This window comes from Podarcis cretensis, assembly GCF_951804945.1.
Source record: "Podarcis cretensis genome assembly, chromosome: 17".
NCBI classification, from domain to species: domain Eukaryota; kingdom Metazoa; phylum Chordata; class Lepidosauria; order Squamata; family Lacertidae; genus Podarcis; species Podarcis cretensis.
Genome location: NC_137187.1, coordinates 4022413 through 4164275, shown reverse-complemented (window position 1 = coordinate 4164275; position 141863 = coordinate 4022413). Strand labels below are relative to the sequence as shown.

The following is a 141863-nucleotide window of genomic DNA, read 5'->3' as shown; positions in this document are numbered from 1 at the left end:
TTGTCCTGTGCCTGAGTCCAAGCAGTTTTCTACATGCCCTAGGCTTCCTAAGCACAGCTCCAAGAGGTTTAGCTTTTGCCCTGCTGATTTTGCCTGGAAAATGCACTCTTTAGCTCTAAACGGGAACAAACAGCCATCTGCGGAAAATTTGATGGCTCTTTGTTCTGATTCAGCGCTAAACCATGGGTTTTCCCAGAGGAAAACAGTGGGGCAAACAAAGGTGTGGGCAATCCCTTAGTTACACTGATCTGCAGTTACCATTTTATTGCCTATTCACCCAGGGCAGAACAATCCTTCAGGAGCGCTCCAAATCCCTCTTTGATTTTCGCCACTGAATAAATTTGGGGTGATCTGAAAACTTGGCCATTCACTTAGCAGACAGCAGAAAGCTGCATACCACCTGCAGCTGGGAGTTATTCTGGAGTGTAACTGTATTCTATACAATTGGACGATGGAAGAGTGGAAGGACCTCTCTCTCTGTGTGTGTCTTATTTAGTTTTGGATCATTCTTTATTAATATTAAAATTACTTATAAATATATGAAGATACATACAGAGAAAAGATGGCTAGAAAACTATGTGAGAGACAGCATAGTGGTTTTTCTCAGAGTGAGAGCCTGAGAAAGATGGGAGTTGCCCCAGGTGGGAACTGGGTAGATGTGGATCACTGTTTGTGAATTGAAGATTAGGACAGAAAGTTGATAGAATATAAAAATTTGTGTTTGTGTAGGCTTGTTTCTTTCTTTCTTTCTTTCCCCCCTCTCTTTTCTTTTCTTTAGCTTTCTCTAGATATTAACTTTGTTATGTTTTTATTGCATTATATGTTGGAAACCTTTAATAAAATTCTTTTGTGTTTTTTTTTTATAAAAAAGAACAGACCGTGGCTTCCCATAATACCTGCACCAAGAGTTCCTGCGTCCGCAGCACCTGCCGCGAGGCTCACAAAATCTCACACGCACAACAGCCCGTAGAAAAGGACGTCAAATCCATTTAATGTTCCTCGTTCCCAGACATAGCACATCGCAGACATTGTTTGCGCCGCGGGAGCGCGACTAAGCAGAACGCAAGGGCGGAGAGGCGGGGGCAAAGGAGACCGCGGCTCGTTCTTCATCCCCGCACGAGGAGAGGCTCTTGCTGTCGGGGGATGGGGCAACGTGGCCTTGGGAGGGGGGGTGTTGCCCAAATGCACTTCTGCCTGTTCGGAGAACAGAGTCCAGCCTTTAAGCCCACTTGGCACCAAGATGAGGTTCAAGTTTTGCAGAGAGGAACGGATCCAGTTTGGCTTGTGTGTGTGTAGCATGGGGAGGCAAGTCACATATACTAAGTGGCGAGGTGGGGGGGGGGGCCTTCCTGAGACAGAACCCAGGAGTAGAGGATGCAATAAGGCGGGTGCTGCCACACTAAATCCCACATAAGTACAGAGGGGCAGAAGAGGAGAGGAGGAGGAAGGAACAGACTCTCCCGATGGCCGACTTATCTAGCTGCACCTCCAGACTGCGGAGGCAGGATTGTGTGGCAGGACTCTAGCCTTGGGGGGGGGGGCTCCTGGTTCCCTTCCGTCCGGCACAGCCACAGCGAGGGCATGGCTTCCCCCCCCACCCCAGCGGCACGCTCACAACTCCTGGGCCAGGAGAGAGATGCAGAGGGGGCAGTTTCCCCCCTCATTATCTTATGGAGGCATCGCTTGGGAGGTCACGATCGGACTCCTCCTTTTCCTCGCTTGGAGCCGATTCACTTTTCGAGACCGGAGTGAAAGCAGGAGATTTTCTGAAAGAAAAAAAGGGCGGGGGTCACATGCGCACTAGGGCTGTGGGGGGGGCACACACACGGCGGGAGGGTCCAGTGGGCGCCTGTAACGAAGGCTCGCGGCGGGCAGAGAAGGAAGCACAGAAGAGCGCTCTGGAACGGAGAGGGAATCAGTTTCTGGCTACACTGGATGCAATTGCAGGGAACAGAGAGAGGGGGGAATGGGGGGCAGTGAGGGAGCTTCCTTGGGAACCTTGCCAAGCCCAGGGTTGGAGGGAATGGGGGGCACAGTACAGACATCCTCCCCAAGCCCAGCGCTGCACTGAATTTATTGTCCCATGAACCAGTGCCAAAACAGCCCAGCACGTCGGCGATGCTTCTTTTTCTCCGGCCGAAGCTCTCTTTCGACGGCGACTGCGCCTGTCGGAACTGCGTCACCTTCTAGAGACACATGGCACGAAACACAACTCCTGTAAGTCTGCAAGGGGGGGTTACAGCCAATCACTCAGAATCCAGCCCAAATTTGCCTCCGCCTCCCGCCTGCCCCCCACGGACACACACACTCCCCTCCCCTCCCACCTCAGGGAAGACAACCGAAAAGGCCCTGCAGACACCCTCCCCCCGCCCACACCGGTGTACCCTTCCCACAGCAAGAACTAGGGCCTGGCCTAGATCCCCGCTAGAGGAGCTCACCTGTCTCCCGACTGGGTGATGAGGCGGCGGCAAGTCTCCATTTGCACGTCCAGGCCTCGCTTCATGCTACACATCTCCATGTACTCGTGCAGGTGCCGGTTCATGTCGTTCTTTGCTGTGGCCAACTCCAGCTGAGGAAGAGAGGAGTTTCAGAGGCACTCATCCTGCCAAGAGCAATCCAGATCCACCCCATCTCAAAAAAAAAAAAAAAAAAAAGAACCCTTTCCCATCTCTGCTGGATGCAACTCTTAACTTTATGTGATAGGTAAAAGGTAAAGGAAAACATAAGGGATGCGGGTGGCACTGTGGGTTAAACCACTGAGCCTAGGATTTGCCGATCAGAAGGTTGGCGGTTCGAATCCCCGTGACGGGGTGAGCTCCCGTTGCTCGGTCCCTGCTCCTGCCAACCTAGCAGTTCGAAAGCACGTCAAAGTGCAAGTAGATAAATAGGTACCACTCCGGCGGGAAGGTAAACGGCGTTTCCGTGCGCTGCTCTGGTTCACCAGAAGCGGCTTAGTCATGCTGGCCACATGACCCGGAAGCTGTACGCCGGCTCCCTCGGCCAATAAAGCGAGATGAGCGCTGCAACCCCAGAGTCGGCCACGACTGGACCTAATGGTCAGGGGTCCCTTTACCTTTTTAAAGGTAAACAAAGCTGTCAACTTTTCCCTTTTCTTGCGAGGAATCCTATTCGGAATAAGGGAATTTCCATTTAAAAAAGGAACATGTTGACAGCTATGAAGGTAAAGGACCCCTGGACTGTTAAGTCCAGTAGAAGGTGACTGTGGGGTTGCAGCGCTCATCTCACTTTCAGGCCGAGGGAGCCGGCGTTTGTCCACAGACAGCTTTCTGGGTCATGAGGCCAGCAAGACTAAACCACTTCTGGCGCAACTGCAGCGGTACCTATTTATCTACTTGCACTGGCATGCTTTGAACTGCTAGGTTGGCAGGAGCAGGGACCGAGCAACGTGAGCTCACCCCATCGCAGACTTGAACTGCCGACCTTCCTATTGGCAAGAACAAAACAATTCCAAACTACAACTTAGAGCTGAATTGAGAAGCAGGAAGCCTTTTGGAAGGGAGACCTGTCTGCTCCTCACTGTATAATCCCTGAGATATAGAAGCCCTTTCTTCCATTCTGTACTATCAAATGCAGTGAGGAGAAGGGGTGTTAAATGGGAAAAACATTTAAAGACCTGAGTAGATACACAGAACAATGCTGCCCCTTTCCCTGGACTTGTGAGGGAGGCAATGGGATTCCCTCTGCCCAATGATCTTTGCAATTTGCCAGATGTTGGGACAGGCTTTGGTATAATATTTCACAATATAGCCCCCTGTGTGAGGCCAAAATTTGGCTCCCCCAAATGGATCTTTTCAATTGTGAATCTTCTCAATTTTGTACACCTTCGGCTTGCTGCCCTGTGAGGGTGAACCACCCTAAATTCGGTGCCGCAAGATGCCACTGATGCCCCACCTTAGGTGCCCCCCTGAGCTGAGCCAGCCCCCACCAAGCCATGTGACCATCTAACCCTGATCCCCATGGATTTCCTTCCTTTTCTGGTGGTGGCAGGGAGCTAGCAGTTCATCTCCAGCATTTATTTCCTTGCACACTCTTCTTTCCCCCACCTCAATTTGGTCGATGGTTTCCTGATATTCCTTCTCCCTGCTTTTGAAGAGTGATTCCGTGTCCTTGATCACTTTTTCCAAACTGTCGTCCGGCTGCTGGCAAGGAAGGTGGCAGCGACCCCAAAAAGAAAGAAAGAAAGAGCAGTTGCCGTCCATCAGTGACACAAGTTGCAAAACAACATGGCGTCCATCACCGCAGAAGGAGGACAGGCTACAGAGCGCATGATCTTCACAGCCTCATTTACAGTGTGTTGACAGAGTTCAACGCTCCACCTGAGAGTCATGGGGGCCATCTGGGAGGGGGGCCAAGAGGCCTCGTCCCCCCTCCAAAATGTTCAAGGAGGGGGCCGGGCCCCCTCAATATCCCGCAGTGACATGCGCACACCACACAACATGCTCACATCATGCGCGCAAGCTGTGCAGTGTGTGCACATGGCGTGAGCACCTCTCACGGCGCGGCCCCCTCCATTGCGGAGGCAAGCCGGCACATCTGCTGAGAGCACATAGTGGCACAGAGGGTAGGAGCCAAACAACCCATGGTATTAGCTGAAGGAAGCTTCACTGGGTGTCAGGGAATGGTCAGAACAGGAGGAGTGGGAAGGGTATCCTCAGCCAGATCAGCTTCTCTCAGAGGAGGAGGAGGAGGAGGCGAACGATTTGCCCCCCTTCTCCCCAGCAGTTTCAGTAGGAGAGAGGGGAGAATGCTGCACAGCCTCCCCAGGAGTTGCCGAGCTACGAGATAGTGGAAGAAGAGGGGGAAAGGAGGGAACAGCCAGCAGAGACTTCCCTAGAGGGCCTGGGCCATCCCCGCTCCACTCAGGCTCGCAGGTCCAGCCGTATTAGAGAACAGAGAATGCAGAGGGGTGAAACTTCGTGTTGGCGCCTGGGATGTTGCTGGGTCGCAAGGGGAAGGGCTCAGAGTAGCCAACACCTCTATTTGTGGAGAGACATGGATTCTAGCTTTGCAACAAGATGACTGAATTCAAAGGACTATAAAATACAAACTGCTTGTGATTCTTGCCTATGAAGCTACCAGGGGAGGAGAGAACTCTCCACGCCCGACATTGGGTTTCTTTTAATCTGGAGGGAATTGCTCCCAATCCAGATCAGGGACATTTCTGGGGAGAGAAATTGCGAGAAGAAATTGAGAGAAGTGAGGTTACAGGGAACCAGGCAGAGGGCCTTCTCGGTAGTGGCGCCCACCCTGTGGAACACCCTCCCATCAGATGTCAAGGAAATAAGCAACTATCCTGCTTTTAAAGGACATCTGAAGGCAGCCCTGTTTAGGGAAGTTTTTAATACTTAATGCTGTATTGTTTTTAACACTCTATTGGGAGCTGCCCAGAGTGGCTGGGGAAACTCAGCCAGATGGGCGGGGTATAAATAATAAATTATTCTTATTATTCTTCTTACACATGCGCACAGGCAAATCCCATGCCTGTGGTTTGCAGTGGAAGAAAAAGAGGTCCAATAGGCCTTTCTTTGCAAAGGGCCCAAATTGGATCAGGGTTTTTGACCCTCTCCTCTACCGTGGTCCTGATCCAGAAAGCGTTTCTTGTGCTTGCAACTTGCATTGCAAAATGGGCCACTTTGCTTTAATGGGAACTAATGCATGTTGCCCGTGAAATAGGCTTGGTCTGGATCAGGACCATAGTTTGAAGCAAAGAGATAACCGCCCCCCCCCCATCTTTCAATGTGAGGTCTCATTCTGGATTGGCTGGCAAGTTGTGAACGAAAACTACCCCCTACCCATGGCACACCCTCTGCTGCCCCCTTTCTGTGTACCAGCAGTGATGGAGACTGTTCCTTTCTCTTCCCCCCCCCTTCATTTTTAGGGAAGCTGGGGCTGTTGGCCTGCTGGGAAACAGCCCAGGCCTCTGGCAGCCCTGCCCTCTTCGCTTGCTGTCAATGCCTTTAGGCCCGTTTTGGGGGCACAGAGGAATTACACAGAAATGGAAACAGAGGTCGGACACACTGAAAAAGGGGGGAAAGTGTGAAGGGGGAACTAAATTGGGAGATGCACAAAAGGCAGAGGCTGCCAGAGCAGTGTGCATTGCATGAGGCAAATTGTACTCTACAACATAGAGTGCAGTGCTTTTTTTCCTGGAGGGACGAAGGATTACTCGTACCCCTAAACATTTTGTGAATCTAATGGAAGAAGAAACTTTTTTTTTTTTTAAAAAAAAAATTGTTTCTTTTCTAGCACGGTGAATCGTCAGTTCCATTGCTACCCCCGACTGCAGCTTAATTTCCTTTCCCGGTGTTTCCTGAGTCTCAGACGGAAGCGAGCGTTTAATGTGTGAAGCAGTGTGGAATGTGGATGTGTGGTGTTTTACTGATGAAAGTTTGGCCTCATTGAGGAGCAGTATTTCAGTATGAGTAGGAAAATTACTATTTTTCATCATCACAGCCAGCAAAGAAGTGTAAAGATGGGACAACGGTGTTGTGTGATACAGCGTCGTTTGTGGACAACGTGGAGATTTGAACTATAAAATGGTGATTTTTCTTGAGTACCCCAAACATTTTTTTAGGGGGGGGGGGAAAGCGTGAGAAGGGCAACCGTTATTCCAGCATGGAGTGTGCTTCTAATATTGTGTACTTTCAGCCTTAGTGGGCCAGAGTTCGACAGCAGCTGCTTCAAGATCTGTGGGCAAAACCTCTAAAAGCAAGGCTTCTGCCCCTATTGCCTCACACCCTGCCTTGCTCACTGTTTAGGGAAGCTTTTAATGTTTAATAGATTATTGTATTTTAATATTCTGTTGGAAGCTGCCCAGAGTGGCTGGGGAAACCCAGCCAGATGGGCGGGGTATAAATAATAAATAATAATTATTGTTATGTACTGAAGTTCTCACCCTGGGCCAGCAGGGGGATACTGTAGATAGTTATGCAAATAAGGGATCGAGACGTTCAGTGATTGGATAGTTTTGGAAAATTGCTACAGTTACGTTGTACTGGAGCTCTATATAAGCAGGCTGACCGAACCCTTCAGTTCCGTTCTGTTCTGGCCTCTGAATAAACGAGCTATTTGAAGAATCGCTGTGTCGTCTGATATGTTCACCCACAACTTAACAATTATAATTATTATCGGCTGTGGGGAGGACTGCAGGGCCTGCTCCCTTCCAGGGCCTTTTCCAACTGGCCCAGGGGGTGTGGCCCAGGCCCTCTTTCCCAGCTATAAAGGGACTCCTGCTGCAGTGAGGCCTCGGACCATCGGCTGGGTGAGGACTGCAGGGCCTGCTCCCTTCCAGGGCCTTTTCCAACTGGCCCAGGGGGCGTGGCCCAAGCCCTTATTTGGAACAAACTTTTTGGGAAGGGTGGGAAGTGTTCTGCCATTGCTTCCCTGTTCCAGGTGGTTAATGTGCTTTAAAACGTCCTCAAGCAGTCAGTGGCAATTTAAATTTTTATTTCTTTTTTTCCTTTTTTCCATTGTTGGGGTGGGTGGGTGGGATGGATATTTGGTTGGGGATTAATTTTAGTATAATTGTTCTGTCCCTTTGTTGTTGTTGTTGTTGTTGTTTTATTGGTTCTGTATAGTTTGTGTTTTGTTTTTAAGGGGCGGGATCAGGGCTGCCTAGGAGTGGGGCCCCAGCCAACATGATGGCTGGGACAAGTTCCACAGGGGGGGAAGCACTGGGACATCCAATCTCGGTGATCATGGGCAGAAGGCGGAGTTACGCTAAGACCAGACCATGTCATTAACGAGGAGGCAGGTTTAGTCGTTGTTTGAAGACTATCCCTGCCTCCGGGTCTGGCCTTGACCAGATGGATACTGGAATCAACAGGGGAAACCCACATGACCTGAAGGTGTTGCTGTGCAATGCCAGGTCAATGATGAATAAAACCACTGCCATCCACGACTTGATTGTGGATGGAGGATTTGACCTGGCATGTGTGACAGAGACCTGGTTGGAGGAAGCAGATGGGCCTGTCCTTGCCGCTGCTTGCCCACCAGGTTTCTCTTACCCAGGTCATGTGGGCGGGGAGGGGGGGTTGCAGTGATTTTAAGGAAGTCACTAGCTTGCACCAGGCGTCCTACTGGGAAGATCCAGTTTTCTGAGTGCATGTTCTGGAAGTTGGGCAATAGGGGCAGTACAGGATTCCTTTTGGTGTACTGACCTCCCCGCTGCACCAAGGATTCCCTGTCCGAGCTGCTTCAGGTCATGGCGGATTTTCTCCTGGAGACACCTAGTTTGGTTGTCCTAGGGGATTTTAACATCCATGCCAACACAACCTTACAAGGGGCTGCTCGGGACTTCATGGAAAGCATGGCCTCCATGGGGCTGTCCCTGAATAAGTTTGGCCCAACTCATAGTCATGGACATGCCTTAGACCTGGTGTTCACCTCTGGTGACGTGGGTGATCTGACACTAAGTAAAAGTGAAACAAAAGAAGTGCCATGGTCAGATCACTTCCTGGTGCAACTGGACTTCTCCGCAACCCTTCCCCTCTGCAGGGAGGTGGGACCAATTCGGATGGTCCGCCCCCGCCACTTAATGGATCCAAATGGTTTCCAGAGAGTGGTAGGGGATGCTTTATCCCATGTTGATGGCCTTTCAGCTGATTCCCTGGTGGCCCGCTGGAATGCGGAGTTAACCAGGGCTATCGACTGTCTGGCTCCGAAGCGCCCTCTCCGATTGCATGGAGCCCAGACAGCCCCGTGGTTTTCTTCGGAGCTGAGGGCGATGAAACAATCGCTAAGACGGCTAGAGCGTCGGTGGCAGAAAACTCACTCCGAATCTGACCGGACACAGGTCAGAGCTCAACGTCGAGCCTACCAAGTGGCGAAAAATCACTCATATTCGGAAGGAGCTAGACACCACCGTGGGAGCAGGGCTGGGGTGGGAGAGTGCTAGAGCTCTGTCTGGTCAAGTTGCATGGAATCAGTTTCAATCCGTTACCCCCGAGGATGTGGACAGGCTGCTTGGACGTGTGAAACCAACCACCTGTCTCCTTGATCCTTGCCCATCCTGGCTAATAAAAGCAAGCCGGGAAGGGCTGGGCGATGGGCTCTGCGGGGTGGTGAATGCTTCCCTCTGTGAGGGAACATTCCCAGACCCGCTGAAAGAGGCGGTTATTAAACCGCTTCTTAAAAAACCATCTTTAGATGCGGCCACGATGGCCAGTTATTGCCCAGTCTCAAATCTTCCATTCTTGGGCAAGGTGATTGAGCGCGTGGTTGCTGAACAGCTCCAGGCACGCCTGGAGGATGCGGACCATTTGGATCCCTTCCAATCGGGATTCAGGCCTCACCATGGGACTGAAACTGCCTTGGTCGCGCTGGTTGATGATCTCCGGCGAGCTAGGGACAAAGGTGAGAGTTGTTTCCTGGTTCTGCTGGATCTCTCAGCGGCCTTTGATACCATCGACCATAACATCCTTCTGGACCGTCTTGAGGGGCTGGGAGCTGGGGGCACTGTCATACAGTGGTTTCGCTCCTTCCTCCTGGGCCGTGTTCAGAAAGTGGTGGTGGGGGATGAGTGTTCAGACCCCTGGGCCCTCACTTGTGGGGTGCCTCAGGGTTCCGTCCTCTCCCCCATGCTTTTTAACATCTATATGAAGCCGCTGGGAGAGATCATCAGGGGGTTTGGACTGGGTGTCCATCAATATGCAGATGATACCCAGCTCTACCTCTCTTTCAAATCAGAACCAGTGAAGGCGGTGAAGGTCCTGTGTGAGTGCCTGGAGGCGGTTGGAGGATGGATGGCGGCTAATGGATTGAAGTTGAATCCTGACAAGACAGAAGTACTGTTTTTGGGGGATGGGGGCGGGCTGGTGTGGAGGACTCCCTGGTCCTGAATAGGGTAACTGTGGCCCTGAAGGACCAGATACGCAGCCTGGGAGTCATTTTGGACTCACAGCTGTCCATGGAGGCACAGGTCAATTCTGTATCCAGGGCAGCTGTCTACCAACTCCATCTGGTACGCAGGCTGAGACCCTACCTGCCCATGGACTGTCTCGCCAGAGTGGTGCATGCTCTAGTTATCTCCCGCTTGGACTACTGCAATGCGCTCTACGTGGGGCTACCTTTGAAGGTGACTCGGAAACTACAACTAATTCAGAATGCGGCAGCTAGACTGGTGACTGGGGGTGGCCGCCGAGACCACATAACACCGGTCTTGAAAGACCTACATTGGCTCCCAGTACGTTTCCGAGCACAATTCAAAGTGCTGGTGTTGACTAAACGGCCTCGGCCCAGTATACCTGAAGGAGTGTCTCCACCCCCATCGTTCTGCCCAGATGCTGAGGTCCAGCGCCGAGGGCCTTCTGGCGGTTCCCTCATTGCGAGAAGCAAAGCTACAGAGAACCAGGCAGACGGCCTTCTCGGTAGTGGCGCCCGCCCTGTGGAATGCCCTCCCATCAGATGTCAAAGCGATAAATAACTACCTGACATTCAGAAGACATCTTAAGGCAGCCCTGTTCAGGGAAGTTTTTAATCTGTGATATTTTAGTGTATTTTTGGTTTCTATGGAAGCCGCCCAGAGTGGCTGGGGAAACCCAGCCAGATGGGCGGGGTACAAATAATAAATTATTATTATTATTATTATTATTATTATTATTATTATTATTACTGCCCCTTCCTTAAGAAGCAAAACAAGAACACCTTCTTCTGCAAAACAAGGAAACCTATGAAACCCTTGGCCAAGAATTCTGACTGGTTTGGGTTTGGTTTTGTGCCCAACTTTCAAGCACGACTCAAAGCACCCACTCCACAACAATGGAGAAGGTCTTGCGCGGAAATGTACGCTGAGAAGAGGAGGCGCTCCAAAGAGGTGACTGGCTTACCTCCCCCTGTGCTTCAGCTGCAGCGATAGCATAGCCAGAGAAATCCTCCCACAGCAGCAGCGTTTCTTCAGTCTCCTCCCAGGTGAGGCTGTCGCAGTCATCTTCAAAGTCATACTCCCTCCTGGGGACAAAGGAACCGCATTATCAGCAAAGAGACGGTGGCCAGGGAGGCCCAGAAGCAAGAGGCGGAGAGACTTCGCTATGTTTCCGTACTGTGACTGGCTTGCCAGGCACCATCCCAGCAACCTCAGTTCTGGGAGCGGCCGTCTTAGATGTTCTTGATCGGATCCCCAAGAAAGATGTTAAATTATTTTTGTATGCCACAACTGCTGCTCGTATTTTGTTAGCTAAAAAGTGGAAAACCCAAGAATTACCAACGATAGAAGAATGGCAGATGATGATGGATTTTTCGGAGCTAGCTGACCTAACCGGAAGAGTCCGCGGCCAGAAGGAGGAGGAGTATCAGGAAGAGTGGAATAAATTTAAGTATTATCTAGTTAAGTTTGTTAAGTTAACTGAAAATAGCTTGCAGATACTTAATTGGCTTAGGATTTTATTTATGTTAAGTGATGAATTAATATGTTTAATTCCATAAGGTGGAGATTTAAGGATGTTAATGTGTAAGTTAAATTTCTTAAGAATTGGGATTTGGAAAACCGTTAAAAGGACATGCAATGAAATTCAACTAAGGGGAAGCTAGGAAGTCACTTAACAAAGTTAATAAGTGTAATTTTCAAGAAGGCTATGATTTATGTTTGTTTGTCTTGTGTGTTTGTTTGTTTGTTTATAATACTGTGAAAACTAATAAAAAAATTTTTTTGGGAAAAAAAAAGATCACATGCTAGGTCCAGCAGCCAGGAAAGCTGAACCACCACCCTTCCTCCTTCAGGCAATCAACCCATGCGAGGAAGCTGGCTTCATCTAGCAAATCAAGGCTTCATAAATGTGGCATTTAGTCACTAATTTAGGGCAGGTGTCCCAAGAATGATTGTGATGATAAGGCAGACTGCAAGGAAGTCCTTTGCCTTTCTTGAAAGCACATGAGACAGCTAAATAATAATAATAATTATTATTATTATTATTATTATTATTATTATTATTATTATTATTAATACCCTGCCCATCTGCCTGGGTTTCCTGAGCCACTCTGGGTGGCTCCCAACGGAATATTAAAAACACAATAAAACATCAAACACTAAAAACTTCCCTAAACAGGGTTGCTTTCAGATGTCTTCTAAAAGTCAGACAGTTGTTTATTTCCTTGACATCTGATGGGAGGGTGTTCCACAGGGCGGGTGCCAATACCAAGAAGGCCCTCTGCCTGGTTCCCTGTAACCTCACTTCCTGCAGTGAGGGAACTGCCAAAAGGCCCTCGGCGCTGGATCTCAGTGTCTGGGCTGAACGATGGGGGTGGAGACGCTCCTTCAGGTATACTGGGCTGAGGCCATTTAGGGCTTTAAAGGTCAGCACCAACACTTTGAATTGTGCTTGGAAACGTACTGGAAGCCAATGTAGGTCTTTCAGGACAGGTGTAATATGGTCTCGGCAGCCATTCCCAGTCACCAGTCTAGCTGCTGCATTCTGGAGTTTCTGGGTCACCTTCAATGGTAGCCCCACATAATGCTCTTATAAGACCTATCCCCAGGATTATTCCTCCTTTAAATTAAAAAGAGGGAGCAAAACGTAACCACAAGGGTAGCACTATGTGGTGATGTCTAGATGTTGTCAGACTCCAACTACCATCAGCCACGGACAGGCCTGATGGGAGTTGTGGTCTGGCAATCTCAGCAGACAAAAGGGATGCGGGTGGTGCTGTGGGTTAAACCACAGAGCCTAGGTCTTGCCGATCAGAAGGTCAGTGGTTCAAATCCCCGCGACGGAGTGAGCTCCCCTTGCTCGGTCCCTGCTCCTGCCAACCTAGCAGTTCGAAAGCACGTCAAAGTGCAAGTAGATAAATAGGTACCACTCCGGCGGGAAGGTAAATGGCGTTTCCGTGCACTGCTCTGGTTCGCCAGAAGCGGCTTAGTCCTGCTGGCCACATGACCCGGAAGCTGTCCGCCGGCTCCCTCAGCCAATAAAGCGAGATGAGCGCCGCAACCCCAGAGCTGGCCACGACTGGACCTAATGGTCAGGGGTCCCTTTACCTTTTACCTTTAATCTCAGCCACGGAGGATTCTGTTTTGTCCCGTCCCCCCAAGGCTGGATTGGCAATCCCTAACCAGTAACTTGGCCCTACTTGAAGGTAACTCCAGAAGCAAGGGATTAAACTCACAGCTGGTTCAGCATCCTCTGCATCTCTTCATTGATGCTCATGGCTGTGGTTTCATCCTCTTCCTCCTCCTCGAGTTTTTTGGAAGTCTCGCTCTCGGAGAGGGAGGTGTCCTCGTCGCCGACCAGCTTCCTCTCCCGCTTCCGCCCCATCGTGGCTGGGACCTTAATGGGAGACAAGTGCAGAGACTACAGAACGAGGTCGGGTTGGAGGTCAGAAGTGGGTGGGTGGAAAGAGATGGGAGGGGGAATGGGGTGGTGTAGGGTGATGTGGAGAAAGACAGAGAGAAAGAAGGAAGGAAAAGAGAGAAACAGAGAGATCGAGAGAGAGGAGAGAGAGAGAGACGGGCTTATTATGACCAGGTTAAAGATGGTGCGATGGCTAAAATGCAATTTTTAGAAACCTCTATTTTTTTTAAATTAAAAACTAAGCAATGGAAAGATGGAATCTGATGAGGGTTCACAGTCAAGGGAACTCCAATCACACCCCAAAGATGGCGTTGGGAAGACAAGATTAAGAGAGAGGTGTCCAGAAGGAAAAAGAGGAAAATGCCGGGAATTACAGTTAAATTTTTAATTTTTTTTTTTTACAGAAAAGCTTCTAACTCGCATAGTTTTCCAGCTCAATGAAGAAAAGAAAGAAACAACAACTAACCAACTGATTCTATAGGGGAAGCAAGAGAAAGAAGAGTGAGTGAGTGAATAAGACAAAGAAAGAGAGAGAGAAAGGGGCGGGGAGGAGAGGGGAGAGACGGTGTTAGAGAGACACACACACAAACACTTCCACCATGTCTCCCTCTCCGGCTTCTTCCCTGACGGGGTCTGCCAAGAGACTGAGGTGGGGGGCCCTGAAGAGATGATGACAGGGACCAGGGGTGGGGTGGGGGTGCAGGGTTCCTACCACACATCCTCACAGAGGGTCTCGTGAAGGCTAGCCTCAATCTGCCTGCCGGTTTTCCCCAGGGGACTGAGGTGAATACATGGAATGAGGTTTGGGGGTGGGATGGGGGTTCCGTTCCCCCTGGGAAAGGTGGGGGGGGGGCGCTGTGGCCCTTCCCCACAGGTGGGAAGTGGGGCCGGTGCCTCTCACCTGAAACATTTTGATCATGTCCTCGCAGTTGCGCTGCTGGGCGACGTCGCACAGTTTAGCCGTGATGTCTATGCGCCGACAGATGTCCATATCCACTTTCATGGCTTTCTCTTGGATTTTGGTATCGAGCTCGGTCAGATTCTGGCCCAGCGCACAAGAAAAAGAGGAGGAAAGAAAGGAAAGTTAGGGATCGTTATGTAAGGCCCTCTGTACCCTTATGAACGGACTGCGTACAGACGTAGGCTTTGTTTGGATCAGTGTGACAATACAGTGGACCCTCTGGATACGAATTAAATTCATTCTGGGGGTCCGTCTGCAACCTGAAAAGTCCGTAGGCAGTACGTAACTAGAGGGTCCACTGTATTTGGAATGAGTTTATACAAAATGTAGTAGGCTATTAATATTTGCATATTTATTGGGATAACAATATCACATTCATAAAAGAATGTGTAAACGGACCCCTGACCATTAGGTCCAGTCACCGACGACTCTGAGGTTGCACGCTCATCTCGTTCTATAGGCTGAGGGAGTCAGCGTTTGTCTGCAGACAGCTTCCGGGTCATGTGGCCAGCATGACTAAGCCGCTTCAGGCGAACCAGAGCAGCACACGGAAACGCCGTTTACCTTCCCGCCAGAGTGGTACCTATTTATCTACTTGCACTTTGACGTGCTTTCAAACTGCTAGGTTGACAGGAGCAGGGACCGAGCAACGGGAGCTCACCCCGTCGTGGGGATTTGAACCGCCAACCTTCTGATCGGTTTAACCCACAGCGCCACCCGCGTCACTATACAAAATGTAGTAGGCTATTAATATTAGCATATATATTAGGATAATAATATCACATTCATAAAAAAATGTGTGGGTTAGGGTATTTCCCCCCGTGTACATTCATATTTTTTTCCTACACATATTGGTGCCTTGTCATTTTTCTTTTCTTCTTCTCCTTTTCTCACTAGCGATAAAGGAAATAAAACTGAAACCTTTTCTTAATTAAAGGAGAAAAGGAAAAGTGTGTGGGGGGGGAGAGAGAATGGGGATTGCTCAATATGGTCCTCTGAAGCTTCTGGTGTGAATAATGTTACCTCACGAACTCTCACATTAAGCATGGAGTGGAGGAGAAACCGTGTGTTGGGCAGCATATTGTATAGACAAGTAGCACAGCAGGTGTGGGGATGCTGTGGCCCCCCAGCACCCCAAATCCCATCCATTCCAGTAGGCACGGCCAATGGTCAGGGAGAAGATGGAAGTTTCATTCATTCAGCCTTTATTGTCGTAATAGGTGGGAGTTTTGGTCCAACCAACAACAACTGGAAGGCCACAAGGACCTCACTCCATCCCAGCAACAGAGTATTCTCTGTGGACCAGGGTGGATTTTGTGTGTGTATATATATATATATATATATATATATATATATATATATATATACACACACACACACACACACACCGTATTTTTCGCTCTATAACACGCACCTGACCATAACACACACATCGTTTTTAGAGGAGGAAAACAAGGGAAAAAACATTCTGAATGAAACAGTGGATGTATCATTTTTGTGCTTCATGCTGTGGCCACAGACATGTGATCTGATGGTGAATTTGGGCTGACCCAATGCAAAGATCCTGAGGATCCATGTGGATCCACGTTTTGTAACCACGTTTTTGCACCATTGCAGCCCCAGGCAACAGTGGGTGCGTGATTTTGGGGGGGCAGGCTGTAGCCATGGACATGCTAGGTGCTCTGATGGTGAATTTGGGCTGACCCAATGCAAAGATCCTGAGGATCCAGGTGGATCCATGTTTTGTAACCACGTTTTTGCACCATTGCAGCCCCAGGCAACAGTGGGTGCGTGATTTCTGGGGGGCAGGCTGTAGCCATGGACATGCTATGTGATCTGATGGTGAATTTGGGGTGACCCAATGCAAAGATCCTGAGGATCCATGTGGATCCATGCTTTTTAAACAGATTTTTGCACCATTGCAGCCCCAGGCAACAGTGGGTGCGTGAGTTTTGGGGGGCAGGCTGTAGCCATGGACATGCTATGTGATCTGATGGTGAATTTGGGCTGACCCAATGCAAAGATCCTGAGGATCCATGTGGATCCATGCTTTTTAACCACATTTTAAGTGGGGAGGGAAGGAAAAACACAGAACGGACAAGGAGCACGAGAGGGGTGTGCAGAGAAGCAGCTGGCTAAGAATGCAGGAGAGGGGTATAACGGGAGGGAGGAAAGGAAGGCAAAAGTTTTCCCTCACCTACCCACCCAAGCCAGCCAGCTCTCTCTCTCTCTCTCTCTCCCTCCCTTCTGCATGTTTTCAGCAGCACAGAGCACAGAGACGACACTCTGCTTTCCCCTCTGCTTGCCTGGAGGGGAGGGGCTTTCCCTGTTCTTTGTTCCGTTTGAGCAAACACAGCAAGGAAACAGAGGTGGGTGGGCAGTAAGACCCTGAGGCAGAATGCAGGAAAGCAGCCGCTTCCTCTTTTCAGGTTTCCCTTCTCCGAGACGCGTGATTTGATTTTTGCCTGATTTTTTTTGCCTCCCCTCGCGCCATTTGGCTCCAGGGACCACACATTCGCTCAATAACACGCACAGACATTTCCCCTTCCTTTTTAGGAGAAAAAATCTGTGTGTTATAGAAGGAAAAATACGATATACACACACACACACACACACACACACCGTATTTTTCACTCTATAGGACGCACTTTTCCCCCTCCAAAAATTAAGGGGAAATGTGTGTGCGTCCTATGGAGCGAATGCAGGCTCCTTGGCTTCAGCGATAGCAACGTGAAGCCTCCAAAGCACAGAGGGAGAGCTCCCCCCGCACTCCGGAGGCTTCGCGTTGCCTTCACTGAAGCCTGGACAGTGAGAGGGGTCAGTGCGCACCGACCCCTCTTGCTCTCCAGGCTTCAGGGATAGCCGCCTGAAGCCTTTGGAATGCAGCGGGAACTCACGCTGCGCTCCGAAGGCTTCGGGTTCCTTTCACTGAAGCCAGGAGAGCAAGACACTCCTGGCTTCAGCAGAGAGGGAGAGCTGCGCAGCGCCCCTTCAGCCAAGCGGGAGGAGAAATGGAAGGGGCTCCGTTTCTCCTGCCACTTCGCTGAAGGGGCGCTGAGCAGAGAGGGGGAGAAATTTTTTTTCTTTTTCTCCCCCTCTAAAACAAGGTGCGTCCTATGGTCCGGTGCGTCCTATAGAGCGAAAAATACAGTATATGATTTTTAAAATTTAAATTGGAATTTTTTGTTAACCTGCGTTTGTTAACTGACGTGGTTAAACAATTTAAAAAAAAACTTAGGCTGAGTTTTAGCACACATTAAAAACTTAAAACAAATCCTTATTTATATATATAGCCTTTGGACTATAATGTAACTTAAAGAGAAAACTATCTTTAGAAAGATTTTTCCTCCGAAAGCATTTTATTTTAAAAATCCGATTTAAATTTAATTTTTTTTTATAAATCTGATATTATTATTTTTTTAAAGCATTGATTTTTATCCACTCTGCCTGGTTGTCAAGATGATAGCAGCAAGAATTAGTCTTTCTGTAAAAAAAAAAAATGATTTAAAACAATTTGATTCAAGCCAAATCCACCCTGCTGTGGACTATGCCAGTTGACATGTCTTCACTTGCCAGCCATCTGTGGTCCAAAATAAACCGGGGTGCACATTTGGGAATGCAGTACGTAGACTCACATTGCTCATCAGCCCCTTGAAAACGACCAGCTCTGCTTTAAGCTGCTCCACCTTCATCGCCAGCTCTTCCTGACACGCTTCTGCTTCTTGGGCCTCCTAGGGGAGAGGTAGACATATAGACAGGTCAGTGCTTGGAGAGACCCAGGCCCGGGACGCAGGGAGTCGGAGGGGAAGGGGTGATCCTCACCTCGTGCAGCTCAGTCACTCGGTCTTGCAGCTGAACGCGCAACGTATACTCCTCTTCCCACCTGGCGAGACAAACAGACCAAAGACATGGCAATTAGTTTTTACACTGGGCTCTGCTGGGAGGAGGGACGCTGTGGGTTAAACCACAGAACCTAGGACTTCCCAATCAGAAGGTCGGCGGTTCGAATCCCCGTGACGGGGTGAGCTCCCGTTGCTCAGTCCCTGCTCCTGCCAACCTGGCAGTTTGAAAGCACATCAAAGTGCAAGTAGATAAATAGGTACCGCTCTGGCAGGAAGGTAAACGGCGTTTCCGTGCGCTGCTCTGGTTTGCCAGAAGCGGCTTAGTCATGCTGGCCACATGACCCGGAAGCTGTACGCCGGCTCCCTCGGCCAATAAAGCGAGATGAGCGCCGCAACCCCAGAGTTGGCCACGACTGGACCTAATGGTCAGGGATCCCTTTACCTTTAGTATTCCTACACTGGGGACGTGGGCAGCACTGTGGGTTAAGGTTAAGGTAAACGGCGTTTCCGTGCACTGCTCTGGACCTAATGGTCAGGGGTCCCTTACTGCTGGAAGGACAGGTGCAACCCTCCCTCTGGCGAAACCGGTGCTGGCACAGGAAATTTTGCACGGGTTTTGTGCCACGCAGGAGGGACTGGCACGGAAGCAGAGGCACCCCCTGGAATGTGCCGCAGTGACAGCTGGTGGGCTTGGCCACACAGGCTTTTAACCCTGCTGCTCTGAATTCACATCCCACCGGCCGAAAACCGAAGAGAGCGACCACAAACTATGTTTAGCAACTGCAAGGGACTCGCTACCCCAGAATAAACCACATCGATAGATGAGCCCTGCCTCTCCTTCCTTTGCTCTGCAGGATCAGGCCGCTGGGTATGTCTAACCTCATCAGTTTTTGGGCAGCCCAAGCCTTGCATTCCCTCTTCCTTCCTTCACAACTATAGCTGGCACTCAGCTGTCCCCCGGCCTAGCGAGTGGCATTTTACTGCTGCCAGATAGCTATGCATGGACGTGCGCTACACAGGGGTTCATATAGCTATGGGGATATATTTGAACAGGTAATGACGGAAGATACATGGGAAAACAAATGTCAAAAGATTTTGAATAAATGGACAAGTTATAGGAACTGGGTAGCACGGGGGGAAGCCAACCCAAGCAGCCAAATTAGAATGAATAATCTGTGCACATGGTTAAAGATCTGAACAAGTTTTGGGGAGAGGCGTTAAAGGGGAGGAAGGGGAAGAAAAAAATTAGGATAAATGAGCAGGGACAAAAGTATATACAGTGGTGCCCCGCAAGACGAATGCCTCGCAAGACGAAAAACTCGCTAGACGAAAGAGTTTTCCATCTTTTGAGGTGCTTCGCAAGACGAATTTCCCTATGGGCTTGCTTCGCAAGACGAAACATCTTGCGAGTTCTTTCCCTTCCCCCCCTTTTTCTAAGCCACTAATCCGCTAAGCCGCTTAGCCGTGCTTCACAAGACGAAAAAACCACAAGACGAAGAGACTCGCGTAACGGATTAATTTCGTCTTGCGAGGCACCACTGTACTGTTATGTATAACTAATAGGAGGATCATTTTGATGCATGTTATTGTTACGATTTTGGACTGAATGGTGTGGGGTTTTTTTGTAAGTTATTCAACATCCCTGGATGAAAGTGTGTTAATAAAGAATGGGGAAATAAATAAATAAATAAATAAATAAATAAATAATATATATATAGCTATGGGGTGGAAGTTCTAGGCCGCCCAAGACTCAACCAACTTGGGCAGCAGCAGGGGTGGGAATCCAACTAACACACAGTCCTACTGGGAGAAAAGCCCAGAGCCCTGTTGGTGAAGCAAACTGTCTTCCCCAGTCACAATATCAAACATTTGAGGAGCAAAGAGGGTGTGTGTGTGTGTGTGTGTGTGTGTGTGTGTGTGTGTGCTGGTAACTCCCTGATCAGCAGATCCGCATGGATCAACTGTGGGAAATGTGTGTCTGCAAGCATATTTGAAAGAGAGGATGTATGTGGGTTGGGCGATCTATTGTCCAAAACCGGTTTGAAGTCTGTACCTGTCATTTAAATTTGACTCAGTATTGATCCAAAGTAGATTCCAATGTATAGTTAGTGGAGTAAAGACTTAAACACGTTGCAGGATCCCCCCCAAAACAGACCAGATAAATAAATGTATAAAGGTGGTATCTTTGCATTGCAAGTAACAGAACCTTGCTTTTCTTGTTGCAGAATGTGGCTTACCTAGTCCAAAATTTAAAGAAATCAGGAGCTTGGATGCTGTTGCCTTAATACAGCAATATTTTGAAAATAAAATTGGGGTGGCAATGGGGTGGAGAGAAATTAACATCAAACATATTTCCATAGTAAAAATTAATCATTTCAGCATAAAATGGCCCAGTTTGCACTAAATGCCAAACCAAACTATGGCTTAGCACAAATGAAACAGGTTCCAAAAATATTGCTGTTGCTTTGCTAGTCCAGCTGCTGCCGCATTACTGTTTCTTAAACCATTATTATTATTATTATTATTATTATTATTATTACTACTACTACTACTATTTATTAGTATTATGAGCTCATGACTTATCTCATTCCAGATAAATCAAGAGCTGTAGCCCAGGTTTGTTCTATGGTTTATTGTTCCTGGGGAACATAAACCAGGAATCTGGGTTGACACAAAGCAGTGCAATAGCAGGACAAGAGATGGAGCAACGTGGCCACAATCCTTCCTCCAGAGGCCCATATCTCATGCGCAACAAGAAAGAGCAGTAGAAGTATTACATTTCTGGATCATTTCGTTTTAGGGAAGTAGGTTGGTTTAAAAGCAGGAGGAACACAAAATGTTAAGATTTCCACAAAAACATTCTGGTTGTAAATCTTTGGCTGCTGCTATAGAAACCATCTGTCCACAGCTGCACTGGCCTGGACTGCTCTAGCAAGCCTACTGAGGTTTATCATTGCAAGAAGTTTTGCAATACTGCAGTTGAGTGGGACAGCTCACGTTGCTGTCCTGCTAAAGAGCTGCTCTGGGGTTTCACTGCAAACTGAACTGCAGGGCATACCTTAAATAAACACCCTTACGCTTTGCTAGTTTGAGCCGCTCCAGCAAAGATATGCTAGTTCATTTTATGCCCTTCAGATCTACTCAGCCACTGATGCTCAACAGGTTGCATGTGGTTGGTGAAAAGAAGGTTGCACTTAGTGCAGGGATAGCTCAGTTGGTTAGAGCGTGGTGCTGATAACGCCAAGGTTGCAGGTTCGATCCTTCTGTGGGACAGCTGCATGTTCCTGTCTTGCCGGGGGTTGGACTAGATGACCCTCAGGTCCCTGTCCAACTCTACATTTCCATGATCCCTTATGAACAATACCACAAAATATCTGTGAGGAAGCAACTGAATAATAAAGTGCAGAGTGGGAAGGAAACCAATAGGTCATCTAGACCAGTGTTTCCCAACCTTGTGCCTCCAGCTGTTTTTGAACTACAACTCCCATCATCCCTGACTAGCAAGACCAGTGGCAAGGGATGATGGGAATTGTAGTCCAAAAACAGCTGGAGGCACAAGGTTGGGAAACACTGATCTAGACTGAGATGCCCTCAAAGGCCTTAGAAGCACAGAATATAATAATAATAATAATAATAATAATAATAATAATAATATTTGTACCCCGCCCATCTGGGCAGCTTCTACAGAGACCAAAAATACACTAAAATGTCACAGATTAAAAACTTCCCTGAACAGGGCTGCCTTCAGATGTTTTCTGAATGTCAGGTAGCTGATTATCGCTTTGACATCTGATGGGAGGGTGTTCCACAGGGCGGGCGCCACTAACGAGAAGGCCCTCTGCCTGGTTCCCTGTAGCTTTGCTTCTTGCCATGAGGGAACTGCCAGAAGGCCCTCGGCACTGGACCTCAGCGCCCGGGCAGAACAATGGGGGTGGAGACGCTCCTTCAGGTATACTGGGCCGAGGCCGCTTAGGGCTTTAAAAGTCAACACCAACACTTTCATTTGTGCTCGGAAACGTACTGGGAGCCAACATGGGTCTTTCAAGACCGGTGTTATGTGGTCTCGGCGGCCGCCCCCAGTCACCAGTCTAGCTGCCGTATTCTGGATTAGTTGTAGTTTCCGGGTCACCTTCAAAGGTAGCCCCACGTAGAGCTCATTGCAGTAGTCCAAGCGGGAGATAACCAGAGCATGCACCACTCTGGCGAGACAGTCCGCGGGCAGGTAGGGTCTCAGCCTGCGTACCAGATGGAGCTGGTAGACAGCTGCCCTGGATACAGAATTGACCTGCACCTCCATGACAGCTGTGAGCCAGTGTGGTGCAGTGGTTAAGAGCGGCAGTCTCGTAATCTGGGGAACCAGGTTCGCGTCTCCGCTCCTCCACATGCAGCTGCTGGGTGACCTTGGGCCAGTCACACTTCTCTGAAGTCTCTCAGCCCCACTCACCTCACAGAGTGTTTGTTGTGGGGGAGGAAGGGAAAGGAGAATGTTAGCCGCTTTGAGACTCCTTAAAGGGAGTGAAAGGCGGGATATCAAATACAAACTCTGAATCCAAAAAGAGTCCCAGGCTGCACACCTGGTCCTTCAGGGGCACAGTGACCCCATTCAGGACCAGGGAGTCAACAGAACAGGATTGTCAACATTTTTTCTTCAAACAGCAGACACAGCTATCACAAACCGCTTTTGGAATTCCTTGGTTCTTTGTATTGAAAGCATACCTGGCCAGTGTCTTATGGTCTAGGCAAGCAGCTTAAAGGTCTAGCTCGGGGTCAGCAAACTTTTTCAGCAAGGGGCTGGTCCACTGCCCGTCAGACCTTGTGGGGGGCCAGACTATATTTTGGAAAAATAAAATAAAATGAACGAATTCCTATGCCCCACAAATAACCCAGAGATGCATTTTAAATAAAAGGACACATTCTACTCATGTAGAAACACGCTGGTTCCCGGAGCATCCGTGGGCCGGATTGAGAAGGCGATTGGGCCGGATCTGGCCCCCGGGCCTTAGTTTGCCTACCCATGGTCTAGCTGATATGAAGGGAATTTCCTGATATAGGTTTGCTGGTGTGGAATTGACTCCAGTACCTTTGCATTTCACTAAGGGGTGAGCTAAAAATATTTAAAATAATTATAGTTCCTTCCTCCAGCCCATTAATAAATGGTTTCAGAGGCAGAGGTTTTCCTGCCTTCCAAATCAGCTTTTCTCTTGAAAGATTCCCATATAAAAGCAGGTTATTACACACACACACACAGCCAGGGGAGGTACAAATGCAACTCATGTATCTCATAACTAGATCAGCATATGTGTTGCAATGCTTTGTGGTGCCCCACTAAACTGGCTGGAGAGATAGTCTTCTATCTGTGGAAATTGGGAGGAGAAAGAATCTGCTCAGATGTCAATTTGATCTTTATCTCCAGGGGCTTTTGTGAAAGCTTTTTCTTCCCCCCTCCCAGCAACCTTTTAATATTTCCCAGAACAAACTTGAAAAGTCTCCTTCCTTCCAGAAGCAACAGGCTGCGCTGGCATCTCTCATTGCCTAAAATAAGTGGAATTCTTTTCTGGCAAACCTCTAGCCAAATGCTTCATATGCCATAAGAGTTTGCCTGCTCACCCACCCATTTAGGACAAAAACAAACAGGCGATTACTCATGGTTTGGGAAAGAACACAGAAAATGAGGCAGAATATGAGAAAGGAAGGGTGACTCAGGGAGGCAAAATGTGGAAGAAGGGACAGGCAGAGAGCTTGCGTCTCCAGGGAAGAAAACATGTCGTTTCTGCAAAATTTGTTTAAGGATACTTCATTCTCCTGTCCTAGGAAAAATAAACCTGAATCCATGGCCTGCTACCAAAACAAAAAAGCATGAGAGAGCTGCTTTTTGAGATTATGTGTTAAAGGGACCCCTGACCATTAGGTCCAGTTGCGGACGACTCTGGGGTTGCGGCACTCATCTCGCTTTACTGGCCGAGGGAGCCAGTGTACAGCTTCCGGGTCATGTGGCCAGCATGACTAAGCCGCTTCTGGTGAACCAGAGCAGCGCACGAAAACGCCGTTTACCTTCCCGCCAGAGAGGTACCTATTTATCTACTTGCACTCTGACGTGCTTTCGAACTGCTAGGTTGGCAGGAGCAGGGACCGAGCAACGGGAGCTCACCCCGTTGCGGGGATTCAAACCGCCGACCTTCTGATCGGCAAGTCCTAGGCTCTGTGGTTAAACCCACAGTGCCATGCTTGTTATTAGAGGGTAGGGACTAGTAATCTTGCGATATTGCAATTCAGGTTCCAATCCTGCTTTCAGACATGTGGCTCCTATCACCTAATAATCATTGCTATTTGGCTGTAAGCTATAATTGACCTTCCACATTATCAGGAGTATTGCATTTTCTTTCTGCTTGCTATGTTCCATCTATGTGGTGAGTACAACATAGCTGCCATAGGTAGAGGAAGATCCAGGCCCATACCTTCCAATACTTCTCCAATGAAAATAGGGATGTCCTACTTAATAATAATAATAATAATAATAATAATAATAATAATAGTTATACCCCACACATCTGACTGGGTTGCCCCTGCCACTTTGGGCAGAATCCAACATATACAGAAACATAATATAACAGTAAACATTAAAAAAAACAAAAACCTTTCCTATACAGGACTGTCTTCAGATGTCTTCTAAAGGTTGCATCTCCTTGGCTTGGGGGGTTGCATAACTCCATACCCTCCAACATTTCTCTGATGAAAATAGGGATGTCCTAAGGGACATTCTGGGATCAAATCAGAAACCGGAGCGGCTTCTGTAAATCTGGGACTGTCCCTGGAAAATAGGGGCACCTGGGAGGGTCTATACTCTTGTCCTCCCTCTTCTCCCTCTTGATATTACGTTTTTATATATGTTGGAAGCCCCCCCCCCCAGGTGGCAGGGACAACCCAGTCCAATGGGTGGGGTATTATTATTACCATCGTTAGTATCATGGAATAGAATGCCCCTATTTCATCAGATAAACATTGGAGGATATGGGCATCCCAGAATGTGCTGCTTTACTTCCCCACGTCCTCTTTAAAAAAGGGTCTAGCAGTCATTTGTACAGTCAAAACACTCAATAAAGTAGACAAAGTCAGAGATACCAGCAGAGTCTGTACCCATTTCCTGCCCACAAAGAGCAACACTGGCCTTTGAGAGTGGAATCTCTCTCCACATCCTGAGTTGTGTTGGTTGGCCCCAGCACTGAGCGACAGAATGCTAGGAATTGGTTTCAGTATTGAAAACTATTATTTCAGTTCTTTTATCTGGGCTATTTCCACCCTGGCCTTTCCGAAATAATCTCCTGTTCGCTCTCTACTGGTTCTTCGGATCTGGGACAAGAGGACACACTTCGTGTCCCTCCTTAACCCAGCGTACCTTCAGCTTCCTTTGCTGAAAATGGGAGTAAACGCTTCCCAGGTAGCAACACTGATCTGAGGGTGGCCCACTGGAATCAGAAGACGACTCTTAAGCCTCCTTCACATCCAGCCTTGTCTCCTGATCCCCATCCCGTACCGCCCGCCTCCACCTCCTGATTTGCACTCTCATCTGCAATGCACCATTTCCTAATAATAGTCTCGACTGCAACGTTCCCTCCTCCCCACTCAGCCCAGCCCAGGCGAAGCAGAGCAGCCCAGGCAAGCAGACGTTTCCTTGAGTGACCCCACACATCTCCCTCCTTCCCAGGAAGATGCTTTTGAAGCTGCAAGATGAAAGGGAGGGGCGAAAGAGGTGCAAGGAACCCTTCCCCAAAGAGACCAAGCCGCTGAAACAACAGGAGGCCTTTCTGCCAATGAACCTTCACTCCCTCAAGACATGATCAACTCACAGCAACAAGGGAAACGATGGAACAGGAACCCTAATAGAAAACAGCTGACTCCAGTCCGGGGCGTTGAGTCTGAACAGCGTTCAGCTCTTAGCTAGCTCCAGATTTAGAGTTTATCTGCTCAGAATCATAGAATTGGAAGGGGCGATGAGGGCCGTCTAGTCCAACGCCCTGCAATGCAACTAATTCCCCAACTTGGGGCTCCAACCCGTGATCCTGAGATTAAGAGTCTCGTCTCTCATGAGCTATCCTATGGGTGAGGGATGCAAGGTACTTGTAATGAGAGCAGCAAATTTCAGAGGGCTAGTTTGGAGGCAACAATAGCTATCATGTAATATGTCTACAGGGACACAGGTGGTGCTGTGGGTTAAACCACAGAGCCTAGGACTTGCCGATCAGAAGGTCGGCAGTTCGAATCCCCGCGACGGGGTGAGCTCCCGTTGCTCAGTCCCAGCTCCTGCCAACCTAGCAGTTCAAAAGCATGTCAAAGTGCAAGTAGATAAATAGGTACCGCTCCAGTGGGGAGGTAAACGGCGTTTCCATGTGCTGCTCTGGTTCGCCAGAAGCTGCTTAGTCATGCTGGCCACATGACCCGGAAGCTGTACGCCAGCTCCCTCAGCCGATAAAGTGAGATGAGCGCCGCAACCCCAGAGTCGGCCACGACTGGACCTAATGGTCAGGGGTCCCTTTACCTTTAAGATGTCTACAGGGCAGCTTAAAATCTCCTATAAAGCTTTCATCTGGGGCATTTCCCAGATACCTCTGATGTTCCTCACTCACATGCCTGTGTTAGACTATAAGAATCCCTCTGGTGCATCATATTCGGGGCCACTTCTCTGTTTCCAGCCGTGGCTGGTGGCTCAGAGAAGCTCACCAGCAAAACATGGAAGAACCAGCTCTTTCCCCTTTGTCTCCAGTCCCTGGTATTTCAGATGCACACACAGATCTACAAGTGGGGGGGGGGGGCTACAGATCTCCCTAGGTACTCCTGAAAATACTATTACTATGAGAAGCAGGGGCTGTTAAAGATCTCACACAGATTTTCAGTGAATACTAAAGCTGCAATTATGGTGCAATTTTGAATTCTGGTGCTGGAGGAGATTCTTGAGAGTTCCATGGACTGCAAGAAGATCAAACCTCTCCATCCTGAAGGAAATCAGCCCTGAGTGCTCACTGGAAGGACAGATCCTGAAGCTGAGACTCCAATACTTTGGCCACCTCATGAGAAGAGAAGACTCCCTGGAAAAGACCCTGATGTTGGGAAAGATGGAGGGCCCAAGGAGAAGGGGACGACAGAGGACGAGATGGTTGGACAGTGTTCTGGAAGCGACCAGCATGAGTTTGACCAAACTGCGGGAGGCAGTGGAAGACAGGAGGGCCTGGCGTGCTCTGGTCCAGGGGGTCACGAAGAGGCGGACACAACTAAACGACTCAACAACAACAAAGCTGCAGTTCTCAGGATCCTCTGGAAGAATCTGTGGTAGTTAAAAATTGTATAAATCAATACAAGTTAGTGGTTCAGAGGTGTCCTTTCTGTCAAAAAAAGGCGGGGGGGGGGGGAACTGCTCCTCTTCACCATTGCTATTCTCAGGCTGAATGAAATACACAGGAATTAAGTTACAGAAGAGTGGTCAAGTTTAAGGGAGGGGGGAATCACACATCTAATAAGTCTTAATTTTGTAATGAACTTTAATGAAGTTAGGGAGACTGAGCAGATGGCCTTTTAAAATCCCTCCCTGTTCCAAAAATGGTTATTCTGCTGGCATCGATGGTGCTCAGCCATTCTGCACAGTCATCTCGGTTCTCTGCATTGGACCCTTTGCCAGCTTTGCAGCTTTGCAAATTCCAACGCACACACAGAGAGAAATCTCCAAACAGCAAGGCATTTAGTGAATTCACTTTTCCCTTAGGATATCACAAGTGAGGGGAAGGAAGGGAAGGAGGGAGTAGTTCAATTATTAGTCCGCTCTTTCAGTAACTGGTTGGCTCCTGGATGATGCCGCAGGTCAGCAGATTTTCCTAGTGTTTATTTAGTGCTTTCCCTAATTGCAAAAAAGCTCTCTGCAATTACCATCTCGCTATGAGAGACGCGAGCATCGTACAGCTCGGCACAAACATTCTCTCTCACGTGCACAGCCCATGTGTCCGAATTCCCCATGTGCCCAGTGCAGTTCAGTGTTTCCAGCTGCTCTTCTCACTGGTCCTTCCCCTCTGTTTTTAACAACAGCATGGCTGAGATCGTTTAAGCAGGTGAACGGTTTGCTATCACTTCCTCTCTGTTACCAGGACAGCTGCCCTCAGCCGATCACCTTGCATCAGGCTGCCGCTAAGGAAACAGGAAATGGGCAGAATCAGTGCGTGCAGAGATATTGCAACCCTCTCTGTAGTTCCTCCTCTCTGGAGCAGAAAAAGACACCCTGGTAAATTGTACTGTGCATTAGTTAATGGAAAGAAGATGCCGTTTTGGTTTTCTGCATCAGGCCCGTGTGTCATAGGCTGGGCCCGTCGTCTCCAGGAATTTACCCCTAAAGCATCACAGGCACCTAGGCTGAGTACACATCACAGACTCACAGAAGAGTTGGAAGGGACCCCCAGGGTCATCTAGTCCAACCCCATGAAATGCAGGAATCTTTTGCCTAACATGGGGCTCGAACCCACGACCCTCGTATTAAGAGTCTCGTGCTCTACGAACATGAACATATGAAACACGAATGAGTGAGGAATCTGTAATGGAAGCATAGCCACGATGCTTTCCTCTTCTCACCTGCCACATTCACACACACAAACAGAATAGGATCCCAAACAATACGTTTGCAAGGATGAACGCGCATTTGGAGCAGAGAAGGAGACAAGGAAATGGCTAAGGACCAGAATCTGCTGCTTCTGAAATGGCCCGTTCCAAAGCTGTTTTTTCTTAACACGTGTATGCATATTTAACTCCTGCCTTTCCACCAGAAACAGCTCTCAAAGGTTGGTCATGTAAATCCTAACAAGGATGACCTTCAGAAAAGCGATCCAGGCTTTATGTGGGGGGGAATATGGGGGTGAGGGAGGCTCAGTGAGCGGCAATTGGCTCCATCCCATCAGAGCACTCGCTTCTGATCCAGCTATGCCAGGATTATCACGCTTGCCTCTTATCTTGTCTGGATAAGCAAGGAGGCCGTGCAAGGGAGCTTCACAGCCTTTCCGGCAAGAGAGGCAAACTATATATTGCAAGGAGTAATGTCCAGTTCTGGGAAGGAAGGAAGATGAATCAAAGCCTGGCCAAAGGTGGGCATGAACAATGCTGATGAGCACAGAGATGGGGTCCTTTGCGGAGAGGATGCTTAGGCCTGGCAAAGAGTTGATTGAGCAGTGACATGACAGCCAACTATCTGAAGGGCTGTCGCAAAAGCATTGGAGCAAACTTGCTTTCTGTTGCTCCAGAGGTCAGGACCCAGACCAATGCATTCAATTTTCAAAACAATGGATTTGGACGAAATGTTAGGAAGAACTTGCTGGTGGTGCAAGCTGCTTGACAACAGAATGGACTGCCTTAAAAGGAGGTGGTACAGCCAGGATGGGCACCTATCAGGGATGTTGTACTCTGAAGTAGCTTTCCCATATTGGACAGGGGGGTTAGCCTATATGATCTCTGAGGTACCTTCCAACCTAATGATTCTGTGATTATGCAGCTGTAAGAATTAGGCACAGGGATTGTTAAAAAGCAACACTATCAATGAAGACCAGGCAGGGATATTTCACAAGAAAGGCTCTCATTTAGCACTATGTATGCTCAGCACTTTAAAAATAATAATAATTACAAAACAAGTCCTAAACTGACTTCTGCATTGTGGAGGAGAAGAATAATTCCTCTGTTAACTTTCTCTACACTACTCATAACTCTTCTTCGCTTTCCTTCCCCAACCACAGTAAACAAAAAAGATATGATATGGGAGCTTCAAGGCTGAACTATTTAAAAGAAAAAGTGGGACAGGGAGAGAAGGGCGTTACTTGACCCTTTCTGCCCATGTTATTTATCCAAATGAATGTGATGCGGGTGGTGCTGTGGTCTAAACCACTGAGCCTCTTGGGCTTGCTGATCAGAGGGTTGGCGGTTTGAATCCCCGTGACGGGGTGAGCTCCCGTTGCTGTCCCAGCTCCTGCCAACCTAGCAATTCGAAAGCACACCAGTGCAAGTAGATAAATAGGTACTGCTGCGGCGGGAAGGTAAACAGTGTTTCCGTGCACTCTGGTTTCCATCCAGTAGCAGTTTAGTCTTGCTGGCCACATGACCCAGAAAGCTGTCTGTGGACAAACGCCGGCTCCCTCAGCCTGAAAGCGAGATGAGCCCCGCAACCTCATAGCCGCCTTCGACTGGACTTAACCATCCAGGGGTCCTTGACCTTCACCTTATTTATCCAAGTTAAATCCACAGGGAAGTTCCACAACTGGTCACAATACGGAGCTAGGAGGCAGACGCACAAATACTTCTTGGCCAATTATAATGCAACCATCCTGGTATCTTTCATGCTTAAAGCCAACAAAAGTAGCAGTAGCCCCATTGAAGGAAGGAAAATACTGTTTCTGCTCCTATATTGTCCAACTTACTCTTCTAAAGGATGCTTTGACAGGGATCTCTCTATCTCTCCCATGATCACAGACATTCACCAGCCTCTGTAGGATGTACCTTCCCTAGTGTACAAAAGTGCATTGCAATTCATCGTTCCTCTTCCCGGCAACCCAACTGCCTGAAAAACAGCAGCAGGCACGGATTTTTAACCGGGTTCCCCTCACTGAAGCCCAGCTAGAGGCACCTGCAGTTCTGACATATTTAAACTTTTGGAGCTTAGCCAACCCTGCAAATCTTTCTACCTCTTCAAAGGTACCTAGGTTGTCTTTTAAGCATCTGGTGCTCTGCTTTACTAGCACAAAGGACTCTCAAGGCAGCTTACAAGTTTGTTTGTTTGTTTGTTTAAACATGGGTTTAATAAATAAAATGGAACAGAATATACCATCACTATAGCACAAAACAGAAATGTCGGATTCAGAAAGAGTCTTCTTAGGAGGCTGTGCAAAATAAGAAGCTCTTCTTCGCCTGGTGCCAAAAGGGCAACAGAGTCGGCCCCAGGCAAGCCTCCCTTGGGAGTGAGCATTCAATGGCTGGGCACCGCGAGGTCCTTGGTTCTGGTCACTGATGGTGGCCTTCCTTGGAGAGTGTCTGAGAATGATCTTATTAGCTGGCAGGTTTGAGTGAGACAAGCTTAACTCAAAACTCCCCACATTTACTAAAAAGGAAGTTGCTTACCTCTTGCTTGTGTATGTGTGTATGTGCATGCACACACATGCTCAAAACATCACAACTCAGGAAAAGGTTCTGGGTACCTGCCAGGAGCTGGGAGAGGAGGGTTTGAATCCCCACTCAGCCACGAAGCTCACTGGGTGACCTTGGGCCAGCCACCATCTATTAGCCTTGCCTACCTCACAGAGTTATTGTGGGAGCCATGCGCACCATCTTGAGATCCTTGGAAGATAAAGGTGGCATATAAATGCGGCAAATAAACAATAAATAAATAAATAAATAAATAAGAAAAGTGCTGAGGGTTGAGCAAACTTTTCGGCACTTACGGAAGACATTCCTCTTTTTCAATGAGCCTTTTCAAGTTGTGTGATCTTTCCCAATCTGCACCTGCACTGGAATAGTTTTAAATGTGTTTGTATATTTTTATCGCTTGTTATTTACCACCCTGGCTTCCTTTGGGAGGAGCAGCAGGGGGAGAAGAAGAAGAGAGAAATAAAACCTCTCTGATTCATTTGCCATAGCTTTCTCTGCCTTGGATGCTGCTTTCAGTAAAAGGGAATAAAGATTTCAGAGAAAGGATATACCAGTATGTCGTGTGCAGCTTGGCTCCTTCAGTCTTCGCCACCAAGCAAAATGAAGCATCAGGACGTATAAAAATGCATTTGTTCACATCCATCCCTTGTCACTCCCAGCCAGCGTCTAAATGCAGACCGCAAGTTCCTCAGGCCACGAAGCCGACATCTGCCGTTTGCATTTGCAGAGTGCTATGTGCACTGATGGCATTATATAAATAATATGTGGCTACTGCAAATAATAATAATTCTGCACACGCAGAAGATCTTTAAAGGCTTGGGTTTCTGTGCCCTTTCTCCGCAGCAAGCCAGCTGAGGGATCATCTGCGACACAGAACTCGCCCAACATTGGCTTTCTATACAAGATGGGGATGTTTAGGTACAACAGGTAAAAAGGTGGTGGTGAGCTTTGAAGGGTTAGACTGGCGTCACACCTTAGTTATAGAAATCTGAAGTAGACGGGACTCACAAAACGCTTCAGTGTGGCAGGGAAGAGTTGCGCACAGCTCTTGGCCTAACTTCACTTTTCTCTCCCTTCTAAAAAGGAAAAAAGAAGGGCATTGGCAACTGGGACAGATAATTTAACTGCTTTATAACTCTGTCCTGCCACACAGAGGAACCAATTGCTGGGGGCCAAGGTCCTTTCTGCCCACCCCCCTAAAATATTTGAGGGGGCTGTTGGGCCCCTCTAAAGTGGATGGGCATTGCCATTCAAATGGTGTGCATGCAAATTTGAAAGAAAGAAAGATGTTAAGTGATTCAGTTAATTTTATAAGAATATTGGTTTGGGAAAACTGTTAGCATGATATACATGGAAATTCAACCAGGGGGATATGAGGCAGTCACTTAACAATGTTACTAAGATTGGTTCAAATAAGGTCGAGATTTTTGTTTGTTTGTTTGTCTAAATTTTTTTGGGGGAAATTAATAAAAAAAAATTGGGGGGGAAAATCAAATGGTGTGCATGCACTGCATCTTGTGATCAATTATGTGGGGTGAAAATTACCTCTCCCCCCCCCCAACATTTTATTCAAGTTGGCATGTTTGCTGACATGTGTGGAAAAAGTGGATCACGATGACTTGCACTGCATCACAATGTCGGGAACTGACGAATTGAGCAAAACTGAAAAGGAGAAGGAAGTCGTCCAACAAAAGCTGGCCTGGCCCGGAACAAAAACAAAAACAGTGGCAAACTAAGAGGCTCCTGCGACGGTAGCCCTCCTCCGTCGCCTCTTTTCCTAGTGCTCCCACCAGCCCATCTCTCCCCCCCTCCCTGGCACTGCCTCCTTGCCGGCTGGCACCCACCCACCGCGACGATGGCTTTGCCCGCCCCGTCGAGCCCCTCACCTGCGCTTGTACTCATCGCGTTCCCTCTTCACCTTGGCCAGGACGTTGTAGAGCGCCCGGATCTCGGGGGTGATGGTGTCGATCTGCACCCCGACGCCGTCAGGGTGCACCCAGGAGACGCCGGGCCCCTGCACCAAGGTGGTCTCCAGGCCGGGCCCCAGACGTCGAGCTTGCGAGAAGGACCAGATGGTGCCCGGCAAGAAGCGAGAGGAGGACGAGAAAGTGCCGCCCGGCAGCGAGGGCGACTGCGAGGAGGTGGGCGTGAGCGGGGCCCCCGGGTGGTGGCAGCTGGGCGAGCTCAGCACCCTCGACGGCGTGCCCAGCCCCACCGAGCGGGGGCTGCTGCTGCTGCCGCCGCCTCCGCCGCCCCCGGCCAGCGGGAGCCCCAGCGGGCGGATGGGGCCCACGAAGCCGGTCTGCACGGCTTGGTCCCGGCGCTGCAGGCTGCCCCGACGGGCGCCGCCTTCCTCGAGGGCCTGCTGCAGCTGCTTCTCCAGCTGCCGGTTGCGGCGCTCCAGCTCGTGCACCTTGGCCAGGAAGCATCGGAAGCGCAGGTTGAGGGTCTTGAGGACGTGGATGTTGGAGCCCAGGTCGTTGCGGAGCGCCATGGCGGCCGGCGGGGCCGGGAAGGAAGAGCCGGCGGCGAGGGAGGCCGGCGGGGCCAGCTCCCCGTCGAAGAAGTCCCGCGGGGGCTCGCCGGGAAGGAAGAAAAGGTCCGGGAACTGCTGCTGCTGCTGGGGCTCCGACGCCGCCAAGCCCTGCTGCTCTTGCTGCAGCAGGAAGAGGTTGGGGCCGAATAACGGGTTCATGGCTGCGGCGGCCGTCCAGGGGGCTGCGGCGCCGCCGGGGGAAGCGCGGGCTGGGCGGGCACAGGCGCCCGCCACGGCCAATCGCAGTCGGAGGCGCCCGCCGGGCTGGCACAGAAGGGGCGGGATCCGGCCACCCGCCCGCCTCCCGCCGCTGCAGAAGGGAGGCGCCTGGACGGGGAGGGAGGGGAGGGAAGGAGGGAGGGAGGGATGCAGCAGCGCGGCGATGCGGCGCCCTCCAGACGGGCCGGGGGATGGAGGCGCGCCGCACGTCCAGGGGGGAGCTGAGGACGCACAGCCGCGCGCCCGGCTGCGCCCCCGACGCCTGGAGACCGCGGCGCGCAGGAGGAGCGAGACGCTCCTTTGCCAAACGGAGCTGCGCTCATCTGCTGGCCGGCGATGCAGCTCAGAACAAGACTGGATGCTGGACAAGCTGCCTCTGTGTGCCCTTGTTGTTGTTTAGTCGTGTCCGACTCTTCGTGACCCCATGGACCAGAGCACGCCAGGCACTCCTGTCCTCCACTGCCCCCCGCAGCTTGGTCAGACTCATGCTGGTAACCTCGAAAACACTATCCAACCATCTCGTCCTCTGTCGCCCCCTTCTCCTTGTGCCCTCCATCTTTCCCAACATCAGGGTCTTCTCCAGGGAGTCTTCTCTTCTCATGAGGTGGCCAAAGTACTGGAGCCTCAGCTTCACAATCTGTCCTTCCAGTGAGCACTCAGGGCTGATTTCCTTAAGAATGGAGAGGTTTGATCTTCTTGCAGTCCATGGGACTCTCAAGAATCTGCTCCAGCACCATAATTCAAAAGCATCAATTCTTCGGCGATCAGCCTTCTTTATGGTCCAGCTCTCACTTCCATACATCACTACTGGGAAAACCATAGCTTTAACTATACGGACCTTTGTTGGCAAGGTGATGTCTCTACTTCTCAAGATGCTGTCTAGGCCTGTCATTGCCCTTCTCCCAAGAAGCAGGCGTCTTTTAATTTCGTGGCTGCTGTCACCATCTGCAGTGATCATGGAGCCCAAGAAAGTAAAATCTCTCACTGCCTCCATTTCTTCCCCTTCTATTTGCCAGGAGGTGATGGGACCAGTAGCCATGATCTTCGTTTTTTTGATGTTGAGCTTCAGACCATATTTTGCACTCTCCTCTTTCACCCTCAATAAAAGGTTCTTTAATTCCTCCTCACTTTCTGCCATCAAGGTTGTGTGCCCTTAGAACCACAGAATTGTAGAGGTGGAAGGGACCACGAGGATCATCTAGCCCAACCCCCTGCAGTGCCCAGTGTGGGGCTCGAACCCACAACCCTGAGATTATAAGGGCTTCATGCTCTACCAAGTTACTCCAGCCTTCCAAAAGTAGGGGGTGCAAGACCTTTAACATAGCTGTAGCGCTGTGTGTGTGTGTTTTGCAGGCAGACTTTGGTAATCTGGCGCAAAGGACAAACTTGGGTGCCCCATTATTATTTTCCACAATAATTCCTTTTGGCACAGTTGCCTTTTAATGGATCTTCTCAGTAAAGGTAAAGGGACCCCTGACCGTTAGGTCCAGTCGTGACTGACTCTGGGGTTGCGGCGCTCATCTCGCTTTATTGGCCGAGGGAGCCGGCGTACAGCTTCTGGGTCATGTGGCCAGCATGACTAAGCCACTTCTGGCGAACCAGAGCAGCACACAGAAATGTCGTTTACCTTCCTGCCACAGTGGTACCTTTTTATCTACTTGCACTTTGATGTGCTTTCAAACTGCTAGGTTGGCAGGAGCAGGGACTGAGCAACGGCTCACCCCGTTGTGGGGATTCAAACCGCCGACCTTCTGATCGGCAAGCCCAGCTTTTATTATAGTTATCATTTTGCAACTCCTCAGGAGTAAGCCCTACACAAATCTGGAGTGGAGTCCCTAAGACGGTTGGATGGTGCCTTGTACGCCTCCTTCCAGCAAATCCTGCAACCAAACTGGTGCCAAACGCATTGCTCTGCTTTCCTTTGGACCGCATCAGCGAGGGAGTCTTGTCATTTGAGTAGCCCACAACTTTTGATACACACTCTGTGCAGCTAAGTGGTTTGACTTCACCCCCCACCCCCCAGAGTTGCCTACCATCATCTCTTGAGACAGACAGATGCCAACAAGGTCAGCTGATCTAAATCAGAATTTGTGCTTCTTGATGATGTGCTGCCCATCCATTTTCATTATAAGAATTTCCATTTGTGTCCCACTGAACTAACTTATCTGGGAATTCTTGTTCCCAAGGATACTGGTAATAATAAATAATAATAATAAATTTTATTTATATCCCGCCCTCCCCAGCCGAAGCTGGGCTCAGGGTGGCTAACAACAATCAAAATAATCCAACGATTCTAAAAACATTTCATTATAAAAATTAATTAAAATCAAATTTATGGCAACCAATAAGCAAAATTCTGTGCAGATTGCCAGAGGAGGGGGGTCAGGCTGCGCCCTGACCAAAGGCCTGGTGGAACAGCTCTGTTTTGCAGGCCCTGCGGAAAGATGTCAAGTCCCGCAGGGCCCTGGTCTCTTGTGACAGAGCGTTCCACCAGATTGGAGCCGCGGCCGAAAAGGCCCTGGCTCTAGTTGAGGCCAGCCTAACCTCTCTGTGGCCTGGGATCTTCAAGATGTTTTTATTTGCAGATCGTAAGTTCCTCTGTGGGACATACCAGGAGAGGCGGTCCCGTAGGTACGAGGGTCCTAGGCCGTATAGGGCTTTAAAGGTAGCACTGGACAACTGGACCCTTACACATATTATCAAGAAAACGCAGTCCAACCTGGAACAGTGGACACCCCTCCGAGTCTGTGGGGCAAGGTTCATGTGATGAAAATGAATGGGTTACCCAGATTGAGCTAGGTGCTGTGGGGTGCCCCCCTCTACATCACCCATCTCTGCTTCCAAGCAAGCCCCTCTGGAACCCAGTGCGGGAGGACCTGATGGCCTTGATGAACTATACAAAACCCACCCTCTACAAGACCCCATTGGGCAATGGCAAATCTCAAGTGAATGACCCATGGGAGGTCTAGATCAGAGAGCTGGACTTCCCTATATACTTGAAGCAATGGCAAACTGCTTTGGCCTCTGTGAGGTTTGGCTCGGATCTTCAATTACGGAGCTACTTAGTGACGGACAAGTGGGGGGCAGACTGAAAATTCTCAGGTGCTCCATTACAACACAACTCTGTGAGCCTTGAAGAAGGGGCAATGTACCGTATTTTTTGCTCTATAAGACTCACTTTTTCCCTCCTAAAAAGTAAGGGGAAATGTGTGTGCATCTTATGGAGCGAATGCAGGCTGCGCAGCTATCCCAGAAGCCAGAACAGCAAGAGGGGTTGCTGCTTTCACTGCGCAGCGATCCCTCTTGCTGTTCTGGCTTCTGAGATTCAGAATTTTTTTCCCCTTGTTTTCCTCCTCCAAAAACTAGGTGCGTCTTGCGGTCTGGTGCGTCTTATAGAGCGAAAAATACGTAACTGGACTTTTGTTTGCCCTATTGGTCAAAAGACAGGTGTTGCAACACTGGAAGGGGAGTATCCCTCCCCGTAACAGCTCAGTAGTTAGAAGACGTGCCTATTCTTACAACATACAAAAAGGCTACCGTCACCAGGCAGCACAAAAAGAATAAGCACTCCAAGATGTCAGGGATGTGTATACCTGTGAAGAGATCCAAGATTTAGAACCTCAAAGCCAAAGTGAGAGCATTTGGGTCAAAATTAAGGGAGAGAAGAATAACAGTGACCTCATTGTGGGAGTTTACTATAGATCCCCAAGCCAAACAAAGGACATAGATGATGCCTTCCTGGAACAGATGGCCAAGCATGCAAAAGGAAGGAAGATAGTAGTAATGGGGGACTTCAATTACCCAGATATTTGCTGGATGTCAAACTCAGCCAAGAGCATAAGGACAAACAGATTCCTCACTGGCCTTGCAGACAACTTCGTTGTCCAGAAAATGGGAGAAGCAACAAGAGGAACAGCCATTTTAGATCTGGTCCTAACCAATGTTGATGACCTGGTTAGTGGGGTAGAAGTGGAAGGATCATTAGGCGCGAGTGATCATGCTCTTCTGAAGTTTACTATACAGTGGAAAGGAGCAGCCAAGCATACTAGGACTCAATTTCTTGACTTTAAGAAAGCCGACTTCATAAAACTTAGGGAAGTGCTGGGTGAGATCCCATGGACAGTAATACTAAAAGGAAAGGGAGTTCATGATGGCTGGGAGTTTGTTAAGAGGGAGATAGTAAAAGCACAACTTCAGGCAATACCAATGAGACGGAAACATGGAAGGTGCCTAAAGAAGCCAGGGTGGCTATCTAAAGAACTTTTAACTGAGTTAAGATTAAAAAAGGATGTGTACAAAAAATGGAAAAGGGGGGAAACCACCAAAGAGGAATTCAAACAAATAGCCAGTACGTGTAGACACAAAGTCAGAAAAGCTAAAGCACAGAATGAACTCAGGCTTGCTAGAGAGGTTAAAAGCAACAAAAAAGGCTTTTATGGGTATGTTCGTAGCAAAAGGAAGAACAAAGAAACAGTGGGGTCACTCAGAGGAGAAGATGGTGAAATGCAAACAGGGGACACAGAAAGGGCTGAACTCCTCAATGCCTTCTTTGCCTCAGTCTTCTCCGATAAAGAAAACAATGCCCGACCTGAATAATTTGGAGCAAATGATTCAGCAGAGGAAACACAGCCCAGAATAACTAAGGAGATAGTACAAGAATACTTGGCTAGTTTAGATGTATTCAAGTCTCCAGGGCCAGATGAACTGCATCCAAGAGTATTAAAAGAACTGGCAGATGTGATCTCAGAACTACTGGCAGTCATCTTTGAGAATTCCTGGAGAACAGACGAAGTCCTGGCAGACTGGAGGAGGGCAAATGTTGTCCCTATTTTCAAAAAAGGGAAAAGAGAGGACCCAAATAATTACTGCCCAGTCAGTCTGACATCAATACCAGGGAAGATTCTGGAGCAGATCATTAAGCAAACAGTCTGTGAGCACCTAGAAAGGAATACTGTGATCACCAATAGTCAGCATGGATTTCTGAAAAATAAGTCATGTCAGACTAACCTGATCTCGTTTTTTGACAGAATTACAAGCCTGGTAGATGAAGGGAACGCAGTGGATGTAGCCTACCTTGATTTCAGCAAGGCATTTGACAAGGTGCCCCATGATATTCTTGTAAAGAAGCTGGTAAAATGCGGACTTGACTATGCTACCACTCAGTGGATTTGTAACTGGCTGACTGACCGAACCCAAAGGGTGCTCATCAATGGTTCCTCATCAATGGTTCCCTGTGGGGTGCCACAGGGTTCTGTCTTGGGCCCGGTCTTATTCAACATCTTTATCAACGACTTGGATGATGGACTCAAGGGCATCCTGATCAAATTTGCAGATGACACCAAACTGGGAGGGGTGGCTAACACCCCAGAGGACAGGATCACACTTCAAAATGACCTTGACAGATTAGAGAACTGGGCCAAAACAAACAAGATGAATTTTAACAGGGAGAAATGTAAAGTATTGCACTTGGGCAAAAAAAATGAGAGGCACAAATACAAGATGGGTGACACCTGGCTTGAGAGCAGTACATGTGAAAAGGATCTAGGAGTCTTGGTTGACCACAAACTTGACATGAGCCAACAGTGTGACGCGGCAGCTAAAAAAGCCAATGCAATTCTGGGCTGCATCAATAGGAGTATAGCATCTAGATCAAGGGAAGTAATAGTGCCACTGTATTCTGCTCTGGTGAGACCTCACCAGGAGTACTGTGTCCAGTTCTGGGCACCACAGTTCAAGAAGGACACTGACAAACTGGAACGTGTCCAGAGGAGGGCAACCAAAATGGTCAAAGGCCTGGAAACGATGCCTTATGAGGAACGGCTAAGGGAGCTGGGCATGTTTAGCCTGGAGAAGAGGAGGTTAAGGGGTGATATGATAGCCATGTTCAAATATATAAAAGGATGTCACATAGAGAAGGGAGAAAGGTTGTTTTCTCCTGCTCCAGAGAAGCGGACACGGAGCAATGCATCCAAACTACAAGAAAGAAGATTCCACCTAAACATTAGGAAGAACTTCCTGACAGTAAGAGCTGTTCGACAGTGGAATTTGCTGCCAAGGAGTGTGGTGGAGTCTCCTTCTTTGGAGGTCTTTAAGCAGAGGCTTGACAATCATATGTCAGGAGTGCTCTGATGGTGTTTCCTGCTTGGCAGGGGGTTGGACTCGATGGCCCTTGTGGTCTCTTCCAACTATGATTCTATGATTTGGGTTCCGTACTTGTTTGCATGAAGTACATGCACAGTGGGCTCTGCCAGAGCCTATTCCTTGCCACTCTCCGTTTCTCCCCACCATCTCCTTCCCCCACCAAAACCCCTTTAGTTTAGATCCAACAGTATTTACTTCAGCTGTGAAAAAAAAATGAAAATAAAAACCATACTGAGACTTGAAATAAAATCCTACACCCGACATGCCACACGACCAGGTAGAAAATCTTTTAATGACTGACAAATTCAGACAGTTTCTGCCCTCCCAAGAGGGCTAAAAGAAAATTAAATATTTTACGTCAGCCCCGGTGTGCAGAGGAGAGTGTCCGAACACCAACTTGGCACAGGGCAAAGTGCCTTGGGGGGGGGGATCTCCCTCCAGTCTTACTAGCGCTATCTGGCAGCTGTCAGAGAAGCATCAAGCAATGCAATTTCCTCCCTATTGATGGTTTCGGTGCACCTTGCGCTTCTTGCTGGGGGTTGGCCGAGCTTTCGCACCTCCCGGAGAGGGCCGAGCAGCCTTCAAGGGCCTGGACCGCTTCTGGAAGGAGCCTTGCCGTGAGGCCAAAACCTTCTTCTTCTGCTCATCCCCTTTCAACTCTCCTTTTGCAGGCTGCGCCTTGGCAGAAAGTCCCTGTTTTGCAGGCTGCTTTTTAACGGCCTTCGACTTGACGCCTTTCCCTGCTTTAGCCAGTGGCTCAGCTGGTGCTGCAACAGATCCCTCTTTTGCCATTTGCATGGCTGGCTCCCCGCTCGGCTCTTCGTCTGGAAACAGAAGCAAGCGTTAGACCAGAACAATGGCAGCAACACTGGATCAGCAGGGAAAGAGAGAGCAGGGTGGGAACAAGCCAAGGACCACAAAGGGAGAGGATTGTGTTGAACCCAAAGTTCTGGAAGCTCTGCAAATGCCATCTTGGAAGGCAAGATAACCCCCCAATTAATTGTTAGGTGTTAGGTGTTGTAGCAATAAGCTCATCATGTTTATATTCACTTCCTTTGTTATAAGCTAATAAGCTTGCTTTTACATTTATCCTTATCTGTGGGCTTGGGGTAATGGGCTCTGAGCCCAGAAAGGGGAACTATCTGGGTGTTTGCCACTTATGCCCTCATCGTGTCCACCGCCATCGTTCTGGCCCAGAACCGAGGGCCTTCTGGTGGTTCCCTCACTGCGAGAAGTGAGGTTACAGGGAACCAGGCCGAGGGCCTTCTCGGTGGTGGCCCTCTCATCAGATGTCAAGGCAATAAGCAACTATCTTACGTTTAAAAGGCATCTGAAGGCAGCCCTGTCCTGTTTAGGGAAGTTTTTAATGTTTAATGCTGTATTGTGTTTTTAATATTGGGAGTTGGGTTGGGAGCTGCCTAGAGTGGTTGAGGAAACCCAACCAGATGGGCAGGGTATAAATAATAAATGATGATGATGATGATGATGATCTGGTCAGGTGAAGCGATACCAGACTTTTAGAAGACATCTGAAGGCAGCCCTGTTTAGGGAAGTTTTAATGTTTGATGTATCACAGTATTTTAATATTCTTTTGGAAGCCGCCCAGAGTGGCTGGGGAAGCCCAGCCAGATGGGTGGGGTATAAATAACAACAACAACAACAACAACAATAATAATAATAACAATAACAATAATAATAATAATAATAATAATAATTGGAAGTTCTAGCCCAAGTGATGTATGCTGCTTGGTGTATACAGAATTTATCAGGGCTGGGCGATATCGGGTTCTCAACATTGTGATATATAAGCAGCTAAATACTGCAAAACGCTGATATAGCACAAAGTCTGTAATGTATCTCGGCTGCTCCTTCCTTCCTTCAAGAGAAACAAGCCTACGATACCAAACTAAAACACATAAAGAACCTTTATTAACTAAAAATGCTCATCCTGCCATAACATAAAAAAGGATACATCCTACCCAACCAAAAGACACAGACCAATTAAGAGCAAAAAAAAAAGGCTGCTGGGAAAATAAGAACACCTTCCGCAAGCACCATCACTCACTGTTCACATTTTTTTCTCTCTGTTCCAGGTTGTATTTAAAGCACAACCCAAAACCTAAAAATACATGCTAGATGCCACAATCCCGCCGCTTCAAAACAAAAGGATTACCACTTGACTAAAGCTCAACAGGATCAGAGTGTTGCAGTGAACAGTTCAGCAAAATTGCATAACTGGCAGCCAAGAAACGGGTTTCCAGGACACAGAATTGTGGGAGCGTCTGTTTGGCAAGAAAACAAAGGTTGCTGATGAGGCAAACCCTCCAGCCCATTACCTTTTGAAGGCTTGGGAATGGCGTTGGAGAACTTCTTCAGCTTGGCGACAAAGAAGCCGTCCATGTTGTGGGTGTGAGGGTAGAAGCGGCGAGTGGATTTCAAGGTAGGGTGGAAACGGCGCTCCCTAAACCTGAGTGTCAAGGGGAACACAAAGATTGCACGTTGTGAGTTGCTGAGAGCAATGAGATTCATGAGCTGCTCTTGCATTCCAGCTTTAGGATTAGAGACACACACCTGGTAAATCCTTCCTTGCCAAAGTCCAGGCCTGTCGGCACCAGGCGGACATTGCGTTTCTTCAGGGCGTAATCAACCACCCACTCGTTTTCCTCCACCTGTCAAACACAGACAATGGACGATCAGATTCCTTAAAAATGTAAAGGACCCCTGGACAGTTAAGTCCAGTCAAAGGAGACTATGGGGTTGTGTTGCTCATCTCGCTTTCAGGCCGAGGGAGCCGGCGTTTGTCCACAGACAGCTTTCCGGGTCATGAGGCCAGCATGACTAAACTGCTTCTGGCGCAACAGGACACCGTGACAGAAACGCCATTTACCTTCCCGCCCAAGTGGTACCTATTTATCTACTTGCACTGGCGTGCTTTTGACCTGCTAGGCTGGCAGGAGCTGGGACAGAGCAATGGGAGCTCAGTTGCGGGGATTCGAACATTCAACTTTCTGATTAGCAAGCCCAAGAGGCTCAGGGGTTTAGACGACAGCGCCACCTGCGTCCTTAAAGCTTCCTACTGGGAAGGGGTGTTCCATTGCCTGGGGAAGCGAAGACTAAACAGGGGAAAGAAGACTCACCATGACTGAACACGTACAATACACAATGTAGCCCCCGGTTTCTGAGGCGGCATTAACCGAGTCAATAGCGCTGAGCAGCAGTTCCTTCTGCAGGTGGGCACAGCGCAAAATGTCCTTCTCATCCTGAAAGAACAAGGCAGACGCACATGAAATGTTCGTGTAGGAGCACTTTGTTTATACCAGGGATGGCGAATCTGCGGCTCTGCAGATGGTGCTGAACTCAGATTCCCATCAGTCCCAATTGTCCAAGGTGGGAACTGGAATCTCCAGTGCACCTAGAGGGACACCCACTTCCCACCATTGGTTTACATTTCCCAACAGCCCTTGAAGAAACCTCCTCCCACTGTGATTCCCATTTGTAGGTGGCGCTGAGGTGCTAAGGATGAGACACGACTTGCTGAATGCAACCCAGCAAATTCATGGCAGAGGTGAGATTAGAAGGCACTTTCTGTCACTACTTAATCCAGAGTTTGGGGAGGGGCCTCAAGAGCCAGAACTCATGCTTGCCATGCAGAATGCTTCAGAGGGTTCAGGCCCTGGCATCACCAGCTAGAAGGAACTTAGTCAGCAGGCCTCAGGCCTAGGAGAGCCTTTGGCAAAGATCACACCAAAGCTGTGATTGGGTATAAGCGTCTTCTTGTGTCATTACGACGTACATCTTGAGTTCTTTCAAAAACTATTATGTTTAAGCCACCTGGATCCTGGCAATTGGTTAAGTTTTAAGAATATGCCCATTAGCCCTAAAACTGCATTCTGTTTGACTTCGTTCTTCAGGTTCCCTCCCCACAAAACTAGCTCAGGTATGGCAACTGGCAAGCATCTTTTGAAGTGCAGGCATGCAGAAATAAACAATTCAGCTTCTCTGTAAGCTCCCTCATCTCGTGCTATAATCCTTTCACTTAGCTATACAGTGGTCAAAATGTTCGCTGCCTGCCTGGTTGTCACCGTAACATTTGTTTCGCCAGAGCTTGTGCTTAATTTCATTCTCGTTTGGGCCACACTGCCACCCTTTTAAAAATGAAGGCCTTTTTTTCCTGCTTCCTTGACTTTATTCATCAAGCACGCTGGCATCCTCTTGCACTTCTTGTACCTTTGGTAATCTGTGGTATAATTGTTGCCGTCAACACACCTCTCTCACTTCCCCCCAAATATCCTCAAAAAGGTTTTGGTAAGAAATAAAATGAAGCAGATGTGCAGCTCCAACTCCCTCTTTTTCTGCACACAAATGAAGACCCTGTTAGAATTCCTGCTCCATGATTGCAGTCATGGGATTGTTGTCTATCACATGACGGTATATGTTTTGACTCCACAGAGTGGGAAGTGACAAAGACGGGATGTTTGTGTTACTGTGTTCCATGAAGTGGGACTATTGTCCTTTGTTCTTTCTCTTTGCTGTCTGATGTCAGAGAGAGAGGGAGCCATGTTGCAGTGTTCCGTGTGCGTTTATATGTAAATAAAGTACAGTGGTGCCTCGCAAGACGAAAAGAATCTGTTCCGCGAGTCTCTTCGTCTAGCGGTTTTTTTATCTTGCGAAGCAAGCCCATTGACGGCTTAGCGGATTAGCGCTATTAGCGGTTTAGCGGATAAGCGGATTAGAAAAGGGGGGGGGAGGAAAAAAACCCCGCAGGAACTCGCAAGACATTTTCGTCTTGCGAAGCAAGCCCATAGGAAATTCATTTTGCGAAGCACCTCCAAAACGGAAAACTCTTTCGTCTAGCGAGTTTTCCGTCTTGCGAGGCATTCGTCTTGTGGGGCACCACTGTAGATTAGCCAAAATGCTGAGTTGCTGAGGTCTGTCACGCAAGCTAAGCGTGCCAATGTCTGTTGGCATTGGTCGTTGTGATGTTCAGGCAGAAGAAAGCTTTTGAAGCTCCCGATTGATCGACCAGGAGGGAAGGAACATGCCAGTTGGGCATGTGTCTCTGCCAGGGTCCTACTCGAGTGTAGGACGAGCTCCTGACAGACCCCTCCCAATGCCCCACTGCAGCGATTAAGGCCCTACTCACCTTATTGGTTTTAACTGTGGGGTCTTTTGCAATAACACCCGTTCCACTGCATGGAGCATCAAGCAGGACCCTGTCGAAGCCACCGAGTACCTTGGGAAAGAAAAATGCATTCAGGAGGACGTTTTTCCCTCAGTTCTACATGGTCTCTCCCTCTCTTGGGCTGGCCGCCTGGACACCAAATGGGTATCTTAAAACCTTCCAGGTCAGCAGAAGAAACAACAGCGGCAACTGTCTCTAACCACCCCCATCACTAGGGGATTCCTTCTCCGCCCAGCACAGAAAGGAGGTGGGAGACAACTCAACTTGAGGGACTGTCACTCTTGCCTTGTCTCCGTCTGCACTGGTGGAATCCTGCCCCCAGTTTCAAGACAGCATCTGTACCCGCTTCCTCACAAAGTGGACCCTCCCCGCCAGGGATCCACTGGGTCAAGAAAGGTCAGAGCCATCAAAAAACAAAACAAAACCCAATGCCCTCAACCCACCTCCTGCGCAACCATATATACCTTGGGGAACTGGCGCCCGTCACAGTTGCTCACAACCGCGTTTGTGACTCCCAAGCGGTGCAAATTGCCCACCACACTGCGCAGACGCTCGGCATTGCTGTCATTGGCCAGGATCACACCCGTGTTCTTCATCAGCTGGGCTGCCAAAGCAGGACGCAAATGGGTTAGCGCTTGCAAAGAAATAGCAGGTCTCCCTCCAGCCCTGATCATTAGAGACTTAAAATTTCTCCCAGACATCTTGTCCTTGAGGCCCTCTCTCCTTAGGCAGCTCTGTACCTATCAAAGTCTGGGCTTACATGTGGATTTTCTGGGTACCCCTCCACTAGGAGGACAGGCAAGGTCTTTGGAGAATGACTCACTTGAGCGATAAGAATGGGAGGCAACTTCTACTCCCTCCCTTATTTCAATCTCTTACCCTAAGCTAGATGGTCAGCTGAAAAAGGAATATGAACCGCACCCCACAAACAGCTAAATTCCCAAATCGACAACTCAGGAAAACAAGAAGCAAGGCAAATTGCGGGCCCCTGTAGAAGAGTCTGCAGATAAGCTCAAAATTGTCAAATGAGCCATACTTGTCATCTCCCAGTGACCCAAAAACACAGCAAAGGTGAGCAGGTGGGATTAGTTTCTCCAAAAACACAGGTCAACTTGCAGGAGGTTTCTCTTGGGACACAGCCATGGCATCAGAAATCAGCACAAGAAGAGGAGGAGGAGTTTGGATTTGATATCCCGCTTTACCACTACTCGAAGGAGTCTCAAAGCGGCTCACATTCTCCTTTCCCTTCCTCCCCCACAACAAACACTCTGTGAGGTGAGTGGGGCTGAGAGACTTCAGAGAAGTGTGACTGGCCCAAGGCCACCCAGCAGCTGCATGTGGAGGAGCAGGGAAGCGAACCCGGTTCACCAGATTACGAGTCCACCGCTCTTAACCACTACACCACACTGGCTCTCTTAGGACTTAGTATTTATTTATTTATTTATTAAATTTGTATACCGTCCCACTTTTGTAGATCTCAAGGTGGTTCACAACAAAAAAAAAAAGACAATATAAAAAAGACAAAAATATATAATAAAAAATAAGAACAAAACCAAAACCAACAGCCCCCCCCCTTCCCACAACACATTTAAAAGGACATCGGATGCCAGTCAGCCCAAGGCCTGGTTGAAAAGGAACATTTTTGCCTGGTGCCTAAAGATGTATGAAGGCACCAGGCAAGACTTCCTGGGGAAAGCATGTCACAAATGGGGAGCGCTGCAGAAAAGGCCCATCCTTGTGTCGACACCATCAGGACCTCTCGTGGAGGAAGCAAATGAAGAAGAGTCACAGAGGATGATCTCAGGGTCTGATATAGCCCTGGTGCATATATTTAGAAATAGATTACCTCTCCCCTCAGTGGAAAAATATTGGTGGGGGGCTCCCAAAGAGCCCAGTTGAGGTTCTGCTGTGTTGTGGCCTAGTTTTCCCCAAGCCCAGGCTCCAGCTGAAGTTTCCTTCAGCGAGACGGCCTCTTAGCCGGCAGAGAAGAGCAACTTTGTGGTCCATTGGGAGCCAACAAGTTGGCAGTACAGACCCCTCTCCACCCTCCTGGTCCAGTCCCAACCCTCCACTAGTACCTATGTAGCTGGTCTTGCCTCCTGGGGCGCAGCACATGTCCAAGACGCGCTCGTTCTCCTGGGGGGCCAGAGCCATGACGGGGAGAAGGCTGCATGCTCCTTGCAGCATGTACTGGCCAGCCAAGTATTCTGGGGTGGCACCTGGTAGCGAAGGGAGAAGAAGCAAAGCCATGAGAAACCAGCTGCTGAGAAATGTGGTGGTGTTATTGTTTTTTTTTGGAGGTGTGTGTGTGAAGAGAAAGATAACACAGCCTTCTACTCACCTATAGGCACAGAGGAGTCGTACACAACAAGACCGGTTTTGGACCACTTTCCTAACGGGTCAAGATTCACCCCACGGTTTATCAGAGCCTGTGGGATGAAGGGGAAAGAAGCAGAGTGAGGTTTTGTCAACCAGGGTTCAGCTGAGGGTGGGGGGCTCTCCGCCAGCTACACACCTGAGCCAGGTCGCGCCGTCGTGTCTTCAGCGTGTTGGTGCGAAGGGTCACGGGCCGAGGAACCTCGTTGGACTCCAAGAAATCAACCAGCTAAATGTGGGGAGGGGTGAAGAGAGAAAGACCAAAATAAGGCATGGGAGCAACCTATGAGCAGTCGTATTCTGAGAGTGGCTAACCAGGGGCCTGGGAGAAAAATCCCACAAGTAGACAGGAGTGCAGCACCATTCTCTCCACCCTGCTCCCCAGGGATTGGTACTGCTGCTACTGGCTTTGGAAGTTCCATCAAACTACTGTGACTAGCAGCCACCAATAACAATAATAACAATAATAACAATAATAACAATAACAACAACAATAACAACAACAACAACAACAACAATAATAATTTTTATTTATACCCCACCCTCCCCAGCCAAGGTTGGGCTCAGGGCGGCTAACCAGCAATAATAAAAACAAGTTGAATGAATACAACTTAAAAACAAGATTAGAATACAACATTAAAATATTGAAACATTAAAATACTAAAACGCAGCCTCATCACAGGAGGAGAAAGAAAATACTTATTTATTCTCCATAAATCGGTATTAAAAAAGAAAGGAAATTAAGAGAGTGGCTGTCACCACATCTTGAGGCAATGAATTCCACAGAGTTGTGTGTGGGAAAATATTTCTTTTTTTTAAAAAATAAAAAAATTATTTCTTTGGTCTGTCTTATATCACCTGCCAACTAAGCCCTATTGCCTGAGAAGGCAGGTCAATAAAAGTGAAAAGATGTACAGTGTTCTGTTTTAGTGGTTAGGGTGTTGGAGACCAGGGTTCAAATCTCTTACTTAGCCATGAAGCTCACGAAGCTCACTGGGTGACTTGGGACTAGTCACTGCCTCTCGGCCTGACCTTCTCCTCGCAGGGCTGTTTTGAGGATGGAATGGGATGAACCTTGAGCTCCTTCGAGGGAAGGTAGGCTAGACAGTGGTACCTCTGGTTACAAACCTAATTCGTTCCGGAGGTCTGTCCTTAACCTGAAACTGTTCCTAACCTGAGGTTAGTAGGGCCTCCCGCTGCCACCGTCACGCGATTTCTGTTCTCATCCTGGGGCAAAGTTCTTAACCCGAGGTCCTACTTCCGGGTTAGCAGAGTCTGTAACCCGAAGTGTTTGTAACCTGAGGTACCACTGTAAATGTTAACAGCACCACCTCATTCTCAAACATATTGTTCCAAGGGCTCAAATAAGGATTCTGAAAAATTTTGGCCCACCAGTAGCAAAATGATGGTGCAAGAACACAGCCGATGGCCGATGAAGAGAGTGTTTGGCATGATCACTTGGCAGTTACTGACATAATTTCCTAATCCATCTTTGGAAATGGCTAAATTATTTGTCACAGCTTTTCCCTTGAGGTAATGAGTTCCACAGCTCATCTTTTTTCAAGCTACAGCGGTACCTCTGGTTAAGTACTTAATTTGTTCCAGAGGTCCGTTCTTAACCTGAAACTGTTCTTAACCCAAGGTACCACTTTAGCTAATGGGGCCTCCTGCTGCCACCGCGCCGCCGCTGCATGATTTGTGTTCTTAACCTGAAGCACTATTTCTGGGTTAGCGGAGTCTGTAACCTGAAGCGTCTGTAACCTGAGGTACCACTGTACATTATTTACTCTAGAGGTATTATGATCCCCCCTCCCCCCTCCCCACTTTCAGGCAAATCCTGATGCCTCTAAGTGAAGGTGGCTTTTACTTTTATATTTGCTCCTCCCCACTCCCGCAGGCCTCTCAAAAGTTGTTTTAGCCATCTCTTGTAGTTTCTTCTCCTTTCACGCTCTCAAAATTATTTTTACTCATCTCCTGTAGTTTCTTCTCCCATTCTCCTTTCACACTCAACTTGTACCTTATTCCCCTACCCACAAACTGCCAGTCAGTAGACCTTGGAGGTTTTAGTTAGTTACAGTGGTGCCTCGCAAGACGAAATTAATCCGTTCCGTGAGGCTCTTCGTATAGCGGTTTCTTCGTCTTGCAAAGCAAGCCCATTGACACCTTAGCGGATTAGCGCTATTAGCGGTTTAGCGGCTTTTAGCGATCAGCTGTTAAGCGGCTTATCAGCGGATTAGCTGATAAGCGGCTTAGGAAAAGGGGGAAAAAGGGGGGGGGGAACCGCAGGAACTCGCAAGACATTTTCGTCTTGCGAAGCAAGCCCATAGGGAAATTCGTTTTGCGAAGCGCCTCCAAAACGGAAAACCCTTTCGTCTAGCGGGTTTTCCGTCTTGCGAGGCGTTCGTCTTGCGGGGCACCACTGCAATTAGTTTGAAGGGGGGAAAAAGATCCCGCAAGCTTTAAGTCTTCTCAGCAGTGAATACAGCCTTCAGACAGTGGAACAGCCATGAGAATGTTTCGAAGCTACTTTATTTTTCGCTCTATTGGACACAGTTTTTCCCCTCCAAAAATTGAGGGGAAATGTGTGTGCGTCCTATGGAGCGAATGCAGGTTTGTGCCATAGCCGCGCGCAACCCCTCCGGCAGGGAGAGGTTGTGCACAGCCTGTACGCTGCTCTTTGGGGCTGGGGGGGGGGGAAAGATTTTATTTATTTATTTCCCCATCTAAAAACTAGGTGTGCCCTATGGTCCGGTGCGCCCTATGGTGCGAAAAATACGGTACTTGCCTAAACAATTCAGCCTTGCCATCAAGGGTCAAATTCAGGTGTCATGCTACTTAACCACAGTTCAGTGCAACCTTCCCTGACCTGACACCCCGTCACTCTGACCATTGGGCCACACTGCCTTGGGTCTGGAAGAAGCTGGAGCCCCACAACATGTGGGCTCCAAAACTGGGTTATCCCCAGAAATTATCCAGGCAGAAAACTGGTTAGGATAACAATAACGCAAAGTACCTCGGAGAGTGGGAAAAGCTCCATCAACTTCTCGATCAGGAAGTCGCTGTAGGAGTAGTAAGCAGCAAGGTCCTGGCGCAGAAGGGCGAGATATTCCTGCCGCGAGTGCCCCTCCTCTCGCTTCGCACTGAAATCCTGAAGCACCTCTATGTTGTCCTTTATGCGCTGGTGAATGAGCTGCAGGTCAGGGGGCTGCGCAGGTGATCAGGATATTAAGGAGCAACAGTAGAGGCAGGGATTGAGGCCTGGTCCCAAGTCAGACCACCCAGGGGGCCCACTTGATTTCTGATTTGATGATTTAATTTCTAGATTGCTTAATATATTAAAAACATCTCCAAGCAGTGTACCGTAAAGAAGCAGAAACAGACAACTTAAGGCAAAATATTACAAAAACACACTGTTACATACAGAAATGCTACATTTACACAGTACTGATCCCATACTGTATATTTTGGAGTAGAAAAGTGGATCCTCGCAACACTTTGGAGCAGCTAAGAATTCAAGGACCTGCACACATGTTGGCATTCCTTGAAACAGCTCTGTAAAAGCAAGACGGAATTACCACTCCGTTACTGCGAACGAAGAGTTTCAAACCAAAGGGAAGGCGCTAGATATGTGAACCAGGAGATCCCCCAGCTCCCAGACACTCGTTCCCATTACTATGTGGGTGCTTAGCCAGCATGTGGGGCCCGTAATTTTAAAACCCCCAAAAAACCTGCTGCTCTCAAAGGTTTCCTGCTGTGATACGAGATGGTTTTCTGGGGGGCTGTTCTCCAAGCCTCCCACCATTCTTAATGGATCACAAAAATAAGGAATTTTTTTCTTTTACTGATTTCTCCTCACTGTGAGATTTTGATGCCGTTTTTAAAATTATTATATAGTTTGAGGTTTTATATTTTGATTTTGTTCTGTGAACCGCCCTGAGACCTCTGGGAATAGGGCGGTATATAAATTCAATAAATGATGATGATGATGATAATAATAATAGTAATTTATTATTCCAAGGCCCCCCACAATTTCTCCATTAAAAAAATGTAACCGTGTTTTAAATGAGCACCCCCAAGGGGCTCCTGCTGTGGTGCCAAAAGATTTTTGCAACACCTCCTACAAGACCCCCCAAAATCTGTCCTTAATTTTTTAAAAAAGATTGGCCATGCCCACTTTAACATGTGACAACCACTGGTTGGCGCTGGGTCAACGTGGTCTTTGGCCTGAGAAAGGTTAGCTCCCCGCTGCATCGCCAAGGAGAGGCCCAAGGGCCACAGAGGAAAAGGCGTGCAAGGAAACCTAAGGCGGACAGCCCAGGGCAACATGGCACATCTCCCCTCTCGCCCCAAAGACATGTAGGCGCCCCCATCTCCAACCAAGAGGAAGGATATCTTCTTTCTCTATCTCCTGCCCGCTAGGAAGCACAAAGTTCTCCTCTGTGTCCACGTTGAGCTGCAGGTCTGCGTCCTTGCTTTGCTCCTGCGCTGCCTCCCGTTTCCGTGGCGACGTCTCATCCTCACTGCCACTGTCATCGTCGCTGAAGGCCGGGCTGCATCCAAAGAAGGGAAGCATTTCAGCAGGAGATTTTTACCGCTCATCAGAGTGCATACCCCTATGCAGGGGTAGCCAATGTTGTTCCGTCTTTTATTTTACACCCTACATTTTCACTAAGGATCTCCCCCTCCTCATTTAATCCCCACAACAACCCTGTGAGGTAGATTAGGCTGAGAGGCACTGAGCATATACCGAGTGGGGATTTGTACCCTGGCCTGCCAGGTCCTAGTCCGACACTCTCACCCAGGGGTCAGCAACCTAAGGCCCATGGGCCACAAGCGGCCCACAAGGGTCGTTTTACCGGCCGCCACGCTGCCCCCAAACTGAGCCGCCCGCTCGGTGAGTCCCTGCGCTGCACTAAACCAGTGCAGCACGGTGACTCGCTTCTGCGGCGCCGGAAATCGTACCTGCGCAGGGGGCTCTGCGGCAGTATACCAGCCCAGGCAAGGTAAGCCTTGCTGACTCCTGTCCCAAGGTGAAAGACTTCTGGGGAAAGATTTATAATGAATTGAAAAAAATGTTGAAACGTACATTTATAAAGAAACCAGAGGCCTTTCTTCTTGGAATAACAGGTTTGGAATTGTCCAAGAAAGATGTTAAATTATTTTTGTATGCCACAACCGCTGCTTGTATTTTGTTAGCTAAAAAGTGAGAAAACCCAAGAATTACTAACAATAGAAGAATGGCAGATGAAGATGATGGATTTTTCGGAGCTAGCCGACCTAACCGGAAGAGTCCGCGACCAGAAGGAGGAGGAGTATCAGGAAGAGTGGATTAAATTTAATGATTACTTAGTTAAATTTGTTAAGTTAAATTAACTGAAAACAGCTTGCAGATACTTAATTGGCTTAGGATTTTATTTATGTTAAGCGATGAATTAATATGTTTAATTTCATAATGTGAAGATCTAAGGATGTTAATGTTTAAGTTAAATTTTATAAGAACTGTGATTTGGAAAACCGTTAAAAGGGCATGCAATGAAATTCAACCAAGGGGAAGCAAGGAAGTCACTTAACAATGTTAATAAGTGTAATTTTCAATAAGGCTATGGTTTATGTTTGTTTGTCTATAATGTTGTGAAAACCAATAAAAAAAATTTGGGGAAAAAAAGCCTTGCCGACTCCTGCTCTAACCGCTACCAGTGTTGAAAATTAGCCAGGCGCCAGTCCAATTGCGACCACGTCGAGATCTCTGGATCCCGTGTTGGCGACTGACATCTCCATCCAAGCTGGTCCCTCTAGCTTTCTTAAGCAAGTATGCAGAAGAGGTTACTTATTGCATTTATATCCCACTGTCTTCCTCAAGGAGTACGTGGTTCTCCCCGCTCCTCAGTTAATCTCTACAACAACCCTGTCAGGTAGGTTAAGAGGCTGTGACTGGCTCCAAGGTCACCCAGCCAGCTTCAGACTGAGTGGGGACTGGAACCCTGATCTTTCAGGTCCTAGTTCGATACTCTAAACCAGGGGTCAGCAAACTTTTTCAGCAGGGGGCTGGTTCACTGTCCCTCAGACCTTTGGGGGGGACGGACGGACTATATTTTGAATAAAAAAATGAATGAATTCCTATGTCCCACAAATAACCCAGAGATGCATTTTAAATTAAAGCACACATTCTACTCAGGTGAAAACACCAGGCAGGCCCCACAAATAACCCAGAGATGCATTTTAAATAAAAGGACACATTCTACTCATGTAAAAACATGCCGATTCCTGGACCGTCCGCATGCCGGATTCAGAAGGTGAATGGGCCGGATCCGGCCCCACGGGCCTTAGTTTGCCGACCCATACTCTAACCACTACACCATACTGGGTTCCTAGTTACTTCTGAACTACGGGGCAGCTCTATAAATTTAGTAGGTAAATAAATATGGGGAAAGCGAAATATCATTTAGAGAAGGATCTGAAATACTTTTCATGAAGCTTGAGTTAGTTTTATTTGATATCTTATAATGTGTAGTAAATAAGGGACGTGGGTGGCACTGTGGGTTAAACCACAGAGCCTAGGACTTGCCAATCAGAAGGTCGGCGGTTCGAATCCCCGCAACAGGGTGAGCTCCCATTGCTCAATCCCTGCTCCTGCCAACCTAGCAGTTCGAAAGCACCTCAAAGTGCAAGTAGATAAATAGGTACCGCTCTGGCGGGAAGGTAAACGACGTTTCCGTGCACTGCTCTGGTTCGCCAGAAGTGGCTTAGTCATGCTGGCCACACGACCTGGAAGCTGTACGCCGGCTTCCTCAGCCAGTAAAATGAGATGAGCGCCGCAACCCCAGAGTTGGCCATGACTGGACCTAGTGGTCAGGGGTCCCTTTACCTTTCACCTAATGTGTTGTAAACCGTTTTGAGATTTGTTTTTGAAAATATAAAGCGATATAAAAATGGAATGAATCATCATCATAAGTCCAATGGGGTGGGAATGGTGTCTAGACATTCCATTGTGGCGACTGCAGCCTAGGTTTAAGGTGCCAATTGGCATTTATAGATTATACACCTGAGTTTCTAACACTGACCACTGCACCATACTGGCCTCCATTTTGTGCCTTCCAGATATTGCTAGCCTATAACTCCCACCGTCCCTGAGCATTAGTCACATTTGCTGAGGGCTGATGGGAGTCCAATGACACGCTGGCAATTCCTGCTCTAAAAGAGTGAAGGGTTCATCGGCCCACAAAATCGAAATCTCTTGGTTTACTCACCCCTCCAGCTTCTCTTTCTGGGCAGCTTGTTCTATAGGCAAGAGCTGAGTTTAAATTAAAAAAAAAAGAGACACACACACAAAGGAGAGAGAGAGAGAGAGAGAGAGAGAGAGAGAGAGAGAGAGAGGCAGCTTAATCAGATGTCAGATATACGTCTCACAAATCAAGAAGGATAAACACAGATACACAGCAGGAATTGCAGAGTGGAGAAGTCGACACTGTTCATTGTAAGCAGACACATGGATTGTTATCTTCCAGATTCACGCATCTGTTTATGCTGGTTTGTATTCGTATTTCATTTCCAGTTATTTTTATTGATATTCCATAATTTTAAACAAATTGCCACCAAATTAACACAAATTAAAAAGTTGAATTCCCACCCACCCCAGGTGTCCCCTCTATTTTCCTCCCTCATTTTGCTGCTCCCCCCAAAAAACAACTTTTCCAACTATCCTTTCAAAATACAGTGGTACCTCGGGTTAAGTACTTAATTCGTTCCGGAGGTCCGTTCTTAACCTGAAACTGTTCTTAACCTGAAGCACCACTTTAGCTAATGGGGCCTCCTGCTGCCCCCACACCGCCGGAGCACGATTTCTGTTCTTATCCTGAAGCAAAGTCCTTAACCTGAAGCACTATTTCTGGGTTAGGGGAGTCTTTAACCTGAAGCGTATGTAACCTGAAGCGTATGTAGCCCAAGGTACCACTGTACATTCACCCCTTCTCCCTACACATCACACATTACCAATTTCTGCTATGGCTTTTATACATTGTTATAACCTGTCTTCAAAATAGCCAAGTGGAGTAAATCCTCTTCTACCTATCGATAATGGTCATTCATCGGTTTTCAAACATTTCCTTCTGGTACCTCTTGAGTAACACTTTGCCTGAGAAAAGCAGATCTTGCTTCCTCCAAGGCAACACACACACATTCCTCCTTAACGTGGCCTTGAACATTGCTGTCTGACATCTGGCCCCAGTAATCAACAACTCAGCCTCACTGGTGCAGCGTGCAGAGGGTGAAAATGAAACCCCTAAAAAAATTTTTTGTATAAATATATAGCATTTGTATAAATATTTTAAGAAGGATGAAGTACTGAAGATTTTCGAAGAAGCATGCTAACAAGAGATTCTCATAAGCAGAAACGTTTCCCACTGCCCGCATTGGCAATTCTTTTTAGTCCATTATTTTACGGAAGGTAACCTTTTCTGAATTCTAGGGCCTGGGAAACACATTCAATGGCAGTGCCAGAAGCATCAACAGCTGCAGGCGATGCAAACCTATTTGCAGCAGGTTAAAAGCCAAATGACTCATTCACCTACTCGCAATACCACAAACATCCCTGTAGTTGCAAGGGTGAGGGAAGTGGCACAAGATGCACATTTCTTACTGAAATATTTTCCCCCTTTCCTTTTTAAAGACACTTACACACACACACACTCTCTCTCTCTTACAATTTAGAATATTCACTTATACAACCTTAAATTATCAATGACTTTCCTTCTTCTCTTTCCGTGGTTCATTTTACATATCATAAATCCCTGCCTATTTTATATAAACCATTCAGTATTCCATTATTACTTCCATCAAAACTTGTTTACACTGTTGAATTTGTCTTAATGATGCCAACGTTTCCAAGTGCACACAATTCCCCCCATATATTCAGTAAACATTTTCCAATCTTCTTTAAACAAATGTTCTTCTCGCTCTCTTATTCTATATGTTAGATCCGCAAGCTGTGCATATTCCATCAGTTTACGTTACTTGCCATGTATTTTTAATACCTCATGGTGGAACTGAAGATTCAGATGGGAGATTTACCAAGTCACAGCTGAGTTATACAACACAAACTCTTTCCCACCCAACAGTAAGAATTATTTTCACCCATGGAAGGCCAAGGAACCCTTACCTCCTCTTCGTCATCAGAAGACAGATCTCCGTAGTCGTCCACCATCTCTTCCTCGCTTCCACCATCTCCGCCGCTCTCATCAAGTGCTTCACTGTCCTCTTCATCACTCTCTTCGGGTCTTGGTCTCTTTTTTCCTGAGGCCGAAGGAGTCAGCCAAGAAGCGTTGCCATCGCTGAAGCCACGCTGGCGGCCATCTTGTGCGGCCGCTCTTCCATTTGCGTCCTTCAACAAAGGCGTCTCTGCAGCTGCGAAGCAAGACCAAAAGGAATTATTTAGAACAGGTCTTGAAGAAGAAATGTTCTGAAGCAGCTGTAGTTGTACCTGTTCTAAAGAGTGCTTTGTACTTCGGTTTTCTGAGAAAAATCCAAGTATTGAAGGCAATCTAACTCAAACCAAGTATGGAGGCACTTTAGAGAAAGGCCAGCAGGTATTGCAAAATATGAAACGCAAGATTAAAACAGCGAAGAATCAAAGACATGTGAGAACCTGAAGTCCTTAGAAAGACTCCCATTGCACAAAAATATGGCACCATGTCTTTAAAGGAATAACCCCCCAGGTTTTTTAAAACATCATTTTTGCATAATAATAATAATAATAATAATAATAATAATAATAATTTATTATCTGTACCTCGCCCATCTGGCTGGGCTTCCCCAGCCACTCTGGGCGGCTTCCAACAAAGATTAAGAATACATTAAAATGTCACACATTAAAAACGAATGGAAGCGAAAGGCAGTGTCGGCAGGTCGGTCGTATGCCGCATGGAGCAATCCTGCCACGAGAATAAACAGCTGAGCTCAAAGATCAGGTCCACCTCCCAGAGCACAAGTTGCCATCGATCTGGTGTAAGTACTTCTATCAACTAGGACTTTTGTCAGTTAATAGATGGGAGTAAGAGCAAGCTTCAACCTGTGGTTGAGAGTTTAGGTCATAAGTGTTTCTTTTTTGGTTTTAAAACAGAGCAAGATACACAAAGAACTTTTTTTTTGGGGGGGGAGGTGCATAATTGTGAGTGAGAAGGAATCCTGTCTTTTTCCTTCCTCTGAGACATTAGAAGCAGACATAGATAAAGACAGGAAGCGGCCCTGAACTCAAAATCTTCTAGCATCTGACAAAAGTTTGCTATTATCTATGACACCTCGTGACACAATACATCTGCTGATTTTAAAGGTGCCTGAATTCTAGGGTTACTGCCAAATACGGACCAGCACTGTTACCTTTTTGAATTATAAGAGAGAGCATCCCCAAATCCCAGCAGAGGCAGAGAAGATGAAGATGGGGTCTCTTGCACACCTGGAAAAGTTGTTCCTGAGGCTCAAGAGACCACCCATAAAAGAACAGGGTGCTGGAATCGACACCAATGTCTGCAGGGAATCACCCCCGCCAGTTTTCACAAGGAAGGAAACACTCAACCACCAACCTGTAGCTCAGGCTTCCTCAAACTCAGCTCTCCAGATGTTTTGGGACTACAACTCCCATCATCCCTAGCTAAGAGGACCAGTGGTCAGGGATGATGGGAATTGTAGTCTCAAAACATCTGGAGGGCCGAGTTTGAGGAATCCTGCTGTAGCTCCTCTTTATATCCATCTGCACTAGGCACTGAAGAGCAATAACAGCCTCTTCAAAGTGATGAAGAAAAATGAATTTGCTGCCTCCTCACCTGTCTGGAGATCAGGGCCTTCTGCATCTGCCTGGGGCTTTGTGGATTTGATTCGTCTCTTTGCAGCTCTAAAATAAGACGAGAATGAGCTAAAAGCAAGCATGGCTAAGAGACCAAAATAAATCAATGTACACTAAGGAAAGTTTTAGCCAAGAATTCAGTGAGGACACATTTACTTTTTTCAGAATTTAAGGACACATTTATTTTTTTCAAGTCATTTTGGTATCATGTTTTCTAGAGGAAAAGAAAAATATATCCGATAAGATGAATGTGCCTATATTTTAAAAAATGGCAGCAAGTATAATTTAGAAGATATATATTTTTTAATCCTGTTGCAATAGCAGGACTCTGTGCTGGTTCCTGCTAGCACAACTATTTAGTTCCTAAGAATATCAAATATAAAAGTAGAGTTAACCATAACCAGACGCACTACAATCAACATTAAAACACAAGGCCTGGCAATCTGTTGCCAATTATGTTTCTCCATTTCTAATTCTAACCTGGACTGCTTGAGTATAAAAATCAAATCCTTAGGATTCAACCCACATAGCCTTGTGGAAGCAAATCTACCATGAGAGCCATGCCTAAAACAAACCATACGATTACTGGCAAATCTCAAAGATGGCTTAGTAATGAGTGGCAAGCACACTAGTTTACAATGTGCATTCTAACATCATTTTCTTCAGAAAGCAGATAACATTAATAAAATCCATGTCGATGGATATTGTTCATGCAATCAGTTAACACTAATGAATCAATTAACACAGGAAAAAGCAAAGAATTAAAGTCTCTCTCCTTGGTGGGCAGTCATTAAACTGGGGAACATTTTTTTCCCCATTTTCTGTTGCATGAGATTATTCAACTGTTCTCATATGTTCTTTCAATGCTGATTTCAAATCTGAAATCGATTTTTGTGTACATGCTATAGTTATCTTGCCATTTACAACTTTTGCCAATACGTCATATTTACACTGGGGATAAGTGGACACTGACACGTTGATCTACGCTAACCACATGGTAATTATTGTTTTGCAAACTTAATTTTTATTTATTTTTATAGTTTTGTAACCTAAATATTTATATTTTTCAGATCGAACCATGGCTTCTTCAAGTAGACAAAAATGTGTAAATAAGTTGGAAATTGAAAGATAACTATAGCATGTACATGAAAATCGATTTCAGATTTTAAATCAGCATTGAAAGAACATATAAGAACAGTGGAAAAAATCTCATGCAAAAGAAAATGAAAAAAAAATCTTCCCCATTTTTTTGCGTACCTCCAACTGTACATAGATATACATGTCATATTCAATGCTATATAAGTCACTTACATTTATACTCATATTGTAGTACTTTGGCTATGTGTTTAATAAAATATTGAATTCTTGCATTGTGAAAAACAAAGATTATGGTGAAAAGTGAAAAACATGAATTGCAAAAAAACTAGAGCTTACAGAACAAAACCAACTTCAGATATGAAATCAGCATGTCGAAATTGGGTTAGAACAACTGCAGGTGTCAATGCAGCAAAATTTTTGTTCTCCTGAGTTATTTAAAAATAAGAGCAAAGCATCATTCTGAATAAAACCGCTTTTACTACCAACCTTCGTCGAGCATGACTGGAAAGCTTCTTTGCACTGTCAGAGGAATCTGGAGGTTGCGCAGGAGAAAAAGAACAATTAAAATTATTAGAAGGCTGATATAGCAATATAGCAAGCAAGACCAAGAAAGCATCAAGGCCTCCCGACGCCATTTAATGTGATTTCAAATAGGACAAAATCTCAACCGGGGAGGCAGAGCTGCCAGGCCGCAATGCCATTACCCCCAGGGAGAGATCTCTGCCTGTTGAGAGTTTGGAAACTGCCACCAAAACCCAGAGAAAGGAGAAGGAGATATGAATATCACAGGGCGAAGGAAGAGTCAAAGCTGCTTTTCTGCACCGATCTTCTCTCCCCATTTCTCCTTGGGACGGGGCAAGGACGGACAGCTAGCTGCTACGGTTTTCCCAGAAGCAATGCCAATCCAGATTCGTGAAATAAGCTCTCAAATGTTAATAGACCGCACATTTTTTTAGTAGCCAGCTAGGGACTGGTGGGAGAGGGACAGAGGGCTCCATCTCTCCTACAACAGCTGCCTGACACGTTTCTGCACTGGGGCACAGCAGTTCTCCATCAATTCACCCACTCAGCTGCACACAATTCCTTGGCCTCCATGGCTACCAGGCAAGGGCTTACATAGAAGGCTGTCCCAAACCATGGTTTGGGTATTATGGAAAGATCTAGGGTTACCAGACGTCCCCGTTTCCTGGGGATAGTGCCCGGATTTGCGAATAAGTCCCTTATTCCATCCCCGGAATGTCCCCGGATTTCACCTAATGTCCCCAGGAAATGCAGCAGCGGCAGTCTCAGCATCCGGGACAGTTGGCTCTGGCTGGCTTCAGGAGCTGCTTGGAAGTCCCCATAAGATGGTGGTGCAGGGGCTCTCAGATGCAGCTTCCCGAATGCCTCCACCTTCCCTGACCTCAGCTGTGAAGGGAGGCTTCATGCTGCCTATCGGAGCAGCCTCCCAACTCCTATTTGTGTGCAAGCAGGAGGGGGCAGGGATCTCTCAGTTAGGCAACGGGAAGCCTCCCTTCCCAGTTGAGGGATCCCTACCCCCTCCTGCTTGCACACAAGTAGGAGTGGGATTGGGGCTGCTCCGATGGGAAGGGAGGCATCACGCTGTCCGAGCCTCGCCGCCGCCACCGTTCTCGGCCCTCCTCCTCCGCCTTCCATGCCTGACCCACTGCGCACTGCTTCCCCACCACCACCGAAGAACCCACAACTCAGGGGCTGCCCAGGCTCATGGAGAAAGGAGACAGAAGCCTCGGAGGAAGGGGAAACGTGGCGGTTGAGGTCAAGGCGGCGGCCGCCCATCTGCCACCGCCATCACTGCAGCATCAACGTCCCGAACATGTAGTATGTATGTATGTATTTAAAGTGTTCCCGGATTCATTGAAAAAAATCTGGTAACCTTAGCTTTGCAGACCCATGAGCTGCACATTCCTTTCTCTCCTTGCACACAGCAATCAATTACTCCACGTTCCTGCTTGCAGCAAACCACCCTTCCCTATTTTGTTGAGACAGATGAACCATAGTTTACATTTGCTTGCCAAGAAGAATCAAACCCTGGTTTGCAACCCACATTTGCAGACAAGTGCAAACCATGGTTTGCCTGTGTGAACAAACGAGAAGGAAATAGTGGACAACGCACAAGGGGAAGAGAGCATGGGAGCCCAAGGCTCGTTCTCAGAAGACCAAACCATCGTTTGCCACAAGCAGGAATAAAGAAGGGTTGGAGAAATGTCAGCCAGTATGTAAAGTATGTGTGTCAGTGGCTATGGAAGAAGCTGTAGTCCAACCACATACAGAGGGACCACATTGGCTACCCAGCCCTATAACACTATGTCAGAAAAGCCATGGAGAAAACATTTCAACAGAAGAGGCAAGATGAATCCAGCCATCCCCCAGCAAGTTGTCTGGTGAACAAAGCCTACACAAAGTCCTTTTCCAGAAGCAAAACAGGTTATAGGCTTATACATACTAAAAACAAGAGCTGCAGCTCAGAAGACACTGAACTCAACATGAAACACCAGTTTCAATGCAAGAGTGCAAAGACCCACGGAATACCCTACAGAAACCATACAAGTTTCAAAAATTAAAAGCATGCCTCTTATGCTACCTTTGCCTCTTTACCTTGGCCTCTGACATCTGAGATGCGTGTTTTCAGGACCCACTCTTTATTTGTGAACTGGTTTAGCTGATTTTAATTCTACTATCATCCCTAATGCTGATGCGGGGGTGGAGGCACGGCGGATTGCCAATGGCCACCAGTGATCTTGTGAGAAAGAAGAGAGTTGAACTAGCATGTGTGGAGCAATCCTAAGCACTGCAACTAAGAGGCAAATTCAGAGCAAATCCAACAGGACTTGCTTGTTTTTGGTTAAGCATACATTGGGCTGCACCTTTAGCACACTAGAGGTGGGCAGAAAACAGACTACAGCGGACGCTCGGGTTGCGAACGTGATCCGTGCGGGAGGCACATTTGCAATCCGTGCGTCTGTGCATGCACGGGTCATGATTCGCCGCTTCTGCGTATGCACAAAGCGCTTCTGCGCATGCGCCGAAACCTGGAAGTAACCCGTTCCAGTACTTCCGGGTTCAGCACAGTGCGCAACCCAAAAATCACACAACCCGAAGCGTCTTTAACCTGAGGTATGACTGTACATCCACTGCAGCAGCTAATGGAATTCCATTGCAGTGCCCTAAGGGACGTTGTCATGCGCTTAAGCAAGGCTGAACCATAAGGATTGCTTAGCTCAATTGGTTGGAGTGTGGGGCTGATAATGCTGGTATTTGAGCCCTGTGCGGGTGCACATTCCCACACTAAAGAGGGTTGGTTGGACAAGATCGGTACAGTGGTACCTCGGGTTAAGTACTTAATTCGTTCCGGAGGTCCATTCTTAACCTGAAACTGTTCTTAACCTGAAGCACCACTTTAGCTAATGGGGCCTCCTGCTGCCGCTGGAGCACGATTTCTGTTCTCATCTTGAAGCAAAGTTCTTAACCTGAAGCACTATTTCTGGGTTAGCGGAATCTGTAACCTGAAGCGTATGTAACCCGCGGTACCACTGTATTTCTCAAACGTGGGTCGCCAGCTGTTGTTGGACTACAACTCCCGCCATCCCTGACCGCTGGTCCTGCTTGCTGCGGTTGATGGGAGTTGTAGTCCAACAACAGCTGAAGACTCACGTTTGAGAAACGCTGGGCGATCCTCGCGGACCCTACCAACTCTGAAAGTCTATGATTCTATATCATAGGATCCACGGCCCGTCGATGCGCGGCATCCTGCTCTCGCAGGGGCCGACCAGGCAGCTTAATCCCAGATCCCCCGCTATACAGACAACAAATGCGCGCTTTCTACGCGCGATCCAAAATGCAAGCGGACTGAGGTTTCTACAGCACGTGCACTCTCCGGTGTCGATCCACCCCGCGGGGCCGAACCCAAAGTGTATGTGTGTGGGGGGGGAGGGGTAGGGGGTGTCGCAATTTTACCAGGCGGCAGGAAACGAGCGATCTCCTCCTCGGCTCCGCGCTGCTTGCGCGCCTTGCGCCCCGGGCCTCGCTTCACCTTGCGGGTCGGGTCCAGCTTGCGCCCCATGGCTTCCCTCTTCCTCGCGAGGCGAGCTGGGCTCCCTGCACGTGGGCTGCCCCCTTTTCCCAGGCTCAGCCGCGCGCACTTCCTTCCTTCCGCCCCGTCGGCGGGCGCTGATTGGCCAGCCTCGCCGACCGGCTGAGCCTTTGTTTCATTCAGCATTCGCGGCCAAGTGGGAGGCGGACTTTCCCTTTCCTTCCCTCCGGCGAGGCGGAAGTGAGGGCTGCCCGTGGAGCCCAGGGGAGAAAAAAACCAGGATTTCATTTCATGACCTTGATTTGTTACTGGGGGCAGCAGCGCGTAACACCCGCCCCTTTTTAATTCTTATATATTTTTTGCCATATGCCTTAAACTGAATGCACAAAAGTTAAATGTGTATCAGTTGCGGGCTTACTGTACTTTGACTCCTGTCGCAAACTGAAAGGTGTTAAGGGATTTAAGTGGCAAATCAAACCTTATTACTGCATCAGATATGCAGTTTTATTCGCTGGCCATATTGGAGGACTGTCCTAAGTCACTGGGCTGCATTGGCTTGCAGGCAAATTTGAAAGCTCCATATTAAAAATTAAGCACTTTTTGACACGGATTTAAGACCCACTGGGTTGGAAAGCGTGGGAACCTTTGTTACTCACTTTTCTTGCTGGGTTGTAAGTTACTACACAATCACAGCTCCAGTAAAATCCTGGCTTTTTTCAGTAGGCAGGCCCTTGCTTGCTGTCCCTTCACCCCATAAGAAAGTTTGTGACTGAAACTGGCAGTTCAAGAAATGCACTTGTGTCCCCCTTGATCTACAATCTAGGCAGCTGAGCAGCTTGTCCCCATAGATCATGGGTAGGCAAACTAAGGCCCAGGGGCCGGATCCGGCCCAATCGCCTTCTAAATCCAGCCCGTGGATGGTCCTGGAATCGGCGTGTTTTTACATGAGTAGAATGTGTGCTTTTATTTAAAATGCATCTCTGGGTTATTTGTGGGGCATAGGAATTCATCCCCTCCCCAAATTTAGCCCAGCCCCCAAGGTCCGAGGGACAGTGGACCAGTCCCTTGCTGAATAGGTTTGCTGACCCCTGCCATAGATGGAGGGAACCCAGAATAGGGGATTTTGTCTGGAGACGGCCACCAGCCCCTACTTTTGTTTCCTCAAAAGCAGGACCGGCCCAGGACATTTTGGCAACGGAGGTGAACCACAAAATAGTGCCACCCTCCCAGCCAGGGAAGAAGGGTGAGTGAAGGGCTACATGGAACAAGGGGGAAATAAAAGATCTACATCAGGATCTGCTTTTTTTTTTTATAATAATTTTTATTAATTTTCCACACAAATAATAAAGAATATAAAACAGTATAACTTCAAGCTCATCGGTTCATGCCCTTTTTTCTTTGACTTCCCCATACCTCCCCGACCCTGCATCTTTATTTAATAATTCTTTAGCAACCCTTAGGTCCATTGTCTTAATTCCCTTTCATCAAAAATTTCTTAAGTTTTTTATTTACTGCTGCAATTCTTGACTTCTTACCCCCTGACATCTTAACATTCCTCAATTTTACAATTATTTTTAAGATATATTTTGAATTTCTTCCAGTCCTCTTCCATTGTCTCTTTCCCCTGGTCCCGGATTCTGCCCGTCATCTCGGCCAGTCCCATAAAGTCGATCACCTTTGTTTGCCATTCTTCCAGAGTAGGTAGTTCTTGCGTCTTCCAATACTTTGCCAGTAGAATTCTTGCTGCTGTAGTGGCATACATAAAGAAAATCCTATCCTTCCTTGGCACCATTTGGCCCACCATGCCCAAGAGGAAAGCCTCTGGTTTCTTAGGAAAAGTCCACTTAAGGACCTTCTTAATTTCATTATAGATCATTTCCCAGAAAGCTTTAACCTTTGGGCAGGTCCACCAAAGGTGGTAGAAAGTGCCTTCAGTCTCATTACATTTCCAACACTTATTATTAGGCAAATGATATATTTTTGCAAGCTTGACTGGGGTCATGTACCATCGGTAGATCATTTTCATAATATTTTCTTTTAAGGCATTACATGCAGTAAATTTAATACCGGTGGTCCATAACTGTTCCCAGTCAGCAAACATAATATCATGACCGATATCTTGTGCCCATTTAATCATAGCTGATGATCTACATCAGGATCTGCTGCCCCTGTGGATCCTGCCACCTGAGTTGGTCACCTTACCTTGTCTCCTGGGTGGGCTGTTCCTGCTGAAGAGTGTCCATTCCCTGCCTGTATTCAGATTTTGGTGTAAAATTTCTATCCTTAATGAAGGATCTAGTTCGGTTTGCCAACTTCATCATTTACCGGGGTGCCATATTGGCCCCTGCTGATACTAGAATGCTTTCTAGTGCAAACAGATGGCCTTGAACTGTGGGAGGGGGCTGTTCTACTGCCCCCCATTTTTTAGTTATGTGTAGAGGCAGACCTCCACATTCCAGGAGCATCAATTATTTTGGGCTTCTTATGATTTTATTTTCTTGCAAGTTGCAGATTTGCATTTAACTTGTAGCCCATACCAAGCATTATACGTGCATGACAACAAAATAGGTCGTAGGCAATTCAATAACTTAATATATGTTTGGTAATGTAGACTTAATGTATAGGGGCTGTTTGTAATTTGCTTGGAATTCAGCCATGCCATCAAGTTCAGATTTGATAATGTCAGTTACAGGCTGCCTCAATGTCATGGTCCACCTAGGAATATTCAGATATTAAACATTAGGCTAAATTTATCTTTCATTTGTTACTACTACATCTTATGTAGGCTATGCTTTAGGTTATGAAGTAGGTATATCTTAACATTCTGATTTCCATTTCTGATTAGTCTTTCATGCTTTGTTGGGATAGGGCAAGACCATGTATCAAAATTTATTTTGATGAGACCTTTTGGGAGGGCTCAACACCAGTCAAAATGCAGGGTCATCTGTAAGTACTTGGACCAGTCTGGGATTTGCTTTGCTCACTTTAAAGCTATAAAAATTACATCGCTCATGGCTGCTTGTATGAGTAGGCTCTCCTGGCAGAAAGTGAATTGAAATGTAGAAGAAAACCCCATAGCTCCCAAATACTTTGACAGAGCCAAATAAAATACAAGGAAACCTTTATTTTCAACTTTTATCAAGATTTTTTTGTCTTTTTTCCAGCTGTTTCAGAGGACAAGTCCAGTCAGTTTTTGTATTAAAAGGATCTTGATGGAGGTAGCTGTGTCTGTCCTGACTTTTGCTTGCACTCGTCTTGGTAAACAAACTCAAAATAAAATTAAAATCAAGGAAGTGTGGGCCAAGGTGATGCGCGTCGCAGCCAGGTCTGTGTAACAGATGTGGCGCTGCAGCCTCCAGCAGTCACTATGTACAGAGTCCGTCCAATGTCCCCTTATCACACCCAAGTGCAACTGGCAGCTTATGGAGAATTGCACTTCCTCCTTTCTCCAGCCACATCCCCCATGCAGCATGGAGGACACCATCTGATCAGGAGTGCCAGGCAGAGGGGGGGAAGGGGGTCAGAATTCAAACAAGGGTGTGTGTATGTCACTTCAGCTGAATCACTGGGTTGTCAGCACTGGGCAAGCGTTTCACTGCTGCTGAGCCACCTAGGGCAGGAAAAAAAAAAAAAAGAGAGGAACAAGAGCTTCTTAAGTGCTGTGTATTTCCTGCAGAACCCACCCAACCTGGGGCAGTCGCCAAGGGCCCCCTCCCTCCGGTTCGTGGCCAGGGTCAGGGTGGAAAGGGAAAGGTAGCAGGTCCGGATGCTTACCTGCTGGGGTGGCGGTGGCGGAGGAGGCTCACTGCTACGGTTTGCCAAGCGGCTGAGGATGTTGCGCTCCGACATCTGGAGGCGCACAGCCACTGGAGGAATGCGGGCAATTGTGGCGGGTAGCCGCGTCACATCGGCCTTCATGTCGCTCAGCAACTCCTCCAGCTGCTTCAGCACTGGAAGAAAAAAGGAAATTCTAGACTTACCTGTGAATTTGGTCTCCGTAAGGGGAGGGGGGCAGCTAGTCTTTGGGGAAAGCCTCTCTTCTAGGGCCAGGAAGGCAGGCTCCAATTTTGGATTCAAGGAGGCAGGACAACCCCCTCCCCAACTACTCCCACACTGAGAATGCACCTAAGCCCAACTAGAAACTAGCTATATAACCAACAGCTGAAATCTGAAACAGTTCTCTACATCTATATGGAGAGCGCACGACATAAGGGGTGGCTTCAGTCATCTCAGAAGCAATCCTCCCCTATTGTTGCATTTGGGAGCCTACAAGGTGGAATAGCACCGCAGAATGGACGTAGCTGCCCTCTTTTCCTTGAGGAGAACAGAAATTCACAGGGAAGTACAGAATTTCCTCTTCTCAACCTTGGGGTGGGGAGGAGAGGGCAGGTAGCATTAGGTTGCTAAAAAGAGAGGTTCCTGTCTGGAAACTACTGTACTCTGTCACTTCCAAAGGATATGCAGCCATATATGGAAATCTCTCACCCAAAGACCATCTCAACTTAGGCAAAATGTGTCTTAACAGTGTCTGGTAAAGTCAGGCATTGAAATCCATGTGGTAATTTTTCATCTCTCTTAAGAGGAGAGAGCTCTCCCTGAAGGATGGAGAGGAAACAGTACCCCTTTACAGAAGGAGCAAAAACAGTCTTGCAAACCTGCCAAGTTGCTGAAGAGTTCTCTAGGTTGACTCTTTCCAGCATTCCAAGGAAGCTGTAGGCACTTTCTTGCCCTATGAAGTATTCTTGGTTGAGACAGGTAAGACCTCTGCTGCTTAATGGACAGCGTGTTGTCTACGGAGTACTCAAAAGTCCTGCAGGCATAACATGTATTCCATGACAGACAAAGGTCTGTAGCAAAACCCTACCCCCACAGGAGTTAAGAGGTGTATGAAATTGGTCCCTGAGGGCTTGGGCAGACAGCGGAGATGTGATTTGGGACAGTAGTGGAGGACTGTTACTAGCATGCTTGCAGAAGTCTTCCTACTGGGAGAGACTCAATCTATGAGGATATTCACATTCCCTAGTTGAGAAGCAAAAGATCAATCTAATGAGATTTTCACGCAGCTGATTAAGAATAAACGTCTTTGTAGTGTTGAGACGGTCGTTGCCACACCTTGGGGACAATGCCAGAGAGATGGAGAACAGATAAGTAGGTCATCCTTCCACTTTAAGACCACTGGGATCCTGGTGAAGAGCAAAGGGTTTGGCATAAAATTTGTTATTATTGGTTCCTGCAGCTGAAACGAAAGCACCTGCATGTCTGCTCTTAAGGATGTGAAGGTCGGCCAGGATGACACTGAGCAGGGATACACGGCCTCAGACAAAGAAAGGAGCATATGAAACTTGTCCAGGAACTGCTTGTCATGCTTTAGTATCCAGCATAGTCAGTGTGTTTCACCATTTTTCTTCAGGAGTGTAAAAAAAGAAAACCATTTCGCCTTTCTGAGACAGGAACGGGTTTTTGGCCTTGATTTCCAGCACTTTGGAAATCCAGTGATGTTTTGAAGGTACTGCTGGATATATAGGAGTTCCTCCCTAAAATCTGTGTCTTGGCATCTTGGTGAATCTTAAAGCATAGCTTCTGGAGATTAATTTCATTATCCATTGGTGATGGTTGTTCAGATGTCCATGAATTCCTTCAGGTGGCTTCCAGCCATCAGGCTCTTGCAGGAAAAGGGGTGGGGCACAATAGATTGCCTAAGTTTGGACTTCTTTCCAGAGCTGCAACCCGTTTTGGATTTCTTTAGATCTGCTATTGTTGCAAGATGGACTTAATGCCCATTTTAAGACATAAAAATAACAACAACATAGTTTGGAAGATCTATTTGTGCACTATGAAGCTTTACTTTCTACTAAAGACTGCCTCCAGAGGCCTTAGACTTTGAATTTACACCTTAGCAACAGAGTTCTTCAAGGCAGCCCTTTTGGAGGCCATGAATCTGTTACCTAGTTATGTAAGGGTCCAGAGATGAATCACCAAGAGACACTCCCACTGAAGGCAGCATTTATCTCTCCAAGCCATCCTTGTCTAGCATCACAGAGACTCATGAAAAGGTGGTTCTAGTGATAATGAACTCTGTGCAAGATTATCTTAGCGTCATAGCCGAGGAACCCCACATTTCTGACAGGGGAGATCCAGACTTGTGGTTCTGCTGGTCTATCAACAACTCATCTGCTTCAGAAGAGCACTGCCTTGGAAGCAAGATCATTGTAGGGGGGTCCAACTTGGGAAAGAGTCCACTCTTGTGGGATGTCTTCAGTAGCTGAGAGAAGCTCTCTCCTTTCTGGCCATGTACATAGTGCCTATCCCCATGGGCAATAATAAAAGAATGTGTTCCCAAGATGTACTGCACCTTCTACCTCGTCAGGGAGTGGCACTTCTGCCCCTGGAGCAGGTATGAGAAAAATGAGTACTATCACTTCTACCATGGAATGAGGGATTCCTGCTCCTAAACACTCTCTCAAGAGTGCATTTCTTTTTAGTAAGAGGCAGAAGAAACACTTTGATCCACTGCATAAAGGTGTGTGTGTCGGGGGGAATGGTCTCCCCTTTAATGGGGAGGAGGGAAGAAAAAGGATGGTTGCCTCAGGCAATGGAAGCATCTTTCCCAGAGAGTGGGCTCTGCAGTAGGGGGCCTTCCTTGGGGGTTGTTACCTGGCCTTCCTGTATTTCCACAACTGTTTTGTGCCCTTTTGTTGAAGAGAGGCTATACTGCCTCCCATTGAATCCTCTCCGTCAAGTAATGGGTGTGAAGGAGAGAAGCCTGTGGTGCAGCAATGTTCGGCTGCAATCATATGATGGCACCAGCCCAAACATGTTCTCATTGGTCATGCCAGGACATTCCCCTTCAGAACCAGTGGGATCTGACCTATAAACCCTGACCCATCTCCTGCTTCCTGCAGCAAAGTTACGTCATCTCGCTTTTCGTTGCTTTGTGACTGCAAGACAACCAGGTTCTGCTGGAGCCTCCCCAAACCCAAAATCATTTGGGGATGTAAGGGAATTAAAGCCCCTCTTCCTCGTTTTAAAATTGGAGTTTGCCTTCTGAACCTGGAGGAGGGTTTCCCCCCCAACACTAGCTGCCCTCCTCCCCTAGAAGAGAAAGAGAAGTTGCACATTTAGAAAGACACAAGCAATGGGGGGGGGGGGGGTGGAGGGAGGCGGGATGAGGTGGGGCGGGGGGAAGGGGCCAGTGGCACACAACAGAAGTCTGCCCTCACTCCATGTGATCTCCTGCCAACTCCTCACCTTTGTGAAGCACTGCGTTGGCTGGTTTGTTTCCAGCCATAGACTCCTTGGATAGATGCTGGTGGCTCTCAGCTAGGCACTCCACCTCAGCAAAACGGGTGTTCAGGGCCATGGAGGGATGGGATGGATCTTCTGACATGTTCAGGTAGGCAGCTCTCCTTAGCTGTTCTTCGATCACAAGTGCCTGCTCCAGCAGCTGCAAAAGAATTAAAAAAAACCACAGGATCCTGAGTCCAGCTCTTCAAACTGCTGCGAGGCTCCCTCCCAGAACAAGGGAGGCCTTTTCTCACTTGAGCCACGCAGCTTCCTCTGCAGGGTCCACGCCAATTGCTGACTCTTGTCTCGACATGCTTACGCACAGTATTAGAAAGATCAATAGTGTTGCCATAAGGAGAAATATATCCATACACTAAACTCCCTCAGAAATGGCATACCACCACAAAGTTTACTGCAAGCCTATGAGGAATGGTTGCATAGCTTATGCAATCTTGTACTGCCACACAATTTATTCTTTAAACCAAAACAAAACCATGGGTTCAGTAGCTAATACTGCATGCAAAGAACCAACCCCTAGTGCCTATGCCAGCTATAGTACAGCCTTGTACTGGTACAATTAGGTCAAGAAGATAAGAGCAGATTCACCCCTTTGACATTTGCAACATATCCTGAAACAGAATACACAAATTTGGAGAGACTTGTAGCTAAAGGCTAGCTGTAGAATTACCACTGTGCTACTGGGATCTATAGTTCAGTGTGTTGCTCCAGTTGTACCAGGTGCATATAGCATGAAGCCACTCAGCCCCTCAACAGGTATTTTGTTTGTTTGTTTAAGAAAGGTGCTATGGCAAACAGGCCCGCATATTTTAAAAAGCTTACTTATCTTGTGTAAAATATATATTGGTGTGAGTTTGTGGGAGAGACCGTCTCCATAAGAGCAGATCAGAAGGATCTCCATTCAGTTTTGCTTCTGTTTAAATGCCATGACTTTCACAATGTTTAATTCAAATCCACATGTATCTACAGAGTTCTCTTGTCTTAATTAGAAAGCCTAGAGGAAAACAAGCTACTTTGCTCATTGGAGAAAACTCAAGCCACCACTGATATATAGCATTTAATTCATAGCTTCTCACCTTAAACCTCCTGGCCAAAAATTTGTTCTTTATCTCCAGGAAGTTGCCCCTGTTCATTTCACCCTTGAAAGGCTCATTGAGGATGGCGTAACGAGGATCGTTCTGGATATCTTGCCAGCGAGCGTAACCGTGGCTGAAGTTGGCCAAGCTCAGAAAAAATAATTTTGGAAATGCACTGTTCCAGCAATTGACATTGCTTTTAACACTCATCGAGTGTCTTAGTGGTGATATTATTATTTATTACATCTCTGAAGACCATAGGGCAGTGTACAAAAATACATACCATACAAACAACCCCCACTAGAGTTTATAAGGCCAGAGTCTTTAATTAGCCAAAGGCCTGGGAGAAGAGGAAAGTTTTTGCCTGATGCCTAAAGATATGTAACGAAGGTGCCAAGCGAGCTTCCCTGGAGAGATTTTTCCACAAACAGCTGAAGCTACAACAGAAAAGGCCCATTCTTGTATTGCTGCCCTACAGACCTCTCTTGGAGAAGGCACACGAAGAAGAGCCTCAGATAATAATCACAGGGGCTGGGTCATTTCATTTGGGGAGAGGCGGTTCTTGAGGCATTAAGATTCAGTTTTGAGAAAGTGTTCTTTTTTAAATAGGAAGAAGTCCCCTAGATTTTTCAGAAGATGCAAGTCATGTACCAGGCTCCCATAGCCCCAGATTTACGAAGCAGGTGCTAATGCGATCACCCTCCTAGCTGCTCACCTCCCTAGGTCAGCTTTCTTCATTCTACTGCTCCTCCTGCCAAACCACTGCTGCAAAATTTGCTGGAGCATAGCCTGCCTGCACCAGAGAGCAGTTCTCTGTTTGGATGAAGCTACTATACAATGGCAAAGTGGAGCTTGCCAGACAGAGCAGGCAGATTGCCTTAATAGATGATGAGAATGACACAGGAACAGCAGCAATTGCAGCAGGGCTAAGCAGGAAACCTGAAAATCCTTCAGAAGCCAAGTGGCAAAGAGTACAGTATCCTAATGCAAGCAACTGAGTGCACATACATACGTTGGTATGTATTATTGCAACATGCAGAATGCATTCATTCTGGGAGAGCCAGGTTCAGATATGTGAAAACCTGGGTTCAAATCCTGTTCAGTCAAACAACCACAGCATGCAAAATGTGGGGAAGTTGCTCCCATCTTAACCTACCGAGTAAAAATGTTGCAATGCTAAAGTGAGGTAACTCAATGTACTGTGCTGCTTATCTTTTTGGAAGAAGGATGGAATATGAATAGTAAGTGGCAAATGCAGTGGACGAACGCAGACAAAGCTGCAATGGCAGTTTAGGACCCACTGAAGCCCTTTGCACGGGGCCACACTCAAAGCCTAGGGCTGGAGAAAGGATACTTTATGATTCCTGCCAGGAGCCAGTAGTCATGGCGCCGGTGCCAGATCTCATAGGTCTTCTTGGTAACGGTAGCTGCTCGCTCTTCATTTTGCCACAGGGAGTGCAACTCTGCAAGAGGAAACAATGTCAGAAAATTAATTTTCTCATAACCAAGTGAGACCTCGCTTCCCCACAGTCAACAGCTGCACCCTCGGCCTGCCAGTACCAGTGAAGCCTCCGTCTGCAATGTTGAACATGAACCGCTGCTTCATGGCTTTCTTGTGCCGGTCTTCAGAAGGCTCTTTAAGTGTCTCCCCATTCTGCAGCATCACGACATCCTTCTTGTCGTCTTCTTTCTTTTCCTCTGTTTAGGGGGGAAAAGAACTTGTTGGTTAGTCCCCGGATCTCCGCAGCGACAGTATGCACAGCCAAGGCCATACCAGCCATGCCTAGAATGCTCACCCTTCTCCTCAAGGTTAATTGTTGGAGGCTCAGGGTTTGACTCCGCAGGCGTCTTCTCTTCCACCTTCTCTATGTCAGCTGCAGGAGAGGAAGGTTTTAAGAATTGAATGCATCCATCCTGATTTAAGCAGTGGCTAATTCAGTCCCAACCAGGTTAATCTTGGTAGCCCTTTGAACTCTCCTTGACATCAACACCAGAGAGCCCCCCATGCTCTGGAATGCCATATGTCTTGCACATTAATCTATGAATTAACAGCCATACCTTTGCTCTCCGTTTCCATTGGCTCCTCTTTCACTTCTACTTCTTCTGGTTTCTTCTCTTCAGTTTCCACAGCATTCACAGGGGATTTAGCCTCCTGTGCGGGGGTCTCTGTTGCAGGAGGAGCCTGCTGAGTGGGCAAGAGAAAAAGAAAGAAAAGGGGGGGGTTGAGAATCTTACCCAGTGGCGTGTAAGAAAATATATCAACCTCTGTGGTCAGGTTTCACAGCATATTCAGCCACAATAACAAATGACTCTCTCCCAGCCATGGACACTGTTCACTGCTTTATGGAGTTTTGCATTTTTAAAAACAAAGCATTTACCTTTCAAAATAGATGTCTCTCTTCAGAATCCTGAAGTAGGTGTGGAGGAATAACTGATTAAAAGCCGCATTTCCCTCCCCTTCTCCCAAAGACAATATGGCCAGGGGATAACAGCATTTGAAAGCTGAAGAACCTCAGTCATCAGCAGAGTATTCCAAAGATCAGAAGAAGAAATGCATTTATTTAGCAGCAACATGAAGAAAACCCTTGAAGCTCACCTCAACCGGGGCTTCATTCTCAGCAGTGGTAGCAGCAGCAACAACAGTGGGACTCGTCTCCTTCTCAGGTTCTGTTGGCTCCCCTTGATCCTTGGTAGTGGCCCCTTCTTCTACTTTCACTGCCTCCTCTATAAATCAGTAGGGGAGAAAGCAGAAGCAGCTTTCAGCACACACCACTTGGGACTCAGAAAGTCTCTATACTCTGATTCCCTCCTCCCATGCAGACAATCCACAGCAATGTCCTCTTGTGCCTTTGAGGGCTAGCCTTAGCTCCAGGAAGCCCTCCTAAATTAAGAGTTGGTTTGATCTACGTCCGCCCCAAGTCCTCTGTCACAGCTGGAAAGAGGAGCAGCTTTGAAGGCTGGACGGGGCTCTTTTAACAAAAACACAAACGCAGGGCTCTCACCAGGTGGAGGAACAGGGGCAGGGGTATTAGGCTGTGTGTCTCCTGGCGTAGAGGGAGTTGGGGTCTTGGGGGAAGGTGAGCTGGGCTGCAAAAGCTTCTTGTTCTCCTCTATCTCTGCTAGCTCTGGCATACTCCAGCGTCCATTCACATGCTCAAACTCTTGCACCTAATGGGATGGGGACATGGAAAACACATTTTAGTCGTTCCAAGTCAGAACCAATGAAATGCATCAGTGTCCTTCTGAACTCCAAAAATAGAAACTGAGAGGCAAAAGGGATCACCGATTAGTCCATCCAATGAATATAATGCATATAAGAGGCTAAGTGCCATCTAGAGGTCTCTAAAAAGTTTGTTTTAATACCCACCTTCTTGCGTATGAGAGACATGACCCCTATTCGTGTGAGGACGTGCTGTCGGGACAGGCCCTCGCGTGGGACACCATCAGCAAACGTTTCTGCACCGTCCGCTCCTGGCTCACACAAGTGGCGCATGAAGAGAGAGACGTAGGCCCTGAAGGAGGGCAGGGAGCGTTAAAGAGACTGGTAGCATCATGACTGCATAAACCCTCGATGCAAGTAATTCCCCAGCAAGACTCACAATTAAAGTGTGTGCAAGTTCTCGGCCAGCAATCTCCCTTATTCCACTCAAACTAGCTTGGTTTCCAGAGACTGTCAAATTCCATCATTCCCCAGACCAGACATGGCTAAGCAAAGTTTGTTCCCCTAATTCCACTCTCTCTTGGGCATTACAAGCTACACCTCCTCCCTCCAGCACGCCAGACTCACTTAAACTCCTTTTCTGACTTCCCACGGAGGTCCCGCACCAGCCACTGGGTGGTAAAGGCATCCTGAGGTGGCATCCCATAGCGCATGATGGCATTGAGGAAGGCCTTCCGCTGGCGAGCATTGAAGCCCAGAACCTGAACAGGAAAAAGAAAGAGAAAAAGCTTAGATGCAGCAGCAGCAGCCCCCCCCCCCCAAGCATAGAGGCTCAAGTGTTCCACAAAGGATCTGATTTTATTAATTTGGAAGATTTCTATGCCAAACCCTCAGTATAAAACTCTTAAGAATTACCTCAATGTTGCCTCCCACACGAGCAAGGAGTGGGGGTAGGGGCTTGTCTTTGTCATTCCTCAGGCCTTTCCGACTAGGCCGGCGAGCAGCTGGCAAGACAGAAAAAAGGGAGAAGTACCAGTTTAAGACACTATATTGAATCAGATGGAGTTTAGTATGCAAGGAAAAGCATAGCAATCATATAAAGAGCTTCCAATCTGTTTCGCTTATTCAATTTATACCTGGCCTTTCCTCCAAAGAGCTCAAGGCAGGATGTTTCTCAACGCACCCTAACAATTATTAAATCCCAGCAGCCCTCTAAAGTTTGTGAGGCTGAGAGGTCACAATTGGTCAAAGGTCACCCAGAGAGCTTCATGGCCAAGTGGGTGGTCTCTAGTTCTGCCCTGATGCTCTACCCCACTACATCACTGTAGCTCAGAGCATATTGCGCTTTCCCAGAATCAAAGAGTCCAAATGCACAACACCTCAACATACCTTCCGATCTCTCATCAAAATCTTCATCTCCTTCCTCAGAAGCTACAGAGTAATCAGACTGATTATCTGACTGGTCATCTTGCCAATCTGGAAAATAAACAGAATGCCCAAAGTAAGTTGCCTGGGAAAAACCCAACCATTGTTTTTATAAATCCGCTTCCTCCTATCTCACGCACGCACAACTACCTCGGTCTTCCTGCGAGCCATCGTTGTAGTTGACCTGCTTGCGGATGCGTTTGCCCTTCCCCAGATTCCTGGCCAGGTCTTCCTGCTGCTGCTCATAATGGTGACGAAGCAGCTTTTCCCAGTAGTCTGGATCCACAGACTCCTCTTGTTTGATAATCTCCCGTTCAACCTCCTCTTCCTCCTAACAGAGGAAAATTAGAAACGTGAAGAGGCAGTTCTGAGCATACTTACTCAGAAATCCCAATGCCTTCAAGTAAAGCTTTCACCCTAGTAAGGAGGTTTAGGATTGAAGCTTCAAACCCACGCTTGCTCCAGAATTCCATCCTCCAGCCATCAGCAGTAAATGCCTTTGCACCAAGAAATAAATGAATCAGAAAGCAGGCGGTCAATTTTCACTTACCCCCATTTCCTCTTCACGCACCACATACTGGGCCACCTTGAAAGAGCTCAGGTACTCATTCATGCCCTGAAGCTCAGCATCCTCCGTCTCATCCTGGTTCCGGTCCAGTAGGCGTTCAATTGCCTTATCGTCATAATGGATGACACTGCCATCCTCGTTTTCCTTGATATCACCTGGAGGAGGGGGAGGAGGACAGTCTTGCTGTAATCAAGGAGTTGTTGGATAGCTGAAAGGGGACAGAGCAAAAGCTCTAACTAAAGGAAAGTTAATCACTTCACTCACATTGTGTCACATTACGTAGATTCTTGCCACTTTCCGTGGCTTCGTCTTTGAAAAGCTCTTCAGTACCAAACTTGAGGATGTCATCCAGTTCCTGTTTAGACATAGAACCAGTCTTGGAACCTAACCCTGGCCTCACAACCAAATGGGTCAACATCATTTTCTTCTTGGCCACTTGCGTGATCCGTTCTTCCACAGATGCTCGTGTGACAAATCGATATATCATCACCTTCCTGTTTTGTCCAATTCTGTGAGCACGGCTGAAGGCCTGAGAGAGAGAAAAGGGTACTCTTTCAGTCTTCATTCATTAAACCCCCTTTTGCTGCCTTTGGGTCCTTCCATTTCCTTGCCTTCCTAAAGCAGTCCTATCCCTTTGCCCACTGCCACATTAGTATGCCTTCCAAGCCATTTCAAACCACAGCCTAGCATTACAAGAATGTTCCTAGGTAAGCTTTGGGCTTTCACACCTCCTGTAGAATAGCAGGAGTCTGAAAGGTTTTACTTTCGCTTTACACTAAACACAGATGGTATAGCCATCCAACCCCCTTGTAATTTTTTCTTCCTTTTAATGGGGACCATTAGAGTGTGCTTTTACTTCAGAGTACTTTCAAAAAAGCTCGGGATTCTATTCATCACACGGTTTCCCAGTTGACTCGTCTAACAGCATTAAAGTCAATCCAAAGCTATATTAAGGTCAATCCCAAGCTATATACAGCATACTCTGCTCAGCTTTCCTGCTTCCTAGCCTCTGTATAACTTCAGTTCCTTCTGATTCCTGCCTGTTCTTTAGCCATATCCCAAAAAGATCCCCTTGCACCTTCCTTTATACTTGCATTCTTTTTATCCCTTATTTGAACTTGGATAGCTCAGTTGAAGAAGAAGAAGAAGAAGAAGAAGAAGAAGAAGAAGAAGAAGAAGAGTAGTTTGGATTTGATATCCCACTTTATCACTACCCTAAGGAGTCTCAAAGCGGCTAACATTCTCCTTTCCCTTCCCCACAACAAACACTCTGTGAGGTCAGTGGGGCTGAGAGACTTCAAGAAGTGTGACTGGCCCAAGGTCACCCAGCAGCTGCATGTGGAGGAGCGGAGACACGAACCCGGTTCACCAGTTTATGAGACTACTGCTCTTAACCACTACACCACACTGGCCACCAGTTGGTTAGAGCGTGGTGCTGAAAACGCTGAGATTGCAGGTTTAATCCCCATATGGGACAACTGCATATTCCTACATTGCCGATAGCTGGACTAGATGATCCTCAGGGTCCCTTCCAACTCTACAATTCTATGAAACACCAAGTCCTGTCACACTCCTGGGCAATGATCATGCCCGTTGCTCCCAATGGTTGTCTTTTATACAGCCACGGAACGTACCAGAATACATCCCTTGATTTACCTTCAACTTGGGTGTTCTGGAAGGGGAATGCCATGTTTACAATTGAGAGCAGGTGGCCTTGCTGCTGACAAACTGCGGTAACTCTTAAGTATGGTTAGTTGAAACAAACCAGTTTATGAACTAGCTGTTTTCACTAGCCATAGCTGAGATTAACCACAGTAAGCTATAGTTACTCTAAAATGCAAGTGGCTGCTTCCAGATTCCTCCTCACTGTTGCAATGCGGGGGGGGGGGGGGGGGGAGATTTTTATTTTGCTGCTTAAACTCACCTGAATATCATTGTGTGGATTCCAGTCAGAGTCATAGATTATCACGGTGTCAGCAGTGGCGAGGTTGATGCCAAGCCCCCCAGCTCTGGTGGAAAGCAGAAAACAGAACTGTGGAGCACCAGGAGCTAGAGATAAATGAGACGAGATACTGTCAGATTATCACATACTTGGATCATCCAGACCTTCATTTTCACCATTCTCCAAATAGAGCAGGGATACTATAAAGCGTAATCACAAAGAATCCTGTGTCACCTTAAAGGCTAATTGATTTGTTATAGTGTAAGCTTTCATGGACTACAGTCCGCTGTATCAGGTGGTGGTGGACTGTAGTCCATGAACGCTTATATGCTAACAAATGTGTCAGCCTGTTACAGCAAAGAGGTTTTGTGACAGCTCAAAGAGTAACACAGCTGCCCTGCTAGTAGTTGTAAAGGGTGAATTGACATTTTTAGCAAAGTATGAGAAGGGAACTCTGGTTCCTGCCAAGGGTAACGGTGCCTGCCATTATGTACTCTGTCTCATAACATACCGTTGAAGCGATCAATGGCTTCCTGACGCATATTTCCTGTGATCCCACCATCAATTCTCTCATACTTGTATCCTTCGTGTTCCAAGAAGTCTTCCAACAGATCCAACATTTTAGTCATCTTGGGGGGCAGGAGGGAGACAAAGAAATGAGTTGGAGTAAAAATGCACAAAATGCATTTAGCTAACCCATCACCATCTGGAAAATTTTCCCCACTACACAATAGCTCTTGGTTACCTGAGAGAAGATCAGCACCCTGTGACCTCCCTCCTTGAGGTTCTTCAACATCTTCTGGAGCAGAAGCAGCTTCCCAGAGGCCCGAATTAGGGCACTACCATCATACATGCCGTTGGGCATCTTTGGTGCTTCCTGCATGAAGAATTGAAAAGGGGGGTGAAGAAGGGAGGGAAAGTATTCTTCAAATTGTTGTCCTGACCATTAATGATTCACAAGTGTCAAACAGCTTAGCTTACCCTGTGTTGACTTCCACTTCATTTTTCTTACCTATGCCTCTCTAGCAATTCTCCCTATTTTTTGCAGCTGCCCTATTATTTCCATACAAAAGGCAGCATAGCAAGAAACAGATGGCCTATTACTTAATAAATTTCCTGCTCTGTGCCAATTCTCAGTCTTTTGAGATGATGATCAAGTTATAAACTTCCCTCCAATTACTAATGATGTGGCAACTGCTGCTCACAACCATGCCCTCAAATGATAGTTGTGCTTCATAAAACCAATACATATGACAACATTTAAGATCAGGATGAAGGTTTAAGCAGAAAAGGGGAGATAAAACAACAGGCCCATTCCCCAGTGCTTAGACAATTAAGAGCAAAGTGTATAGAGCACTTGAAAGGGAAATTCTGGGAGACAGAACCTACCATGGCAGCAACAGGAAAGAGATAGGGATGATTGCAGCATTTCTTCAGATCCATAACCACATTGAGTAGAGAAACTTGGTTGCCACCGCCCCGGGCATTCAGTGCTTCAAAGTTCCTTGTCAGGATATATTTGTAGTACTTTCTGTAAAAATATGAATATTCACATTGCTGATTACTTATTTCTTAGGTCTGCTGCAAACACTTCGCTTCTACCTCAGAACTATCTGTTGAAGCACAGCTCCCCTCCCATTCTCCCACCTTGTACTCAGAAAAGCAGCCAGTACAAGTATACTTTATGCTGCCGATCAGCATGAGAGACAAACCAAGAACAGGAAAGTGAGCATATTAGAATTCCAGGACCCTGAAGCATAGGCTAAACCTTGTTAATGTCAAGAAACTCCGCTAAAGGAGTAAAGGACTATCCTCCCACACTCACTTCTGCATAGGACTTAATTCCACTCTGACAATAAGCTCTGTCTTAGAAGGCATGTTCTTGAAGACATCAGCCTTGAGGCGCCTCAGCATGTGTGGGCCCAGCATATCGTGAAGTTTTTTGATCTGATCCTCCTTGGCAATGTCTGCAAACTCTTCCAGGAAGCCTTCTAGGTTGCTATGAGGGAAGTCAGACAGACAGTCAGGAGAAATCAAAAAACAACAACAAGAAACATGGGAACAGCAACCCAACAGGTAAGCTGTGCTTGAGTGCACACTGCAGGACTTACTGAAATCTTTCTGGCGTCAAGAAATTAAGCAGGTGGAAAAGCTCCTCCAAATTGTTCTGCAGGGGTGTCCCTGTGAGTAGCAGCTTGTGCTGAAGAGAGTAGCCATTCAACACCCGGAAAAACTGAAGGAAGTGTGAAGGGCACAGCAAGAAAAGGAAAGATAGAAAGTCAACCAAACTCACAACATATTTCCAAACATACAGATCTGCAAAGAAGGTGACTAGACACCGATCGTGTAATCTCTAAGCAAGTTCTCAGCTTTTGTAAAACTACAATAACCTATCAACAATTAAAGGACTATGGAGGCCAGCCTGAGGAGCATCAGACTGTTCCAATACAACACAGAAAATAACAAATATGAGACTAACATGAAGTTTTTTAAAAAACAAAAACAAAACAAGCATGTTCAAATAAGGCACTGTTCACCCCTCTTTTAAAACAAGAACAATCCTTAATCATAGTGCACAAAATTAGGAGCTGCTGCACAGCACACACAAAAGCAGTTCTTGAGGGTTAATAGCTTCCTCATACATGGGTACACACACACATATATACACACAGTGTAAAAATGCTGCTTGTGAGAAGTTTTCTGAAAAGTTTGTTAACATTGAGTTTAGAAAGAGAGAGCAGTGTCTAATCTTGGCAAGCCCCTCTAATCAGAGTCATAAAACATGGGAAAAGGAATAAAGAGTTTACAGATCCAAGATAAATTTCTCCCTACCTTTGACTGGTTATTCTTCAGTCTGTGCGCTTCATCCACTACAAGGCAGGCCCAGTCAATGGAGCCTAGAATGGCCATATCAATAGTGATCAACTCATAAGAAGTGAGCAATACATGGAATTTCACAGATGCCTCTTTCTGCAAGGATCAGAAGTTGCACATTAGGGAAACAAATAGCAGGAAAGGTATAACCACAGGCCAGACCCACACTCACAAAAACCCAGCTTTCCATCATTTGAGATTACTTGGCATTCAGTGCTTCACACAGGAACCTGCAACATTACAAAGTTCTCAAGAGAGGCACTAACTCCAATTAGTTTGCTGTAATACCTTCATCTTGAAGGCCTTCTTTCCCCCACGAATAGCATTATCTTCAAAGGAAAATTCATTTTCACGGATAATGGCCCGGCTGTCTTTGTCCCCCACGTAAGTCACCACATACATGTCTGGGGCCCACATCTCAAATTCTCTCTCCCAGTTGATGATGGTGGACAATGGAGCGCTCACCAAGAAAGGTCCTTTAGAGTGTCCCTACAATCAGATAAATCTGATGTTAAGACAGCAGGAAACAGACTTCCGGAATAATGATATATATGTGTGCATGTCAAGGTCTTCTGGAACCTCACCTCTTTGTAAAGAGAATACAGAAACACAGCTGTCTGGACAGTCTTTCCCAGACCCATTTCATCTGCCAGAATGGTGTCTGTGCCCTGAGCCCAAGAGAAACGCAGCCAGTTCAGACCCTCAAGCTGATAAGGATGCAGGGTTCCTCCAGTCACATCCAAGTAATCAGGCTGTCTATCATACTTCACGGTTGGCTGCAGAGATGGAGAAAAGCAATCAAAAATGTTCAGTTTCTGCTACTGCTGCTATTAGAGAAAGCTGAGTCTTGCCCAGTTGGATAACATGTAATATCTCAGCCTAGGGCGCAACAGTAAGTTTTAAACTGACTGCATGGCACATGTTTAATTTTTTTTAAAAAGACCACCTCATCTAAGCAGGGTTCTACGTGCTCAATGTATGTATAAACATTAAAACAGGACATTAGCACACCAGCTTTGTGCAGCTTTTAAGCTACGTACCTCATACATGCATACCATTTCATGCGGAGGTGCAAAGTATATTAAGACCACATCAAGGGTAACCTATATTTTATTCAAACCTCTACTAGTGAAAATTGTTTGGGGAGAACAGGATATGGGCAAAGCAGGCAAGAACTAAGGGAGGAACACAATGCAAAAAGGAAGCTTGTTGCTTCCTTTGAAAAGTCAAGAGTAATTTCCTCAGGCAGGAATGGTGCGAGTTCTGTATAGCATAGGACTGCCATATGTCCTGGTTTCCCCAGACATATCCGGGATCCCGCTCCTGAAAATGGGTGTGCAGGGGGAACTTTCAGAACTCGGCAAAATTTCTTTCTCAGCGCGTGACTGGCTCACGCCAGCTGCCTCCCTCCCCGGTGCCCTCCAACATTGCACCCTCTCTCTCTCTCCCTCCCTTCCATCTAGTCTCTCTCTCTCTCTCTGCGCCTGATGGAGATGTGTATTGGTGGTGATGGGGTGCCCCTATGGTGGTGGGTGAGTGTCCAGGTTTTTGCTCTTTGAAATATGGAGACCCTTGTATAGCACCTAGGGGACTTCCGATACTACACAAAAAAATTAGTAGCAGCAGAGGATGGTAGCTCAGTAGACAAGATCCTTTGCTCTGATGAATATTACTTTATCTTTGTACAGCAGTATATTCCCTCTTTACAGAAGGTTGGTGACCTAGATTGTGCGCCTGCATTTATCCCTCTTCCACCCATGGCAAAAAAAGGGCAAACTGCTCCACCTCACTGTCTTTGGCCTGAGCTACTCTCGGGGTGCCAACTTGAATAAAATAATTGATCACAAGACACAGCACACACCATGAGTGGCACTGCCCATCAACTTGGGAGGGGGGGCTCAAATATTGTATTTGGGGAGGGGCGAAGAGACCTCATTCCCTAGCAGTTGGCTCCTATGCTTCTGCAACTTAACGCCATCAAAACTGGTCCAGGACCAAGATTCCACAGAATGCATAAAAATTACAAAGGATTGCTTTGGTGATCAAAAGCATTATAGATACGTAGTTTTCGCTCCAGCTACAGAACATACTGTCTCCGACCGTGAACATACAATGGCAGGACCACCATGTCCTTTCCCCTTCTTGCGTCTCCCTTCCACACCCCTCAAAGCCATTAACTCACATCCACTGTTGGTGTTTCTGGGGGCCTCTCTAATTTCCGCAACTTCACTTTCTTTATCTTTTTTCCAGGCCTTCCTTCTTCACCCCTCATCAATTCCCTGTGCAAGAAAAGAGGCACACAGGTTGTATAGACTCTGTACTTCCTTTTTTTTATTGGAAATGTTTTTATTATTAAAATAATTCAACATTAATACACACATATTGTGAATATACAAACATACAGTCCTTAAAAATGTTCAACATATCTACACTCAATCCCACAGATAATTCCTTTTCCCATCACCACCCACCACCCCTCACCCCACCTTTGTGTTAGACTTCCAATCTACTCAATTGCAATTTCTTTCCACTTCTATTACTTTCTTTCAGACACCTTTAATCTAATTTCATGCTTCTTTTTCTATTACACATTGTTATCCATCTTATTTAGTATTTCAGTATTTAAAAGACTCTGTACTTCCAACACAGCAAATGGAAAGAAGAAACTCCTCCAAATGAAGCATCCCAGGGCTCAGTAGAGTACCCTTCTCCTTTCAGAGAGAAAGCTACAAAGATCTTAGGATAGCTATGCTTCAATTCACATTACCAACCCAGCTGGGCTTTTCTCTCATCTGACCCATTTATCAAAGAATGAAATCCATGCTCACCTGTGGTTCCAGTATGCCGCCTTGTAGATATCATAATCCTGTACCTCTGCCTCCTCATTCTCCCAAGAAGCCTGGTCATATGGTAGATCCCTCCATTTGATAAGGTAGTGAACATTCCCCTTCTTATCAATGCTAAAGGAGAGAGAGAGATTAAATGAGTATCACAGTCTATGTAAAGTTGTAAAGGATGAAAACTGCATATATTGTTCCTGTTTTGCGCCCTCCCCCCCCAAATACAGTTAATGAAGGGAACCAGAGGAGGCACGGAAAAGGAGGCTGAATTGTGTGTTTGGATTTCTTGGTTCTTACTGATTTTATCTTTGTTGGTGTTGCTGATTTTATATTATTCTTTACATGTTTGTGTGAGTGTGGAAAGACAATATATAAAGTAAGGTGTGTCTTTACATTCATTTGGCTAGAGACAATTGGAATTGAATTTCTCCTTTTTGAGTGTTTCAGGACCTTTTAGGGTCGCTTTCAACTCAGGAATGTTCAACCATTCATGTTTCAGAGACTGAGGCAATCTCAACCTCTTTCCTCACCTGTGGTTGAGAATCCGATGGATCATCATCCATTCTGGCTTGATTCCATAACGGTAAAAACGCTCCTCCATCTCTGCAAACTTTGGGTCCTTGTTCTTACGTTTACGGCTCTTCTCTTCTTCTCCCATAAAATCTCCTGCAGGAGGTTCATCCATATCATTTTTACGCTGGTAATTGCGAAACAGTACCTGGCAATGCAGCTCCAGCTGAGGTACAAACAGATGCAGTTACACACCATCCTGACATGGGGTTAGCCAATTTCTTTGCTCTGCTTCTAGTAAAGATGCCTTTTGCTTACCTGTAGTTCAGACACCCAAGAACAATGCCAGTAGGACATGCCCTGCCACTTGACAAAGAACTGTCGCTCGGGTCTTCCCTCCAGGGGCTTCGGAGAAGGTGCATTTGGGTCTGCATCAGCCGGTCGTGGCACTGGCGTGGCTGGTGGGGGCTGCCCCCACTTCCAAGTCAAGATCTTCTGCACCTTACCCTTCAGAGATGGACACTGGAGAAGATGGAGCATGGGATTAGAAATCAGTCCCCACCACAGCTTTTGAACAGCATTGTATCCAATCTGCTTCATATTTAGAATCACAGAGTCATCAGAGAGCTGTAAGGGACCACAAAGGTCATCTGGTTTCCCCAGACATATGCAATGCAGGAATACTTTGCCCAACATGGGGCTTGAACACATGACTGTGACAACAAGAGTCTCCTGTCCTACTGACTGAACTACAAAGGTTCCAATTATTTTCTTTATAAATTGTAGATTAGCTGCAAGATGGGAAATGCAGGTGGATTGCACCAGGCGTGGGAATACAACCTAGACATAACAGATGAAGATGCTTGGGCTAAAAGACACGTGAGGCTTCCTATAAAGAACATTTTGGCCAGAGTCCAGGAGGCAATGCTGAAGGTAGTGTCTTGTTGGTACTGAACTCTACAATTCTATGATTCTGTATGAGAAAGACCCTCATACATTTATGGAGGGAGTATTACAAGCTTACTGGTTGTTATGTTGTTTCTAATATTTATGGGTCAACCACTGAACCCAGACCCTGGACCTATCACAAGATGCTAATCTAGACTCTCCCTTTACACACAAGGACCTAACTTTGTTTCTAAATACTTGGCAAAAACTGATTCCTATTGCAGCAGATGAACATAGTGCTAGCTCACTTTTTAACCACAAAAAAATTAATCTGCCTGGAGAGTAGGATCCAAAAATGTACTCAAATGCTTTTCAGAGCAGGATTTCAGCGTGAGCCATCTTGATTCAAATGCTATCTCACTCAGGGGACTCCCACAAATTCCAGCTTGTATTTCCCATTTGTGGAAGAGCACAGGAACTCACAGTACAACGCGGACAAAGCCATTCTCCGTTCGGAATCTCTGGCAAAGGTGGATTCAAACAGTGGATGTGGTAAGAAGAAGGGCAGGCATCGCAGCAGAGCAGCTCTCCTCCATCTTTGCAGACACGGCAGAACTCCATGTGGTGATCATCCTCCTCCTCTGCATCTCCCACAGCATCCTCCATGGTCTCTTCACCCTCAGAATTATCTTCTTTAGCCTCCCATTGGATACCCTCTTTCTCCTATAGGGGAGGGAATCCGTTAGACCAAAAATGCTTGAAGTCCCTCAAGCTGTCTTCCTAACCCTGCATTCCCAGGCCTCTAGCTGCGTCATAGAACCCAAAACTCACACAGTGCGGGCAACTCCACTTGCCCTCTGGCGCTTTCTCCATATCTGGATCCAGACAAACCATGTGATAGGCACGAGGGCAAGTGTCACACAGGATGATCTCTCCCCCCTGTTGGCACACCTCACAGTAGTCTTGGTGGTCCGTTTCGTAGCCATCAACAGTTGCAGCAGAATCCTCTTCTCCTAGCAGAGCAAGGTAGTAGAGAAAGCTTTTAAACAATTAAGCAAGCAGCAGGTTCAAGCAACAAGGAGGATACTCCAACCTCATACCACAGAGCAGTATCTAGATAGCAAAAAATTATTATTTAGAGAGCACAGCCTGGATATCACTATTGTATCCCAAGCGTCAGAGCAGGAAAATGGCTATGGGTGTACCATAAAAAGACGTAACACAAACTTTAAGTTTTCCTCACAGCGTGTCTTGTCCCGTTGAAAATCCCTCAATCTTTTAAGTCTGCAGAGTTTGACTTCTTCCCTAGGTACGCAATAGCAAATATTTTATACCAATGGTCCCCAACCACCCTCCAGACACTTGCAATCATGAAATCCCTGCCCCTGAGCACAACACTTTCCACACAGCTCCCGTATGAGCCAAGCAGAGCTCGGTACCTTTCTTTTTCCTCTTTCCTGCTTTTAGTTTCTTGCGGCTGCGGCTGCTGCGACTGGTAGAGCCATCTGACACAGAGTAGCTGTTGATGCTTGCATCATCAAAGTCTGACTCGACATCCAGGTCATCATCCTCACTCTGGAGGTACAAAAATAAATATATACTGTAAAGGAATGTGAAAACTGACTTTGTGACCCAGTGCTACTGAGGCTGCCCCACACACCCACATCCTGCAAGAGACAATGTGGCCAAGAGAAAATTCCCACCCTCTTACCAGAAAAAGAAAAACTCACAGATGATCTTTTACGCTTGGAGCCAAATCCTCCCAGCTTGATTTTCAAGGGTGCCACCTTCTTGGTTTTGGGTTTTTTGATCTCAGGAACACGAGGACTAGCCTTGGGTTTTTTTCGGGCATTGGGACCTAGAAAACAGACCATCATCACTCCATTATTAAGTGGTACCTAGATCCCAGCTGAGCTGTGCTTTAAAGGGAAATGTAAAATCTTATGAGAGATTTCCAGAAGTGAATTAATGGGTGCCCTGCAGTACAGTTGATCAAAGTTGCTAGAAGAAGGTACAGAGCTTATGAACCCCTACCTTCCCCCCACTCATCATCACAACAGCCCCCATATGGTCACCTCACCTTTGCCTTCCTTGGTCTTAGCCTTCCGAAGCGGGACTTCAACTGGGGGCTGAGGAACAGCTGTATCCACGTTAGCTACCATGCTCTCCACCACAGCCACAGCAGCAGCTGCCGCAGCTGCCACGGATGCCCCAGAGCTCCCTTTAAAGGGGTTGTTTGTGCTAAACTCTCTCCACTTGGCCCCAAGCACCATCATCATTTTTGAGACAGCAATTTTGGGATTCTTAGCAGCAATAAGTGGCCTACATGGGGGAAGAAAAAGAGAAGAGCACTGTTGGATGGTCTGGACTTTGGGAAGCTCAAACTTCACAACCTATTCTTAAGACTGTTAGCCCCTCCCATTGCCCCTGAAGCCAACTAACACATGGGAGAAGAACATTTTCTAGTATTCCTAGAAAAGCTAGGTATGTTCCTAAGTCCCCAACTCTGCCACAAACCGAAGATTTTTGAGACTAATTACTTAGGCTCTCCATTTTTGTCTTCCATCCTTCTATGGCTAATAGTTAACATGCAAATCTAAACATGCCTATTCAGAAGTAAGCCATATTGAATCCAATGAGGGTTAGGATTGCAGCCTAACCCATTTGCTACAGTAATCCAACTATTCTGTAACACCCAAGTGCCCAAGCCTGGAACACTGTGATAATTTATATAGCATTTTCTATATAAAAACATTCATGGAAATTCACATAAATTATCTCAATAATTCTTACAACTGCCTTGTAAGCCAAGTAGTATTATCCCCTGCTTTAGATGAGGTATCAAGGCACAGAAAAAGTAGCATGCCTATTTGCCATTCAACAAAAAACTAAACCAGAGACTTGCAGATAATACACTTCAATATTACATCGTCTGCTAGATTATTAAGTCTTTCTTGCCCTGCATTCTCAATATATGAAAAGACTGAACGACGCACCTGACAAATTGGCTAAAAGCCTTGTAATTGGTAAGAGTGCGATAATCCTCCTCTGTGAAAACATGATCAATATCCTCCATGCCCCAATCCTCTAGAAGCTGGGCAGAAGACTTAGGTTCCTGGAGAAAGGGACAGGGAAAGGTTGCTAGTTAAAAAGATACTAGTTTCAACAAGGAGACACTTTCCTACCATGAGCAGGAAGCTTGTCAAAGAAAGGGCAGGATCAGCAGGAAATTATAGAGGACTGGGCCAAAAGGAAGAAGAACCCAAGACACACACATCTACCCTACAAAAGCAGGACAGGGAATTCCCTCAGACCCCCAAGAAGGAAAACATCACCCTCTTTTAGCAGCACCTTGTGTTGTGCCCCCCCCCACGTCCCTCCCAAACCTAAAGTACAAAAACAAGTAAGATAAGCGAGGGTAACCACTATAGCAGCAGTAGAACCACGTGTTCATGTGATTTAATGAGCCATTCTGGATTTTCTCACCTTGGAGTCATCATCTTCATCCTCTTCTTCTTCCTCCTCCTTGCGCTTGGCTTTGCTCTTCTTTTCCTTCTTTGCCCCAAGTTTCTTCTTCTTCTTCTTCCCAGGGGTATAGTCACTTCCCTCACTGTCGGAGCGCAGCAGCACCTCCTCCTCCTCCTCCACAAATTCATTTCCTTCACCAGAACTGTCTCCAAGCTGGAGGGGGGAGGGAAGAATTAAAGCACATAAATCAGCACCCAAAAAATATTCTTTCTAAAAGGAAGCAAGGCTGTAATGTAATCAACATGCAGACCCATCTGTACATTAAGCTGCTTTTCTCTCCCTCATCCCCCCTCTCAGCCACAAGTCCTACTCTATTTCTTACCTCTTTTTTCTGGCGCTTACTAAGCTTGGGCACTTTAGGTTCCTTCAGCTTCTTGGGTTTCTTCTTCTTCTTGATTTTTGGCAGTTCTGCCTCTGATAAGAGTTCTTCCTCTGGCTCTTCTTCCGGCTCTGAGGGAAATTATGAAGGCAGCAGGGGTAACTAATCATTTTCCAATGCCTAGGTGTTCCTTCACATTGCCACAGACTACACCCCACTTGTACTTGGTCCATTGTTGCTTTGCCACACTCCCAAGTTAGACCATATGCAATAGGGTCACTCCTCACTTCCTCTTTTTTTGAACTGGGCCCATTTCTGAATTACCTTTCACTACCCCATTGTTTTTCCCATGGGTGTGATTCCAGTGTTCAACCTCCTGCTATTGCACTGAAGTAACTGCAGACTGAAGTACTAGCCCAAAACTGGGGTTAACAGATTAAAGAGAACAAGGCATCTCTGATCTCCTCCCAAAAATTGTATACAGGGAGCTTTCATTGAAAGAAATTGGAAGCTCTTCCTATACTAGCTTCCTCCTGTATCCTCACAAACCTAATGCAACTCAAAGAGAGGTAGGGGGTCCTTTGCCCAGGGGCATTCAACCAATCTAAGGTCTCACCTAGTGAATGAGGATGGTGCCACCTGCCTCAAGATTCTTCCAATGCACCAGCAAAGACTAAGTGTCTTCATGCATCTTCCTCTACCTCTTGCTTAGTGAAGTTATTCCATATGGAAGACATTTGTTTAGTCCAGCACCAGAGCAAAATACAGACTAGGAACAGTACTGGTTTTTAATGCAACTGAATAGCAAAGCACTGCCCCCTTCATCCCTTACCAAGTTGTTTCAAATGAAAAATATGAGTCTGCAAGCAAGAACTTCTGAAGATACACCTGCTAGATAATGATCAGGGTATAACAAACATTCTCTCCCACTTTCCTCAAAATCCCCCTGAAGAAACCTTCATAGCTAACAGCAAACTCAACGGGACGCTGCTTCAACTCTCCCATCCTACCTAGACTGAAATGGAGGTTCTGAGTACTAACAATCACCAGGTGCTAATTCAGGTGCCAGCCCTCTCACAACTCACAAATCACCTCCTCGCTATGCAAATGCAAGCTTTAACTCATTCCCTCTCCCCCTCTCATGTGGGTGCACGCGCATGCATGCACAAGCACGAGCGCGCGCACACACACAAACACACACACACAGAGAAACATGTCACTCCTTAACCCGACAGACCACACTCCCATCTGTTCTCCAACCCCCAACAGCCCAGAGGGGCACAGCCAGCCGGCAGCTTCCTTTGTGACAAGATCCACAGTAACCAGCCATTCTCCCTCCCCTCCCCCCTCAGCAGCCACCCCCGCCCATTACACGCAGCCAGAGTCACAAGCTCTCCCTCCAAGGGAAAATGGCCTCCTAACCACAGGCACTGGGCAGGATGGGGGAAGCTACAGGTCACAGCAGTTGCTGCAACCAAAGGACAAGGAGCAGAGGGGAAACGGCACAGGGTGGAGCCTTGCTTTCCCAAACCAGCAAATGTATCCTGTGCCAGAAGTATTTTCCTTCAGCAAGACTTTCCCATGTTTTTCCCTCCCCGTGCACTTCAGGCAGGCTCCGTTCCTCAAGCCTCATCTGCACCTCTTCTCTAGGCCTTCTAGCATCCAGCAATGGTAAAAGAGAGGTGTTTCCCATGTCTGCCCCCCTGAACTCCCAGCTGGGCCAAGCGCTAAAAGCACTTTGGAGGCCAGGAGACCTTCACCCTGTTCCTAGGGATATTCTTGCACTCAACCCAAATCAATAGGTGGCCACTCCGTACAACTGAGCTCAACTACAATTCTTCTGAAAGGTACCAAGGCAAGAAGATACACAACAAAATGCATTGCTCCCATGTCCCTGCCACATGGTGCAGGCCACATTCAACCCAAAATGCAGGTGAGCAGCTGTGAAGTAAGCTCCACAGGGTGTGGCTAGGGAGGAAAGTGGGTCATGCAACAGCCCAGGGCACAGATCATTTTGGACACAAGACATAGTTGAGCTCTCAAGTGGGCAAGAGAAAGAAAGCCTTCCACTTCGTATTTCCCTTCAAAGCAGCTTGAAATGTGCATAAGAACCTGTCATCCACCATCACTTCAGTCAATCCACTTGAAAGGTTCCCCCCTCCCCCACAAGCCCTCCCCACAATGAAGTCCATCATCACACCTTTAGGAAAAGGGACGCAATAACAAGGAATGAGATACTTTCTATCACACACACAGAAGTTCCTAGTAAACAGAACTTTCACCTGAGCCATGTCTTTTCGCAGCCACCATTCATGTTCATTCAAAAGCAAAGCTAGCGTGACAAGCTACGTATTCAGAGTATTCAGAATGATTGAGCAGGATCTATAGGAAGCCCTCTCCAGGCAGCAGGAGGAGGACTCAGCCGGAAGCCATGGAAAGAGGCAACCAAATGAGACATCTAAAACATTAGCAGCTATAGCAGTCAATGATAAATCTTGCAGCCCGGGTGAAAAGAAGTTCAGAACAATTTTTTAAAAATTTCCCTCAGCCTCTGATCCAAACTATCAAGTTCTCCCATCATGTCTATGTAGAAGAGTTATCAGAAACACAGGGCAAGATGCCTCCCCTTCCCCCCACCAAAACCCATTAAGCAAAGGCATGGATTAAGCAGGAAGAACATGACCTTGTCATTACTGGTCTAAAGCATGCAAAACAGGAGAGAACTCTTTTTGTTCCTTAGTTCAAGAAAAAGCCACCATAGCACCCCCAAAACGAAGGCGTCAACGCTCTTCTGCTAGCTGATATATATACCTTGGTGTTGATGGATGCTGTTGTTCAGCAGGATCTCCATCTCCTCCTCGTCGCTGCCCGCAGAGCATGGCGATGGCGATCCTATACCCGACGCCATGTCCTCTGTTTCGGAGGACAATCCGAGGGCTCAAGAAGCTCCTGCTATCTCGGCGCCTCCTTACTACTAAGGCCAGCAATGGGCTATAGGGAGAGAGAAGGAAAAGAAAGCTTAAAAGTCGCAGCCTTTTTATAAGAAACAGCCAAAAGACAGCCTCTGGATCTCTGGAGAAATGTGGCAGCGGCAAGGAGGGCCAGACAACTAGGTAGCAGCTTGGTCCAAGCACTCATCTCAGAAGGCCTTCAGGCCAATGCCAAATTAATCCGAGTCACCGTCTCATTATTATGAGGATCTTGACAGGCGGCACCGACTTGGGGTTTCCCAGTTTGGTTCCACCTGTATTTTGGACAGACAAAACCTGGGGGTGGGAAACAAAAGCCTGGAGCAACAACCCACCTCCCCTGGGTCAAGAAATGCCTCTTGGTGGCGCCTCTGTGGTCAAAGCTACCATAATTCAAAGCCGCCACCACCACCACCCAGAGAGTTTGTTTCAGCTCCTGGACAAAAAAAGGAAAGGAAAAAAAAAAAAAACGCCCACTCACTAGAAGACGTGCAATGGAAATGCTATAAGAAATGAGGGGCTGGTTTTTTATTTTAATTTTTACAAAGCCCACTCATTCTTCTCTGGATGTCCTGGCGTCTCCTGATGGGCAGTTGGGATTTTAAAATAAAAATAAAATAAAAAGCTAAACTCCCCGTTTTCCTTCTGACGTAAACAGAAATTAAAGTTTTGGACCAGGCTGTAAAACAAAAAGGCGGCTTCGAGGGAAGCTGAGAAACTTGTCGGACCCGTCCCACTCCTCCTAGCTATGGGGAGGGGGGGGGGAGAGGAAAAGACCCAAACTGGGGGGGGGGCTGGGGGGAAATAAAATAAAATAAAAAAGACCCAAACCAGAACATTTATTTTGGGGCTGGCTGAGAAGAGCAGTTATTGAAGGTTGGGGGGGGGGGCGGGCGAGCGCTATGGCAAGGAAGGTCGAGGTTTGGGATGGGGGGGGGTTTCCTCTTGCCACGGGTTGGGGGGGGGACACACTGAAGAGATAATATCCCCACATATATACATACAAGGCACCCCCCTAACACGTGTCTGCGGGGGGGGGCTAATATTCTCCAGGCGCCCCCCAAGAAAGACGAGGGCACCCCACCCCCTTCTCTCCCCCCCCCCCCACCGTGAGGGGCTGTGGGGAGTTGTGTGAGGGGGGGAGAGGGGGCGAGGGGGGGGGCGGGTCGCCCGGGTTGCAGGGCGGCGGTGCCTCGTCCCCCCCCCCCCGCCACCCCAATATCCAGGGCGGTTTCCCTTTCTTCTCTCTCCCCCCCCCCACTCACCCCACAAAAAAAGCCCCCTCTCCGGGCTCCTGCCCCTCTCCCGCCCTCACCCGACTCCGGGCGCCCCGGCTTCTTATTTCTCGACGCCGCTGAAGGGAAAATGGCTCCGGCTCCAGCGCCGCCTCTTAAAGGGGGGGGGGGGGAAAAAAAGCCCCGGCCAAGCCCCGCCCCTCCTCAGCGCTCCCGCCTCCATCCCATAATAAGCCCGCTCCCTTGCCCGGCCCCCCCCCCCGCCACCACCACCACGGCGCCTTGGCGACGGGTCCCACCCCCGTCACCTCAGTAACACACACACACACACAGGCCACCCCTCGACCGAGCCATCCCATAATACTCCCCCGTCCACAAAACTCGGGAGCCCAGCCCTGCATCCCATAATAATCGCCCCCCCACCGCCCCCACCACCGAAGCATCCCATAATAGTCCTTGCGGGGCACCGTCCAGTAATCCGCTCCCCCCCACCACCACCATGCGGAAACATCCCATAATACTCGCCCTTACTCATACATACCACAGTGGCCACCCTTCCCCCCCACCGAGGTATCCCATAATAATCACATTCTCTCCTTGCTCACCCCCCCCTCCTCCTCCTCCCTCCACTTTCCTCCCACAGGCACTGTGTCCCTGCCCTGAGCATCCCATAATAGTCACTACCTTACCCTCATCTCCTTCCCTGGCTCTTCCAGCCCAACCCACAACAATCTCCCCCCCCCCATCACTCACTCACTCCCTGACATATCCCATAATAATCACACACACTCCACTGTTGCCAAGTCTGGCATCCCACAGCAGGCGCACTCCTCCCTGAAATATTCCACGAGAAGCCCCCCTGGCATCCCATAATAGTCCGCACCAGAGACATCCCATAATACCAGCCGCTTCCACCTCTTTCCCCCCCTCCCCCTCCTCAGGCAAGCATCCCATAATAGTCCTCGTCCAGCCAGACATCCCATAATACTGTCAGCAACTCTTAGCCACAGCCGACAATGCTTGCACTTACTGCATCTTCTCTCTCTCTCTCTCCACTCCCTCCCTCCCCCCCCCCGCCTTCCTTCACACAGCCCATAATAATCACCGGCGCACTATTCCTCCCCAAACAGAATGGAAGGAACCCTGCTAAAAGAGTGCGCAGCGCCCAACGCCCCCTCCAGGGGTCTCCTTCCAGCTGCCCCCTAAGAAAACATTTGGCGCGCCTGTTCCCAGTGCGCCCCACTTCCCCCCCAACACCCCCGCCTTCAAAGTGCACAGACCATAATAACCACTGGGGGCATAGGGCCAATGGCACATCCCATAATACTCTGGCAAAGCCTGCCAGGGTTCTCTATTCTTCCTTCAGATGATGCAGACGCTGCACATCCCATAATCTTTCATGCACAGGCGTTGGGAAGTCAGACCCTTACAGTTCTGGCTGCAAGGCCTCTAAGGCAGGATTCCCCTCTCTGCCATTCGCGCAGCATCAGGGTTATTGAGGTGACCTGGCGTATTGGAAAAGAAGGTAACCTTCTGATGCGCAAACCGGCTCGCCAATGCAAACTTTGGTGATCGATTCATGCGCAAACTTCTTCCAAATATTCTTGCCTGTTTTTCGACCGCCCTCTGAAAATTCAGGGCACTTCGGTTTGGGAATGCGGGACTGCTGTCGTGAAAGTTGCGACGGGTCTATCTCATAATGCTACTGTAGCATCATTTTTACAAATGATACCATCTCACTTGTTCTCAGATACCCGTAAAAATCTCATAGATTCATAGAACTGGAAGGGACCTCCATGGTCATCTAGTCCAATCACCTGAGGATGCAGGAAAAGCCGCTTCTGAACCCACATTCCATAAAGGGATCTTCCCTGCAATTGTGCAGTTCTGCGATTTAAGAAAGGTCTGGCGGATGCTCCGTAATGCTATCAGCATACTGACCATTTGCCATAATATTCCTTATCCTAATGTGGTCCTTAATATGCACACAGGGAGCAAGCAACTTGCCAGTATTTCATCTATTGCTGTGCAAGCTGCATTGAAATAAATGGAGACTGTTTGGCAGCAGGGCTTAGTGAATTGCATCTATGACGACTGCATCCGTCCATCCCCTAATTTAACAGTGCACGTTTTTCTTCCTCCGTTATTATGATTGACAATGTTTTTCTTTTTGAATACACAAACTACCGGCAATATACACATCTCATAAGATGCGTATTTATTATTTTATTTATTTATTTATTAAAAAGCATTTCCAAACTGCTTAACGCTTTAAAATTTCTAAGCGGTATACAGAAATGCAACATAAAAACAGAGATATGGCAGTAAAAAGAGAAAAAAAACCTGTATATATATATATATATATTTTAAAAAAACCCCAACAACAACAGACAATTCAGTAGTAACTGTGGGTGTCTCTTAGAAAAATTGTTGTGAAAATCTCTTAGAAAAAGGGAATTTCCATTCATTACATTTGTTATAGCTCTCAGACATAAGAATCAATGTAAGTCACGTGCTACATTTAAACACAACGTACACAGAGGACAAGGGAAGGGAAGGGAGAGGAATGCCAAGTATCAGAGACAAGGTCGCTCTCCTGTAACAAACTTTACAAGCGCAGATCAAAACGTCTATATAAATAAGGCCATAATCTTGATATCACTGGGAGCTTGAGAATTCCATTAATACCAAAGGTGTTTATAAGATCAGAGACAGCTTCACTATTACGGCTATGTATTTACTATAACAGAATACCCATTATATATGCACACTATTGCCTGTGTAAAAATGACAAAAAACTCTGTTTTCTCCTGAGTTTTGGACTGCATGTTTTCAAGCTGCTATCCTAACTGCAAATTTGCACATCTAATTTTATTTGTACACTTAAATTATGCTGATGGGAGAGGTTTAGGATCTGTTTAGGTTTCCTAGGATTTGTTTAGATCTTGCCGACATGATTGATGGAAGTCAAAAATTTGAATAAGATGTAAAAGTATGTTTAGTTACTGTTGAAAATGATACGCTAAACTAATAAAAAATTATATGCAAAAAAGAAAAGAAAAGATCTTGCCGACATGCCTCCCACTAGGGACCCAACATCAAAGTGATGTGTGGGTCCTGCTGGTGTATCCCTGTCACTGATGGAACGACAACGTTAGAAGGATAGGGAAAGTGTGGCATGAGGGATATGTCAGGGAGCAGCAGATATTGTCTAGGGCAGGGGTCAGCAAACTTTTTCAGCAGGGGGCCGGTCTACCATCCCTCAGACCTTGTGGGGACCGGGACTATATTTTGAAATGAGAAAAAAAAAGAATGAATTCCTATGCCCCACGAATAACCCAGAGATGTATTTTAAATAAAAGCACACATTCTACTCATGTAAAAAGACGCTGATTCCCAGACCGTCCACGGGCCGGATTGAGAAGGCTATTGGGTCGGATCTGCGTTTGCCTACGCATGGTCTAGGCTGTGTACACCCTCATGGGTTTATAGCATAAAAAGATAGTTTTTCTCCAACGTAATTGTTTGTGCTCATTCTCAACATGCTGCTTTCAATCTCTATTGATTCTAGCTTCTGGCATGCACAAAGGTGGGTGTGCTCACTTCGTACGTGTTCTAAAAGCGTCCTCTTTGATTAGGTTATATACATGCCTTTTCCTCCCTGCACATGCCCCAGGTGAAGGACGAAGGACGTAGTCACTGTATTTGTTATGTACTGAGTTGAATAGGATCCAAAAGGCAGCAGTCTGATTGGTCCTAGAACAATAGGGTCCAGAATGCAGCAGTATGATTGGTCCGCAGGAGCCACCCAATCCAGCTCCAGGTGGAAGTGAATCCGCAACCTGATTGGCCTGCAGGAGAATCCCAGAATTAGCCAATCACATGCAGCCCATTGTGTAAATAATGTATATAAAGCAGATATTTTGGTGTGAACTTTCATTCCTCACTACTATGAGCTGAATAAAGAGCATGAAATCCACTCTCAAAATACACCCCCATTGGATACAACTCCCATTGCCAGGTCCCTCCCTATACATCAGTTTTCACACAGACACTATACACAATGTATACACAATGTTTTATTCTGGACTCAATCAAGGCTGAGTACTTGCTTCTCTCCCCCCCCCCCCACATGTAGTTTACACACTATTTATTTAGCATAACATTTATGTCCTGCCCTTCCTCCGAAAGGAGTCTTGTTTGATTGCCTACTTTTGCTCCTGAAAAGCACTTACTGAGGAACTTGATTCATTCAAAAAATAAAAGCTGTGTGCGCATGACATTTTATCCTAGCATGAAAGGAAAGTGACTTCTTGTTTCTTGTTTTTTTTGCTAAATGGTACATACACATACCAGGATCTATTGCATATTTTCTGCCCCTGAAAGCCAGTTCTTGAGAAACTGGTTTCATTATAAAAATAGCAGCTTGTTGCAGATTTTACTCCACACCATAAAAGAGCATTTGAATCTCATTCGTTCACTCAGAGATTTCTGGGAACTGTAGTTTATCCCTCACAGAATTACAATCGGGGCGGCATGTCCCATTTCACTGCTCAAGGTGAAACAGGAAGTGCCGCCCGGCTGCTGCTGCCACCACCACCTGTGCTGCCCACCACATTGCCTTCGCCACCAGCAGAGATGCAGTGGTGGCACTGGTGCCAATTTCAGCCAAGAAATGATTTCAGGACAGCTCTCTTGCACTCCACAATATCTCAGGTGATTTTGGCAAGATCTTGCCCGAAATCATTACTGATGCTGGCATGGCTTCTCCACCAGTGGAGGTGGCTGATTGATTGTTTGATTGTTTGATTGATTGATTGATTGATTGATTAGGGCTTCTGCCGCTTGAGGTGGTAGCCTCACACCACTTAATGGCTGCACCAGCCCTGGTATAATGGCTTTATACAGTCTTATTTTAATTTGAAGGATGCAGGTGGCACTATGGCCTAAACCACAGAGCCTAGGACTTGCCGATCAGATGGTCGGAGGTTTGAATCCCCGCGATGGGGTGAGCTCCCGTTGCTTGGTCCCTGCTCCTGCCAACCTAGCAGTTTGAAAGCATGTCAAAGTGCAAGTAGATAAATAGGTACCGCTCTGGCGGGAAGGTAAACGGCGTTTCTGTGCACTGTTCTGGCTTCGCCAGAAGCAGCTTAGTCATGCTGGCCACATGACCCAGAAGCTGTACGTGGCTCCCTCTGCTAGTAAAGCGAGATGAGTGTCGCAACCTGAGAGTATTCTGCGACTGGACCTAATGGTCAGGGGTCCCTTTACCTTTACTATTTAAACTTGTGCTGTGTTGATCTCTCTGAACCGCTGTCCTGTGCCTCTGCACTCACAGTGCCTAGTTTAACATGTCCCCCATTTAATTTTTCTTCATCCAAGGAGGGGGGAGTTTTGTTCTGAACTGGATTCTCCTCAGCTCCTGCCAGTGTTCTTCCTGCCCCTGGCTCACTTCAAAAGCTGCTCTGCCCCCTTTCCAAGGGTCTACAATCTGGTTCCACCCTAGTTTGATTGGCACCTGTCCCTTTTCTACAGGCCTGGCTTATCCCAGATTGTGCTCTAGCACCTAACAAATTCAAACCCTACCTCTCAATACCACCGTCTCACCCGCATATTGAGACCACAAAGCTGCTCCTGGCTGACCAACCCAGTGCCTGGAACCAGTAGCATTTCAGAGGAAGCTACTTTGGATGCCCCAGCTTTGGGGAAGCAAAAATAAGCTGCCCCCTCACATCTTCCTGCTTTGCAATGAAATGCAGGATTCATCCTAACGCAACACATCAGCATATAAAACCCTGCCAGGGAGCTCATTAGTTAAATGAAAGAGTGTGCTTGATGGGGCCACATCTGACCTCATGTTTTGCACACCTAGAGTACACCAGGGGAAAATTTGGCTGATGGGAACTAATGGAGAAAGGGCCCTTTGCACAAGAAAGGAGCACTTTGCACAAAGCCCCAGGACAATTATAGGAAGAGCAAATAGCTAACCGTTGCTTTCTCAGAAGCCTTACAAGTTATCTGCTTTGGGACTCCGTACAAAAGCACTCACGAACAACTCCCCACTCACCTCCCAAAGCAGAGGGTGCTCTAGAATAAAGCAACCTCTGCAAATGGGCAAAGGAGTAGGAGTGGTGTGTATGATAGCTCCCGTACCACGCCTTCCTTCTACAGCTAGTAGCTGTGTCTTGCACACAGAAAAGAGGACCAGGGGCCACCTCCACATGCAGGCCACATTTCTGTTGCCAAATGCCAGGCACTTTACTCCAACCGTTGCTACTGCTTCCCATAAGCTCATGATCCCTTTTGCTTTGCAGGAGCACAGTCCAGCTCCAAGGAGCAGACAGGTTACTGCACACACGCAAGTCCCCTGTGAAACCCGCTAGGAAAGGGTTCAGCAGTCCTGCCTATATTCTCTTGCCTAACAGGAGAAAGGGCATGTGGACCACATCTAGGGGACAGTGTAATAAAAAAAATAAGGAGATATATATATATATATATATATATATATATATATATATATGGTAAAGGTAAAGGTACCCCTGCCCGTACGGGCCAGTCGTGTCTGACTCTAGGGTTTTGCGCCCATCTCACTTAAGAGGCCGGGGGCCAGCGCTGTCCGGAGACACATCCGGGTCACGTGGCCAGCGTGACGAAGCTGCTCTGGCGAGCCAGCACCAGCGCAGCACACGGAAACGCTGTTTACCTTCCCGCTATAAAGCGGTACCTATTTATCTACTTGCACTTAGGGGTGCTTTTGAACTGCTAGGTGGGCAGGAGCTGGGACCGAAAGACGGGAGCTCACCCTGCCGCGGGGATTTGAACCGCCGACCATACGATCGGCAAGTCCTAGGCACTGAGATTTTACCCACAGCACCACCCACGTCCCATATATATATATATATATATATATATATATATATATATATATATAAAATAAATGTTCATAAATGTACCAACCAAGCACGTACTGTACATAGATATGTGGACCACATGTCTGGAGCAGCACAGGAAGACCGTCCTGAAACCATTTTGACTCCCAAACTGACCAAATGTTTTCTCTGCAAGGAGCGAGGGGGTGAGGGAACCTTCCCATTGTCTCAGGAATTGGGTAATTACCATCTCAAAGGAATGGGCAGACTACCAGGAAAGGCAATCAGATAAGGCATTATCAGATAACCTGGCAGACAGGAAAAACAACAACATTCAAATTTCTGTTGTAGACCGCCTTTTCTGTGATGTAGGTAGGATGTTTGTGGGGGGTGGTCTTGAGCTCCAGGAAAGGCAATTTAAAATGTCTATATAAGGGCAGGCACATCTTTGTTCTGGGTCCTCCTCCGTCCTCCTGCGTGTGAGGGGAGCACCCTGTTGCAACAGTCCAATAAAGATCAAACTTACTAGCTGCTTTGCTTCTCAGTATTCTCTGGTTGGCCTCTGTTATTTTCTCCTACTGATAGGGAACCCACTTAAGAACTCTATACGGGATCTTGGATACCCCATAAGGGAAGAAGGGCAGAATTTGTTTACAACAGACAGCACTCTTTCTGCACCAAGAGGCTGTGCTGCAGCTGCTAACCACTGGTCATGACTGTCCTTCTCTCTCTCTCTCTCTCTCAGCTCCCCAGAGAGGACAGTTCCCAGTGACCAGTGTGGTTCCAGCTGTTCCCTGAGGAATTGCCAACCTCGCATCCTAGAGGGCCCTGTACCTTCTGAAATCTTCTGGACAGACAGCTACGTATTGTCATACTCCGCAGCCTTTCACAGAACTTTCAAGGGCACCGGACAGCTGCTGGGACAAGGCACTCTTGGGCAAACCTGTTAATCTGTCCTGCTTTGAGAGCTATCTCCCTCTCTGTTCAATAAAAGCTTCTACTTTCTTATCTGGTATTGTTCTTCGCCAATTGTTCTTTGTTATCTAGGGATTTCTCCCCACCCCACTGGGCCACAGCTAGCACGGCATGGGACTCTTGGTTCTGGGATATAGGGCTGGGTCTGGCAGCTGGTGGAGAACAAATGCCCCACGAGATACCCTTGGGGTTCAAAGCTGCCTTCTATGTTTCCCATACTCGTGCTATGAACTCCAATGTTTGGGATCCCCTCCATAACTTTTGTAGGGTTTGGTAGTCATTCTGTAATGAACACCCAGAAATCCAGTGTTGTCCAATTCACTCCAAACCTGTGCCAATGTTTCCTAGCCGTTTTGTAGGGTTTTGTAGCATGAACCCCGCAATTTGTAGTGCCCCCTCCAGCTGAGTAATTGATACTCAAACTGGGGGTCCTAGGTATCTTCTAGAAACCCAACATAAAACTCAGTGAGTTAATGGAGCTGGTTGCGGTAAGACTGCAATTGAGGCTTCCCTGATTACTTAACCAAATGCATCTCTTTCTCTGCCTTGCAAAGGGCTCCTTCTGCTCCTCAGATGTTTTGCTGTCAGAGGGACTTGAATCCTTGTCCCAAGGAGGCATGGGTGCGCAGCTCTCCTCCCACAGGAACTACCTGTGTAGAATCATAGAGCTGGAAGGGACCCTGAGGATCATCTAGTCATAGAATCATAGAATCATAGAGTTGGAAGAGACCACAAGGGCCATTGAGTCCAACCCCCTGCCAAGCAGGAAACACCATCAGAGCACTCCTGACATATGGTTGTCAAGCCTCTGCTTAAAGACCTCCAAAGAAGGAGACTCCACCACACACCTTGGCAGCAAATTCCACTGTCGAACAGCTCTTACTGTCAGGAAGTTCTTCCTAATGTTTAGGTGGAATCTTCTTTCTTGTAGTTTGGAGCCATTGCTCCGTGTCCGTTTCTCTGGAGCAGCAGAAAACAACCTTTCTCCCTCCTCTATGTGACATCCTTTTATATATTTGAACATGGCTATCATATCACCCCTTAACCTCCTCTTCTCCAGGCTAAACATGCCCAGCTCCCTTAGCCGTTCCTCATAAGGCATCGTTTCCAGGCCTTTGACCATTTTGGTTGCCCTCCTCTGGACACGTTCCAGTTTCTCAGTGTCCTTCTTGAACTGTGGTGCCCAGAACTGGACACAGTACGCCAGGTGAGGTCTGACCAGAGCAGAATACAGTGGCACTATTACTTCCCTTGATCTAGATGCTATACAGCCCAGAATTGCATTGGCTTTTTTAGTTGCTGCGTCACACTGCAACCCCCCGCAATGCAGGAATCTTTCTCCCAACACGGGGCTCTGCTAACCCAGAAATAGTACCTCGGGTTAAGAACTTTGCTTCAGGATGAGAACAGAAATTGTGCGGCGGCGGCGCAGCAGCAGCAGCGGGAGGCCCGATTAGCTAAATCTTTCTCCCAACACGGGGCTCAAACCCACGACCCTGAGATTAAGAGCCTCACGCTCTACCTGAATGTTCTGCTACAGCAGCTGACCTTCCTTTCCTCTGTGCTGTACAGTTAAAAGCATGATTCTTAGCAGTGTGCGAGCGGTATAAGGGGAATCCCAATTTCTGCGTGCAGGGAGGAAATCTGATTCTGCAAAGGTCTCGTGCAAGATGAATGAAAGCTTCCTGTTTGCAGGAAAGCCAGAAAGCAGGAACAGAGCACCAGAGCACCTATCCAGTTGTGATTCCCAACACCTTGCATACTGCTTTCCAACACTGAAGGCAGAACACAACCACCATGGCTAGTGGCCATCAATAGCCTAATTCTCCATGGTTTGATCAGTGGTGAGCCGGTCAGCTTGGAAGTGCAGGAGCAACCCATTAGCTACTCCAAAGGAGAGTCCAAAAATCCAGGTAGCTGTGTAAAGAAATTTTAATACAAAAACGAAGGAAGAATGACTACCTTTAGAAAGTCCAAACAGACCATCTTGGTGACCTCTTATGGTGTTTCTTTGCAAAGAACACATACATAATAATGGGTTACAGATGCTTCAGGTTACAGACTCTGCTAACCCAGAAATAGGACCTCGGGTTAAGAACTTTGCTTCAGGATGAGAACAGAAATTGTGCGGCGGCGGCGCAGCAGCAGCGGGAGGCCCGATTAGCTAAAGTGGTCCCTCAGGTTAAGAACAGTTTCAGGTTAAGAACGGACCTCCAGAACAAATTAACTTCTTAACCTGAGGTACCACTGTACTTTATCCTTCATTTGTCATAGTGTCGGCTGCACTTTTGCACACATCATCTGCAATGACTTCACTGTCCAGTTTTCAGACCGGCAGAAATAGACTCCTGCCTATGGAAGTCCCTGCCACAATTAATGAATCAGTCTTTGAACTACTGCAAGACAGTTTGTTGTTTTCACATGCAGTAGAGTTCTTCAGGTTTCACAGCCCTCTCTCATAGTCTAGATCTCTGAGGGTGCAATCCTATGCATATTCCCCTAAAAATGACTCCTACTTCTACCTAATAAAGGTAAAGGTAAAGGTACCCCTGACCATTAGGTCCAGTCATGACTGACTCAGGGATTGCGGCGCTCATCTCGCTTTATTGGCCAAGGGAGCCAGCGTACAGCTTCCGGGTCATGTGACCAGCATGACTAAGCCGCTTCTGGTGAACCAGAACAACACACGGAAGCGCCGTTTACCTTCCCGCCGGAGAGGTACCTATTTATCTACTTGCACTTGATGTGCTTTCGAACTGCTAGGTGGGCAGGAGCTGGGGCTGTGCAACGGGAGCTCACCCCGTCGTGGGGATTTGAACTGCCGACTTTCTGATCGGCAAGCCCTAGGCTCTGTGGTTTAACCCACAGCGCCACCCACGTCCTACTTCTACCTAATAATAAGTCCTAAATAGGTGAATAGACCTACATAGGAATGATCTATGTGAGGGATATAGCACAACTATTTACCAAAGATAGTCTCTATTTTCTAGTGCCTGTCCCTGGTAAATCACTGTTCACTGTTCTTTTGGAGAATTTTTTTTTGGGGGGGTACACAGTGTATTTTTTTCAGGGCTATACTTCTGATTTAACTCTGTGGGGCTGCATCTTGATTCTTCTTATGCATGTATTTAAATGTGCACCCATACCCACAAATAAACAGAGCATTGCTTCCCCTCTGCCGTCACCCATAACTGCCTTTCCAGACAGTAGGTGTGTCTTAAAGCACATTTATGCAAATTCACAGGAACAGAATGGACTGCTCCCCCATAACACCCTGGTCTTGACGAATCTGACCTTGCTTGTTATGAAATAATTGCAGTGCAGATAAATTGTGGGATGTAAACATTCTATCGCATATTTTTATCTTTCGGTGTTATGATCAACTGTTTATGATCGGTCGATTTACTGATTAGCAAACCTTTTAAAGGACTAAGAAAGTGTCCCTGATTAATCTCACTGCAATACACACATTTATGAAAACTGCAGGTGGCAAGCCCCATCTTAACAGAGGAAATGGATCTTCAAGGACTATGCTTGCTACACCGCTTGTGTTGTAAAAATAAAAAGGTGCTTCAGAAATATTGGTTTTAGCCCCTGTGCAAATTTAATCAATAGATTAATTATTATTATTATGATAATTGATTAATTATATGAGTTTTAGTCGATTAACTAATTAATCATTCATTGATTAATTCCCAACTCACAAAATTAATAATCTATTACATTATGTTCTCTTACACAATATCTCAAAACAGGCACCTGTATCCAAGTATTTTTAATATGCAAATTAAGTTTTAATCAATTCGTTGGTTTAAAAATGCAGATGATTAACAAATCATTGATTGGCAGCCCCAATGCAACACCTGTTTCTCGTGTGTGTGTGTGTGTGTGTGTGTTTGTGTGTGTTCTTGTGCTGGAGTTACGTTATAATGCAAGAATATACATACATTCCTCAACAAAGATTTCTTATGGGGTGGGATGGAATCACAGAATGGTAAAGATGTGTAGAAAGTTGCATCATTCATCACTACTTTTTAAATAAAGCATGTATCCTTCATTTTTACCCAGAAAAAGAGATTCTTGTCACAGACAATATCCAACCGTTGTCTATGACACTTGCCACAACTGCATCCCATACATCAGTCATGATCAAATTGAATGTGTGAACTCACAGAAGGCCATTTCCCAGGTGCACAATATATGAGTTTTCGTATTGATCATTTTATAGCATGAGAAATGTGTCATAGTTGTTCTGTTACTGCAAGGTGGTCCAAATGTCTTTGCCTTCATTGCTATGAAAAAAAAAAGTATTTTCCTATCAGCATTCTGTTGCTGGAAAAATGCAACCTCCCCCCCCCCCCCATTCTGCTAATCTTCCCACCCACCTCAGTGCACCTGTTGGGATGGTAGATTGTCCAATGTGGTTGCAAAACTGTAGTTGTGTACACATTATTGTTTGCTCCGGCTCTGAGCACACTCTCATCACTGGTGCTTGAAGCTTCTTTCTTCTTTGATGATCACTTGTAACCAAGCAAGATTGTCTTCCATAAACATGGTTTTAACAGTGAGTCCGTAAGCGACTGTGGAGGCCACTTCTGGATCCACATGTCCTTCCACAGTGGGGACATTGGTTTCCGGGCGGGAGCTGATCACGGTGTGGATTTGCCAAGCGTGCCTTCCTCCTAGCACGTTTCTCCCTTGCGTCCTGAGTTCAAGTGTCTTCAAAGCCCATGACACCTTTGGTAAAGGCTGCTCTCCAACTGGAGCGCTCGGAGGCCAGTGTTTCCCAGTTGTCAGTGCTTATACTACATTTTTTTAGATTTGCCTGGAGACAGTCTTTAAACCTCTTTTGTTGACCACCAGCATTAAAGGTAAAGGTACCCCTGCCCGTACGGGCCAGTTGTGTCCGACTCTAGGGTTGTGTGCCCATCTCACTTAAGAGGCCGGGGGCCAGCGCTGTCCGAAGACACTTCCGGGTCACGTGGCCAGCGTGACGAAGCTGCTCTGGCGAGCCAGCACCAGCGCAGCATACGGAAACGCTGTTTACCTTCCCGCTATAACGCGGTACCTATTTATCTACTTGCACTTAGGGGTGCTTTTGAACTGCTAGGTGGGCAGGAGCAGGGACTGAAAGATGGGAGCTCACCCCGCCGCAGGGATTCGAACCGCCAACCATACGATCGGCAAGTCCTAGGCACTGAGGTTTTACCCACAGCGCCACTCGTGTCCCTTTTACCACCAGCTTTAAGTTCAGAATAGCTATGTACCGCACACATGGCATTGGCCCCAAACCATCTGCACCCTTTAGCTTCTGGAGAAACGCTCCTGTTGGATGCGCTTTCCCTTACGCCAGCTCCCCCCACCCCCCGATTAGAAAACAGAATCTGTGGTTAAGCTGAGGTGTATTCTTTGGAGACAGAGGTTGAGCATGCGCAGATGACAGCTTCAATGAATGGGAGGTCCAGAGCAGGGAAACAAATCGGATAACGTGCCTTGGGTGAAGACGTGATCTTCCTCTCTCTGGGGCGTACAGGGATGTAAGAAAGCAACTGGGAACGCAGCAGGGGGAAATTCTGACCTTGCTGCTGTTTCAAACCATTAATGTGTCTATGTCCCCAGTGGCACAACAGGTCAGTGCACCTGGCTGTTAACCAGAAGTGGTTTGAGGCTACCCAGGGACAGCTAGCTGTGAGCAGGATTGCAGCATTGCAGAGGGTTGGACTAGATGACTCTCAGGGTCCCTCCCCACTCTACAATTCTATAATATAGCCTATGTTAAAAGAATTTGAAGGTCTTATATATATAAAGTAAATGTTCATAAATGTGCCAAGCAAGCACATACAGAAATGTATAAACCACATGTAATGGTTCTAGGGGTTGCTTGTGCGTAAGCCGGTGCCAACACCTGGCTGGGTTGCCTGAGTGAACCTTTTCTGTCCGGACAGCCACTCACCCGTGGCTGTCTCAATCGCTGGCAGAATCCGTCACTGGGCGTTTCTTGAACTTCTTCCAGCAAAGAAACTCTTTGATGCCTAATCTCTGCCTACTCTCCCTGTGCGGAAGCCTCCTGCGCAGGGAGGGTGTGGGCAGCGGAGGACCCTTACTCTCCCCGCTGGTCCCCGGCAAGGAGTCAAGGGACCGCCTCGCCGATTCCCCCATCTGCCCCCCTTCTCCACTGGTGCTGATTCTCTTCCCCAGAAGATGGGCTGCCTCTCCCCATCCCGGGACGCTCTCTGGAATCCCTCTGGAGCTTGCTCTCTCCCTCTGGCACTGATGGCAGTTCCCTGACACCACATGTCTGAAACCTCACAGAAAAAGTCCTGAAACCATTTGTCTCTTCCAATTTTTTTTTTCGTGAAAATATCTCTCATTTATCCAATGAGAGCCTTTGTCCAATAGCCACTTTTTAAATTCCTGCTCAAAAAATCCCTTGATGCGAATCATGCAGGCAACTTCATTCACTTGGGTGACTGCTGTCCGCCCAGACAGCTGTGTGATGAGTTCCTTCACTTCATTTTCAAGGGCCCAAATATCGCCTTCAATCTTTCTGATGACCGTCATCTTCCTGCACCCTCTGAAGGTAGTATCTGCGTAAACTGGGATATTGTGCATTCGCGACCTCCTTACAAAATAAGGAAGGTCAGGAGGTGGGCTCCATCCAAAAGGGGTGGGATAACTGTCATGTTTTGGGGGTACTGGTACTTGGGAGAGAGGTATAAGTCTCTCCACAAACCTATATTCATTAGTAGATTCAATAATCCCTGGATATTTCTGTTCTGCAGAGCTGGCTTCTGCTGAAGCTTGCCTCGTATGAGCTGCCGCCAGGAGTCGCTGCCGCCATCCTCCCAGCAACGGCCCCTTCCGCAGCCAGCCCAACTCTGGCCAAGGCGAAAGCCAAAGTCGCCATCTTGGGAGATTGTCTCTTCCAAATTGACCCCAAATATTTCTCTGCAAGGTCGAAGGAAATGGGGATCCTCCCCATTGTTTCTTTGCTCACAAATCCTGTCTCAAGGGCACAGTTAAGATATGAATAGGGTGAGCCTGTGACCTGGATTCAGGAGTTGAGTAGTTATCATAATAAAAGAGTGGCCAGGATGCCCAGGTAATCCAATCAGGTAACCTGGCAGACAGGATAAAAACAATGCACTCAGATTTCTGTTGTAGTCCATCCCTTCTCTGATGTACGTATGATGTATTGGGGGGTGGTCTTGGGCTACAGCGCTTCCGTGATGTATGTAAGATGTATGGAGGGGTGGTCTTGGGCTCCAGGGTGGGCGGTTGAAAAGTCTATATAAGGGTTTGCACACATGGTTTGGTGTCCTCCTCCTTTGACCCTGTTGCAACAGCTTTAATAAAGATCAGGCTTATAGCTGCTTTGCTTTTGTATATCCTGGTCTGGTCTCTGTTCATTTCCTGACCGGTTTGAGCCTTAAAAGGTCCGCTCTCTCTGAAGGTCCAGTCTTCCTTAAGAAGCTGAACCCTTGAAGGAACCTCTCAATATTCTTGTTTCACCTTTGTCACAAGAACCTATTGGGCAGGACTTCATTAGCTGCGATCAATGTATTCCTTTCAATATGGGAGGGAGGGGAATTCTACACAATTGTTTTCCTTCTTATTAATACTCGAAAATATTAATGATGAGTATTCTCTGGTATGTTAACTCTCCCCTCTCTGTAGTTTTCGGTTTCTTTTCCGGTCTTGGAGCACATTGTCTACTGCTTATAAAAGGGTGTGTGTGTGTGTGTGTGTGTGTGTGTAGGAAAATAATAATAATACCCCCCTGGGTAAAACTCTCTTCTGCTCTATCTATTGCATGCTACATCCACCCAGCCCCAATATTTGAGAATTGAAAGTGGTGATGAAATGGGGGGCAGGGGGAGAGGCGGAGACTGAGAGCACCTCAATACTTGCTAAGTATAAATTGCATTTGTGTGTGTATGGAAAAGCCCCAGGATGAGTATGTTTTGCTTGAAAGCGTTAGTCAGGAAGTGGAGATTATTTTTTTGGCAAATCCAAATTCATTCTGACTTGAACGTAGGCATTTTTGAACTCCGCTGTGGGGTCTGGATGTGGTTTTCTGGAATCGTCCTCCTGAACATGACCTTGCCCCAACCTTCACTGAAGCACCAGAACTGGCTAACCATTTTTAAAAAGTTTTCATTATTTATTTTTTTATCCCTGGACATTACTGACAAAAGCCGAAGGAGTCTGAAACCTGCTCCGTTGTACAGACATTTTTCAACAGGGTCTAATTTATTTCTACAGCTCACTCTCCCCTCTCCCGCAAGGCAGCGTATATGGCTGTCCCCTCTCCCCACAACCCTTTGTATCATCACAACAATCCCATAAGGCAGATAAAGCAGAGAGAGAATATGAGGGAAAAGTTGGTGGTCCAAGGTCATCCCGTGACCTTCATGGCTGTGTGGGCAGGGATTGGGGCCTGGTGCTCCCCAGTCACTTGACGCCATAACCACCAAACCACACTGGAAAGGGCACGATTCTGAACTGTGGGAAGGAATAATTCAATAATTTTACCACCCCTGTTCCCGTGCCTTTAAATAAGTGCCTCTAATTGCAAGAAGTCCCCCCCCCATGCTTATTTTTTTCTTTTGTACATAAAAGCTGAGAGCAGGGCTGGGGAGAACAAGGGTGGCACTGCCAGCACCTCTTGCCACCTGTCCCCTGACTCTGTGTGATAGATAGGTATATGTGTGTGTGCACATATATCTTTAATTCACAGGGTTTCCATGCAATCTGCCTTCTTTCTTCACACGGCTGTGAAGGCCCCTGAATAAACCTCCTGGGCAGCCCCACCCTGCAAAACTGGTCACATCCCATAATATCTCAGACAGGAGACATTCCCTAGCAACCATCCCCACCCCCACCTACGGAGTAGCCATCCCATAATAGCATGCCTGCTTTACAGGTTCTGACAGTTGAAACAGAGGAGATTACAGAGGGGGGGGGAGGCTGGGCTGGTGGTGGCAAAAAAAGGAGGAGAGGAAGGAAAAGGGGAGCATATTAGAGAGAAAGAAAGAGAGAGAGAGAGAGAGGAAGAAGGCAGGGCAGCCACTTGGGCACAGTCCCAACAGACCCAGCCAGACACACCGTCTGCACTGACATCCCATAATAACCCGCTCTCCTCCCTCTTGTCCACAACACCCCGTAGTAACTGAGAGAGAGAGAGGCCGGCCCGCATCCCATAATGTTCTCCTCACCACCCACCCCAGTCACGTGTGTGGCGTGCTGGCTGGCTGGCTGAAATGCCAAGGCATCCCATAATACTCCACCCCTGAGCACACTCTCAGATTTGCAGCAACCCCCCCCTCCTCCACTCGCCTTGCCATCCTCTCCCATCCCATAATAGTCCTGGCCTCTCGTGGGGCACCATCCCATAATACTCTCGCCAGCTGCAGCAGCAGTCGCCACACATCCCACAGCGCTCTCTCTCTCTCTCTCCACCACCCATCATTTCGCCTCCTCAACAACACCCCCCACCCCACCCTCACGGATACCGCACCGCCGCACCATCTCTGGTCACATAAGCCCTTGCTGCCGTTCCAGCCCATAATATTTCATTGGCTTCCTCCCCCCCCACCTACCCCGTCGCATAAAGCCTCGCCATCCCATAATAGTGCCAGAGGCCTGACCCCGTGGGCCAAACCCCAGCCGGCTAAGCCAGCTCGGTTGTAGAGATTTCCTGTGGCTGGGCCTGTGTGCTGTCTGCTTCCAGTGAGCATGGAAACCGGCCTGGACCCTTTGCAGTTTGTAACATTTCCCCCTTTTAACAACTTAATATAATATAATAAATAAAATAGCCCTCTGGTCTGTAATATTTAAACCCCATCCAACTCTTATCTCATCCAGATACTGAGTCCCAGTTTTAGGTTTTTTTCAATGGACATCAGAGTGTAAACATTGAGGAAGAAGATCAAATTTTGATCTCGCTTTGCCTTTTTGTATGTGTGTGCAAATCCAGAAAAGGGTGGGCACTTGTCCTTCTTTACAGAGGACAATCCTCTGTTGGAAGGACAGTCCTTTATTTGAAATAATGCTGCATTTGAAGGGTTGCCCAGTTCAATTCTGGTTAAAAAACAAAGAACAGCCAGCAGTTGCCCATCAGTCTGCATCGCACTGGCACACAGGCCACAGTCTTCCCTACTGTGAAAAGAAACAGCATTCGTTTTTCTCCCCCCGCCCTTCCTTTCCTGTCAAATATTTTGTTTTTCCACAAAAGCAAAGATCCATCCCTTAAAAGATGCAGCAATAGAATGAGTCAGGCAGCTTGCTACACATCCATAGCAGAGGCATATATAGTCAAGACTGGTAAGGAAACAAACCCCTCAAAACGATGAAAACAAAGATGGAGGCCTGATGTCTCGGCCACTTTCAGTGAGGGGCTACCAGAGATTAACAAAAGTGTCGGAGGAGGAGTCACCTCGAGCCTTTTCTACACAGTTTCGCAAAGTTCAGCGGTCGGCCCTTTCCGGTTTTCCAATTACGATCTGTCCGATTGTGCATCATAGCTTTCGTTTCTAGAGTTGCATCGCTGAATCGTGAAGCACCACAGTCGCATTTATGCAGATTGGAGTCTCCTTGCTCCTCTTTTCCTGGTGCTGCAGACCGTCGTTATTTCAGACTTTGCAGCCGTCCTTCAAGTCTTCATAGCTGAGGGTTGTATAATGCGCTGCGCAAAGGAGCTACCTTGTACAGCGATGAAACTGAAGAGGACGAGTGATGGAGAGCACGTTCCCTCTGCTGGCCACTCTAAGTCCTGGAACCTGCAAAAGCCACCTTCTTTTCCAGAGCCTTTGGCAGGAAAGGAAGGGCAAAAATTGAAGGGCTAGTGGCCCTTAAGACTCTTTGCCAGAGGCTTGCCTGGGGCCCCGACCATTAGGAACCAAAGGGACCCCGACCATTAGGTCCAGTCGTGGCCGACTCGGGTTGTGGCGTTCATCTCGCTTTATTGGCCGAGGGAGCCGGTGTACAGCTTCCAGGTCATGTGGCCCGCTTCTGGCAAACCAGAGCCATTTATCTTCCCACCGGAGTGGTACCTATTTATCTACTTGCACTTTGACATGCTTTTGAACTTCTAGGTTGGCAGGAGCAGGGACCGAGCAACGGGAGCTCACCCTGTTGCGGGGATACGAACCGCCAACCTTCTGATCAGCAAGTCCTAGGCTCTGTGGTTTAACCCACAGCGCCACCCGCGTCCCGCACTACAGTGGTACCTCAGGTTAAGACTTAATTCGCTCCGGAGGTCCGTTCTTAACCTGAAACTGTTCTTAACCACTTTAGCTAATGGGGCCTCCTGCTGCTGCTGCGCTGCTGCCCCCCAATTTCTGTTCTCATCCTGAAGCAAAGTTCTTAACCCAAGGTACTATTTCTTGGTTAGCGGAGTCTCTAACCTGAAGCGTATGTAACCTGAAGTGTCTCTAACCCGAGGTACCACTGTATTCATTTAAAGCAGGGGTCAGCAAATGTTTTTAGGAGGGGGCCGGTTCACTGCCCCTTATTCCTTGTGGCAGGCCGGACTGCGCGCACACATGCATGCGGCGGAGGGTGGCATTTTCCTCCCCCCCCCCGCTCTCCCCCAGCCCCTCCATTCCCCATGCTTTCCAACCTCCTCCGCCGCTCTGCCTGCGGTTGGGAGCAGGTGATGGTGGCTGTTAAGTTGTGGATTGACATAGCAGACGACACAGCGATTTCTCCAAAGCAGCTCTTTATTTTGTAAGCTGGAATAGAACTGAACAGCAAACAGTTCAGCCGGCCTGCTTTTATAGGCAGCCGGCTGTCAACATTGTAGCAACAACAACCCAGAGTTTCCCGCCTAAAATAACTGACGTGGACCTGAGTGAAAACTATCTACAGACCTGAGTGAAAACTATCTACAGTATCCCCCTGCTGGCCCAGGGTGAAACTTCACTACATAACAGTGGCGGCACCTCTCCTTTCCAGGCCAGCTTTCCCGGGGGCCAGCAGGCACGCCAAGCTCCAGCCGAAGCCCTGCGACGCACCCGTCACAATGCCCAAAGAGCAGCCATGGATGGAGAGGCCGGCGGGTGGGTGGCGAGTCTGGGCCGTGCCACAGCACGCGGGCGGCGAGGCTTCGGATTGGCTGGTATCAATCAAAGCCCAGCTCCCTTCCTTCGCAGGGCGGGGAGAAGCCAGGAGGAGGGAGGAAGGGAGGGAGGAGGCACCGCCGTGGTGTGTGTAAGGGGGGGGGGGGAATGGTGTCCGAAAAAATTGCAAAAAAATGGCGCAGCCCGAACAAACACGCCGATCCAAGTGGCGATTCCAGGACCGTCCACGGGCCGGATCCAGAGAGCAATTGGGCCTGATCCGGCCCGCAGACCTTAGTTTGCCGTCCCATGATTTAAAGCACTTTTGAACTACAGTGGTACCTCAGGTTACAGACGCTTCAGGTTCCGCTAACCCAGAAATAGTACCTGGGGCTAATAACTTTGCTTCAGGATGAGAACAGAAATCGGGGGGCAGCAGCACGGCAGCACCGGGAGGCCCCATTTGCTAAAGTGGTACCTCAGGTTAAGAACAGTTTCAGGTTAAGAACGGACCTCCAGAACGAATTAAGTTCTTAACCCGAGGTACCACTGTACTTTAAACAGTCGTGCCTTCCCGAAATACGGGAGCTGTAGTTTGTTAAGAGTTCTGGGTTGGTAAAAAGGTAAAGGGACCCCTGACTATTAGGTCCAGTCATGGCCAACTCTGGGGTTGCGGCGCTCATCTCGTTTTACTGGTGAAGGGAGCCAGCATACAGCTTCCGGGTCATGTGGCCAACATGACTAAGCCGCTTCTGGCGAACCAGAGCAGCACACGGAAACGCCGTTTACCTTCCCGCCGAAGCAGTACCTATTTATCTACTTGCACTTGGATATGCTTTCGAACTGCTAGGTTGGCAGGAGCAGGGACCGAGCAACGGGAGCTCACCCCATCATGGGGATTCGAACTGCCGACCTTCTGATCGGCAAGCCCTAGGCTCTGTGGTTTAGACCACAGCACCACCCGCGTCCCTTCCTCTGAGTTGGTAGGCGACCTCTATTTACCTCACTGCCCTATTCTGGGAACTGGAACTCTGTGCGGAGAACTGGGGTCCCCAAACAACATCCTGCACGCTTAACAAACTACAGTTACTATGGCTGTAAGTTTGGAGGGCCTATTCTGGTAAGAGCACCAGCTTCCTGTGAATTCTTTCAGGAGGAAAAGTCGATATTGGTGGCTTTTCCTGTCATTGGGATAGATAGAGGCAGGATCTACACATGTCAAAGAAGCAATTCAGTGAAACACGCTGTAAACTCATGCAGGGAAATCCAGTAGAGAAATGTGGGATTCCACAGCGCCACCTGGTGTCACAGTTTTATATCGCATAGACAACGCCTATAAAATGCTTGTTCTTTACCAATCTTGCTGGGTCCGGATAGTGTTCCCTGCTGCTTGAGGCCATTCACTGTAAGTAGCAGAGAGGTGTTTTGAGAGGGAGCAAGGAGCTGCATCAGATTTAAGGCAGTGTGGGCAGTTCTCCTGCACAGGGCACAAAATTGAGGAGATCCATAATTGAGAAGACCCACTTGGGAGCGCAAAATGTTGGCCTCGCTCAGGATGCCATGTTACTGAACATTGCCAAAGTTCACCCTTAGCAGGGAGATGAAGGGAATTAGGGAGGGCTATTTTAGCAATTAGTGATGTATGAAAGTGAGAAGTGAGAGCTGGACCATCAAGAAGGCTGATCGCCGAAGAATTGATGCTTTTGAATTATGGAGGAGACTCTTGAGAGTCCCATGGACTGCAAGAAGATCAAACCTCTCCATTCTTAAGGAAATCAGCCCTGAGTGCTCACTAGAAGGACAGATCCTGAAGCTGAGACTCCAAGACTTTGGCCACCTCATGAGAAGAGAAGACTCCCTGGGAAAGACCCTGCTGTTGGGAAAGATGGAGAGCACAAAGAGAAGGGGACGACAGAGGATGAGATGGTTAGACAGTGTTCTCGAAGCTACCAGCATGAGTTTGACCAAACTGTGGGAGGCAGTGGAAGACAGGAGTGCCTGGCGTGATCTGGTCCAGGGGGTCACGAAGAGTCGGACACGACTTAACGACTAAACAACAACAAGTCAGTGAGCCTGGTTTCCCCTGGTGACAGTCCCTCTGCGTTGAAGGTTACTGAAGAAGAGTTTGGATTTGATATCCCACCTTTCACTCCCCTTCAGGAGTCTCAAAGCGGCTAACATTCTCCTTTCCCTTCCTCCCCCACAACAAACACTCTGTGAGGTGAGTGGGGCTGAGAGACTTCAAAGAAGTGTGACAAGCCCAAGGTCACCCAGCAGCTGCATGTGGAGGAGCGGAGACGCGAACCCGGTTCCCCAGATTACGTGACTACCGCTTTTAACCACTGCACCACACTGGCTCTCTGAATGCTGCTGCCGAGTGCTGCTGGGTCGGTGAATGGAAAAACAACAGCCCCTCAGGTTTTTACCCAGAGTGAGCCTGCTGATTAGGCCTGTATTATGGAGGCTTAGTACTCTTGATCTGCAGGAACTGCTCACCTCCCAGGGTTTGTAAGAGTGAGGTATATGCATGAGGAAAGGAGAGAAAGAGAGGGTGCTGTCTGCCTCCATGTATGTATGTGGAGTGTGTTCTGCTGCTGCTGTAAACAAAATCTGCCCCTTTTCCCTTATGGGGTATCCAAGAGCCCGTATAGAGTCCTTATGTGGGTTCCCTATTGGTAGGAGAAAATAACAGAGGCCAACCAGAGAATAGGTAAAGGATAAAGGGACCCCTGACCATTAGCTCCAGTCGTGGCCAACTCTGGGGTTGCGGCGCTCATCTCGCTTTATTGGCTTCTGGGTCATGTGGCCAGCATGACTAAGCCACTTCTGGCGAACCAGAGCAGTGCACGGAAATGCCATTTACCTTCCCCCTGGAGCGGTACCTATTTATCTACTTGCACTTTGACGTGCTTTCGAACTGCTAGGTTGGCAGGAGCAGGGACTGAGCAACGGGAGCTCACCCCGTCACGGGGATTCGAACTGCTGACCTTCTGATCAGCAAGTCCTAGGCTCTGTGGTTTAACCCACAGCGCCACTCTGTCTCCCTTAGCCTGGCACTTGATGGTGGGCAACAGAGTCCTGAGTGAGGTACTTTGAAGGCAACTCCAACAACTAGAATTTGTTTCCATCATCCTCACCACTTGGTTTTCATCTACCTCGTAACAAATCATCACAACCTTCTTGGTATTGGCGGTTAGGCATTGGTATTGTTATGTAGATGGAAGAGGGGAGGAAACATCATCACCTGCCCCACATATCGAAGGGTAGTCCGATAAAGGATTCCAGGGGGCATGGCCCTGTTTGAAGCCTATGGAGGTGTGGGCCTAAGGCACGCCCCCTATCGGTGACCCCGGGGGAGTTCCTAGTTGATGTGCATCAGCAGAACTCCCACTACTGGTGGTTAACCCTTCCCAGACTTCAAGCAGACAGGCTGAAGCTGGATAGTCTGTTAGGATCAATGCTTAAGCCAAAACTGCTCATCACCTGTAACCAATACAGTTGTGGCCATATTTAGCCCATTAACCTTAAATAATTGTGTTATGTGTGTTTTTTTTCCACTGGGGGGGGGGCGGGAACTCACCATGCAAATGTGGGAGTGTGGGAAATAGCTTGCTGACTTATTGGGGTGCTGGAATGACGTTATTTCTTGGGGGTGAATCCTGCTTGTGGAAGAGAGGATGTGCATGCTTGCTCAGGCTACACTTGCAAATAATCAGTTTATTGAAAATGGCGCCATAAGTCTCCATGACTCCCTTCTCGCAAGGAAACTGGAGGTATAAAAGATGTGATGTTCTCTTACTCACATACCTACATCCCGTTGCCTTTAGACATTTTCATTCCTGAAGTCAATAAGAGAAAATGGCCCCTGTCCCTTTGCCGTTTGGTTGATGGTTTTCAAACATGGAAGGCAAGAAAATGAGGACACTTTCTGAAACTTGCTTGAGGCCGCTCATCTTGAATAGTCACGTTTTCTGTGTTGGCAAACTCTCCATTTTGCCGCTGTTCCTCAATAACAGGTCAAAAAGACAGAAGTAAACCATGGCAAATATAGAGTGGTGGCATATTTTTTTTTAAAGCATACTAAAAACACACACACTTTTATAGAGCTATATGGGCAATATCCGAGAGAAATGGAGATGAACCCTATTTTTAGAGTAACTGAGCTGTCAACATTGCTATTTTCAACAAATATCTAAGACACCAGGTGGCAGCAGAGGAACAGGCCAGGACTACTACTTTGGCTGAACTAGAGACATAGCGATATTGTTTGCAGGAACCATGGTGAATTTATGAGGAAATTTGGTTTTGTAGTGGAAATAGGAGGAGGATCCTCTGACAATTTCAGCTCACGGATTAACAGGGTGCTGTGAAAATGTAAACATGCAGATTTTATTGGGCCTGAGCTCCTCCTACCCCTTTTGCCTTTGTATTTTTGAACATCTATCAATGGCAGTGGAACAAGTGATGTGTTATTTGAAGAGTGGTTGGGGTAACCCAGTCAGTTGGGCGGCATATAAATAATAAATTGTTATTGTTATTATTGGCACAATTTAAAGATACGATGCATTCATTTTATTACAAGTAAAATCCTAGCTACGGTTCAGTTTAATACTGTCTTTTTATATAAAATAACCTATTTAGTTCCTGGAATAACTGAGCAGAAAGGTAGAAATCAAATTACCACATTCTTCCCCTCTTAACTCGCAACTTTTGCTTGTTGAATTGTCACTCACCACCCCAATCTCCCAGTGATGCAGAGTTTGAGGGGTTCCAGGCACTTACCGGGAGTTTGTGTTTCCTTTTCGAAATGAGGCAGAGGGGAGAATGTGGTGTCTTTAGGATATATAGCTTAAAGGTAAAGGGACCCCTGACCATTAGGTCCAGTCGTGACCAACTCTGGAATTGCGGCGCTCATCTTGCTTTATTGGCCAAGGGAGCCGGCGTACAGCTTCCGGGTCATGTGGCCAGCATGACTAAGCCGCTTCTGGTGAACCAGAGCAGCGCATGGAAATGCCATTTACCTTCCCGCCGGAGTGGTACCTATTTATCTACTTGCACTTTGACGTGCTTTTGAACTGCTAAGTTGGCAGGAGCAGGGATCGAGCAACGGGAGCTCACCCTATTGCGGGGATTCGAACTGCCGACCTTCTGATCGGCAAGCCCTAGGCTCTGTGGTTTAACCCACAGCGCTGAGCCTGTGATGGAGGGACTCACAGCATTCAGACCTCAAAAAGTCTTGTTTCTCCCATAGCCACTGCCTTGGATTCCAGCAGAAATCAGGCCCGGCTTTCTCTCTCTGCCTCTCCAGCCTGCTGCTTTTGCCTCCAACTTCTAGCTCACATCACTCAACTCTTGTCTTTTGTCTTTCTGAGTGTAGGTACTAAGAGGGTAGGGTGGTGGCAGCACTAATGGATAATTTGAACTGCAACTGGCCAATTTGGCAAGGCAGTTGCACAAGGAAAGGCACAAGCAGGCATTCCTATAGCCTTCCCCTTTTGTTACACCCTTCCCCTGTAACCTCCTGGAGGGTACAGCTTATTCCTGCTGTCACTCTTCCAGTTCTGCTTTTGATCTCCTCCAAATGGCTTTTATTCCCTGCACTCAACTGAAACCGCCCTCTGGAAACTACTGGACTCTTCCATGGGCTTCTATTTGGTCCTCATCCACTTTGACCCTTCGGCTGCCTTTGGTACAGTCTGGAATTGGCTGGTAAGGGGCAGGTGATGGTTGCAGAAGCAGGGGGAAAGCAAATCAGTCTTTGTGAGGAAAATGGACTGGAGAGCTCCCTCTTCCCCTCTCCAAAAATCGCAACTAGTAATGTTTCCTTAGTAGACAATTCCTTGGGACCAGACACAGTAGTCTGTTGTGGCTACATCATTGTTCATTTTATCACAAATCAACTGGAGGATTGCAAATTGGAATGAAGAACATGCACTTCTACCTTGTGTTTTCAGATGGGATTCATTCATAGACCAGCAAGTTCAGGTTGTGCAATTTAAGTCGATTTGGAGTTCTTCCATAACTCTTCTGCTCTCTGCCTGCACCGGGAAATGTGGGATAATGCTTGCTTGATACATGGGAAGGATGTGGAATAGCTCAGAGGGTACAGCATGAGATGTTTAACCTCAGGGTCTTGGGTTTGAGCCCCGTGTTGGGCAAAAGATCCCTGTCCAACTCTGCAATATTCTACGAGAAGGTTGTATGACCTCCCTGCAAAGAGATGAATGGATGAATGCTCAGTAAATACCGAACGTTCACCCAATGCATTTCAAGTCCTGAGTTTTTAATCCATGTTCACACAATGTTAAGGGACGCAGGTGGCGCTGTGGGTTAAAGCCTCAGTGCCTAGGGCTTGCCGATCGAAAGGTCGGCGGTTCGAATCCCTGCGGCGGGGTGCGCTCCCGCTGCTCGGTCCCAGCGCCTGCCAACCTAGCAGTTCGAAAGCACCTCCGGGTGCAAGTAGATAAATAGGGACCGCTTACCAGCGGGAAGGTAAACGACGTTTCCGTGTGCGGCTCTGGCTCTGGCTCTGGCCAGAGCAGCGATGTCACGCTGGCCACGTGACCCGGAAGTGTCTCCGGACAGCGCTGGCCCCTGGCCTCTTAAGTGAGATGGGCGCACAACCCCAGAGTCTGTCAAGACTGGCCCGTACGGGCAGGGGTACCTTTACCTTTACCTTACACAATGTTATCCAAGATGCGTATGTATACTGCACTTCGTTGTGGGATTGGTGCACCAAATTTAGTGTCTATATGATGTCAGTGGTTTCAAAATGCCAGTCTCCGTGCCCCTCTGCTCCATTGCTTCTACATTAACCCTTCTCACCAATACATTGGTGGTGGGGAACCTACTGGTTACAATCCATTTGCAAAACCCGAATGACCTGCTTGCAATACTAAACTCTGTCCAAGAGCACCTTTAGTCTCCCATCACCCCCCCTTCAACCCCCCTTTTCCCCATGGAGTCTGGCTTAAGCCCTTAGTCTTTATCCTTCAATTAAAACTAAGCCAAAGGAATCACAAATGCTTTTAATCACATTGATCCCTTGTGACACAGGCTTTCCTGTTTGTTGTTGCTGCAATTGCTGAAATTTGGCTTGTAAAGTCCTCAAAGCAGGGACCTGTGCTTTTCCCTCTTTCCTTTTTGCTCATCGTGTACAGTGGTGCAATAAAAGTACCATCATAGTCACCACTGCCACCATCGCCAGAAGCCTGCATTGCAAATATATGCACATATCTCACCACACAAATAAAAATGAAATAAAACACCATCCACACAATGCGCTTCAGTAGTTGGCAGCTGGGTAATATGGGATTTTATTTCCTTACCGCATTATGGATTGGGAAAATCCAAGTGAGAATGGGGTATAGTGTGGGATGCCATGTGGGTGAGAACAACACAAGTTACATGTGAGATGTATCCAGTCCACTTTAAGTTGCTGTGTGTTTACAGCCTTAGTTCACCACAGGGCCTGTTTCTTGGGTTGTACATGACGTACAATGCCTAGGCCAGCATCGCCTGAGCTCTTCGAGTGCAGTTTTCTCCCAGTTGAAGTGCATAGTGTTTGAGGACTGGGACTTTCGCAGGGAAACCAAAATGCTTGTTTACAAAGCTATTGTACTACCAACCTTACTGTATGCTTGCAGGCCACTTATAAATGCCATCTCCAACTCCTCGAAATATTCCAGCAACAGTGTCTCTGAAAATTTTTACACATCACTTGGGAAGACAAGCAAACTAATGCCAGTGTACTGGAAGAAGCAAAGACTACCAGTGTCAAAGCAATGATTCTTCAACATCAACTTCTTTGGACTGGTCGTGTTGTACGGATACCTGATTATCGTCTTCCAAAGCAACTACTCTATTCCAAACTTAAAAATGGAAAGCGTAATGTTGGTGGTCAACAAAAGAGGTTTAAAGACTGTCTCAAGGCAAATCTAAAAAATGTTGTATAAACACCAACAACTGGGAAACACTGGCCTGCGAGTGCTCCAGTTGGATAACACCCTTGACCAAAGGTGTCATGGGCTTTGAAGATGCTTGAACTCAGGATGAAAGGGAGAAATGTGCTAAGAGGAAGGCACAATGATCAACTCCTGTCCGGACACGTGGATCCAGAATTGGCCTCCCCAGTCAGTTACGGACCCACGGTTAAAACCATGTTTATGGAAGACAATCTTACTCGGCTACGAGTGATCGCTAAAGAAGAAGACAATGCCTAGGGTGTAGAAACAGATTACCGTGGTCATGTAAACATACTCTCTATAGGTCTGAAACCGTCTCCAAACATCCATGTTCCAAGAGGCTTTACCCCCTTTACAGTTTTGTTTCATCGCTTCCCCCGCCCCTCTGTTTATCATTCAGTAATTCCTAACAAGCACTTCTTGCAGTAATCATCAGTCGGAGAGTCCACCCCCTGTGCTTATATTTCCGAATCTTCAATGGGGCTGTTCAAAAATATCTTAGGGGGAACAAATGGCAAGCCCTCGTAGGGGAGGAGTAAGGTATGGACCGGATATCCTCGCTTGGCACTTGTTGCCTGGTAGGACTTACTTTCCGTTACTCGGTTCTGAAGTGTTCCCATTTCAGAGTCCCAAGCTTGCGCCCTCCTCAGTTTATTTAACGTGTTTCGGAAGCCCTCTGTGTTGAAGTAATAGATCAGGGGGTCCAGAGTGCAGTTCATACTGGCCAATATCACCGTGATGACCAGGGCCTGCCGTACCGAATCCTTCATTTGCACGTCGGTCTTGATCAGCTGGGCTTTCATCAGCCCATATGCTGCCAGAACGACGTTGTAGGGCACAAAGCAGATAATGAAGATGACCAGGTTGACCACTAGCATGCGAAGCGTCTTCCGTTGGCGCAGGCTCTGCATCCCACCAGCCTGGCACAGTTTCTGGAAAATTCGGACCGAGCAGTAGGAAACGGAGGTCAGGGGCAGAAGAAAGCCAAGGATCTCCCCAAGGATGATCAAGGGGAGGAGCTCTTTCTGCCACAGGCCCTCGCTGAAGTTCTCAAAGCAAAGAGGGATGGTCATCCTGTCTTTGACACAGGAAGTAGATTTGTGGACATAAGCCACAGGAATAGAGCCTACCAGGATAAGCACCCAGACCACAAGACAGACAATCCGAGCTAGTCTGGGGCGCCGGAGGTGGCGCCAGCGAAGGGGGTGGACAATTGCCACATAGCGGTCCAAGTTGATGCACATCAGGAAGAGGCAGCTACCGTACATGTTGATTTGGAAGACAGAGCCAGAGACCTGGCAGAGGAATTCTTTAAAGGGCCACTGCTCCATGGAATAGTAGTAAATACGGAAGGGCAAAGAAATGGTGAACAGGAGGTCGCTCGCAGCCAAGTTAAGCATGTAGATGCTCACTACCGACTTGAGTTTCAGGTAGTTCAAGAAGATCCAGATAGCGGCCACATTGAGCAGCAAACCTGCGGTGAAGATCAGGCTGTAGCCAATCAGGTGCAGCCGGTGGTTGGCACTGTGGTCCTTGCAAATCACGATCGGGGTGACATTGGCCGATGACATGCCTGTGAAGCATCTGAGGGCCTCAGTCCTGCCGTTCAGGGTGCTTGGAGACAATCTCCTTCAAAGGAAAGGGCACCAGAAAGGGTGCGCAATTCTCAAGTTGGTGATCATTTCTTTATTTCATTTCTAGCAGTTGCTGCTGCTAGATGGTTGTCTTCCCAGCATTCCTACTTAAGCCTCCAAGCCCCAGGAACTGTCAGAGATGGGAAGGTCGGCGCCATTCATGACCATACAGAATGATGAGTCTGGAAGACAACGAAAAATATAGTTTTTAACTGTGACATACTCACATCAAGAAAAGTGAGGAATTCAGTCACAGGGGTGGGGAGACAAATGCACGTAAGGAGAAAGGAAAAGGCAACAGGTAGATAGATACAGCATGTTGTTAGGAAAATATTCAGAATGTGCATGAGGTTTCTCCAGATTTTCCTCTCTGCTCTTTATCAGCAAATTTAATAGCTAGCTACACAGATCAGGGGGAACTTAACCCTGTCCCTACCTCTCTTTACCCATCAGGAAAAACTCATGGCAGGGGTGGGTCCTCTTTTTGCTTCTCCAGGTTCTGATAATAGGGTGTTGCCATCACCGAGAATACCACATAACATCCTCTAGAGTCTTTGGGTGGGGTTGAACTATCAGATAATGAATCCTTTGACTTTTTTTTCATAAATCTTGGCTCAATTCAGAGAGCATGTCAACACTGCATGCACAAACCACAGCCTGCAGTTTCACTTCAAATTATGACTTCCGATTCTGCTCTTTCTTGACAGAAAGAGGTAAGATTCATTGGCTGTGTCTGGGTGTCTGAATTAAGCTTTTGTTGAAGTGGGAGAAAATAGCAAGTAAACCATTAATGAAGTGTAGGTGAGTTCCCATGAGGCAAGACACAGTGATAACAGCAAAGAACCTTTATTGAACTAACAGAACTGGACAACAGGGGCAAAGCAACTGCTTATATACATTGCTGAAGGCCCGGGCCACTCCCACTCCCAACGTTATTGGCTGTCTAAACTCCCAAGCTGCAAATCACGACTCAGAGTTCAAGGGCCAATGGCACAGGCCCAACTTCTGAAATGTTCTGTGATTGGACATCATGTATCAAATCAGAACACAGGAGCTCAGAATCCTTAGTCCGGACTCAAGCTCAGGCAAACACAGACCACTGAATACATAACAATTAAAATATTAGACTTTAAAAAAAGAAATGGCACACTTCATTGTGGAAATCCAAGCTTGGGGAAGCTGCCCTAGCCTGATATTGAGCATTATTGTGGTTTTTGACCTCTTATCTTACTGGATAGACTTCCCCTACTTGACCGTGCTCTTAGATTAGTAGATTTCCTTTTCCTTTTTATCATTATTCTCCACCAAGTGTTGATTTGGCAGGCCCTTCCTTGAGGCAGTGAGGAAGTTACAATCACAGGGTACAAATACATTGTCTCCAAAACACAGGAGCCCTTTCAAACACTCCTCACATGTTGAGTTCAAACAAATCTCTGTTAATCACAAAACATTAATTAAAAACAAGAAACATGGGAATCTGCGTCATACCCTAAATCAATTATGGGGAAAGGATCTTGGCAAAAAATCAATACTGCTTAATGGGACACAATTTGGTGCAAACCCCCCCCCCCCCACAACCCAACAACATTCAAACTGATTTCTGCGAGTATCTGTGATGGCCTGGAAATCTGATTCAGAGGCTGAACCGGAGGAATCCCAGCCTGCACAGGAGTCCCCGCCTCCAGGGCCGGCTGAACTGGGGCAGGGCCTTGATTCTGAAGCGCCTGCACCTGTGCCGGATCCTCAGGAGCAGGCACCAGGTGATTCCACTCTGGCTCCAGAGGTGGTTGAGGACTCAGTGCCTGCAGGTGAGTCTCCCCCTGGGCCCAGTAACCCTTCAGCCTCTCCTGAACTGCAGAGGCTCAGGGCAGAGAGGCGAAGGGAACTGGTTTCTCCCAGGAGGAGTGCTCGCCTTAAGGCCAGGAGAGGCGGGTCTCCTGGGGGCCGGGACCACCCCTGGCCTCAGAGAAGATAAAGGCCAGTCAGCCCGGTCCCAGGTTGCGGGAGCAACATCGTTGATGAGCTGTTTCGGCCAGCATCCAGTCCTGTTTCCCCCAGAGTTCCTGTCCTTGCCCAGCTTCCCTCTGTGGACCCCGCTTCGCCCGAGGAGGACTGTCTGCCGACCCTCAACTCAGGTCCTGGACCTCGCCCCATGGTAACCTCCCCCCTGGACCAGCACAGTATCGGAGAAAAATACTTGAAAATTGAAAATCCTACGCAAATGCCACCCCACAGCCTAAGTCAAATAGCTTCATCTAACTCTGTCGTGTGCTGGAGGGGATGTGGGGAGGCAGGAAAGTATGTCCACATGTGGAATCAAGCTCCTCAATTCTTCCGATCATTCTGGAGGGAAGTCTTTGAAGAGCTAGCATGATGACAGCCCAACAAATTCCTATGAAACCTCAAATGGCTCTTCTTTCCCTATATAGAAGAAGGAGAAGAGTTTGGATTTGATATCCCACCTTTCACTCCCCTTCAGGAGTCTCAAAGTGGCTAACATTCTCCTTTCCCTTCTTCCCCCACAACAAACACTCTGTGAGGTGAGTGGGGCTGAGAGACTTCAGAGAAGTGTGACTGGCCCAAGGTCACCCAGCCGCTGCATGTGGAGGAGCAGAGACGCGAACCCGGTTCACCAGATTACAAGACTACCGCTCTTAACCACTACACTGCACTGGCTCTCTTCTAGAGAAGAACTTGGATTACTTCATAGGAAATTGCTCTTATTCATAGTTAGTGCTGCAGGATTGACAACTGCAAAGTTCTGGAAAGCCCCTGCCTCCAGTAAATTAGAAACCAGGTGCAGTGCCAACAGCTTTAGCTTTTAGCATTCATGGAACAATTGACTTAGACTGCCCACTCAGATGTGGTTTCGTACAGTTTTATGACATATGCAACCACAAAAGAACACAACCACCCTCCACACATGAATGCCAATGGAGAGACACCTTGAGATAACAGATATTTTCCAGAACGGATATGGAAAACATGGACGATTGAAAGATGGACTTTGCCTTGGCTGGGGTTGGGGGCTACGATTTCTTTCTTGTACAGTGGATGCTCGGGTTGCAAACGTGATCTGTGTGGGATGCACGTTCGCAACCCACAGCATTCACAACCTGCAGTGGCACGTCTGCGCATGCGCGGGTTGCGATTTGGCGCTTCTGTGCATGCGCAAAGCTATTTAGTGCTTCTGCGCATGCATGACCACCGAAACCCAGAAGTAACCGTTCTAGTACTTCCAGGTTTCGTTGGGTCCGTAACCCAAAAAAACGCACCCTGAAGCATCTTTAACCCGAGGTATGACTGTATTTGTTTTGTTCTGTTATGTACTGAAATCAATAAAACATTTCAAAAACAACAACCCTAAGTAGGCTCATATGGGAGAATGCGGTCCGTCTGATCACTTGCTTCCAAGCTGTGTAAGGCTTTGCAGATCAGAACCAGAACTCTGAATTGTGTCCAGTAACAGACTGGTAGCCAGTGAAGCTGTAGTAACAAAGAGGTAACAAGGGAGTCACATGGCCCTTATAATCAGCCCTGGTCAATAGTTTGGCTGCCAGCTGAAATTTCCAAACACTATTCAAAGCTAGGCCTGCGGAGCTGTTGTTGCTATTGTTGTTGGCACCAGTGCTGGATTTATAATAATAATAATATAATAATTTATTATTTATACCCCGCCCATCTGGCTGGGTTTCCTCAGCCACTCTGGGCGGCTTCCAACAAAACACCAAAATACAATAACCTATTAAGCATTAAAAGCTTCGCTAAACAGGGCTGCCTTTAGATGTCTTCTAAAAGTTTGGTAGTTATTTTTCTCTTTGACATCTGATGGGAGGGCATTCCACAGGGTGGGTGCCACTACCAAGAAGGCCCTCTGCCTGGTTCCCTGTAACTTGGCTTCTCGCAGCGAGGGAACCGCCAGAAGGCCCTCGGCACTGGACCTCAGTGTCCGGGTAGAATGATGGGGGTGGAGATGCTCCTTCAGGTATACTGGGCCGAGGCCCTTTAGGTCAACACCAACACTTTGAATTGTGCTCAGAAACATACTGGGAGCCAATGTAGGTCTTTCAAGACCAGTGTTATATGGTCTTGGCGGCCGCTCCCAGTCACCAGTCTAGCTGCCGCATTCTGGATTAGTTGTAGTTTCCGGGTCACCTTCAAAGGTAGCCCCACATAGAGCACATTGCAGTAGTCAGAGCGCATTGCAGTAGATTTAAGTATAAGCTAAACAAGCTATAGCTTAGGGCCCTACTCTCTTGGGGGCCCCCAAAAAATTTTAAGGAAAAAACAACTGGATGTACATTTCCAAAATATAAGATAAAAAACAAAATAAAGATGACATACAGCAACAGTATTTTGTTTTGTGTTGTGTCCATAAATTACCATATAGCATATATTCAACACAAAAAACCAGCGACAATTTGTTGTTGACAAAGGACAGCTGGACATAGAAAGGGCCCCATTATTTTCAGTAGCTTAGGGCCTCATCAAACCTAAATCCGGCCCTGGGCTTGACATCCATCTATCTCAAGAGGAAATGGAGTGCACCTCCAGGGGTGAAGGTAAACCCGGGGCAAGCCTGGACAGTGTGTCTCAAAGTCCTGGGCTGCCTAGACAACAAGACCCTCTTCTCAGCTGATGGGGTCCAAAGGAAAGCAGAGCAATACTATTGGCAGTAGCCTGGCTGCAGTAATTGCCAAAAGGAGGCATGCAAGGCACCATCCAACTGCCTTAGGGACTCCAGATTTGCGTGGGCTTTACATCTTAGCCTTTTCTTCTCCAGAAGATGTCCTGCAAGGCAGCATGTACCGATATTTCCTTTTTTTTTTTTTTAAAGATATTTATTAAGGTTTAACAATTACAAATAATAAAAAAACAGACAATAATAATAAGAAAAATAAAAAAATTACTATACTTAAAAACTATAAAGAAGATACAATACTAAAAAGAAAAAAGAAAAACAATACAACTAAACAATAACATTTAAAAAACACTAACATCCAGTATTTTCGTATCTTTATCTTTCATTTACTTATTTCCTTGACTTCCTCACGCCTCCCTTTTTGAATTCTAATTCATAATTGTTTCAGCAAGTCCTTTCCCTCTTTCTCAGATGTTGTTCCATAAATTTATCTTAACGCAATTTAACCTTGAATTTTTCACTTTAACCCATTAACAATCCAATTTAACTTGATTCTTTACAACCTTTCGGCTAAGACCATGTAAATTCACTCCAGCATCTTTCTAACATTCACTAATTTTGCAATATTTTTTAAAATATACTTTAAATTTTTTCCAATCTTCTTCCATCGACTCTTCTCCCTGGTCTTGGATTCTACCAGTCATTTCCGCCATTTCCATGTAGTCCATCAGTTTCATCTGCCATTCTTCCCTGGTAGGTAGGTCTTGCGTCTTCCAATACTTTGCAATAAGTATTCTTGCTGCTGTTGTGGCATAAGCATGTACTGATATTTCCTCAGGGCTTAACTCCCAGAGACTTTCTCCATATTACAAGTAAGATGTAACTAAAGCATGCGTCACTTTCGGAAAGGAATGCAGCTGATGCGCTACCTTCAGCTGTGCAAAAGCGCACCTGGCTACTGATGAAACTGATGAAACAAGCACACCCATTCGGTGAGCCTGAGTCATTTCCCCATTCCAGAGGTCCACCATGGCTTTGACAGTATCCCAGGTGAGACGAAAATTCCAGGAGTCATCCAGAAACCATCTGGATCCTTTAGCTTCTTCGGACGGCCTATTTTAATTGGTACCCCGACTCCTGCAGAGGTTCAGCATCCCAGCAAGCCTCTACAGGGCTGAACCTCTGAACCAACTTTTGTTAGCCAATGCCTCTGCATCCTTTATTTTTGCTGGTGGTCGTGGGGAAAAGAAGCCTCTGTGTGATTTCACAGCTCTGTGGGCACATTTTCATGCCCCTGTTCTAGGGTGGTCAGGTGGAAGAGAGGCCAGGGCTACTGTACTTTTAATCATAGCACAGAATTTGGGAAGGCACAGGTTTTTCTCAGTTTGTCTGCCCTGACAAACTGCAACTGAAGGAATCCCCTCTTACTTGCAACTATTAATGGAACAGGAATCGCCTCATTTCCTCCACTGCTTGTCACTGTAAGGAACTAGATTCCAGGCATGTAACCAAAATGTTTGAGAAACGCAAAGAGTGTGCAGGGTGACAAAGGATGAAGCAATAAAGAACAGCCAGAACCTAAATGCAGGTAATCCAAAATGCTTAAAGTTATTCTTTTTGCCATCAATTTCACCACCTCCATATAGTCCAATAGTTTTAAAATAGGAGACCAAAAGGACTAAATGTTTGTGGAAGAGTGGAGAGCCTTTTCGGATTATCTGAGAAAATGCACAGGTGGTAGAGAGGGCAGATTGCAATCCTATGCCCATCTACCTAGGAGCAAGCCGCACTGAACTCAGTGAAACCAATTTCTCTAGATGTATAGGATCGTGCTGCATGAAAGCTTCTGTGCAAATGTTAACTGACTACTGTGGAAATGCCATGGTACATCTGCAACAGCACAACTAGACACCTTCATCTGCCCCAGTTGCAACAAAACATGTCTCTCCTGTATCGGTCTCTACAGCCGCAGCAGGCGCTGTAACTCTCCAAAGGTTTGACTTCACCCCACAAAGATGCACTCCTCAATGGTCTCCTGAGACAGACAGATGTCAACAACAACATATGAAGGTAGCAGAGAGCAGTTGGCCTGCTCTAAGTGCTTGTCACTTTTCCTGTTCTACTTATGCTTTTACCCTTTGGTTCCCAAATAAAATTAGCTGACATCTTTCTTAAACTTTACAAGTAAATCCCTGTAATTAATTGCTCACAGCTGTAATGGGGGCACATCAAAAATGGCAGCGGCTACTTCTGTGACTAGAAAAACTACTCCCCTATTCAGTTAGGAAAGTAGTTTCTGTGGTTTTCTGCCCACCGACACACTTCAGACATTAATTTATGTGTGGGAAAACAGAGAGAATCTTTCAAAGCATAACAGAAGCAGCAGTAGATCTTAGGGCTCATCCACACCAATTTTCCACTGCAATTTCTAGGCACAGATCCATGTTTTTCTGGTCTGTGTGTGTGTATGTGTAGTTTAGGGATTTACATTTTTAAAAAGTAAATTAAATTTTTTTTGCGCTGCCACTCTCCCCACAAAAACCCGCTCTTTAAAGCTCTTGGCAATCCACAGAAAACACAAATTGCCATTCAGCATTAAAGAGCAGGTATTCCTGGGGAAAGTAGTGACACAAAATAATAATGATGATGATGATAATTATAATAATAATATGCTTGGAAAAGGGAGGACCTGTAAGTAGAAAGCAGAAGGCAAAATGTGGATGAGCTCTTAGGGGAGGCGAGAGAGAATACCCCCAAATCAGCCTGGTTTTGTTGCTTTTGTTTTCCGGTGAGCATAGCCTCAACACTAATTATAATAACTATCCCCTCTTACGAGGGAATGCTGGGAGCTGGAATTACGGGTGCCTAGGGTTCCAGACCCAGGGTATTCCTGGTGGATACATCCAGTATGAAATTAAATTAGGCTGTCAGTCAAAGTGCCAATGGCCAGGCAACTAGGACTTCTACCTTTACAGGAAGGGCTCAGTGGAAGAGCATTTGTTTTGCATACAGAAGGTCCTTTAATCCCTGGAATCTCCAGGTAGGACCCTTGCCTGACCCTGAAGAACGATTGCATGTCCATATCAACAATACTGAGATAGATGGACCAAACGTCAGTATAAGGCAGTTTCCTATGACAGTGGTTAGAATTGTGTCGCAAGGTGTCATTGGTCTACGACTCCCATGCTATCTGACCAATTACCAGACTGGATGAGAACTGGAGTCCATCGCAATCTGGAGATCCCATCCCTGTTCTTAGCCTTTTTCTTAGAGCAAAATCAGGTGCTGTATTTGGGACCACCTCCTGGCAAATAGAAGGGGAAGAAATGGAGGCAGTGAGAGATTTTACTTTCTTGGGCTCCATGATCACTGCAGATGGTGACAGCAGCCACAAAATTAAAAGACGCTTGCTTCTTGGGAGAAAAGCAATGACAAACCTAGACAGCATCTTAAAAAGCAGAGACATCACCTTGCCAACAAAGGTCCGTATAGTAAAAGCTAAGGTTTTCCCAGTAGTGATGTATGGAAGTGAGAGCTGGACCATAAAGAAGGCTGATCACCGAAGAATTGATGCTTTTGAATTGTGGTGCTGAGAGTCCCATGGACTGCAAGAAGATCAAACCTATCTATTCTGAAGGAAATCAGCCCTGAGTGCTCACTGGAAGGACAGATCGTGAAGCTGAGGCTCCAAGATTTTGGCCACCTCATGAGAAGAGAAGACTCCCTGGAAAAGACCCTGATGTTGGGAAAGATGGAGGGCACAAGGAGAAGGGGACGACAGAGGACGAGATGGTGGGACAGTGTTCTCGAAGTTACGAACATGAGTTTGACGAAACTGCGGGAGGCAGTGGAAGACAGGAGTGCCTGGCGTGCTCTGGTCCATGGGGTCACGAAGAGTCGGACACAACTAAACGACTAAACAACAACAGCAACAATATTTGGGACATGTGAACAGTCTCCCAACATTTTTTCAAAAATGAAAAGCAGCTACAGGAGGCAGCCAATTTCAGTGGAGGAACATGGGCTTTGAAACCATTTTGAGATTGTCCTGTAGATAGATCTGCCCAAAGTGTCACAGCAAATTCCGAAGGGACCCTTTTCAGTTTTACCTTGTGTTTCTATGGAAGGTGCCCAGAGACTTTGCTAGATAGGGTACTGAACTGAAGCCGAAAACAACCTGGCAACTTTCATTTCCAGTTTTTGAGGAAATTGGTAAAATTCCATTTAGATCAAGAAATGAAAGTTACACATACCACCCCCTCCAATGGCTTTTCAAAGGCATCATAGCAACACACCTCTCCTTAGCAAGTTTTCCTTCATACTAAAAACCATCCAGTTCATTTATATACAAGTGGAATTTGATATAGTATTATAAATTATTATAGCATTATTATTCACATGGCCAAGATCCTTCAGCAATGCTTACCCATACTGCAAAAGTTCGTTCTCTAATAAAGTAGTCTTAATAATAAATAAATACAATGTCTAAAACACTCCCAGTGCGTTTCTGAGCACAATTCAAAGTGTTGGTGCTGACCTTTAAAGCCCTAAACGGCCTCGGTCCAGTATATCTGAAGGAGCATCTCCTCCCCCATTGTTCTGCCCGGACGCTGAAGTCCAGCTCCGAGGGCCTTCTAGCAGTTCCCTCATTGCAAGAAGCAAAGCTACAGGGAACCAGGCAGAGGGCCTTCTTGGTAGTGGCACCCACCCTGTGGAATGCCCTTCCACCAGATGTCAAAGAGAAAAACAACTACCTGCCATTCAGAAGACATCTTAAGGCAGCCCTGTTCAGGGAAGTTTTTAATATGTGACATTTTAGTGTACTTTTCATCTTTGTTGGAAGCCGCCCAGAGTGGCTGGGGAAACCCAGCCAGATGGGCAGGGTACAAATAATAAATTATTATCATTATCATTATCATTATCATTATCATTATCATTATCATTATCATTATCATTATCATTATTATTTATTCTGCCAGTTAAAAAATGCTGGCGCTGGTTCTCTCAGCTTTAACATGATGCTGTTTTGTGGATTCTTAATTGTATTTATTTTGTTGTGATGTTCTTAATCTTAACTCTTATATTGTAGCTGTCTTGCAAGGGGTTTGCTTTTAAAAGCAGAATAAAAATCACTCAGCAAATAAGTACTGTAAAAGAAAAACATCTGACTGTCTAAATTGCCAAGGAAGGAATAGGAAAACACTGCTATATTTTGTTCTGTCTGATTTCTTGTGCCTTTAATAGTTGCATGACAGGCAGAAATTCAGCAGATGCGAATTCCCTAGAATGGAAATGCAGTGATGAAGAAGCTGTAGCTGCTGAATTTCTGCTTATCACTCTTCTTTTAGAAGCACAGAAGAAGATCTTCCAAAAGTAAATGTAGGAACACTGTCTGAGGACACCATTTCAGGCTGTCATAACCATATCTCAGTTTAATCTCTTTTCAATGCTTCTGAGTATGCTTTCCCCACCACTGAGTAAGCACAGCTCACGCCCCAATCCTAGCCTTCAACAAATGCTTGATGTGCAGAAATTAACAGGGGGAGATTTTCAGATCATGGCATTGAACTTTGTCACAGGGCTAACGTCAGCCTATTCCTATGAGCCACCCTGTATTTTTTCTGAGCAGTTTTTCTTTTGGGGGAAAAAAGCAGGCCAGACTGAGGAGGTTTTTCAGTCAGCCGGCTAACCGACAGATAACAAAACACTTTTATGGCTACCACCACAATCACCAGCATTTAACCTCATCTCCCTACTCCACTCTCCCAGTGTCTTTTACCTCTCGTTATCTGGAGGAATTACAGGGTTGAGGTTTCTGACATCCTCAGCTGAATGTCCACAGCAACTGAAGGAATTTTACCTCACCAGCGGAAGTCAAAGGCAGATCAGAAGCGAGCGAGGACCTCAGGTTAGGTGGGAAATCTAGCTCCATGGACTTCACCGTCCGGACATTCTCTCACTTTCATTCCTTCTTTTACGGAAATTGCTCTTGTTCTTGCTTCAATCCCATTTCCCGGCCATCATGTGTCTGTGACACAACTTGCCATTGATAACAACATATGAACTTTGGTTTCAACAGCTGATAAGCCATGGCAGGCTCCTCAGACAAGCCAGAAGAAAACGTATCATCCTCTGCCCGCCGCAGTAGTTTTGTGGTGAGAAGAACGCGACAAATAAGGAAGTGGGCTAGTGGTGCTTTTGCCAGCTTTTTACTTTTCTTCTCTTGCACTTCCTCAGACGTCTACCCTACCCTGTGCAGAAAGTGCAGAGCAAGGCAAGGAAATTAATCATTAGCCAGTAGCTATCACATCGGAGTTCAGGCTTGCAGGGCTGAAAGGAAGTTGAGGGTTTGTTAGATGGGTGTGTCATGCAGAGCACATCACACCAATCCTGCAGCGTTTGCGTTGCCTTTTCCGGCTAGAAAAGGTGCTGATGTTTGTGTTAAAACCACGGTTGTCCTGGGTCTAAAACACCCAGAGATTGCCTTCTCTCCTTCATAGTGAGAGCCAGAGAATCCCAAGACATTTTGACGCCCGAGGCAGAAAAAGTGTGGATAGGGGCAGATGGGGCTCATCAACCTGGGAAGGTAGCCCATCTAGAAGAAGGAAAACTCTGATCCTAAAACTTGTGGAAAGTTTTGGGAGAAGAAATCCAGAGTGGAGCTTCTCAGGTGGTTGGATGGCGCCTTCTGTGCCTCCTTCCAGCAACTCCTGTGGCCAAGCTGGTGTCAAATGCATTTCTCTGCTTTCCTTTGGACCCCATCAGGACCTCCATGCACACTGTCCTGGTTTGCGTGCCGGGGAGGTCACTTTGGTGCTGCCAACACAGCTGTTTGACTTTGACCCCAAAGGCGCTTTCCATTGTCTCTAGAGAATGATAGAGGCCCCAAATGGTGCAGTGGTTAGGCTTTGAGTATTCCATAGGGGGAGGGCTGGTGTGGAGGACTCCCTGGTCCTGAATGCGGTAACTGCCCCTGAAGGACCAGGTGCGCAGCCTGGGAGTCTTTTTGGACTCACAGCTGTCCATGGAGGTGCAGGTCAATTCTGTATCCAGGGCAGCTGTCTACCAGCTCCATCTGGTATGCAGGCTGAGACCCTACCTGCCCGCGGACTGTCTCGCCAGAGTGGTGCATGCTCTAGTTATCTCCCGCTTGGACTACTGCAATGTGCTCTACATGGGTCTACCTTTAAAAGTGACCTGGAAACTACAACTAATCCAGAATGCGGCAGCTAGACTAGTGACTGGGGGCAGCCGCCAAGACCACATAACACCGGTCTTGAAAGACCTACTTTGGCTCCCAGTATGTTTCTGAGCACAATTCAAAGTGTTGGTGCTGACCTTTAAAGCCCTAAATGGCCTCAGCCCAGTATATCTGAAGGAGCGTCTCCACCCCCATTGTTCAGTCCAGACACTGAGGTCCAGCACCAAGGGCCTTTTGGCGGTTCCCTCACTGCAAGAAGCAAAGCTACAGGGAACCAGGCAGAGGGCCTTCTCGGTGGTGGCGCCCGCCCTGTGGAATGCCCTCCCATCAGATGTCAAAGCGATAAACAACTACCTGACATTTAGAAGACATCTGAAGGCAGCCCTGTTTAGGGAAGTTTTTAATGTGTGACATTTTAATGTATTTTTAATCTTCTTTGGAAACCCAGCCAGATGGGCGGGGTACAAATGATAAATTATTATTATTATTATTAATAGAGCACAAGACACTTAATCTCAGGGTTGTGGGTTCGAGACCCACGTTGGGCAGAAAGATCCTTAAATTGCAGGGGGTTGGACTAGATGACCCTTGTGGTCCCTTCCAGTTCTATGATCCTATGAAAATACCTCTATAAAATTCACAACCACCAACAAAACTAACTGCAGGGGTGGGGAACTTGTGGCCCTTCGGATTCTGTTGGACTCTGCAGCCAGCATGGCAATGACCAGGGCTGATGAAGCTTCTGGTTCCCCACCCCAGATTACTGGCTGACCTTGGGCTGGCTACCGTCTCTGCGGCTAACCTCCCCTGGGCTGCTGTGAGGATAAAACAGTGTGTATGTGAGCACGTACGCTGCCTTCCACTGTTTGGAAGAGGGGATATTATAAATAAACTGAAGAAGCAAGTCACCTCTACCTGATGGTCTGGCCTTGCCAAGATTGCCTTATTGGCCATACAATCCATGCACCAAGTTCAAACAGCAAGGACACATGGAGAGATGCTTTTCACGCTGCCCCGCGGGCAGACATTTTGCAGAGAGGCAGTGCACTGGAGAGGGGGCAGAATTAATGAGGAACAGTCCGTACCCAAACAAAAGTAGCTGTGCAGATTTGAAGTTATATAATTGCATCAGATTAGAATGAAACAAAATACTGGTGCTGACCACCACAACATTCTTCCTTCCTTCTCATTTTTAAAATGATTTTTATCATCACAGGGTTGCCGTCTGGGCTTGTCTATGATGACAGATGCTTACTTTATTACTTTATTACAACCAGAAGGTTGGTGGTTCGAATCCAGCCAGGATTGGCTGTGTGCAGGATTCGTGCATTGCAATGGATTGGTGACCCTCAGGTTTCCTTCCGACTCTATGATCCTATGATTTCTTCTTGCACCTTATTGTTCTGGTATAGTATAAGCATAGCTGTCAACTTACAGATTTGAAAATAAGGGACCAGCAGCCTCGAAAATAAGGGATCAGCAGCCAAAATAAGGGATTTTAGTCAGCCAGCAGCCAAACGAAGCCTCAAGTGGTGGTTCCCACAGCGCAGCAACCCGGCAAAGGGGATGCAGCAAGGAAAACCACCGTCACCTCTCCGCTGGGAAGCGCTGAGCAAAGGCGAGCAACGCAGCCAAGCAACACAGTTGGAGCCTCCCTCCTCCCACCAAATAAGGGACAGTTGTTTCCCCCCAAATAAGGGACAGTTGACAGCTATGAGTATAAGCAATCTGTTATTACTGTTTTAAAAATCAGGGTTGGCAACCTGTGCCTTTGTGCCTCTAACATGGGGTGGTGGTGAGGGAGAAGAGAAATGTTCGTTGAGGTCCAGCTCCGAGGGCCTTCTGGCGGTTCCCTCATTGTGAGATGTGAGGTTACAGGGAACCAGGCAGAGGGCCTTCTCGGTGGTGGTGCCCACCCTGTGGAACGCCCTTCCTTCAGATGTCAAAGAAATAAACAACTACCTGACTTTTAGAAGACACCTGAAGGCAGCCCTGTTTAGGGAAGTTTTTAATGTTTGATGTTTTATCATGTTTTTAATATTCTGTTGGGAGCTGCCCAGAGTGGCTGGGGAAACCCAGCCAGATGGGCAGGGTATAAATAATATTTTTTTACTATTATTATTATTATTATTATTATTATGAACAACACATAACAGCTGTTTAAAGAGGAGCTCTCCATAAGGACATGTGTACATCCAGGGTCTGCAACTGCTTAATATAACTGTGGCTACCCTGAGGGGGTCACAGTTAGGACTTCCCATAACCGAGATTTATCGGGCATGGGCTGGGAGCAACTCGTTCCCTTTTGTCTTCCTCTCCGCAGCCTCGGCCTGTAGGACCTTCCTTCTCTGCCCTTGTTTGTCTTTCTCAGTCTCCGTATGTTTCTTTTTCTGCTGACACTGGCTCCTCATTCAGAGGGTGACACCCCAGGGGATATATATGTGTCCCTGCCACCCATAAATCCTGAGGGGATAACAAAGGCCTCCCAGCTAGTGATCTCATCCAATTTCGTTTTAGTGCCTTTGCTTTCGGAGTCGTGCCCCTTTTCTCTCGATCCCTCGTTGCTGGGATCTTTGTTCTTCTGAATTTCAGGCCCTTTTCAAGAAGCGTGGAAGGGGAGAAGCTGGCAGGTGCATGGCTAAAAACAGCCAGAAAAACTGCCATGGACACTCACAAGGAAGCAGGAACAGTCAGACACAGGGGTGTTGGCGGCACAGGCAATATAAGGAAGGTGTAGCAATAGTAGTAGTAGGAACAGTAATAATAATTCCACATTTCAAGTGTTCTGAACCCTTAGGAATGTCCCTGTTGAATCAGACCAAGGTGTCGTATAAGGTAATGGTAAAGGGGACCCCTGACCATTAGGTCCAGTCGTGACCGACTCTGGAGTTTCGGCGCTCATCTCACCCAGCTCCTGGTGTTTGGAGGTACACTACATGGGTGGTGCTGTGGGTTAAGCCACTGAGCCTAGGACTTGCCGATCAGAAGGTCAGTGGTTCGAATCTCCGCGACGGGGTGAGCTCCCATTGCTCGGTCCCTGCTCCTGCCAACCTAGCAGTTTGAATGGGGACACCATGAAATAAACTTAACTAAGAGATTCAAACGAATCTGCAAATTAGCTTCCAGCTATATTGAGGGGAATCGGCTCTGCTACATCACTTCACTAGTGTGAGTGAAGGAAGGATAATGCTTATTCAATATATGCTTTGCTACTATCCTAAACGGGACGTGGGTGGCGTCTAAACCACAGAGCCTAAGGCTTGCCGATCAGAAGGTCAGCAGTTCGAATCCCCGTGATGGGGTGAGCTCCCGTTGCTCGGTCCCTGCTCCTGCCAACCTAGCAGTTCGAAAGCATGTCCAAGTGCAAGTAGATAAATAGGTACTGCTTCGGCGGGAAGGTAAACGGCGTTTCCGTGTGCTGCTCTGGTTCGCCAAAAGCTGCTTAGTCCTGCTGGCCACATGACCCGGAAGCTGTACTCCGGCTCCCTCGGCCAATAAAGCGAGATGAGCGCCGCAACCCCAGAGTCGGTCACGACTGGACCTAATGGTCAGGGGTCCCTTTACCTTTACTTTTACTTCTGATCCCAGCATTTCCATTTAGTTATCATTTCTACTGGTCCTTGTCAGCCGTGCGCAGCATTAATATGTGGCACAATTTCTCAAGCCATGTTTCTCAAACTTGGGTCCCCACACGTTTTTGGACTACGACTCCCATCATCCCTGACCAGTGGTCCTGCTAGCTAGGGATGTAGTCCAACATCATCTGGAGTCCCAGGTTTGAAAACACTGGAAGAAAGCAGCGACTAAGGGCACACCCCACTTCCTTGCTTGTGTCCTGTGCCTAGAAATAATGGGTCTGAGCGCTTTTCTTCACTCCTTTCCTAGGGAAAACCACTCCTTAGCTTTAAATAGGGGCAAACATCAACTCAGAGAAAACCTGAGGGACATTTGCTCCAATTGAGCACTAAAGATCGGGTTTCCCTGGGGGGGGGGGGGAGCGGTGTTGCAAGTGGAAGTCTGCTAGCAGCCAGTATCACATCTTGTGGCAGTGAATTCAATAAGCTAATAATAGAACTGTGAACAGTGTGAAGAAATTCTTTCTTTTTTCTCTGGCCTGGGCTGAGGCTACTGCCAACACATTTCACACCATTCTAGTATTACGAAGGGGGGGGAAATATCTCCACATCCCTCATGATTTAAAAAACTCTTACTGGCTCCTTTACAACTTCCCTGAAAGGTTGGCTAAGATTTATCGGAGAAGGGATGCTAGAGAACAGTGGGTTCCCTTAAGCCACTTTGTGGATTCGTTGCTGAGGCAAGTTTTGTACTTCTGATGTCCCGTTATACCTCTTTAAGAGCCATGGCTTCCCTCAGAGATTTCTGGGAGCTGTAGTTTGCTAAGGGTGCTGAGAGTTTTTGAGGGCGCCCTTAACAAACTACAGCTCCCAGGATTCTTTGGGAGAATGCCGTGCCTCTTAAAGCTTTTAATGTACCGTGTGGATGTGACCTACTTACGCAGCCGCTTCATTGCAGCACTTGCAAAGAAACCACAGCGGCAGAACTCCCACCACAAGTCTTCTAGAACAAAATATTTCTAAACACACACACACACACACACACACACACACTCACAATCATGTCAGCCAGAAGTGAAGACCTGGCTTTGGGGGATGAAAACATGGCTGCCGGTTAATTTGTGATGCCCCATAATTAGCGGGAGCGACACCCCTCCCCTTCACAACAAGGGAGGCTTCCTCAGAGTCCTGCAAAACCGAGAACCAGCCAAAGTCTGGGAGCTCTGCTAAGGCTGTGATATTAGCTATGGGGCCCTCTGAATACTTCTGCCTCCTTCCCTGTGAAGTCAAAATTCAGATCTACCTACCTGCTACGTTCTCTCAGCCCCTGAGCTAGTCCAGTCACTGACCAGCGGAGTCCCATGTTGTGTTGGAGAGCTGCATTTTCTGGTCTAAACTCCTTAGGGAAAACAGCAGGAGTGCCCAAATTACTTCATCTCTTTGCGTGAGCTGGCAGCAGGTAAAACCAGACTCCTGGGGCGTGTTTCGAGGTGTGTCGGGAGCTACAGATCCAAACATGTTCCTGGGACTAGGCGTTTATGATATCTGGAAATAATAAGAACACCACCTGCTACAAAAACCGTAGGGAGAAATAGCCTCCCAACATTTCGCTGGTGAGAATAGCAGCAGGGCTAGCTAACCTTGTGGCCCTTCCCAGATTTTGTTGGGCCCCCATCAGCCCCGGGCCAGCATGGTCAATGGTCAGAGGGAATGGGAAATGGAGTCTGATGAAACATAGACTACAGCAGCCCCCCCCCCGAACAGGTGTTCCCTTACGCACACAGATCTTTCCTTTTCCCTACACACAGGCCAACTACGTGTTGTTGAAAGGAAGGCTCTCGTCCGCTGGTGTACACTGGTATTTCTTTATTATTATTTATTAAATTTGTATACCACCCTTGATCTGAAGATATCAGGGTGGTTCACAGCATAAAAACACAAGAGGAAAACACAAAATACACAATAAAAACCAATAACAAAACAAACCCATAACCCTCCTTCCCACAAATGCATTTAAAAGGACATCAGCCAAAGGCTTGGTTGAAGAGGAATGTTTTCGCCAGGCGCTTAAAGATGTATAATGAAGGCACCAGGCGGGCTTCCATGGGGAGAGCATTCTGAAACAGGCTGCCTGTAATAGCATACCCTCCAACATCCCGCTGACACTCGTTTTTTGGTCCAGAGCTCTTGCGGGAGCTAGTTGACTCGTGCCAGAGTGCTGGACTGAAAAATCGGATGTTCCGGGATCCAATGGCTTATATCAGGGACCGTGATTGACTGGTCGACAGCTAGCGGTCAATCATGGTTTCTTTTTCCTCTACAGGTTGGCGGGGGAGAGAACATCTGGCCTTGCCTCCTCCCCGCACGATCGCAAAAGTGGGAGACGGAGTTATCACTGTGATCTTCTGGTGAGTGACTTTCTCCCCTAAAAAGAGGTCAATTGACTTGGCTCCCCCCAAAAATTTTTACCTGCCCCCCTAAAAGAAAGGTCAACAAGTTTGGTTCCTCCCTCCCCCCCCCCCCAAAAAATGGGTAGATCACTGCCAGCTTTTCATTCTGGGAGTAGATCGCAGTCTCTTGGGCGTTGGACGTCCCTGGCTTATCTA

At 47.3% G+C, this 141863-nt stretch overlaps 4 protein-coding genes and 1 pseudogene across 14 annotated transcripts; all 5 read right to left on the bottom strand.

The window, feature by feature from the left end:
* Positions 1 to 967: 967 nt before the first annotated feature.
* Positions 968 to 34009, bottom strand: IFFO1 (intermediate filament family orphan 1). Of its 5 annotated transcripts, none has more exons than XM_079959501.1 (9): positions 33149 to 34009; positions 18088 to 18148; positions 17901 to 17996; positions 14206 to 14346; positions 13120 to 13304; positions 10848 to 10968; positions 4065 to 4160; positions 2439 to 2569; positions 968 to 1766 (listed from the first exon to the last, which is right to left on the bottom strand). In XM_079959501.1, exons 1-9 carry the CDS (start codon positions 33955 to 33957, stop codon positions 1664 to 1666), a joined length of 1743 nt encoding a protein of 580 aa, XP_079815627.1. In that variant the 5' UTR covers positions 33958 to 34009; the 3' UTR covers positions 968 to 1663. The 5 variants fall into 5 exon arrangements, with proteins under 5 accessions (XP_079815627.1, XP_079815628.1, XP_079815629.1 ...); XM_079959502.1 differs by having other exon boundaries at positions 4065 to 4157; XM_079959503.1 differs by having other exon boundaries at positions 13120 to 13280.
* A 6412-nt stretch (positions 34010 to 40421) lies between these two features.
* Positions 40422 to 63794, bottom strand: NOP2 (NOP2 nucleolar protein). Of its 2 annotated transcripts, none has more exons than XM_079959399.1 (16): positions 63624 to 63794; positions 60135 to 60180; positions 58531 to 58598; positions 56871 to 57115; positions 54964 to 55007; positions 52109 to 52266; positions 50730 to 50929; positions 47856 to 47945; positions 47682 to 47769; positions 47419 to 47559; positions 45805 to 45944; positions 45302 to 45391; positions 43296 to 43418; positions 42730 to 42827; positions 42495 to 42625; positions 40422 to 40982 (listed from the first exon to the last, which is right to left on the bottom strand). In XM_079959399.1, the coding sequence occupies exons 1-16, from the start codon at positions 63727 to 63729 to the stop codon at positions 40657 to 40659; spliced, it is 2094 nt and encodes a 697-aa protein (XP_079815525.1). In that variant the 5' UTR covers positions 63730 to 63794; the 3' UTR covers positions 40422 to 40656. The 2 variants fall into 2 exon arrangements, with proteins under 2 accessions (XP_079815525.1, XP_079815526.1); XM_079959400.1 differs by having other exon boundaries at positions 56871 to 57109.
* Positions 63795 to 66803: 3009 nt separating this feature from the next.
* Positions 66804 to 94552, bottom strand: CHD4 (chromodomain helicase DNA binding protein 4). 3 transcript variants are annotated; one of them, XM_079960213.1, is made up of 40 exons: positions 94416 to 94552; positions 92943 to 93122; positions 90135 to 90262; positions 89771 to 89965; positions 89281 to 89399; positions 88365 to 88606; positions 88015 to 88142; positions 87724 to 87859; positions 87116 to 87297; positions 86768 to 87007; positions 85715 to 85918; positions 85417 to 85622; positions 84875 to 85006; positions 84229 to 84325; positions 82631 to 82822; positions 82335 to 82535; positions 82005 to 82142; positions 81284 to 81405; positions 80998 to 81171; positions 80562 to 80703; positions 79918 to 80049; positions 79684 to 79801; positions 79155 to 79279; positions 77495 to 77759; positions 77213 to 77385; positions 76810 to 76993; positions 76627 to 76713; positions 76153 to 76241; positions 75865 to 75998; positions 75445 to 75589; positions 75080 to 75245; positions 74674 to 74801; positions 74136 to 74262; positions 73874 to 73951; positions 73638 to 73775; positions 73432 to 73540; positions 72078 to 72210; positions 70948 to 71143; positions 67474 to 67649; positions 66804 to 67309 (listed from the first exon to the last, which is right to left on the bottom strand). In XM_079960213.1, the coding sequence occupies exons 2-40, from the start codon at positions 93037 to 93039 to the stop codon at positions 67292 to 67294; spliced, it is 5796 nt and encodes a 1931-aa protein (XP_079816339.1). In that variant the 5' UTR covers positions 93040 to 93122; positions 94416 to 94552; the 3' UTR covers positions 66804 to 67291. The 3 variants fall into 3 exon arrangements, with proteins under 3 accessions (XP_079816339.1, XP_079816340.1, XP_079816341.1); XM_079960214.1 differs by having other exon boundaries at positions 76813 to 76993; XM_079960215.1 differs by having other exon boundaries at positions 87236 to 87297.
* On the bottom strand, positions 93308 to 109101 carry LOC307206118 (large ribosomal subunit protein mL49 pseudogene; annotated as a pseudogene). Its single transcript has 2 exons — positions 108566 to 109101; positions 93308 to 93375 (listed from the first exon to the last, which is right to left on the bottom strand). The product of its transcript is annotated as a large ribosomal subunit protein mL49 pseudogene (transcript).
* Positions 109102 to 121525: 12424 nt separating this feature from the next.
* LPAR5 (lysophosphatidic acid receptor 5) lies at positions 121526 to 140726 on the bottom strand. Of its 3 annotated transcripts, none has more exons than XM_079958866.1 (2): positions 140565 to 140726; positions 121526 to 124021 (listed from the first exon to the last, which is right to left on the bottom strand). In XM_079958866.1, the coding sequence occupies exon 2, from the start codon at positions 123774 to 123776 to the stop codon at positions 122664 to 122666; it is 1113 nt and encodes a 370-aa protein (XP_079814992.1). In that variant the 5' UTR covers positions 123777 to 124021; positions 140565 to 140726; the 3' UTR covers positions 121526 to 122663. The 3 variants fall into 3 exon arrangements, with proteins under 3 accessions (XP_079814992.1, XP_079814993.1, XP_079814994.1); XM_079958867.1 differs by lacking the exon at positions 140565 to 140726 and adding an exon at positions 134261 to 134646; XM_079958868.1 differs by lacking the exon at positions 140565 to 140726 and adding an exon at positions 134347 to 134646.
* Positions 140727 to 141863: the final 1137 nt, after the last annotated feature.

Coding starts and splice junctions, on each gene's coding strand:
- CHD4 (XM_079960213.1), bottom strand. CDS start 93,039: ATGGCGTCGGGTATAGGATCGCCATCGCCATGCTCTGCGGGCAGCGAC. Junction 85,623..85,714: donor CTTGGGTGTCTGAACTACAG/GTAAGCAAAAGG, acceptor TTTGTACCTCAG/CTGGAGCTGCATTGCCAGGT. Junction 82,536..82,630: donor TGTATTCTCTTTACAAAGAG/GTGAGGTTCCAG, acceptor ATCTGATTGTAG/GGACACTCTAAAGGACCTTT.
- NOP2 (XM_079959399.1), bottom strand. CDS start 63,729: ATGGGGCGCAAGCTGGACCCGACCCGCAAGGTGAAGCGAGGCCCGGGG. Junction 60,181..63,623: donor CGCTCGTTTCCTGCCGCCTG/GTAAAATTGCGA, acceptor CGCAACCTCCAG/ATTCCTCTGACAGTGCAAAG. Junction 47,560..47,681: donor CGACTCCTCTGTGCCTATAG/GTGAGTAGAAGG, acceptor CTTCGCTACCAG/GTGCCACCCCAGAATACTTG.
- LPAR5 (XM_079958866.1), bottom strand. CDS start 123,776: ATGTCATCGGCCAATGTCACCCCGATCGTGATTTGCAAGGACCACAGT.
- IFFO1 (XM_079959501.1), bottom strand. CDS start 33,957: ATGAACCCGTTATTCGGCCCCAACCTCTTCCTGCTGCAGCAAGAGCAG. Junction 17,997..18,087: donor GAGTGACTGAGCTGCACGAG/GTGAGGATCACC, acceptor CCTCTCCCCTAG/GAGGCCCAAGAAGCAGAAGC. Junction 14,347..17,900: donor TCAAGGGGCTGATGAGCAAT/GTGAGTCTACGT, acceptor GCGCTGGGCCAG/AATCTGACCGAGCTCGATAC.